Here is a 144,179-nt window from a genome sequence, read left to right as displayed (position 1 = left end):
TACAGACCGAGTTTACCCTCACAAGGCTGGCTCCAAGCAGGTCAGTAATGTGCAGGCCAGGTCTGGATTCAGAGTCCTGATACGGGATCACAACGATTTATCCAAACCCACAAGCAAGGCTACAGATGAATGGTTTAAGATCTCCCTCATTATGACTTCACAGGAGCACCAAGCTGGGTCATCCTCTATTTTCCCTGGCTTTGAAACCTTTAGCAATTTTATGGGATCTAAGAGGCATTACAGGAGGAATCAGGCTGCATAAATTACTTCCACATGCAGATAATTTGCATTTTAGTAAGCAGCACAGGTAAAGTGACACCTGTAACCTTGGAGAAATTTGAGTAATATCTCTAATTCCAAGCTGAATCGTTCTAAATCAAAAAGCTTAATTTTAACAAGAATTTGCTGTTCATCTTTGTTTGTAGTAAGAGAGTTTAAGTAGATAGCAAATAATTTAATTTATTTAAGGATTTAGTTGAATATGGGATTGAATAAATTGGTTAGAGTAAATTGGGATCCATATGTACAAGCATCAAGGAAGACCTTAACAAGCAGAATTCCCTAAACCCATACTTGTAAGTATAGATCAAGTGCAGTTAAGAGAATTTCTGCTCCAGAATTTAATTCTTTCTCTTATGCAACATCATCTGGATATTGCAGAAACACATTTCAGTTAAAAAAAAATAAAAAAACGTTGGAATTCAATTTTTATTTGGCAAAGAACAAATGTACTAAGACTCCTAAATAAAACTACAGCAGTTTCTTAACTGAGAGATTTCCAAAAAATAAGACTTTTTTTAGAAGTTAAAAGTAGGTTAGCCTATATGGATCCCAAAGATGTATATTTCAAATATATATTTAAAGAGAAAAATATTCTCAGCTCATTTGTTTCTTCTAAATAGAGAAAACTCCAGTTGCAGTTATTTATGGGAACAAACCAGGTTATTTCAGGGCTGCTTCTGGATACTGTAAGACTATATATGCAATTGCTTAAGTGTTCAGAATCTGCCAGTTCCACAACTCAAACACAATACCAGAAAAAGAGAAAACAGGGGTGACAAATGCTGTCTCCAAAAGCTTCTGCAATTTTCAGAGGGTTTCCAAGAGCCCGTGTAGTCCTACGAGCATTCAGAACATTCATAGTATTTATAATATCATCTCAGGTATTTAATCTCACAATTTTCTGTCTGTAGCTTGGCAGAAAGGGGCAAGAAAGCCCTCACTAAACTGCCTCTAGAGGATATGGGCTCAGAAAAGTCAATCAGAAGAGTTCGTACCTGGTTATGATAGTTGTTTTGAATCATCTCATGTAAAAAACTGTTTTAGCTTGACTGACCTGACTTGTCTTCAGGTGATGTCTCATATAAACAATTTCAACACAAACTGGAATCTGCAAAATTCTTGCTCTCTTCCATTGGTTCCTTCATCCAGTTCCCAGAATTCAAATCCTGTATTCTGGGGATATTTTATCACAGCAAGGACCAGCAAAACAGTGAAGCCAGGTCCAAAGCCCAGGAGTGCAAGATATAAAAGACAATGGCACCTGATTTACTAATACAGCCTTATAAATACTTTTCCCTGCAACCTGGGCAGACAAACCAAGAACTCAACCCACGATCTCCAGCAGAGCTGGAGGAATAATTGATTTTTCAGTTCAGTAGCCAAACTGGAAAAGAAAATAGTTTCAAATTACCTGAAATGGTTTTTTGCTGGTTTTCTCATTAAAGTGAAACACTAGGTGAGGATATGCTGCTTCTCCTTCACCTGACAGCCTGGCCATAAGGTTTTTTTCAGCCCACATGTAGGTGACCTGCATTGAACCCCCTGATCCTCTGAAAGAAGGGCTCGTATAGTCACCTTACAATGTATTTGGGAGGAGGTTGCTCTCATTCTCTCACTGCTTTTGTTTCCATGGGTTATTTCACCACCTCTTAGAAGAGAAAAACAGGCGCCCTCCCACCAACGCAAGAGGTGTGTCCCAAATACCAGATGATTGAATTACTCTTGGCACTCAAGTGCTTTGCATCAAAAAAACCCCAAAAAAGTCAAAACATTTCAAAATTTGACCAATTTCTGATTAGTTGCAGGAAATCACCAGCCCCATTTTTCAGGTTTTAGAAGGCCAGCCAACACACTAGAGCTTAAATTGTACCTCTACAGCTGGAGCTGCAACAAACCCAAGGCTTTGGTGGTTTGGCCCAGAAGGGAACTCTGTTTACACTGTCACCAGCCATCCCTGGCATGTGTGTGAGCATCAGCTTCCCAGGAACAACTGCAGATGCTGGCACCAATGCAGAGCGAGTACGTTTCGTAGGCAGGCAGACTGGCAAAGAGCAGCCCGAAGGTACCGTTAAAAGGGAATGGCTTTTTCTTGCTGAAGTCAGATAGACATTTGAAGTGACTGCTCTTAGTTGGATGTTAGTCACATTGTTTAACTGTAAATAGTAAAAGATTACTAAAAACTACAGAATAAAAGTTATTTCTCTTTTCAATTAGAAATGCAAGAGATGTAAATTCCACTTCATAATATATTTATTTAGAAAGATCATAGAATCATAGAATGGTTTGGGTTGGAAGGGACCTTAAAGCCCATCCAGTTCCAACCCCCTGCCACGGACAGGGACACCTTCCACCAGACCAGGTTGCTCCCAGCCCCATCCAACCTAGCCTTGAACACTGCCAGGGAGGGGGCAGCCACAGCTTCTCTGGGCAACCTGGGCCAGGGTCTCACCACCCTCACAGCAAAGAATTTCTTCCTCAGATCTCATCTCAATCTCCCCTCTTTCAGTTTAAAACCGTTCCCCCTCATCTTGTCACTCCATGCCCTTGTAAAAAGCCCCTCTCCAGCTTTCCTGTAGCCCCTTCAGGCACTGGAAGGTGCTAGAAGGTCTCCCCAGAGCCTTCTCTTCTCCAGGCTGAAGGGCCCCAACTCTCTCAGCCTGTCTTCATAGGAGATGATAGTTATCTAACAAATAGAAATGCTTTACAAAATGCTTGAATATGGTCATCCGAGTATTTTCTTAAAACTAATCAAGAAATCCCTCATTTCCTTTTACAAACAAGGTCATAAAATGCCTTAAAATCTCGCAGGAAATTCGTGAAAATTTATTCATTATGCTACGAAAGAGTAAATCTCTGTTATGCTTATGGATACTTCCCAAATACATGTACATTTTAATTAATCCCATTAATTTTACAGGACTGCTTGCTTGTCTAACCTCTAAAGAAAGCAGCTTTCTTGAATGGAAATTAAATTTTGAGCTTCAAAGTATGTTTTTTTTACAATAACCAACATTGAAAAACAAAACATTTGCTGCATGGAAAACTTCCACTGCAGTGACCTGGTAGCATCATACTTGCCTGCTATATATAATGCTATGCAGAACAAGAAATAATTATTCATTGTATTATAGGTCTACTGAGGCAACTACATTTGAGTTTGAGGTTAATATGACAATCATTTGAACAGTATTTTCTGCTTCTTATAACTTTGGAATAATAGTTCTTTCCAGTTGGTGTTTGTGTGTCTAGTCTGAGATCGTAGGCTCCAAACATTCAAAAAATATTCACTTCTGGCCCCACGTTATGCTCAGGAGGAAAAAAAAAGATCAATATGGATTCCTTAATTTTTCTTATAAATGGCTTTATTTACTTTAAAAGCTGAGTTTAAGCATAAGATTTATTAGTCCTTTAACGTTAATCACTTTTGCTATCTAAAACATCCACCATCCTCTAGGTTGCTGTTATCTTACACAGCTCCAAAACAAAAATATTGCCTCCAATGTGGCCAATCACTAAATCAGAGCCATCATCTGAAAATCTGTGTGCTTCCTCGAGCTCAGTGTCATTCCAAAGGACACTGACCAAAGGCACATCAACTATTAGAAAGTGATCCATGAGGTTATAGGAGATATATCCATGTGTTATTTTACTTTGCAGGTCAAGTTTTCTAAATCTCTTCTCAAACCTGGTTTGATTTCTTGCCACAACTACTCTAACTTGGACATCATATTTACCTGAATCTTTATCAGCACTCAAGGATTCAAGACCAATTAAAACATCCTAAGAAAAATTAGTATTTAGTTTCATGATTTCTCCTCATTTTTCATTTCTTGTCAGATTTACTAGGCTCAGCGCACTCATTAATGCTCGTTTCAACTTGATAAGCAAATAATCCAGAGTTTTTGTCAATTAAATAACTACTTGTAATTCATAAATATCTTTTCACACCTCCAGAAGTTACATTGAGTGGTATGGCATAACCGTTAAAAGAACATTTTCACAGGTAGAAAGGTGCAAGAGCCTTATACAATACTAGGCGTGTGTGTGACATGGACTCGATGATCCCTGAGGTCTCTTCCAACCTGGTTGATTCTGTGATTCTGTGCTGCAAGATATTTATGTGCTTGAAAAATACTCTTTCAGTTCATCAGACACCATGAAAACACTCAGGACTAAAACTGAAGGCACAGCTTTTCCTTGGATATCATTTTCACTATTTTCACAAAAATACATGCAAAAACCATCTCGCACCATACAGTTTAGTCAGCCAGACTTTAAAATCTTGGTATTTTGTGCATACTGACAGCATAAAAAAAACTTATTTCAGTGTAGGGATTTGAATTGTCAAAAGAATTTGTTGTGTCTTCGTAAAGATAGCATAAATCATGGCAAAAATCATTACATGTCCAACAGAACAAAGCCTTTCTCCAGGCCTTTTTTCCAGGCTGCCTCCAGAACCTGTCTATGACTATCTGAAGCAAATCACAACACACTATATACTATGAAACAGTTTCATTTAAAGCAACTGTAAGTTTATATTTGCTCGTAAAAAAGCTAACAAGAAAAAGATGCAAATGTTTTGCCTTGTTTTTTTGCTGCTAAATATGCTGGAAGCGTATGACGAACACCAACAATAAACTAACATCTCCGTGTGTAATGAAAGGGAAACTTGTTCAAGGCTGCAGGAAGGTGGCAGCATCATGTATCAGGAAAAACATCTAATAGCACAGGTAACAACAACTACATGGCCTGTCATCCATAATTAGGTGCTATGAATCATAGTGTGCGTTTTTCTTTCAAGCAAAGTGTATATACTGATTTTGTGTTGAACAAGAAAAAAAAATTATAGGGAATGGTTAAGTCTCCTGACTTGTGAAGTTTATACCCTATCAGGCAATAGTGTTGTTTCTAGGGAACAAGACTGAGCCAGGACTTCTCTACTGAACACAGGATTCATGCTCTGGTCAGAGAGTGACAACCCAAGCAGGGGCTGGGCTGGTGGAGGGGCAGAAGCCCCGAAGGCAGAGCCAGTGATGTGGTGGCCCCAGAGCATCCCGGCCGTGCTCAGCCCTGAGCCGGGAACGAGCTCGCAGGCAAGAACCGTGCTGGACTTGTTCCAGGAAAACAGCTTTCAGCGCAATTAGATTACTTTGTAAACTGTAAACCTTAGCAATCTCTCTGGGCTTTTCAGATATTGTAGGATTATTTAGTAATCCCTCGGCATTTTTCTACTTCTGTAACTTCAGCATCACAAGGACATGAGTAGGAAGGATGGGAAAACTCGGCAAGACTGGAGCCTGCACCCAGCCAGCCTGCAGAAAGCACCCTGTGCACATCCACCTCAACTCTGGGGGTATGAAGAATCACAGAATCAATGAGGTTGGAAGAGCCCTCTGGGATCATCGAGTCCAACCATTGCCCTGACACCACCATGGCAACTAGACCAGGGCACTAAGTGCCATGGCCAGGCTTTTCTTAAACACCTCCAGACATGGTGACTCCACCACCTCCCTGGGCAGCCCCTTCCAATGCCTAATGACCCTTGCTGAGAAGAAATGCTTCCTGATGTCCAACCTGAACCTCCCCTGGCCAAGCTTGAGGCTGTGTCCTCTTGTCCCTATTGCCTGGGAGAAGAGGCCGACTCCCACTCCGCTACAACCTCCCTTCAGGTAGTTGTAGACTGCAAAAGAGCAACAGAGCAGGCTCCAGCATTGACTCTTGAACTTGTAGTGGTGCAAAAGTATATTAGAAATGTACTGGAGAAACTTTGTGTTCATCTCCAGGTGAAAGTTAAAATTATTTGATAACAGGTATATCCTGCCATTATGGTGGCTACAAAGCAGCAAAGACAGAGACTAATTTTGGGACAGCTCAAGAAAGTAGAAGCTCATTTTAATGAAGAAGCCAGTCTCCTTCCCTTCGGTGCACTACTTGGCAGAGACCAACAATCCATGCATAACAGATGGTCAGCAATTTCCTAATAACCTGGCAGGCCCAACACGCTACCTACTGGGATGGGATCTGGGGGAGAAAGATAAAAATGGCACTGCAAAACGGATAGGAGAGCTCTGAACATTCACACGCATTTGCAGAGCAGCTAATTAGATCTTAACTTATCAAAATCCTTGAAAGTGAAGTCTTTTTGGACCCTGGGCATACAGGCAAATCTTCACAAGCAGATAATATGATTTAAGCATGTACCAGAAACTATTCAGGCCTCACAGTTTTGACAGCAGTGGGGCCACAAGAACCAAAGCAGCACAAATAATATGCATAGGGAATATTTAGGTGGTGGAGTCACCATCTCTGGAGGTGTTTAAGAAAAGACTGGACGTGGCACTTAGTGCCATGGTCTAGTTGGCAGGGTGGTGTCAGGGCAATGGTTGGACTCTGTGATCCCTGAGGTCTCTTCTAACCTGGTTGATTCTGTGATTCTGTGATTCCCATGCCCCCACACCCCTGGAGCCCATGCTCCAGGGCTTCATCTTCTCTGACCCCTACAATGAACCTTACCATGAAAGTTTCATCCTGTACAAACTCATATTAGTACCACTGCAACCGTTCAGCACTTGTAATGCACAATGTGGGGCAGGGTTCCACCCTGACACCAGAGCCAGGAGGAGAGGAGTTACGCCTTGGGTGTGGGAGCAAGTGAGGGAGATCCAGGAAACAAAGAGCGTTGGCAGACACGAGTTAAATGCCTGTTTGATACAGTTGGAGAGCCTGAAACCACTCTCTGCAAAGAGGTGCTTAAATCACAGCCCTGCGTGCCAGTGGCCGGGCTCTCCTTTACTGGGGGGGCTGCCTTTGCTGCTGCGTAGTGTTACAGGCTAATGGTGAGACCAGTTGCTGGGGAAGAGAGACCATAAAATAAAGCTGAGACAATGCTGAAGGAGAACTGTAATATTTATGAGACTGAAGAGACAGAAGAAGGCAGCCCGGCTCTGCAGATGGGGACACAGATGCTGGCTGGAGCACTCCCCTCGAGGTGGGGTGGGAGGCTGATACCCACCTCCCGAGGACAACACTGAACCATCCAGCAGCTGCACGTCCAGCAGCCGGACATTAAACCCTGAAGAAATTAAATTAAACCCTGAGAAATCACGTGGCCCCTCGGAGTCTCCTGCCTCCCTTTCCTCACCTTTCCTTCACCAGAAAATCATTGATTCTCTCAATCTGCATGAGAACAAAACAAGGCTAAACTGAAACTCAGGGAAGTTTTCTCCATCCCACTGAATTAATGAAATATTTGGAAGACAAAAATCTCACTCCTACTGAATTTCAGTACTTTGAGGGTTAGTCTCACCTGCTACAAGTCCAGACCTCAGAAATTGTGTGAAAATCCCAATTCCTACTTTCAGCCTCACTCCAAACCCTAAAAACAATTGCTACTCTCCATTTTCAGTTCTTTGCCCAAGGCTCCTAAAACATCATGTGGGGATTTGGGAGCCCTATTTGAAACAAATTGTTTTAATTAAAATAGTAATTTTCAGCCCCAAGAGATGTAAACTATTAAAGAGTTGCCAGGAGGGAGATCTACTGATGAAAAGCAACGAGCAATTATAGCCAATCTGCTGCAGGTTCTCCACGAAAAACACACTGGAAAACCAGAGCAGCCACTTGCCAACCGGCTATTTATCACTACAGACAGCATTTAACGGTGTGCAGGTTTTGCCTTCCATAAAGGCTCAGCAAGTGCACTTCATTTTCTCATGTGCCATCAAGTCATTTTGATATAAGAGGAGAGATCAGCAAAGGGAAATAGAAGAAACAAATCTCTCTGTTAAATAGCTCTTCAGCCCCCGACACAATGGGCGTGCAGAGAACACGGGAGGCAGGTGGAAATGTTGTTCCTCATGAAAGCGAACCCTCTGTCTCAGAAAATCCTGCTCTTTTTCTCCCAGACACCCAGTATTGCAGGAATATTCATCTGGGACGTACCAGATTTCAGGAATATTTAGAAACTCCAACCAAGTTCACCTTTCTGTTTTCTTGCACAAAGTGGACTTTATTCAGCCCAAAACTAAACGCTCAGGTGCTTCCTTGGAAAGGTAAATGTGAGCAAAAGGAAGAGGCATTTTGTGGTTAAATAATTTTTTTTCCCCCAAATTGCAACATAGAAGAAAACCACCAAGAACAACAGCAGCTTAGGGAAGTTATCTGAGAGCCACCTGCCTTCTTCCTAAGTTAACCTTCAGTTTCCATTTCTGGGCTGTACCCAGTTTCACCAGAAGGACAAGCCTCAGCAGACAAAAATCACTTGCCGTTCCAAAGGTCCACATTTCTGATCAACACCTTTTTCATGTTTCAGGACTGAATGCATGTATGCCATAAATGTAGCTGGAAGGAATTTTACTTGTGTTCCGACTTACAGAACGCTTCCTATTACAAAGAAATCATAGAATCATAGAATGTTAGGGGTTGGAAGGCATCTCTGGAGACCATCGAGTCCAACCCCCCTGACAGAGCAGGACCAACCTAGGGCGGGTCACACAGGAACGCATCCAGATGGGGTTTGAAAGTCTCCAGAGAAGCAGACTCCACAACCTCTCTGGGGAGCCTGTTTCAGTGCTCTGGAACCCTTATGGTAAAGAAGTTCTTCCTCGTGTTGAGGTTGAACTTCCCATGCTCTAGCTTGCATCCATTGCCCCTTGTCCTATCGCAGGGCACAAGTGACAAGAGGTTGCCCCTTTCCTCTTGACACCCAGCCCTCATCTATTTATACACATTAATCACATCCCCTCTCAGTCTTCTCTTCTCCAGACTAAAAAGCCCCAGGTCTCTCAACCTTTCCTCATAAGGCAGGTGTTCCAGTCCCTTCATCATCCTCGTAGCACTCCGTTGGACTCTCTCCAGTAGATCTCTGTCCCTCTTGAACTGGGGGGCCCAGAGCTGAACGCAATACTCCAGGTGAGGTCTCACCAGGGTAAAGTAGAGGGGGAGGAGGACCTCCTCGATCTGCTGGACACACTCTTCTTAATGGACCCCAGGACACCATTGGCCTTATGGGCCACAAGGGCACATTGCTGTCCCATGGATAACTTGTCCACCAGGACTCCAAGGTCCTTCTCCACGGAGCTTGCTGGCTTGGTTTTATAGGTTCTTGTATTCTGCTGTTCACAGACCCAATCACCTAAAAAGAACATGATCAGCTGGAAATCAATCAAACAAAGGACTGACATCTAAAAATAAAAACATTTCCATTTTTTCTAGTCCAATCTGGAAATATATCTGCCGAAGTTTATTTCAGCATTCATCAGCAGCATCGCTATGGTCCCCTTGGAGATGCAAGGGGACAAGCGTGGGGTGTTTGTACACATATACAGATATCTGCACAGGTACTTTCACATATAGATACATGTGTGTACACTGACCCAGTGTACGTCTCCAAAATTTCATGGACTTACCATATTCAACTAATTTGAAGAAAAGCATCCTACTGTAGGTGCCAGGAGATCAAGTTTTCACTTTTAGGTGGCATCTTCTCTACTGAAACAATCTAGGATGACCTATATTTGGAAACAAAAAAACAAAAATAAATTAATTTTCAATTCGTGGATTGCTAGTGTAGAAAACAGCTCAGTTTAATACTGCCAAAGAAAGCATGGGAGCAAGCTTCCTGGGGGAAAAAATAAAAAGAAATTTGTCAAAATGAAAACTCCATCTTTTGCTGTAAATAACACCCTGTTATTCCTTGGTTTTCTATTCAGGAACCACAGAGCATCTGCCTCCGCCACCCACAGACACAACAAACACATTACTCCAAGGAGTATCTATTCATGTCAGTGCAGTGACCTACTAGAGATAGCAACAAGATGAAAAGTATTCTTCTTTTTTTTTATAATTCCCTTCTCGCTTGATTCAAACCTCATTAAATCAAGAGGAATGTTAACTGTACATTTAGGCATGTGTTGCATGAGGCTCTTTTTTCAGAAATGCAGCATTGTTTATTGATATCGGTGCCATCTGACTCTTAGGTAATGAGCACCAGCAGATGACACCGTATTTCACCCGTGGCTATACTGTAATAATTAAATAACACTGAGTAGGAGTGCTAGGGATGGAATTACTGGAGAAATCAAGACTCTTAAAAGAATTCCACTGAAGGATGTTTAAACACACATTCCACAAGGGCAAATAGATAAATTAAGCTTTCCCTTAGCAATCTCTGTGACAACAGGAGAATACTAAATAGACAGCGTAAGGGACGTGTTGTAGCAAAATGGTTTGCGTTATTTTTAATTTAAATGTAGTTATATAGATGAAGAGCCTGGAGGCATCAACCATTGCCAATCAAAGCTTACATAATGAATAAGGCTTATAAGTGTACAGGAATCACCAATGCCCAGAATTGCTCAAGTCATCAGAGGATGAATTTTTTCAGTATAGACATGTACAAAGTCTTTTTTTTTTTTTTAAGCATTTTCAAAAAACTTGATTTCTCTTTGGCAAAAGAATCCTTTGAAGCAGTCCAAATAGCCTTTGAAGTTAAAATAGAGAAGTCATTTCATATTCATTCACCCATTTTACCTCCCCCTTCCTCAAAAAGAAGGCGTATCGCCTAGTGAAAAATTTATATAATGAAATAGGCGGACTCATCTCATGACATCAGAAGCATTCAAGCAAACAAAACACCATTAAAATGGAAGTGCATATGTCTTTGGGTGGAAAACAAAGACACTGTGAACCAAAATATTGGGGGAAAAGAAAAATCAAGCTTAATTATTTCAGGTTAAGAGCTACAATCTGTAAGTCAGAGTGCTGCAATGTATATAGTAAAGTGTATGAAGCATTAAGGGATTGGTAAAGATGTGCTTGTTTTCAGGAGCTGTCCTCACTTAGCAACCTAACTGAGACTTATTAAGGCTAGGTGCATGTTTCTTTGCAAGTCACAAAGGCTGTTAAAAACTCATGGAAGTGGTGGATGCCATACAGGGCATTAATAGCAGGATTTTACCGCTGTTCCCTTCCTCCTCCATTCCTATAAAAGTATTTCTCTCCTTTACAATATTTCCTAAGAGTCTCCTATGTCAGAGATTTTCCCATGTACATCTTTCCAGAGCCTCAGAAAAATGAGAAGGGCTGATCTTACTTGAAATCTAAAAGCTTTGAGATAGTTCTCTGTGAAATGATGAAAAGTCCCACAGGTTCAAGAAAACAATCAGTAAATACAGGCTTCTACTTCCATGAAATACAATTTGTTAAATAGAAACGTTCGCTAATGGAAAGTGTTTTACTGCTGCAAATACAAGGCTGCTTGAAAGACAATATGAAGTCACCAACCCAGCAGTAAAAGCAGCAGCACATACATATATGGAGGCAGGGCAAATAAAAGGCATGTTTTACCATTTTTTTATGCCTTCTTGAAGAGCTGAATCATTTTTGTTTATCCGTCGACAGCGCAGAAAGTCATATCTGTGTTCAAAGTCTACTTGACTCTGGCAAGTGTCTCCTCTTATTCCACAACCCGTCATTTTCTCCTACACAAAAATCCCATCAAAAGATCAGCTTCAACTTTTTACCTGAGCTGTCCAGTGGAATAAACAGTGTTGTGATTTTTTTTTTTAATAATTCCTCACCACTTTAATCTTTTTTTTAATGTATACTGGATGTTTAGGAAGAGGGAGAGAGTCTTCTTGGAAAAAAAAAAAGAAAAGGCAAATAAATCACCTAACAGGAATGCTTATAAATCTATATTTATATTGGAAATAAAAGTAAACTCATCAAAAATTATTTACTGCCTCTTATAATGAATGTGACTGTTAGGTCCTTAGATCTTATTAGCGTTGTGAAAGAACATATTTTATGTTCAAATATTTAAATACTCGTAGAAAGCAAATGCAAAAATATTGTACATATTAAGCATTCAATTACTTCAAGTTATGTAAAAATTAATTGAAAAATTATTTCCTCCCTGCAGAACAATATATTGGCAAAATCTGAAATTTCAACTTTACCGGTGAATCCGATGAATTTGATGGCTTTATCTGGAGTCTGAGTGAAGAAACACAGGCATTTCTCACCGAACCGGGCAGGACAGCAGCTGACCTTTGGAGTGCTGACCACAGGACAGCTTCGGGGGTTCATAATGAATCACTTCAACAGAGGAGCAGAATATAAAAGTACTGACTCCAGACACGGGTTTCTCGAAGACATTCCTTCCTCAAAGACAGTTCTTGGCCATTTTCATGCTAACCAACCCTCCAGCAATGACCATCACTGCCCCCAGAAGTTTTTCCTGCAAATTAATTTCCAACACCTTACAGCAGCCCGTGGGGCTCTGAAACAGCCACAGAATTTTGAGACAAACCCATAATTTCTGCGTTGCCCATGTAGCAGCCATCCAGAATGCAGAGTGCCGGGGTTAGCACAGATTTGTTCTGCGAAGAGGAGGAGGAAGATGCAGGAAAGCAAAAGACGGCCAACGCCTTCCTCAAAAGGAGCAGGAACGGCAGCTTGGACTTACTGATGGCTTGCAGTAGTGCTGTGGAGAGGAGAAGTAAAGATTTCTTACGCTAAGAAACTGTGAACACAGTTTGTTCTTTCTTAATGGATGCCAGGATGATGGTGGAAGATGAAGGTAAACTACAATGAATCACAGGATCCCAGAATCAGTCAGGTTGGAAGAGCCCTCTGGGATCATTGAGTCCGACCATTGCCCTGACACCACCATGGCAACTAGACCAGGGCACTAAGTGCCATGTCCAGGCTTTTCTTAAACCCCTCCAGAGATGGTGACTCCACCACCTCCCTGGGCAGCCCCTTCCAATGGCTAATGACCCTTGCTGAGAAGAAAAACGAAGAAAAACTTTTGAACTATTCTGAGTTTAGCTCAATCCAAAAATAATGTTAACAACAATAAAACTTCAGCTCTTCAAACCACGTTGATCTGTGGGGTTACACAGGAGGATGGGAGAGTATTCGTGTTGGTTTTACGTTATTTGAATTGATCACTATCTACTTACTTAGCTTAAATAGCAGCCTGTGATACTACTTTATTTTTCAGAGCTTCAATAAACAAAATGCTTCCATTTTGTAAATTATAGTCCTGCAATTGACAGCACTATTTTGGATGTGGTTATCTCTTGCTTAAATCAAATCAAATACATACCTTAATTGCAAACCAACATTTTTCATGCCACCCTCTGAATCTGAAAGGACAAAATTCCATGAGAAACATTATGTATGATCTAACTTTACTGCAAAGATGCTCATGCCCAAGCATGACACAAGTACAAGGGTATGACTGGTTTGCTTTGCAGCCCCCCCAAGGCGTTAGGCATGAACCTTCGCAGTTAGGCAAGAGGTGGGCAGATTTCTATACCACAGAATCACAGAATCAATGAGGTTGGAAGAGACCTCTGGGCTCATCGAGTCCAACCATTGCCCTGACACCACCATGGCAACTAGACCAGGGCACTAAGTGCCATGTCCAGTTTTTTCTTAAACCCTTCCAGAGATGGTGACTCCACCACCTCCCTGGGCAGCCCCTTCCAATGTCTAATAACCCTTTCTGAACTACCAAAAGCTCCTATCATTTCCCCATTCCCCAAGTATTTTGTTTTACATTGTGAAAACCAACAATTACATTTAATTACTTCTGTTCCTCATAACCCCTCTAACAGACATTTAGCCACGGGCTCAAGAGTAAAACATTTTTAATTGTGCAAGTTTAACCCAATGGTGAGCTAAAATGTTAGAAAACTCATGAAATAAGTAAAGAACTAGCAAGTGTGGAAAGATCAGAAAGATCCTTAGATTGAGTTTGGTGCTTAACTTTGCCACGGATGAACAAACATTGCCTTTTGCAAAGTTTTCTGGTTTACTATTTAACTGGGAAATTGTTTGCAGAAAATATTGACTTGAGGGATAGTTACAATATTCATCTTTCTGTAGATTCCCTACCGATATTCAGGTAAAATACTGAAAGAAGAACTTCCAGAGGTATAATTGTGTCCATATTAAACTGGTGACGCAGAGAGAAACTCTCTCTATATATTTTTCTCTCTTTGGCTCGTCCTCCTTTCCCCTTCACCGTAGGGTCCAGCCAAGTAGGGCGTGTTCTAGACTGCAAAGCAACACAGCAGTGCTGAGGGGTGCACAGTGACAGAAGGTCACTTATTTTTCCTAAGTAAAAAGGTTTTTCCATAAAAAAAAAAAAAAAAAAGATTAACTGCTTCATAACACATCTGCTAAGGGGAATTTCAAACTTTGTTCCCTGGGACCTCTGAGATTTCCTTATGCCTTTATCCCCTCAAGATGAATTTGTCTAAAACCTGTTCAGCTAGGAAGGACCTGCTTTCTGCAGGACTGCGTAATCAGATGGACTTTAGTCAGACACCCTCGCCTCCTCAGCCTGATCTTTATTCAAAATATCCTGTCGCCTCTCTCCTCTCCTTCCTGCCACAAAAAAACACAGAGCTCTTCCTCAGGAACTACCAGGAATTTTTTGCTACCATGCAACTTAGCCATAACTGCAACACAGAAGCTGATAAGATCAACCAGTGCAAGTACCAGCCTTGACTAAGCAGGGTTTCTTTTTGATCCAGCTCCTAAGGGGCAGAAGTGCAGCCTCCAGCGAATAAACAAGGATTTCCCATCATTTTATAGATGCATTTTTTAAATACCACCACAAAACAAGCTTTTACATAAGCCTTTATGCAGCTTTAAATTATCAGGAATGCTATTGCTCGATAACAAACGCAGCTGTGAAAAACTCCCCTTCATTTAAGTTTTGAAACATTTTAGAAGCCTGAAACCAACTCCCACGGAATTTCATGAGTGGGGTATGCAGCAGGCCGACAGCCACTGTGCTCTGGCAGCTCACAACCGTGTTACTCTACTTAAAATGCCACCTGAGTACGGACTTGTAGCTTGGAGTATCTGAAATGAACCTTAGATTTTATGCTCACCTTCCTATTAAACGACATGGGAAACTTAACTCAGATTAATGCATGTTTATACATTTTAATTGTATATTAAAGTGTGTTTTGCACATACAAAAGAAACATCAGTGGCATATTAACTTATATTAGCTTTAACAAAAAAAACAAACATTGACATATTTGCAATTATTCTGCAATTATATGGAAATTACATTACACGCTAATGGCTCTGACAGGTGCCTAATAGCTTCTCTAAACAGGGGGGTGAGAATTTACCCATGGGTATTCTCAATTATTTTGCTTGACCACCTTTTGCCTCTCCTTAAAGCAATGAAAATACAAAGCAGCAATAATAAGTTTCTGCTCTGCTGGGTGTTTTTGTTCCAACACAAACCCATGTGCTCCTGCCCCCATGCACATCTCGGCTCTGTGCAGCTCGCCAAGGGAAGCCCTTCTGCCTTTGGCAGCACCCCTGAGTCTCTAAAAGCTTTTCCAGGTTTGTTCTTCAAGTATCTGTGGTCAAAACTTCAGCAGTTTTTTAGCAAACTGGGCCTGAGGAGGGGACCTCGCCGTGCCTGGACACCACAGTCCTCACTGTGACTGTATGAGCACAGCTAATGCTCTTAATGAAACCTCCTACATGTTCTCCAGCTACAAATGATCTCAGCCATACAGATAAAGAACCATCTTTTGGTTTTTTTGTGTTATTTATCTCCATTAATTTGAAGACTCTCCTTACAAGGCAACCATGCCATGAGGGAATGGTCTTGTAAATCTGGGGGGTCCTGGCCACTAACTGATAGAAGTAATGAAGCTAGAATGAAGCTGCAAAAATGATGACTTCTATGGAAAATGTTACCAATACAGCTGACAGGTGTGCATGAAATATAATTTTACCCTACTGACAGGTTTACCATAGGCTGGTCTAGGATGGGACAGTCTCGTTTCATGTCCCGCCTGCCAGTGCCACGACCTCCCTTGGGCAGGCGTCAGGACACGCCATAGGGTTTGCTCTTCAGGCTAGAGCAAACACATTTGTCCTGTCTGAAGGCACAGCGCAATCAGCTGGGACAAGATGCACGTGGTCTCCACCCCATCGGAGGGGGAGTCTAAGAAAAAGCTGTTGCAAATCAGTGACAAACTGTACAGGAGAGCCACCAACCACTGTGGACCTAAAGCTCCTCACTGTTGTTGTTCAGTGAAAACCTTTACATATTTTCAAACTAATTTTTCATTGTTAGACTTAGGCTATAATGTTATTACAAGTGTAAGCTAAACAGTGTCAATCAATTAATTAACCAGGTTGGAAGAGCCCTCTGGGATCATCGAGTCCAACCATTGCCCTGACACCACCATGGCAACTAGACCAGGGCACTAAGTGCCATGGCCAGGCTTTTCTTAAACCCCTCCAGAGATGGTGACTTCACCACCTCCCTGGGCAGCCCCTTCCAATGGCTAATGACCCTTGCTGAGAAGAAATGCTTCCTAATGTCCAACCTGAACCTCCCCTGGCACAGCTTGAGGCTGTGTCCTCTTGTCCTATCGCTGGTTGCCTGGGAGAAGAGGCCGACTCCCACTGCGCTACAACCTCCCTTCAGGTAGTTGTAGACTGCACTAAGGTCACCTCTGAGCCTCCTCTTCTCCAGACTCACCAGTAGCTAAGTCCCCTGAACAATCCCTTGTGAATCAGACATCTGTGAAAAGCTAAACAAACCCAGAAGAAACAGCCTTTCCTATGAGTACCAGCCAGCAAGTGCCATTGCAGTTAATCCCACGTGCTCTGCCGTCCTTCCCAGAGACCCCCTCCCCGGAGTGCTCCACCACTACAGCCCTCTACACATTGAAATTTTATGTACATACTGTAAGATAACCCCCATATGTTTAATACGGTCTCATGGTGAAAATGCTTTCCAGACTTGTTTGCAAACACTATAACACTGAAAAACAAACGACAGCTCTTGCATTCAAATGAGAGCATTGCCTGTAAAATTGTGACCTTTGTTTTATATAGAGACACCCACAGCTGTTAACCAGGATTATCTATACATCCCAAGGTGTATTTCATCTGAAATGCAAAGCATTTCTTTATTGCACGTATGGTTGACTGGGAATAAAATGAGTTTGTTTCCCTGTGACTGAAAGCTATTTGCATGACTTTCAGCTATTTAGAGGTGATTTACAACTTCTGCATTCACATCATGGATAGATAAACAGGAAAACTGTACTGTGTATGACAATTACTCTCCTCAACATCTGTTTTATCCTAAAAAGAATTTTATGTAAAGAAATTCTACCTTAATTATTAGAGTTGACCTAATTTTGTTTTCCTTTAATGTTTGCTTTCAATGGCACAAGACTCACCTTTTGCATTAGACATAGACAGATTCTGTAGATATATCAACTGGTCATTTAGGAAGACATACACAGAACTTTTTATAGTGTAAGTTGCACATCACACTTCTTAAAGCGAAGATAGATGTTGACTGCTATTCTCTCACAGCAAATATGAATTTTATGGATAATTTGACCTGTTAAATTCAACTCCATGCATGTCTCCACTGCAATTAGGCAGGGCAATAGCAGCTCAGTGGCTCACTCCTGCAACTCAAGCTCCTTAAACAGAAGCACTATTCAGCATCAGCATGTATTACACAGATTCAATCAATCAATCAAGTTGGAAGAGCCCTCTGGGATCATCGAGTCCAACCATTGCCCTGACACCACCATGGCAACTAGACCAGGGCACTAAGTGCCATGGCCAGGCTTTTCTTAAACCCCTCCAGAGATGGGGACTCCACCACCTCCCTGGGCAGCCCCTTCCAATGGCTAATGACCCTTGCTGAGAAGAAATGCTTCCTCATGTCCAACCTGAACCTCCCCTGGCCAAGCTTGAGGCTGTGTCCTCTTGTCCTATCGCTAGTTGCCTGGGAGAAGAGGCCAAACTCCCACTTCACTACAACCTCCCTTCAGGTAGTTGTAGACTGCACTAAGGTCACCTCTGAGCCTCCTCTTCTCCAGGCTAAACACCCCCAGCTCCCTCAGCCGTTCCTCGTAGGTCAGACCCTCCAGACCCTTCACCAGCTTGGTCGCCCTCCTCTGGACTCGCTCCAAGAGTAAAAGAGAGTGATTCTTTCACTGCAAAATGGTCAACGTACAGCAAGAATTCTTGTAATAAAAATGCTCAACTTGTATTTAACAACTTCTTAATTTTAGGGGGGTGTTGGGTTAAAAGGATGTGGAAGGTAACAGAAAAAAGTCTTTGAATCTGTGGTCCTCCCTGACTGCCTTGAAGCACTTGTGTTTGAAAATAATCCAGGCTTGCTTCAGCACTCCTATAATTATATCTATCCATGATTAATTACCTTAAAAATGCACTTGAGTGGCACTTCCGATGACACAAAACCTTTTCCTTCACAGGAAATATCTACAGTGGGCAGAGACTGGGACAAGTATTCTGCTAATTCATGCAACTGAGGTGTCTGAAAACAAAAATAAACCATGTTCTTTATTTTAAACACACCCAAAATAAGTAACTTTAACCAGTTCTCATCCTTTACTGTTTGGAGAATTCTCTTGCTCTGCTATTCTGCCTGGCAGCACTCTTACCAGATCAGTCTCAATACTACATGAGTGTAACTGCAATACATTGCAGTTGCACTGAGTTTGGAACATTTTGTTTCCAATTTCCTCCTCACAGCCTTGTTTATGCTTTGGGTATTAGTATTCAGACGTTGAACGTTCTTGCCAAGCTTACTCCAGGGACTTCTAATGGCTCTGAAGCCTGGTCTTTGTTCCTAACACGTTAATAGACAAGCTCTGCGAAGCAGTCATTTGTAGCTAGGCTTTGCCTCAACGTTAACTAAAGGTGTAACTCAAAACTTTACTTCTAGCTCAGTTCTCCTACACAGAATTTAGAGCGTGCTGCAGCCGTCTTTATTCAGATATTTAGGTTGGACTCTGATGTCTTCCACTGCTAACGGTGTTTCCTACCACCTTCTGTTGAATGTTCAAGGAAGTTGGCAAAGCCAGGAAAGGCCCAAGTTTTTCAGATGAACCAAATCTCCCTCCTCCCTCCCTCCTTTCTCTCCTGTTTTACATTGTAGTAAAATTATTCCCCATGTCTTAAGTCAGCTTCAATGACTTCAGAAGACCTATTTTACTACTTCATCTATAATTTTGCACTTTTATCAGCAGTTTCACCACCCATTTTCAAGCTGGTTTTCTCATGTTCTCTTTGAAATGGTTTCTTTCAACAGGTGTAACATTTCTAACACCATCCACTGAGCAGACAATTTGGTGTGAACATCCCGTGATTCCCTAAGCTGTATTGGGAAGATCAAGAGTGCAAAAGTAACAAGAAGGAGGGAGGAGGGGGGAAAGAAACTTGTTAATATCATTGTCCCAGATTTTACCATTTTTCAACTCAAAGTCAGCAGCAGTTGGAAGTTCAACCTTTCATACACACCAAGCCATCCATTCAGTATTTTGAATATATATGTCCAAAAAAAAAGGAGAAGCATGGAAATGGAAATGAGATCTGCTTGAAATGTTCATTATTCCTGAAGAGCAGTTTTGAAATTTTTCCATGTGCCTCTCATATACAACACTACGTGACTAATTAAAGCAAACAGAGTGCATTAAAAGCAAAAAGCACCATATGCACACTTACATTTCAATACACATGAGAAATTACTTCTACGTGAGAAAAAGCCCTGAGAGCTCCTGTTTCGTTCAGGCTTTGAACGTGTGAACACTGATTAAAAGTCTTCAGGCATTTGCCAGCACTCACATTGCTTTTTTAGTCTCCCTTGTATGTGTTGTAATATACAACAATTAAGATTTGTAGCTTAACACAGAGAAGAACCTCATGAAAGGAGATGGTGAAATTACCATTCTTTAGTTCAATCATATTGCAGTGAGCTATCAGGAAAAGCAAATATTGAAGTGCTACAGGTTTTCTCAGGTGGCAGATTTGGCTTCATTACTGTACCGTAGTTCCTAATTCTCTGTTAAAACTAGAATAACTGCTGGAGGTGATGCTTTTGGACCCGGCTGAGGCTGAAGGTACAGCACTCACCAGCTGTTTGTGACCCATAGTTGTGTACTGTGTGTCCAGCTTTGTCATCAGGGCACCTTAAAACCTGTGAAGCATTTACCAGCCAACGACTGATGTCTGTCACTTTCTAGAAATCACACAGATTTATCAGGCAGGGATCTCCTTTTGATTGCACTATCTTCCTCCTCTCAGAAGATCAGCAAGCTTCTGTGAAGTCAGAAGCTTGGCATGGAACATGGAGATATTTAACTATCACTTGAACAGAAACTGCTGAGCAACTTTCTACGCCAGAAAAAAACAATATTGCACTCCCCAAAATGCAGTATTCTCATAACAGCACTTGTGCTTTCTAATACTTATATTGATCAGGACCCACATAATAAAATCCAGCGCTTATGACATGACATTTAGATATCACACAACGCAGACTGCGTTACTCCAACAGGATTCCTACGGTTCCAGCGCAGAGCCCTGCAGAACTCAAGTGGTTTGTTTACAAATATGGGCTGTACATCTATGAAATTATACCAAATGGACCATATTCCATCATAAGGACTGATGAAATATGGTTAGAAATATGTTGCCCATGGCAGAAGGGCAGGAGCATCGATACCTCCAGTAAGCACAGTCATTAGAAAGCATTGAAAAATAACTGCCTGCTCCTGTGCTTACAAAGAAACAAGGGCAAGAAAGATGACTTTGGAAGTAGGAAAATCAGATGTAACTCAAAGATCAATAGAAAAGCAAAGACTTTAAAATAGAAAGACTGTGACACTAATGAAGGATAATACCGTCTTCAGCTCTCAACAGTGAGAATGGAAACACTATGATGCTGGTAATCAGATTCACAAAATGAAAATCTAAACTTTCCATGTGAATGTAAAGGCAATTAGAATTACTCTAAAAAATAAATTCGCATCAGAGGCAAAATAAATCAAAAGCATTAATGAGAAAATTAGAGGATTTGAAGGAACTAGCTGTAAGGGATTCAAATTTCTCTTTTTTGTTAAGAGCAGTCTTGTAGGAATGTCAAAGAGTAAATAACAGTGAAGTATCATTACAGTAAAAAACTAATTTAATGCTACATTACAGTATATCTAGTTTGACTATTGTAAATCTCCATCTGTGCTTCCTAGTAGTTACTTAATGAAAAACAAGCAAGAAGATATGTATTGCTACCATGTGTGTTCCTACAGCACCTAGAAACCTGAGTGCCGCTGCAGTTACTTTTATTCAAACATGACAAAAAGAGTTTCTGCAATGAAGTAGGAAGGATTTTCATCAATCCCACTGCAGCCACTAAAAAATCAGTATTTTTTCTTCTTGTGATAAATAAATCTTAAAATACTAATGCTGTAGCAAAATTCTCTTCTTAAACACATACATAAGTGTAAGTCTACTCTCAGTTATTCAGACATAGTTGACATGTTCAGGGAAGAGACTCAGTGACTGAGACCAAGCAAATAAAAGCATGCATGTAAATAAAAGCTTAATTTCATGGAAAAGCTGTCTAAAAACAGTTTCTGATAAACCTAAGGTTTTTCTAGAACACTATGCTTTCTTTGAAGGCGGCCATTAGCTGATACCTCATAACTGTAAGAACAAGAAACACGTGCAATGTTATTTTGCCTGGGTACACCTTCTTATTTTTTCATTTTAAGGGTTACCCCTTTTTCCAAACCCATTTGTAGTTTTGCACTGTGCAATGGTTACAATTCCCCCAATTTAAGTATGAGCTATGTGAAAAAAGTACTGCCTTTTGTTGTTAAACCTCACCTTCTTCTATCCTACTACATTGTTAAATTACTCCATTTTATGCACAAAATATCTGCTGTGTTCCATGTCAAATCAAGCATTAGCATGGCAGATTATACCTCTGTACACAACAGCTGGAGCAAGAGAAGTGGTTATACTTTACTGAGCTAGCAAGCAATACATTACTTGAATTTTTTCCTCTACAGTTTGTTGTCTCTCAAATTAAGTTTTACATAAGATGTTCAATTTTTGCACAGCAGACAAAACGACTTATCTGAAACATGGCTTTAATTGAAGTACTCCAGCATCTCATCTCTGTGCAGGGTTCTTTTAAAAAAAAAAAATAGGAGGGACTGGACACTACATTTGAGACAATGGTGAACTGCTGAAGGAAAAAGAGAGTCAAAAAGAGTCACACAACCACCAACAAGGAATGAAGAAGTGTAGAGCCAAGCTACAGACACCCAAACTGAAATCTTTTTCCAATGGGATCATCCTTCATCTCCCAAATGAATAAAAAAAACCTGCTACAAGCGTTGCACTTGGCATAGAGTAGTTGCCTTCCTGCTCTGTGCAGGATAGAAAATGCCACACAGGAACAATTTGGATCATGAACGCAAAATGCCTAAGGAGAAGATAATGTAGAATTAGGCCAGTCCTAAGTGAGCTGCTGGAGCTCTACTTCAGGCTTTGAAAGCCCCAGATGTCATAGATATCCATTAACATCAACAGATTGCACATAGTTGTGTCCATAACTATAAAATAGCTGCATACACAATCACTTGGATGCACTGTTTGTGTAGACTAGTTAAAATACATCTCAAACTATTAAAAATGATTAGGCGAAGCTCTGCTGCAACCTGAGAGGAGATGTGAGTGCGACACCAATCTCCAAACCTAACTGCAAGTTGAATGACATAGCTGAGGTACAAGGAAGTGGTTGTCCTCAGTGAAAGTACAAACAAGACATGAGTTTTGGTGAAGAGAAAGTCCTTCAGCAAATGAATGACAGGTCCAGAAGAGAAAAACAGAATGACCAATTCTTCACCTTCCATTGCTGAAAACAGCGAAGGGACTGGACAGCTCTCGAGTATTAAAAACAACCATTTAAAAGATTTATCTGAGCAGTACTCCATAATTCAAAACTGGAGAGTGTTAAGGGAAAAGCTACAAAAACATATTAAGGGATTAGAAAGTAGGGCCACAGAGAAAGATCTGCAGAGGTCAAACTACTTAGTTTATCAAAGAGAAGGTGAAAGGGGAACTTTGATCACAGTTTAAGAACCTAAAAGGATAATGAAATCTGCTATAGCAAGCACTTCAATCTAGAGATGAATGTATATCAATTTCCAGGGGTCACAAGTGGAAAAGTGACAGAATCACACAGGAAAAAAAGAAACATCTGAAGTAATGGTGTGGATAATTAATGACTGAAGAAAATTGCCAAAGGTTCTCATGGACACTCTATTGACAGGGTCTTTAACAGAGGACTGAGTGTTTCTCTGCAAGAAATGTTCCAGTTCAACCCAAGTTATTGTAGCTGAATTAGCTCAGAGAAATCCCACAGCCTGTTGTGCACTGCTTAAACTAGAGGGACCCCAACTTTGATGAAACCCAACACAAAACAAAAATGACATTTGCACTAATTTTTTTTCATATACTATTAAGAAAATACACAGAAACACTCCAGGTACAGAGTATTTCCATTACAATCCTTGTTACAGCTGACAGTGCAAAGGGCCAGCAGCAAGTAGGCAAACATCCTGCCGCTGCTACAGGAGCCATATTACTCCTTTCTGAGCTGATTCAGAAAGAAGCATCTGGTGACAAATTTCTGTGCCTCAAAAATCCATCTCTGCTCTTTCCAGAGGGTCAGGGACCAGACCTGCTCCAACTTAAGTAGCAAAGATAATTACCATGTTCAGAAACACGCCGGTTGCCAAAGTATGCTCCTCTTCCACCACCTGCTTCCTTGGCTTCTCCTCCACCTCCCCAAAACACCTCGTCGCACAAACGACAGGCTGGCTGAGAGCTGATAGGGTTTGCTAAGTAACTCTCCCAGTGGCAGTTGCACAATTGGCCATCACTGGCTCCATCCAACTCAAATTGCATAGCACTTAATTGATTCATTAAGGCAAGCACGACTGTCATATGTGCTCATTACAAACAACAACAAATTATTCAAAATATGTTTTCCCTTCTGAGCAACTGTATCAAATATATTAATCAAAAGTTGGTTGGCTGTCTCAGTCACTCATTATCTGTGTGCTTTTTATATAACAAAAAAAAATGAAAAATCAACTTGCCATCAGTCAGCTATTTCATTTTTCCATGATGAATTCTAAAATTTGTAAATTAAACAAGCCGTGGTGCTCCTGATTTATATGAGGAAGGTTTTGACCAAAAATATATTTCATCCATGGGCAAATCTGTTTTATGTCCAATAACTTGTCAGTTCTCAAAAACTCTGCCAAAGCCTATTATTGATGGTAGAAGGCAAAAATGTTTTGGAGAAGCTAAAATTTTCACATTATACACAAGAACAATCACACCAGCCATAACAAAGTTATTATCTAAGAGTGAAAAATGCTTATATATGAACTTGATCTAAATTCAAAAAGCACCCTTTGCCCAAAGAAGAACTTCATACACCACATCTTATCAGATAGGTGCAAAATTAGCATGTAAGCGATTTATATCAATTTATTTCTTTATGCTATACCCTGAATTTGATACCCTCTAGCAGCACAGCAGACAATTAAGGTCTGCAGACTATGAAAAACAGCAATGAAGCGGTGCCACAGCAGTTTAAATCAGAGCAGCTGTGAATAATTCCCACTATGTCAGCTATGTGTTTCTGGCAGCTCATGTACCATCATCCAGGTCTCCAATTGCGTGTCAGCCTTCTCATTTAAAATCCACCCAGGAGGTTCAGCTAGGTACCCACAGAAATGTCTTAACTGACAGTGATCCCCTCTATTCCGAAGATTAGCAAATTAAAGATTGTGTGAGTGACTGTTCCCTCTAACGAGGAAACACTCATTCTTTACAGAATCAAGTCAATGCATTATTTATTTCTTGCCATGGTACTATTCCTGTTTTCTCAAAATGGGATTCAGGGCAGGGGATGCTCCTAAAAGCCCATCAGGATACCATAATTTGCTGCAGGTGTTCCTTGTTTTATACAGCTCATTTCACACCATCCTTTGATTAGGCATAACGAGTTACCTTCAGTGCAAAAGGTGATGTTCTTTGGGTCCTCAGGAAGTACCAGAATACAAATTTTCATCTTTGGCCTCAGGGATGACAGAACCAGCTGTGCTAGCAAGCAGACCATTGTATCAGGTAGACCAGTGTATGTGGTCCTCTGGGTTTCTGAGCCTCTCCCAGACATATCACAGAATCACAGAATCATTCAGGTTGGAAGAGCCCTCTGGGATCATCGAGTCCAACCATTGCCCTGACACCACCATGGCAACTAGACCAGGGCACTAAGAGCCATGTCCAGGCTTTTCTTAAACACCTCCAGAGATGGTGACTCCAGCACCTCCCTGGGCAGCCCCTTCCAATGCCTAATGACCCTTGCTGAGAAGAAATGCTTCCTAATGTCCTACCTGAACCTCTCCTGGCGAAGCTTGAGGCTGTGTCCTCTTGTCCTATCGCTGGTTGCCTGGGAGAAGAGGCCACAACAATGTCAAGGAGCAATACGGTGACTATCCAGCAGCGTCATGCAATTCACATGCCTGTCTGTCCTGCAAGGAAAATACCTGCAGACTAGAAGAAAAGGTCTGCACTTGATAGCAGGACAGGCGAGGGCTTGCATGCTCTGATCAGCTGTGGGGCTGGCAGAGGGGCACACTGCCCATCAACACCAAAGAAGCAAAATAGAGCCTGCCCATGCAGGCAGAGTTGCACTTTTGTGCATTAAATGATGTAATGTTTCCATTTTTCCCAATTTTTGAGGCAATCTACAGAGTGGCAAAGTTCAAGTGAGGGAGAGAAGAGTCAAGAGGGTGAGCGTGAGAGTATTGCAATAAAGAGGGATGAAATGAAGGATGAAAGAGATGGCCCGATGTGATAGATTGGCTGTCCTACCAGTGATGATAGTTTTTCTACAAATCATCAGAGCTCCTGCCGTCAAGACAGATTGTCCAATCCATCCTCATGGGAGCACCACTGAGACTCTGGCTGAAGGGGAGAGGTGGCTGGGAGCAGCCGTACGTGGGGCCAGGAGCCAGGAGAGGAAACAGCACTCTTGCCCTGCTGGCACCCATGATGTTTGCAAAACAGTGCTGGCAAGTTGTTATTTTCTACTACCATATTATCATCCTCTCACTTCTAATAAGATAATCATTTGAGGGAAATTAATTACAGCAAGAAGCAGGGCAAAGCTAACAGATAATCGCGTTAGTAACACGGCTAAATGCACAATGGTGTGGCTATTTGTGCAGCCTGTTCACAAAGTGTTGAAAACAGCCCGGCTTGTCACTCAGCTCGTCCTATCTACAGCAATATTTCGTTGCCTTTTAAGACAATCTCATGTTTTTCAGGGTTATCTGTGAAGCAACAGATCTGAACTCTATAAACTCTACGTCTGACACATTGTTTATAAAAGCTCTTGAAAGCTCCATCCCTTCATAGTGAGTGCTTCCGAGGAGAAAGGAATACCCAAAGAGCTGCAAGTCATGTAATTATTATAAATGAAAATATCAAACCATAAAGAATATTCTAACACTGATCACACTGTTCAAAGGAAGAGAATAACAAATCTTTGTTTAAACTTTCTTTTTTCCAATATAATCCAAAGAAATCCTACACTATCACCAGGGCCATGATATTACCAGACAAGGTTAAACAAAACTAAGTTAGGTAACTAGCAATAGGCCAAGAGGACACAGCCTCAAGCTTCACCAGGGGAGGTTCAGGTTGGACATTAGGAAGCATTTCTTCTCAGCAAGGGTCATTAGCCATTGGAAGGGGCTGCCCAGGGAGGTGGTGGAGTCACCATCTCTGGAGGGGTTTAAGAAAAGCCTGGACATGGCACTTAGTGCCCTGGTCTAGTTGCCATGGTGGTGTCAGGGCAATGGTTGGACTCGATGCTCCCAGAGGGCTCTTCCAACCTGATTGATTCTGTGTGAAATGTCTCCTTGCCTCCATGCCTTGAACTCCATGCTGGAGTCTTCATAGGAAACATCCCAGCTTTTCAACTTTAAAGTTTCTTCTGAATTACAGTTCTTAACATTTTTAGAGAACAAAATATTTTATGTATAAGCACACAGAAGTTATCATCACCTTGTCTGCTAGCAACAACCATATTATCATAAAACCGTTTGCACAGATCAAACCTGTTCCACTCCAGGACTCTCCTGAGGCCGTTGCCTCATGTCACCAGACATGGATTTCACTTCTCCTTTTGTTTCCTAGCTGCAATATGGTCTGTTTGGGCTACTTTTTCCCTCTTTTATATGTAGTCTGTTTAAGATTATTTATAGATAGACAGACACATGTACATATATACACACATATGTTATTCACATGATTTCCCTATGGCTACATGTGGCTGTATTTCCTCTTTGTTGATTTTTCTCTTTTCCACATTCTCTGCTTTCACTTCTCTTATCTTTGCTGTCTTGCACTGCACTTTCATCTCTTCCCTATTCTCTCCCAGTTTTCTCAAAAATATTCTCCTCTCACAGCTAAAGGCAAAAAAAAAAAGCAAGAAGGCAGGAGCAAAAAGAAACTGCTCCTTGCAAGAGCTGGAAGGGTGACTGCATAAGAGATGTTCCTATTGCAATAAAATACACTGTTTGCTACGGCTCTGTCCCTTTGCTACTTCACATCTTGGGGAATAGGAGAGCATTTTAAAAAAATAATAAAAATAATCCAAGTATTCTTGTTGTTTAGTAAAAATTTGCACAGAGGTTTTTCAGTGGTCACTAAGAAGTCAGTCCTGCTAAGAGCCATCTTCACAGGATCAGCACATGAGACTAATTTGCAGTAATAATGCCTTTAGGGTGCAATAAATAAACCAGATTCAAACTATTTAAAGTAAATGTTCAACCTCCAGAAAAGCACCGGAATTGGCTGAGAGAAATAACATCAGAGCCACGGTAGGAGGTAATCTGCTCTTTGAGTTAGCGCTGGGCAAAGGGCCATCACACATTTCTGTTTTCCTATGTATTATTCTCATTGGGGAGAATTTTGTGGCCATCAGTGTTTATTAAGCTATTTTATTAATAATAGCTCTTAGCAGGAGAGTTCTTGACTGACTTTTGAGCCAGTTCCAACTAAAAATTGTGTGTTGTTTCAGTTGGAGAAACCGTTCTTTTCTCTGTTACTCTCAAAATATTATGCTTTATTATCAAGGTAAACCTCACAACATGCTAGTGAGAAAAAAGGCTTTTTAAAGAAGACAAAAAGTCTAATAATTAATTTTTGAACATCACCAGCTCAGGCAGATTCCCAGCACTCTCTGCATCACTTGTACCTCCTTCTACCTTTCTCCTCCAACCTTTGAGTAGGTAAGCAGGGAAAATTTAGCTCTTAGAAGGTTTTTAGATGTCATTTGATAGAAGCAGCCTGGGAGATCTCTGACATGAGTTAGTTTTTTCAAGTTTCAAAGAGAAGCAGCACCGTATTACCAGTCCTGCCTAGTGAATCAATGACATGTTCAATCCTGAATCACACAGAATCACAGAATCAACCAGGTTGGAAGAGACCTCAGGGATCATCGAGTCCAATCGTTGCCCTGACACGACCATGGCAACTAGACCAGGGCACTAAGTGCCATGTCCAGGCTTTTCTTAAACCCCTCCAGAGATGGTGACTCCACCACCTTCCTGGGCAGCCCATTCCAATGTCTAATAACCCTTTCTGTAAAGAAATTCTTCTTGATGTCCAACCTGAACCTACCCTGGTGAAGCTTGAGGCTGTGCCTTCTTGTCCTATCGCTAGTTGCCCGGGAGAAGAGGCCAACTCCCACTGCGCTACAACCTCCCTTCAGGTAGTTGTAGACTGCACTAAGGTCACCTCTGAGCCTCCTCTTCTCCAGGCTAAACACCCCCAGCTCCCTCAGCCGTTCCTCGTAGGTCAGACCCTCCAGACCCTTCACCAGCTTGGTCGTCCTCCTCTGGACTTGCTCCAACACCTCAAAGGTGCTTGTCATGTAAGTCATAACTCATCAGATAAAATACTCCTTTAGGATCAAAATGAAATTTAGACCTGGAAGGCACATTTGAAACCTCTCTCTTCAGTGGGGCAATGATTACCTGTGCAGAACTGCTACCTGAAACAACAAATTAGTGTGCTATCTCACTCTACTGTGGGGCAATATTACAAATAATAGCAAGCTCCTGAATGCGTTATTTTTTCTGTGTGAACATTGGAATTTTCTCCTGTTACAGAATCACTACCACGAACGCAGCTTCACTCCACCAGACATATTCACTCAGCCATATGAAAATCTGATAAGCGTCATAGGACTTTCAGGAGTATCACGCTGCCACATACGTCATCACTTTTTTAATTCTGGGAAAATGAAATAAAGCAAAATACGTGTCATACAGACACCTCAGACCTCATATTGCAACATTTCACTCCTGTCTAGTTTTGCAGCTGCTGCATTTTCTGCTTTACTTGTGTCTGAGATCTACCCTTTACAGCAGGCACCGTACAAAGAAACCCTTACCAGGAATTATTGGGGGGTGTCCACGCATGTCTGTGTATGTGTGCATGAGTATATCTTAGAGCCCTGGGTTTCATCTAGAGCAGGTTTTTCTTTATATACATTTTTTGAAAAGTCTTCATGTCCTAGGACTTATCATCAGGCATAGTCCTGAAAACTCCGAGTCCTTCTTGAGCTTTTCTTCCCATGCATCTCACCAGAGATTCAGTTTTGAGCATGCTCAAGGTTTGGCACTTAAGCAACAGCTCCATGGAAAACCTCTTCCAGCAAGCTGACACTTCCATGGGACATGTCATCATCCTCTTTCTCCCCTTCCTCTCTGTTAGAGCTACCAGCTGATCTAAGTTCACCTTGCAGATACCTCCAGACCAGCCATGCCTTGCAGGCTTTGCACAAACCAACACACCCATCTAATTCTAACTTCTCAGAATTCCCAAGGATGACTCCTGATTCCAAAAGACTGAAAGGAAAATAGGACATCCAACAGAAAGGATGCTGCTCTGAGAATGGGAGACCTGTACAGAGGGTTTTTTTGCTCTGCAGAATATCACAGAATCACAGAATCAACCAGACTGGAAGAGCCCTCTGGGATCATCGAGTCCAACCATTGCCCTGACACCACCATGTCAACTAGACCATGGCACTAAGAGCCATATCCAGTCTTTATCCCTTCTGCAGGCCTTTAACAAACCACTTCAGCTGTTTGTTTCTCTTTCCACTGCCACCTTTGGAGTAAGGAGATGGTGTTTGTTGGCAAGCCCAGCTGCAGGACCCCATAGGCTGGGCAGGAAGACATCCATCCATGCTCATGGGTGAAAACATATTACAGACCTTAAAGAAAACCGGCAAATCTAATGACCAACTGCCACCAAGCAAACAGCATGCCAAAAGCATTCGGAAAACAGAATCTCACAGCATCACCAAAGATGAAGGGACCAGTACCATAGTGAGAACTGCTGTGTAAAGCAATGGCAAGGTCTCTTCTGAAGAGACTCAGTAATCCCCATCTGCTGAACTGCGACAGTGCCAGGCTCTGCTGCAGGAAGATGGACAGCAAGGAGACATCACCCACACCTTTCAGTGGTCTGCACGTCCTGCCTTTTGCCCTATCGATACCAAGACACATCCTTACTTCCCGACTTTGTGCTACTTAAGTTAACAATTATTACAAGAGTCATTTTCTAAGGTGTTGAGGTCAGCAAAGCACTAGGAAGAATCGTGGCTAATGAGCAAGACATCTCTACTGCAAAATGAAAATTGCTGTAAGGCAGTGGAGAGTATCATATTAAAATTGGCCATAAATTTCCAACTGCCAAATGGTATCTCTCATTTCATGATGGGTAGAGTTTTTTGTTTAGAATTTTTTAAAAGACTGAAGGCATACAGCTTTTGAACTTAGTCCAGTCACCCACAAACACATTCTGAACTCACTGTATTAGTAAAGAGAACAAAAGCAAAAAAGAAAAACTTATAGTTTCACTTTTTAACTTTCCTTGTACTTCTAGCTCTTAAACAATTTTGATAAGTAAATACCCACAGCAGTTTACAGTCAGTTTTAGAGCCAGCTCTTGAAGGCCAAGAATTGAAAGGATTTCCCTGGTATTTTCATCCCAGACTATCTAGAGTCAATGTCCTTGAGTCCCAAAATGTTGCCCCTCTCCCACCAATCTCCCCAAAACATAACCAGCCTCTTTCATGGAAAAAATCAGCCAAGCAAGGATCTCATGATGCAGTTTGTCACTTCCATCGACAATGCAAGTTCAGCTTGAGGCATCTAAAATGGTAAAAATAATAATAATGGTACAGGAAGCAACACAACTGACATTTAAAAGAATTTGCTGATGCTAAAGCCTGTGGGGAAAAAAACATGGAGCTTCAGAAGGGGTCAGAATGCTACTCACTGAAATAAAGACTTTGAGACTTAATGGTCTTAATCCTACAGAAAAAAAAAAATGAAAATACTTCCTAGGACTTTTGTTCCTACACAACAACAACGCAATAACAAAAAAATGTAATGCTGTTGAGGATGCAGTTTTAAAATGGTGAGAAGTCCTAAAAGCCATAATACATTCTAGCTAGAAAACAAATTTTCTCCACAGTGTTATAGGATTTATAACAAGCAGATTTTGTCAGTGGATTTAGCATGATGAATCAGGTAAATTGGAGGCTGAATCATCCCTATATCCCCAGGCATCTGCAGTGAAATAGAAAGGAAAGGAAAATAAAAAATTAGAGAAGCAGTAGAGGATGTTCAGGAAATCACAGGCACAGACAATATTGAGTGAAAAATCACACTGGGAATGTTTGCATTGTTTTTTTAATGACATATAGTAATTGGGAGCTACGAATAGATACAGCAGAGGGGCTTCTGAACCTTGCAGAGCAGAGGCAAACCCCAACGAGAATCAGACCACCACAAAGCAGACCCAAGAAAAAATGGAAGAACAGAAAGGACCTCTGTGTAAGTGCCTAGATGGAGGTAAGAAACTGAAATCTCCAGAAATGCTGAAAAAGGGACCTGAACTCACTCCACCAGCAGCTGAGGGGCTGCACCTCACTCCCCGCTGCCCCAGGCTTTGGGACAGGTGAAGGTGTCCTCATCCCCAGCACAGGACAGGTTCCCAACCTGATCAGGTCTGGAGAGAGCCCAGCGGCATCACCTTACCCTGGCGTCCTCCCTCTGCCTCCAGAACACAACTCTTCCACCTGATTTCAGGAGGCAGAAATGCCAAACCAGCCCCACCACGCTGGGTGCCAGCTGTGCTCCCAAGGAACGGGGAAAGCAGAGGCTGTGGGGACATGACAGCAAACACCACACTGGCCCTGCCTGGTTTCTCTAGGAAGCCTCCTGTATTGGCAACGCACACACCGAATGCCCTTACCACACTGAGTAAACCTGTAACTATGTGCTAAGGAGTTTACCAGTGGTTTTCATGAGCTTTCTTAGATGGCTTTTAAATTGCTTGCAACAACACGTAAAATTTAATCATAAAATGCCTTTTTCTCTTTTTATTTTCTTTTATTTTTTCTTTTTTGCAGAACCTGTATCAACCTAACAGGAAAAAAGACATTTTTTTTTCCTCTTTGTTTATTTGTTCCCTTTTTTTCCCCCCACAGACTAGTACCATCAGTATGCATTACCCTGCAGGCAGAGACAAAAGCCACTCCAGTACTGCAAACCAAGGCCACTCCTTGTTGAGCTGCACACGGATGCCTGGTGGCTTTGTGCTGCTGGGAAGGTGAAGGACAGAGAGCTGCAAGAGCCTTCCCATCGCAGATGCCGAGAAAGCTCTCAAAAGCTCTCAGATCTCACTTCTGCGTGTCAGCGCTTGCAAGAAAGGCACAACAGGACTTTTTCTTTCTGTCCATAGGAAAAAACAACTTGGTAGCTGAGGAATAGATAATATCTATTGTAGAGGCTGGTTGGCTTCCTCCAGCAAACTGCAAAAATCCCTTTTAAGTGATGTGCATGGCTTCCCCTGCATGTTTTACACGTGGCCAAAGGGAAGTGTTAGATGGCAGCAAGGCCCCAGGTAGGCCCCATTTTAGCTCTGACTCACTTTGGAATTGCCTTGATATTTACGTGACAGTCGTTTCAAACACTTGAAATTTGTCATCTGCATTTTAGATCTGTCCGTCCTCAATTCATCGACACTCTTGTGCCCAGAGCAGGGTGGAGGGACTGCCAACGACCCTCCACGGGGAGGACTGCGATGGTTACGCCTTGCAACTCCCACGCAGGCGGGTTTACCTGGGCCTGTCCCCAGCGAGAACACAGAGCACCAGCTTCAAAAGCACCGGGGCGTGATTTCACAGATCTGACAGTCAAAGCACAGCTACTGTGAAGCTTAAATAAACAAAACGTGGGTTTGTGCCATTTGCATAACAGAGAGAAAGTGGAAAGAAAACTTGCTCAGATCTTGTACGTTTGAACGCGGACTTCAGTGCAACTCTGCAAGCGTGATCTCAGGTTGAAGCTGCAGTGAAGAAAGCTGTCACGGTTTAAAGCTGGGCCGGCTACTAAACCTGTGGCAGACACTCTCTGTTAACCCTCCTCCCCACACCTGAAGGAAAGGGAAAGGGAAAAGAGAGAGAGACTTACGGGTTGGAAAGTTAAAACAGTTTTACTAAACTATAATAATGAAAAAGAGTATAATAATAACATTGGAATAATCAAATATATACAAATACATACAAACCCAAGATCGAGCTCCCCCGATGTCGGTCACGTCCCCACCGGCACTGCAGGGCAGGCTCCGGGAAGGCCCAGGCTGGGCCCAGCGACGGTCGAGAGCTGGATTCAGGGATGCCGGGATCGGGGGCAGCAGGAAAACGGACAGAGTCCTCCTTGGACACTGGCCAAAGGCTCAAGCAGCAGAAGCAGCCCAAGGAGGCAGAGGCCCCCAAAAAACAGCAGGCCGAGGCCCTCGTGATCCCCCCGCTTTATACCTAGAATGGCGTGTATGGGATGGAATACCTTCGTTGGTCAGTTCTGGGTCACCTGCCCTGTCCGCTCCTCCCTGCAGGTGCGACCCCCCTTCAGCTCTTCACTCCTAAGCAGTGAGGAATTTAGCAGTGACCTTGGTTTCTCTGAGAATAAGGACAGCAAGAGCCTTTCTGCATAACCAGTGCCTCAGTGATAACTACAAACTTCGAGCGTTATCAGTGCTAGAAGCAGACACTGTTTGCAAAACATGCAGTGAGTTTCAGAAAGTGCAGTTACTTAGAAGAGACTGAGCTGAAAGTAAAAATCACTGAAAGGAAAATTGGCCTGGTTTAGGCCAGACCAGGACATAAGCAAAACAAGCTGAAAGCCCAAGCAGAGCTGTCCTTCGGCTTAGCACTGAAACAGGGCGACTGGTGGGAGAGGGGATGTGTCCTCAGCCCAGGTAAAGCAGCAAAAAAACACATGAGCACTTCGGTTTAAAACTTCTCCTGAGAAGCCTTTCAACCTTCAACCAAACATCAGCTCATTAGCAATAGGTCAAAGCCACATGGTATTTAACTTTGGATTAAATATCACTCTCATTCTCAGCGGGAAGCCAGGCCATTAACATATGTCTTGTCGTGTGTTTTCCCTGCCTGTTACATCTGATTAATTATGCCTCTTTCTGGAACCTTTTCTTAGCTTTCATGTGAAATGAAAACCCGTGTCAATGGGGAGAGGACAAGCCTCGGGACAGAGGGAGCAGGAGGGGGAAAATAATTCATCCTTCTCCTGAAAGCTCTGCCCTCTGTTTAGACTGCAGAGAGACTGAGGGAAGGATTTTGTCTTGGCTGAATGTACCTCTCATTTTCCTAAAGACTTCACTGATTGCAAGACTTCGTTAACACTAATACACCCAAAACCCACAGGCCATTTCCATACAGACCGGTGCTGGTCTCAATTACAGACTAAAATAACCTACCGTGGGAATGATGTACGTATATCATGACAGTGCAAATATAACGCCTACAGATCCTTCCACTTCTAACTGGCAAAAACAGTTCCGTAATTCCTCAGTTTTCTATATTTGCCACTTCTTTTTACATTTTGCAATAAATATTGTTCACTTGGTGACAGAATATTCCAAAGCTTTTAAAGCAAAACAAACTGTTTTATCATTCTTCTACCACAGGAATATTAAAGCTCTTTCACATTATGTTGAAAGCATTTGGACTAATATTTCAATATTCAAAATATTGATATTTCTTCTAGAAAGTTATCAATGTTACAAATGCATCAGCTGATGTTCACACATGACACATTAATGGTCAACTTGATCTGAAGTTACAACCTCAGATTTGAAGGTGCAACAGCCTCTTAATGAACACTTGTTGAATGATACAAATTTACTATTTAATTATTTTCATTACACAGAATCACAGAATCAATTAAGTTGGAAGAGCCCTCTGGGATCATCGAGTCCAACCATTGCCCTGACACCACCATGGCAACTAGACCATGGCACTAAGTGCCATGTCCAGGCTTTTCTTAAACCCCTCCACAGATGGTGACTCCACCACCTCCCTGGGCAGCCCCTTCCAATGGCTAATGACCCTTGCTGAGAAGAAATGCTTCCTAATGGCCAACCTGAACCTCCCCTGGCCAAGCTTGAGGCTGTGTCCTCTTGTCCTACCGCCGGTTGCCTGGGAGAAGAGGCCGACTCCCACTCCACTACAACCTCCCTTCAGGTAGTTGTAGACTGCACTAAGGTCACCTCTGAGCCTCCTCTTCTCCAGGCTAAACACCCCCAGCTCCCTCAGCCATTCCTCGTAGGTCAGACCCTCCAGACACAGGTTGTAGAGGAACCCTCCAACCCCACTTTTAGCCAGAGGGGGCTGGGTTTTGGCTTTCTGCACAGGAAACATTTAATAGCTAGGGGAAAAAAAAAACATCCCTCAGCACTTGTTTCAATATTGCTTGCCATGTGCAGCCACCGAAATCACACACTGTTGTGGAGCGTGGAAGGATGGACCAGAGGGTTCCTACACCTAGATCGCTCCTAAAAGATACTCATCCAAGACATGCTGCAGGTGGGCATCCATGTGCAAATCTGGTTTTGAAGTGATAAAGAAGGCAGGAGAGCTGAACAAGTGCCCAACCTGCCTCAGAGCAGATGCTTCAGTATCATATGTACAAGAGGCACTAGTAGCAGCTGTACTATCTATGACAGCTTTAAGTACTACGAAGATAAATAATATCATCAAAAGATGATTTACTTAAAGAGAAAGATATTCCATAGGACAGGGAAATGTATTTTGGGTTGTGGCAGAAATATTTTGGGGGTCACTGATATGATTTTGTAGCAGTGAGAGCTAAGCTTTCAACAAATAAATAGTCCTTCCCATTCCCAAACCCATCAAATTCTGCACTCTTGAAAATATCTTTACTAAATACTGTTTGTTTTCCTGCACTTTACTCATTATACACACACCACAGGCAACACAGAGCCTTTTTTTCCACCTTTTTTCATGGCAGTAAAACTTTTAGGGATACCACTAAACCTGGCACCCTGGGAAACACAGTCTGCCCAGGACAGAGGGGTCCACTGCTCTCACGTACCTTCTCCTGCAGGGGATCCTCTTCTTACTGGTTTCAGTGGAATGGGGAATAACTGGCATCTCTGGCAGTCTGGCCCCTCTGTGGCTTCACCAATTCTCAGCTCCTAGGTCTCTGCTAGAAGGAGGATAAAGTACTTGCTGATGAGCTCTCACGATGCAACTCTGATGTTCTCAGATGCAGCAGATTACCCGGCAGCCAAGAGATCTGGGGCCATGAGGCACCTCTGGACCACGAGAGTTATGAAAACAGCAGTTCCTCCAGTTTAAACCTTGGGTTAAAGCGAGCTCTCCCCCTGTTCACTGTTTTCCAAACTGACTTCCAAGCAGCTTTTTTTGCTTCTACGTGCCAGTTCCTGCCCAAACAGCTTATCCTCTCCCAAGAAATCTTTTCGCTAAGCTCATACTTCATCTTTTCCAGAGAACAATTTTATTTTTCACCTGCATCTCCTGATTTACTCTGTATCCCCTTTAAGACCAGTTGTGCTTCATGAGACGATCTCCAAATTTAAATGATCACTTATCTCACCTGACGCAACCTATAGAGATAACTCGTTTTAAAAACCTGCTATTTTCATAGCACTCTCCAAAGCCGAGTGGCTTAAGACAGAAAGAAAATTGTTGCCATAACATTTTTAGTGTCATGGCTGAAGCTTCTGGATCTTTTTTTTTCTGTTCCAAAGAAAAGAAAAATGTAGATTTCTTATGTGATGCTTTTAGTGGGGAGATTAATGTAGACACTCACACAGTTTTGCTGTTTGTCTGAAAGTCAAGATTAATTACTCCTCTAAAGCAACCGCATGCAAGGAGTCCATCAGCATCGATGCTCCAACGGCTGCAGCACTTCGGTGGGAAGACATTGACAGATTTTTCTGGATATTCTCTGTTTAACAGCTTAAGTAGCAGCAAACTCTAAGAATTATGTAGATTTATGATGTATTTTGCTACAGAGCACACCATGCTGGGTAAGCCAGCCCTGAGAAACCAGTAGCCTTCCCCTACTGCCTGCACAGCGGGAAGAGCCACCGCTGTGAACGTTCTGTGTGACAGTTTATTAAAAATAAATCTCACACCTGGAGGAGGAATATAAACGCTATTATCTTGTCACGCAAACAATTTTCAAAACTTTCTGTCAACAGTGTCAATTCTAATGACATCTTAGAAGCTGAGGAACAGCAAAAAGTAAAATGTTGGGCTCATTCTCACTAAAAAAAAGAAAAAAACAGGGCAAATCTCTGGGGGCGTTAAAGGCAGAACCACATTCTGTGCCACATCTGCAGATCCATGGCTGATCTTTATCAGTATCAGTGACACGCAGCCATAGACAACCTTCCTCTGCAGGACACAGAGTGGGTGTCCAGGCAGAGGGTCTGGGCTAGGATCTGCTGCTCTGATGTCCCAGCACAGTGCTGGGACCGCCTGGGACCGTATATCAAAAATCGGCTTGCACTGGACTTTGTTGCTGGAAAGGTAATAACTTTTTCTATAAATTTTCCTGAAATTAGGACCACTCTGCCCTGGTAAACAGATCCCTTTATAAAAAAATCAGCAAAAAAAATAAGAACTTTATCTTTCCATGGATAGGGAGGCAATCTCATTATTGCAGGCTATTATAACTCCGAAGTTTCCATCAAAAACCACTCTAAGGGAGATAAATATCGCATTAAACTAGCCGTACAGTCCCAGAACTCCTGCATTTTAAAACCACCCTGGAGGTCAGAAACTTACACAATTATCTCTACAACTTACACTCTCTTATGAACCTCTATATCAAAAAGGAATCATCATTCTATTCAGGGCTGGTCTGGCTTCAAGACAGATGCAAAATTTTAGCAGGAAAGGTCCTGCAATAGAAATTTTGAGAGGCAGGGGTGGGTTTTTGTAGCAGACAGCAGTATCAGGGTTACATTTGATTTTTTAATGTGACTCCTGCTATAGTTTCGTATTCATCATAATACACATGTATCAGAAATACTATTTCTATTTGTGCTAGCTGGATTGGTTTAAACATCCCTTGGTTCCAACCTCATTTGTACTAAGCCACGTCAGACTGAAGCCATCCATTCCTGTGTGCACAACAAACCTTCAGAGATGAGAGGATGCTGAAAACTAAAGCACAGGGGGGTTTCTTCTCCAAGAAAGACTTTAGTACAAGAGGTAGTTGATTTAACTTTCAAAGATCATCCAAAATAACTAGTATTTAGAAGATTCAGGAGCTACCATCTTTTACTGTATATTATTTTAAGCAATGTAAATGTTAATATTTGTTAAAAAAAAAAAAAAGGCAGAAAAACATTTTTCCAGTTGGCTTATCCTTAACCCAAAAGTAATTTTTCTGATTATAAGAAGCTCCTTTCTGCTGATTTCACTTCCCTGGAGCAGAGCTACGAACATTTCTGCCAGACGTCCTATTTCTTTATGATTCAGCTCGTAGTGGCTCACAGCGCTGCCTTTGTTGACATAACATGAATACAACAATCCTCTTATTTTCTCCTCTAATAGCAGAAAAATTCCTCTTCTGATTGTGTAGCCTGCCATGCCAGTGATTCAAATCACAGCTTTGTGATTTGTAAGGAGCAATCGGAAGGACGATCATTCCTGTTGTTATCTCATCATTATTACACACTCCTTGGTGTAAAGGCTCCTGATGAAATACCAGGGCACCATCTTCCGCAAAACCCGTTGCATTTAGATCACCCTGAAGAATGGGAGAGCAACGAGGTTTCCTTAGAAGTGCAGGAGCATCCTTTTGTAGCCAAAGGTGTGCAGCTTATTCATTTATTTCTAATTTTCCAGCACAGTAAGGTTATCTGCATGGATCCTTTGAGGACGGGCTGAATTCCAGCCTGCACCATTACAATAAAGAGAAAAAAAGCAATGTAGAAGTGCATTGGCTAGCCAGGTAGGAGCAGCAGTCTAGGCATGAAAACAGCAAGCTCCACACTAATTCATGCTTTCAGAAGGAAAAAAATGCCCTGTGCTGCAGTCAGACTGCCTCTAATATCCAATTATTTCCATGTTTTGCTGAAGATTACAGGACAGAGTCTGGAGCTCTGATTTCTAATTTCTGGTGGGGTTTTGTTCTTTCTTTTTCCTTCACTGAAACTATGTCCCATCTTTCAAGCATGACATGACCAAGTTCAGAGTACCCCCAAGTGCCACAGTGGCCAGAGGAGGGAGTGAGCAAGCGGCCCTTCTGATGTGGGGTCCTTTTTTTTTTGACCCATAACTCAGATTTAAATATAAAAGACAGGACACAAGTGACAGAAGAATTATTCATTTAGCCACTGTGATCCTTATTTCTCTCAGCTGAATTTCTTTGAAAAAGAATTCCCTGAAAGGGTTTTCCTCACTTATTTTCTTCAAAAAGAGCCTCAGAATTTAATTTTTCTTTTCATTCCAAGCCATACAGACGTGGTCCTGAGAGATTCCTTAGAGGCACAGAGGAAGCTTTTACATCACCCTGCTCTGCAGGAGACGGGTGGAGAGTTTGTTTTCCAGTCCTGGCCCGGGGTCCAGGCTCACTGGTGACATCTCATACAGATGCAGAGCTCACACATTTCGGGGTGGACCATAGGTGCCCCTTGCACCAGTGAGGCACCAGCCCGTGGCTCTTGCCCCTTCCACCACTGCGGGCCACCATGAGAAAGCAAACCCTTCCCATCTCGTGCTTTTCACTTCTCCACCCCCAAATCTACATCTGCCTTCATCCTTGCAGACCTCCTGTTGGCTAAATGGACATTCTCACCTCATGTGGGTTTTTAAGAGCATGAACTCTAATGTAGCATAAGCTCACTGGAATATTAGTTTTCATATAATCATAGAATGGTTTGGGTTGGAAGGGACTTTAAAGACCATCCAGTTCCAACCCCCTGCCACAGGCAGGGACACCTTCCACTAGACCAGGTTGCTCCAAGCCCCATCCAACCTGGCCTTGAACACTACTAGGGAGGGGGCAGCCACAACTTCTCTGGGCAACCTGTTCCAGTGTGCACAGGCTCTGGCGTTCCTTTTCGTCTTTTTTTTTTTTTTTTTTTTCAATCTAAATCATTCCCCCTGTACCTCCACAGCTCATAAATAACAGGAATCGTATGCTGGTTTAGGGTTTTCCCTTCAATTTTAAAATTACTTCTAAATTGTGACCTTGAATACCACGATTTTGCCTAAAGCAAGGTTTTATTGCCATGTTATCAACTCCAGAAAATAAAATCCTCACATTATAAAAAGAAACAGACCTTTAATTAACTGTAATTATAGTTCTGGGTACCATTATCACACATTTTAGCTACAATAAAAAGCTTTTAAGAGAGTTGACAGCAAGTTCAGCCCATATTTCTCCCTCCTTCCCAGCACCCAGACTTAAGGATGGAGGCAAGCTCGCAGCTCCCTCTGCAAAAACCAAATTCAGAAATACCTCAGATGCTTGAGCAGTTGTACTGTGAGTCCTGTGTTAGACCCACACAAGCTTGAAGCCTGATGTGACGGGACAGGCAGCTCTGTGGGAGAACCTCTAAAAGACATGGAAGAGTTCGTTCAAAGGATCAAAAAAAAAAAAAAACCAAACCATGATAAGCATTTCCCTCAGTATCTTGAAGAGAAAACGGCTTTGGGAAGGGTGGCCCCCAGCAAGCTCCTCTCCAGTCCACATCTCAGTCCTGTTTTCTCTTCAAGATTTTCCATTAATTCCGTTTTTTACCTCCTGTCCCTTTGGAACAAAAGGCTGGGTAAGAAGTCCCATCTAACATCATTCCAGTTGCAATCTGAGGTGGAACAGGCAAACCTCTTGAGAAACACTTTTCCTGAAAAGCATTGGTGATCTTAAAGGTCCTTTCCAACCAAAATGATTCTATGAAGTCATTCTGACTTCCAGATTTTGGGTTTCCACATAACCTGGGCAGAGGGAACTGCTTGCCAACTCCTAGCCACCGTGGAGTTGTTTCTCTCCTCCCTCTACAAGTCTTACCGGAGCAAGTGAGAAATCATGGACCACACAGCCAAGTTACCTCCTGGGAATGCAATGGTCTGCGTGAACAACGAAGGGTCATCGCCTTTCACAGAGTCATGGGCTGGTTGAGGCTGGAAGGGATTTGTGGGTCATCTGATCCAACTCAATTCCTTCGTTGTACAAAAGAAATTTCCTCAAAATGCTTCCTGCAGAGAATAACAGATTTTTTTCTACTTTAACGTCAAAGAATATCATTATCTATTTTGATTATAGCCAACTGTGATCTCAGAAAGGGTCAGTAGCCATTGGAAGGGGCTGCCCAAGGAGGTGGTGGAGTCCCCATCTCTGGAGGGATTTAAGAAAAGCCTGGACATGGCACTTAGTGCCCTGGTCTAGTTGCCATGGTGGTGTCAGGGCAATGGTTGGAGTCGATGATCTCAGAGGGCTCTTCCAGCCTCATTGATTCTGTGATTCTGTAACTGGATCACAGGGGGCTGGGCACCCACCTACACCCACCTCCGTTGCTTTTCCAGGCACAGCACGCGGTGCAGTAGCAGTGTGAGTCACTGGCCTTCAATACAGGAAAACTGAAATTTGCCCCTGATGGCAAAGCCTTTTCTGAATATTCTATTCTATCATCAAGACGCTTAGTATGCAGATTACAATTTGTCAACATTTTTGCAGGCTGCAGTTGCATGGCATGAAGTGTATTTATATGCTGTTTGGAACCAAACCAGTGGGACTAAAATTGCAGATCAGTCTCAGCGCTTAATTGAACACAGTAAATTTAATGAATAAAAAGGACTCAGATGGCATCACAACGGCAACGTTTAGCACAAAAATTAGTATGCGACGGAAAGAGAAACTGCTGGGAAGGGCTCTGTTAGTGAAAAAATACTTGTTCACAAGTGGGCCATTAGAACAGAGGAAACATCAAGTGACATAAAATAACCATTTAGCTTTGTGTCTCATTATCTACAATTAGGATATACCAGGAATCTTTGTGAATACAAGGGAACTGGACCTCATCTGGAGGCCACATCATCTGCAGAGTTACCCTGGGCAGCTGATAAGGACCCCCAGGTTCGGGGTTCCTGCCTTGTGGGACCCCCCCGTCCTGCAGCATTCCTCCAAGGAATGCATTTTCTTGAGGCCGTTCTTCCATACATTGGTGCTGGTGCATAGCTTAAAACACAAATATTTAATGGCCAAAGCCATTAAATCTAATTTTGATTCAAACTTCTTCAGGTGAGCAGTCTTCACTAAGAAATAATGCAAAAAGACCAAGGGAGAAGAAAGAAAGTCACAAAGTCTGGTCTTCCTTGTCCCACCTTGCCCTGACTCCTCCATCCCAGGAGGAGGCCTGAGGGATTCTTCTGTCTCCCACAGATTTCTAGATACCTAAGATATGGTAAAATCTTTCTGTAAGTGAATTCCGGCTGAGACGGCTTCAACGTTTTACTAAAAGTTACTACAGAAGCCATGATGACTTTTAAAAGCATATTTTGTCCTTATATCCCTATATTCTGTGATTTTGCTGGTTTGGATAGAAGGAAACTCGCCCTTGCAGCTGATAATTAAAGCCACAAAGCAAGAAAACAGTACTTGTTCTTACCAATGTTAGGGATTCTTCTCCCAGGCAACTAGCGATAGGACAAGAGGACACAGCCTCAAGCTTGGCCAGGAGAGGTTCAGGTTGGACATTAGGAAGCATTTCTGCTCAGCAAGGGTCATTAGCCATTGGAAGGGGCTGCCCAGGGAGGTGGTGGAGTCCCCATCTCTGGAGGGGTTTAAGAAAATCCTGGACATGGCACTTAGTGCCATGGTCTAGTTGCCATGGTGGTGTCAGGGCAACGGTTGGACTCGATGATCCCAGAGGGCTCTTCCAACCTGAGTGATTCTGTGATTCCCTACTCTCTAGTAATTTGTTTTTAAATTAAAAGAAAATGTGGTTTAGACTATTGAAGTATTTCTCAATTTCATTTTGGTTTTCCCAAGACACTCTATGCCAAGTAATAATTATTATTTATGTGCTTTTCTAATCAACTGGTCAAATAATTTAGACAATAATGCCAGGTAGACAGTCCCTGGAGGGGTTTTAGCCTGCATTGCTCTGGTGCTCCCCAGATGTCACAGCCCTATTGTCTGCCACGTAACACCTTTCACCACGGGGCAGGACAGAGGTTACGTTAGCCTGGAGAAGAGAAGGCTCAGAGGTGACCTTATTGCAGTCTACAACTACCTGAAGGGAGGTTGTAGTGGAGTGGGAGTCGGCCTCTTCTCCCAGGCAACTAGCGACAGGACAAGAGGACACAGCCTCAAGCTTCACCAGGGGAGGTTCAGGTTGGACATTAGGAAGCATTTCTTCTCAGCAAGGGTCATTAGCCATTGGAAGGGGCTGCCCAGGGAGGTGGTGGGGTCACCATCTCTGGAGGGGTTGAAGAAAAGCCTGGACATGGCACTTAGTGCCCTGGTCTAGTTGCCATGGTGGTGTCAGGGCAATGGTTGGACTCGATGATCCCAGAGGTCTCTTCCAACCTGGTTGATCCTGTGATTCTGTTACCCTGCTCTGCAGCTCCTTCGGAGCTCATCTCTCACCTGTTGATACCATCAGAGTAAGAAACATCAGTAGCAAGTTGTTTTCTTCATCTACATCAAAACCTTCCAAAACAGAAAGAATGAAATTAGATTTTTAGTGATCAAAGATCAACAAGGAGAAAACCCCTGCTACTCTTGAAATTAATGTTTTCATTCTCTAGCAGCCACAGCATCTCAGTCGGGGGAAATAACAGAAGCATTAATATAAAATACACTACTTGACCAGAAGGAAAGCATTTCAATATTATGTAGAAAAGCATCTCAAAGGGCACACCATGATAAAATATATATATGGTTAAAAATGAACCGTACTTTAATATGTTAACCAGAAAGAGAAAAATCAATAGCAGCAATTTAAGTTTGCAACCAAGAGAAAAAGACATGGTTGAGTGAATGTTCAGAATGCTCCACTTGATGCTCAGAGTGCTTCATTAGGTATTTTTATATGCTGGATTTGAGTAGACACAACATACAGAATTTCAAATGGATGGTAAGAATGCAGAGCTGTGCTGACCCTTTGATCAACTTTGCTTAGCTCATAGCTACTCAACGTCATTTTTTAAAGTTAAACAGTATATCAGACCAGAAGCTCTTGGTATTTTTTTTTTTGTCATTGTTTTTTAATTTGATGCCACCTCATTTTACCACTTTTCAGAACTGGACATGTCAAGATATTGTGTTTCACATCTTCCTTTTTTTGTTTGTTTTTTTTAAAAAAAAACAGTCAAAGAGTTTATAAATATTTTTGTTTAAATTCAGAATGACAATAAAGGCCTGCACTCTTCTTTCTTGAGTACACTTAAGGTATTTCATCACAACAGAGTGAAATTATCAATTGCCTTCCATCTTTTTGAGCCCTGTCACTTAAGGCAAAGAGATGTTTTCTTCATGGGAACCACTGTCCCTTCTCCTGCTGTCCCCAACCTTCAGCTCACTGTGTCCCTTAGAGGTTACTGCCACAGTCACCTTCTTGCTGTGTTTCATTGCCTTCCCCCACGTTGGTTTTCACCTTGCTGTTTAGTATAGCTACCCAAGATAAACACTAGCAGAGCAGCAGGATCTAAATTTGCCTTCAACTTTTGAACGCAGACTCCAGTTAGCACGTTCCACCAGAAAATAGCTTTTTCTTGCTATCCAACGCATCATTGTTTTCAAACATTCTCAGAGAGTATCGCATGAAGTCAATTCTCCAAAGAGGCCAAGAGGAACATAAAGACGTTACATTTTTGGGCCAGACTGGGAAGAACTAATTCTTTTGTGACAGAAAGTTTCCAACCCTTGCAGAATATAAAGAAAGAGGAAGGTATTTCCATAATTAAATAGCACAAATGCCAGCTGATACAGAGACTATCCCTCAGCAGTCTGAAATAAATTCCTGCTAACCAAAGGAATCACCCCTGACTTCAGAGAAAGCCAAACACTTGCAGAAAAAGCACGAAAGGTGGAGCTGCTTTTCTTGTAAATGTTAATAAAACCGGGTCTCAAAGGGGAAGTTACTCACTGGGAACAATTATGCTGTGGTGTTTCATTCCACAAAAAGGCACAGCAGCACTTGCAAGCTGAAAAGGCCAGATAACAGCGTGGAACAACTAAGACTACATTATTTGCTGAATATCTAAGAGGTGCACAAGAGAGAGAAGTGACAAATTCTAATACTTGCATTTCAAGGCATGAGTAACAAGGCCATTGCTTCCTTACCCCCAGCATTTTCTATTATCTCATAGCTTTCCTTAGCTGAAGTAAATGCTCTTCTCCAAAAGCACTAGTAGAAGACTGAAAGCAAGTTCCTTAATACTTCTGTCATCTAATCCACTTTCCAAAGACTTGTTAAACACTAAGCATTCCCCAAGCATCTTTGCCTAAGAGCAAAGAGAGCCACTATTGATAGTATCTTTGATAACTTAAAACTATCTTGAAGCGCAGAAGTCAAAGTTGGAGCAGTACAAAGGAAACAGAAGTTAGCTGCGATGAAGAAAAGTTGCCGTGGGTCAAAGGTGGATGGGCAGGGCAAGCCTCCTGCTAATACTTTGGCTGGCTCTGAGTCAGTAACTTATTCTGTGGTTTTTGGATTCGTACCCATATCACCAGCAGCTTGCAATGCCTCAAAACCTGCCCCTCAGTCGTATTATTTTATTATTATTTTAAAGTGTTTGGTTCTGGGGTAGAGCAGAGGTCTACTCTTGCCACACCTCTGTTACTAAACACTAATGAAACAGCTTAAAAGATGCTAACTTTTTGCACTATGTCAAAACTTACTTTCCCTTTTACTACTGATACAGTCTATTAGGACATGGCTAGATCAACACATGATCCACCAATCTCTGTCTGAAGTAGGTCTTGTCATCCAGCGCTTTTCCAGCCTTACAATGCTCGTGATGCAATGCACTTCCACAAAACTCAACGGTAGAGGCCAACGTTAGACAAAGTAAAATGTCAGAAGGCCATCAGCGACCTGTGGGAAAAATCAACAGCATATTCCAAACCCTGGTTTTGCGGGGAACAAGACAAACAGACATCCCAGAAGCAGCTGAGGTGCCACAGAAAATAAAAGGCCAAGACACAAGAACCAGTGTCATATAAATACCTTTAGGAAATGGAGCTATGTTTTTGAAATGGTATGCAGAAAAATGTTTATAAGGACTAACTATAAAACATTTAGGGTGATGCAATGGAAGAAAGAGCATCCCATGAAAAGGGCTGGGCAGGGAGGAAACACGTTTAATTACTGCTGCAATAATGGAATGCACAACGATCCAAAGCAACTTCTAGGTCTACTCATTCAGTGGCTTGTTTTCATCTTTCTACTTGTCTTTTGTACTTTTTCCTTTCTTTCTATCATACCACCTGTGTTATCACAAGTCCCTGTGATGCACGTCTTGGCTTTAAAAAAATTTAAGTTAAAGAATAAAGTATTACAGTATTCAAATATCCCTTCAGTAGATCTTCTTGGCAATTATGAAACAATGATCATAAATTCAGTACTTGCCTAAGTAGCACCCATCTTAGCAAGAACTGCAGAATCAGCTACTAAGATTAGATTTTTAAAAATACCTTTGCTTGTCTTTTAAAGGAGAAAACTGTCAAGCAGAAAACTGTCCAGAAGGAACCTGTAATGGAAATTCCCCAGAGTCACCTTACCTTCTTTTAGGAAAGGACCAATTTCCAAACTTCTGTTGTTCAGTCAACAAGCAACAGATCTGGGATATAGATATGGGCAATTACTGCCCACAGCCTGACATGTTCCTCCTCTTCACAGTGTAAACGTCTCACAGAAGGGATCGTGTGTACTTCTCTTTTTGCACAAGCTCCTCATTAAAATCCTTAATTCTCTCTGTGACTTACACATGTTACTGACAGTTACTCTTGACAATTACACATGTCCTGTTGACCTCACGTGCACTGAGCAACAAGATATATTCTGCTCAGAAATAGCCTTTCAGTTCTTTAAGGTAAAATCAAGTCACTACAAAGAGACTCTGGGTAACCTGGTCATGAACTGCAGACACCCCGAAGTGCCTGATCAACCCTACCAAGGCCAACGTTAAGCATTGGCCAACATGGCAGCAGTTTTACGGATGAAGGTGTCCCCCAGCAGTACAGCACTAGCAACACAATTTCAGTCCCTCGCTCGCATCTACTGGGAGAGGAGTCCCTCAGTCACAGTCCTCTACTTTTTAGCAAATTCATTTAATTGCTGCTTTCTCTGCAGATACTTTTTCCCCCAGAGATTCAAGTGAAGCTGCTGGTCAGAAGCACTGTCAATTCAAATCAAATTCTTCTTGATTCCAACCTTCCTTCTTGAGCCCAGCTGAGTGATGTATCTTTCCCAACTGTCTTTACGGTAGGAACAATAAAGATGATCAGATGTCAGCAGACATGTACTCTGTAGTACTTCACCTGCATTTCTACAGTTCTACCCACTTTAATAGGAAAGAAAAGCATTCAAAGACGACTCAGTAGTCCCTGGTGGTAGTGCAGAACCTATGAAGTCTAAAGCAAATTAAAAGTGATTTTACATACTTAAGCAACGGTAAAAGCACCAAGATAGTATGGTCGTACCTCGGTCAGGTGCCAGCTAGCAGGTACCAGACTCCTCTCTCAGCTTTTCTACAGGCATTTTTTTTAAATAACCCTTTGAAATGTTTTAAAGAAATAGGTAAACCCTGTTTATAAAGTAACACAGACCCCAAACCTCATCTGCCTTTCAGAGCAGTACTGCTTACCAAAGCTTTTTGTTGCACACATCTTGACGCTAACCATAAACCTACGAATTGAGAATAATTAGCTTTTATTCTAAAAAGAAACAGGTGCTTTTTTTATTACTTCCTGGCCTCCCATCGGAATCTAATGTAGGAAAAGTTAGATTTATTACATGCTCAGGAATTATTCCACTGTATTAACTACCAATATGAAGCAATCTCATCGGAGGCTGTATTATTGTACAAGCACTTCAGCATCTGCATGGTGCAATGTATTCTAAGCCCTTAGAGAAGTAAATAATTGATAGGAAACGACTCATTTTTCATCTTCACAGCTTTTTTAAATCCTTTTTTAATGTACATCAGAGTATTCCTAGGACACCACAGTGCTAAAGGAGGCAAGTTTTGTTCAGGAAACTCGCTAATCAGCACTATGGCAAAAAAAAAAATGTGTCACACACTGGGTATTTTGAGGGGTGCTTAGCAACATGGCCAAAGCCAGAGTTATTACTATTATGGTATTTTCCAGAATTACTACGTACGTCAGCAAAGCAGGAAATTGAATATTAGGTACCTGTGCCAAATCAGGAAATTACTTGCAAAGCTCTTTGATGAGGGTAAGTCTACTGTCAACTAGGACACAGCAGGAGTACCAAGATATTCCTTTGGTTTGGGGCAATATCGAGGTTTTGGAAGACACTGAAAAACTCACAGATAATTGCAAAAAATCAGAAAACGGTGAGATTTTCTTCTGCTTTCCCATTGCCTGTCTCCTTTGATGTTCTAATCTCTAGTTAGTATGTAGTAAGTATTTGAAAGAAAAAAAGAAAAAAAAAAACACACACAAAAAGCACAAAATAACAAACAACAAACCACCAAAAAAAACCCAACAACAGAAAAAGTAAAGAAAAATAAGTCAGAAAGGTAGAAGAGATGAGAGGAGTGAAGGCCACGTGAGAGGAACAATGAACTGACTGATCAGATTTCCTTTGTGGTAGTTTTGGGAAGAAAAAAAAATAGTGTTGTATAAAGGATCAACCAGACTATCTGCACTTCTGATCAACCTACCCTTCAGAGAGACTACGGAAAAAATCAGGCCATTAGCAATTCACTCTGTGCTCTGTAGGAAACCTAATTACGTACGCTGCTCCAAAGCAAGCTCTCTCTCCACCCATCATAACCGACGAGCACTGAATCTCCTTGCACGCAGCATTTTTTCTAGAAATTGGTGCATGTGGCATGATTTACACTACACCCACAGTGAATTCCTGCGGCCCTTTGAAATGCACATAGATCAGCTCAGCTCTCTTTCCTGTTTTCTTGCTTCAACAGTAATAATTTTATTCCTATAAAGTTCATAAAATCTAATTGTGGGAGGGAAAAAGGGCACCTGCATCACCAAAACGTTGGCTTCTTGAATGATAATTAGCAACCATGCATTGAAGTGCCATCTTGTTTCCATCCTAACACACATCTTGCCAATTAACTTGATCCGATACAGATTTTTCATTGTGGTTTCTCAGGACCCTTCTCCCGTTTCTGTTTCTCTTCCATTTCAGTTCTAGTTCCAACCCCCTGCCACAGGCAGGGACACCTTCCACCAGACCAGGTTGCTCCAAGCCCCATCCAACCTGGCCTTGAACACTGCCAGGGAGGGGGCAGCCACAGCTTCTCTGGGCAACCTGGGCCAGGCTCTCACCACCCTCACAGCAAAGAATTTCTTCCTACTATCTCATCTCATCTCCCCTCTTTCAGTTTAAAACCGTTCCCCCTCATCCTGTCACTCCATGCCCTTGTAAAAAGCCCCTCTCCAGCCTTCCTGTAGCCCCTTCAGGCACTGGAAGGTGCTAGAAGGTCTCCCCAGAGCCTTCTCTTCTCCAGGCTGAACAGCCCCAGCTCTCTCAGCCTGTCTCCAGAGCAGAGGGGCTCCAGCCCTCTGAGCATCTCCGTGGCCTCCTCTGGACTTGCTCCAACAACTCCGTGTCCTTCTTCTGTTGGGCCCCAGAACTGGACGCAGCACTGCAGGGGGGTCTCACGAGAGCAGAGCAGAGGGGCAGAATCCCCTCCCTCGCCCTGCTGGCCACGCTGCTGGGGATGCAGCCCAGGACATGGGTGGCTTTCTGGGCTGCCAGCGCACATTGCCAGCTCTTGTTGAGCTTCTCATCAACCATCACCCCAAGTCCTTCTCCTCAGGGCTGCTCTCAATCCATTCTCCGCCCAGCCTGTATTTGTGCTTGGATCTACAACACAGTTATCTACAGTCCAGCAGGTATTCTCCTGCACATACATTTCCCTCTGCTCTATGCTGGATGTTTCTAAGCAGGATGGATGCAGAAGAGTCAAATCCCTTCCAACAAGTCCCCAGACCCTCCTGCCTGGTCCTCCAGACTAGTTACAGCTACGGTCTGCCCCCACAGCCCTCTCTGAGCTCCCCCGGTGAGAAGGATGAGGATGTATGTACAGGTGAGCACAAAGATGTTTCTTGTTACTCTGCCCTTCTCCACCTAGGTAAGCAAAATGTCTTATCCCTAAAGCCGCTGGAGAGCTTCAAAAGTCTCCAAGGGAGACACACAGAGCAGCAATAAACGAGCAGGGGTTGAATACCAAAAAGCTCTGAACTCACTGCTACATGATTTACCTGACACTCAGTTCCTTCACTTATCTGTTCCAAGTCTTATATCAAGACTTAAGTGCAAACGTGCACAGATCTCAGGAATTGCAGTAGCTCCCTGTCACTTCTCCTCAGCACAGAAGCGGTGTAATTCTTCACTAGAAATTAAAATCAATTAAAGGGCAGCAGAGCGTGAGGTATTTTTGTGTTTTCTTGAGGTTAGAGGGCTTAGTCTCCCTGAGCTGAAATGAATAAATACAACTGGAATTAAATCTCTCCAATTATCAAACAAATGAAATTTCTCTCTCTGCTGTCAGCTGCTCTGGCTTTCCATCCAGCTCTGCCAAATGCAGCAGCACACTCTGCAGGCCTGACGCGAGGTCCCCACTGCTCAGAACCATCCCGAAGCGATGGAGAGGGGAAGCTGGGCTCGTTAGGTCTAACTCACAATATTCCTAAGGACTTCTGTGCCCTGCCATGAGGTCTAATTGCATGCTTTCAACCCAAATGAGATATTATACATTTGTCAGCTTTATCTATGGTAGCTCTGATTCATAATCTATTTTGTTCCCACAATACATCTTCTAAATAAGGAACTGTTCATCAGTGTACCTCTAAAATCAGATCTACTTCTCTCTGTGTTGGAGAAAGAAGACAGATTACTCATAATGGTGTCTTGTATCCTATTACAAAAGCCCCGGGAGATGTGAAATGAAGAGCCATATGTAACCAACGAACGCGTGGAGTAGGTTCACTAAGTTGAAAAGAATTATAGAGAGACTTCATGATTTATAAAATAATACGAGTGTAAGGCAAAAGAAGAAAGTTAAGCCGTGAAATGAAGACACATCTAGTTAGGATAAATTTAATTTAATTTTCCTGCCTTCTAATGATTTGGAATACCTAAAGAGTCTTTGATATGGATGACATGTCCCTCCATCTAACAAAAAAGGATGGGAAGGAAAGGCAAAGCAAAAGTAGAGCTGAAATTCAATCCCACTGGGGTCAAGCACTCAGTGACAAGAGATCACCTGCCCTACAGGAAACACTCAGTGGTGCCAGTTAAGCACAGAGCAAGGCTGGCACTCACATCTCCCCACGCCTTTGTTCACCCACCTATACAGCATGAATACAACCAAAGGTGAACTCACGGCCCTTCAAAACCAGAGGTAAAACTACTTATTTTAGTAACTCTTCCAACCTAAGACTCCATCATCCTACATTTGTGCTACAATCAGAGATGATGAGATGAGGATACTTTGTAGATCTACTTTTTTTATTTATTAGAGCTCATCCTTTGTTCTACTTGCAGCTGAAAGCAAACTATTGCCTATATTCATTCCTGCAAGGTAAAAAATACTTTTGAATCTGATTTGTGCACGAAACTGCAAATAGCAGCAGGGGTCCATGTCGAGGCAAGAGTCTCTCAAAGTAAGGCTGCATTTCAAGAGAGCAACAATTAAGAGCAAAAATAAAAGGAAACTGAATCAAAGCTGCCCCTTAAGAATCTGCTCTGAACAGGCTATGTATATATATAGTATGGCATGGAAAAAACAGGTGGCTTTCAAGCCTGACTAAAAAGAGTTTGCTCAGATTTCTTTATAATGCCTTTAAAGATAGCAAGTGACAGCAGAAATGAGAAATCAGGCTGCCCATGCTCGAACCACAGAGCAGATGAGGCTGGAAGGGACCCGGGGAGATCACAGAGTCCAAATCACAGCATCACAGTAATATTTTCTCCTGCATCTCAGGTGCACATGTATTTTCTCTTAATATATTTTCTCTTATAATAACTCTTCAAGTTTTGAACTGTAACTGCAAACTGATTATTTCCCTCCCTCTGTCCCCAGCCCAGGCACAAGCTGACTCTTTTTTACATGTTCCCCGTAGGTGACCAGAGCTATGTTTGCCAGGGCAATTTAACTTCTTAAATTCTATTTATAGTTTAAAAACTAATACACTTCTTATAACTGTCTCCTTCCTTTCATTGACTGTGCTTTGTTGTTCATTTATTATTGCAGGTTAAGCCTTCTCATATACATCTGATATTCATCTATTTAATAAAGTTTTGTTTATGTCATTGTGTCTAATAACTCCCCCCACACCCTTATGTTTTAGAAAACTGCATTTTGGAGAGCTTCCTCAAACGTCTCCAATCACAAGTGGACAGCAGATGGGCAGTCTCCTGATATCAAAGCCCAGAATTTGGGACAACTCCCACAGCATCTCCAGCTCCATTTGCAGAATGGCATCACATGAGACGCCAGATCCTTCTTTGTGCCACCCAGGTGTGCTGGGGAGTCCCGGAGGTAAGTGGATTACAGCAGATGCCATAATCCTTATCCTGCATTAACACAGTGGTTTATCACTAGAAAGACCAGGCAGAACCCTGACTGTTCATGCGTTGCTTATCTCTAGAGCGCTGCCTTGAGATACGTCAATTTTTGTGCCAGTGAAACAAATCATTGAACCGCGGAAGAGAATTCTGCATCCGGGAACAACACAAATCCTCTTTGGTCCTCCACCTGCAGTCCCCACGCAATGACAGAATCACAGAATCAACCAGGTTGGAAGAGCCCTCTGGGCTCATCGAGTCCAACCATTGCCCTGACACCACCATGGCAACTAGACCAGGGCACTAAGTGCCATGTCCAGGCTTTTCTTAAACACCTCCAGAGATGGGGACTCCACCACCTCCCTGGGCAGCCCCTTCCAATGGCTAATGACCCTTGCTGAGAAGAAATGCTTCCTAATGGCCAACCTGAACCTCCCCTGGCCAAGCTTGAGGCTGTGTCCTCTTGTCCTATCGCTGGTTGCCTGGGAGAAGAGGCCGACTCCCACTCCACTACAACCTCCCTTCAGGTAGTTGTAGACTGCACTAAGGTCACCTCTGAGCCTCCTCTTCTCCAGGCTAAACACCCCCAGCTCCCTCAGCCGTTCCTCGGAGGTCAGACCCTCCAGACCCTTTACCAGCTTGGTCACCCTCCTCTGGACTCACTCCAACACCTCAACATCTTCTTCATTTATTTCAGTAGAACTTCTAGAACTTACTAAGGACACGCAAAAAAACTTGAACATTGTATGAAACTTAAGACAACCATAACCTCTTCTAGGATCCTTAGAGCACCTGAGATGCACCCAGCCCTACCGATGGAAAATGTGTTAACGCTGGCCCTTAGAAATGCTGATGGCCCCTCCCTGCTCACCTTGGACACGCCAAGTTCTCGCAGCCTTTAAAGGCTTCTATTGGATTTTGCTTTTCAGTAGGACTTTTACCTAGGCAAGTGTTAAGAACAGGGTATCCACTCAGTTCAGTTTCCTTCCACAGATCAAAAAAAACCCTTAATGCCCAATATTATTTTAGTACAATATCTTCTGTTCACTTCCATTATGAACATTAACTCACTGCAGTAACACAAATATGCCGAGCATCATTGCACCTTCCAGGCTGGGCTCGGTGAGTTGCCTGACAGCATTGTTTCTCCTTCAAACATCTTTATCTTTTGGTACACTGATAAAACTCCCCCTCATTTACTCGGTCATGTCACATACATTCTTTGTGCATTTCTGCATATTTGCCACTGCGTTAATCATCTCACTCTATTCTCCTTTAGGCTTGAATGAGATGTACGACATTAATCAGTTGATTGTTATTAACCCAGTTACATTATATCTTTGCATAATGCTGCTCCATCTCTAAATCCAAAGTCTAATCAGGTATTGTGACATACATTTAATTATACTACTTGTGTACTTAATATAATCCTCTTATTAAGTGATCAGGGGTTTGTGGTTTAAGCCTTATGAAATTGCAGCAAACCAAAGGATGGGAAGGCTGGTTGGTGGGTCAGGATCACGTACCTGACAAATAAGGCAGCTCTGTATTGCAAAAAAACCCCCAAACCCTCACGTAGTGTATTCGCAGAGGACAGATAAACACCACCACTGCCTCCGTCGCTTCTATATCCTGGCCAGAGCAGCCAAATGTCCACTTTGATTCTGCTGAAACAAACATTTGGGGTTACTCGCCTGACCAGCAGTCCAACCAACACTGCCCATGGTCATAGACAAAGGCAAAAACTACACACTCACCTCCTCAATCTACCCCTGAAACAAAAGGGGCCACGTGCCAGCAAGTCTGCACTGCTCATGGGAAAACACTTCAGGCCTTGGAGACAGAGGCAAATCCCCAGGAGGCAAAGCCACCAGCAAGAGCCCAGAGCAAAGCCGTGCAAACCAGCAGGCCATGAACTGGAAAGGGAGAGAATGCAACAAAAGATCATCCTCTGAAAGCAGAATAAACACGTATTCATTTATCAACAGATGCACTTACTGTTGTCCAGAGGGGACTTATCACCACTATGGGACCAGAGGACAGGAGGACTCTGAGGATGCTGAAGGAGCAGGAGGTACCATCAGGAGGCTGCTCTCAGCAGTCTTTTCAAGCTCATGAAGACCAGGGGATGTTCCCCATGGCTGGAGAAAGGCGGACATTGCTTCATCCCCAAACAGGGCAAACCCCACCCCAGCCTCTGGGAGGACCATGGATCTTCAAAGGTTTGTGTGCCTGGAAAAGGCATCTGTGAAAGGCAAGAAGGGAACTGGGATCACCTTACCCCGTACAAAGCGTGCACTCAGGCAAACTGAAGTGAAAGGGTCATTAGACATTGGAAGGGGCTGCCCAGAGAGGTGGTGGAGTCACCATCTCTGGAGGGGTTTAAGAAAAGCCTGGACATGGCACTTAGTGCCATGGTCTAGTTGCCATGGTGGTGTCAGGGCAATGGTTGGACTCGATGATCCCAGAGGGCTCTTCCAACCTCATTGTTTCTGTGATTCTGTAAATAACCGATGCTAAAACAAAACCCCACAGACTCGGAAGGTAAGCCATGGTGTCCACCAGCAGGCAATGCCCTCCAGAGAGTGGCATGCACTGGAAGTTAATAAACACAAGAAGAAAAATAATATAAACTGCAACTAAATCCTAAAGGAACAAAAAAAAAATGTTCAGCCACAGATCAAAGCATCTTCCCATCACGGAAGTCTGGCCATAAACTACCCACAAACCCAAATGGTCCCGTTTGACTCAGGTATGTGAAGACGCACGGCTGCCTAACTGCAGCCAAGATCAGGTGGTACCTGTGTTATTCCTTCCCTTTTATCTAAACTTTGATCTAATTATGTAAATTTTGAAGCACATGTGCAACTGCAGGCACATAAATGCCTCTGTTGATTTGGATGGTCATTCCTCAGCACAAAGTTACACTTCTGAGTATGAGTTTCTAGGGTCACAGTCTTAAATAATAAATTATTTGAACCAAATAAACCTCTTCCCAAGCATCTTTCCATGGTTTTCAGACACACTTGTGAAAAGCCCAAATTAAATTTGTAGTATGTTCACTTGTTTAGAAGAGCGTAGCTTAAAAGACGCACAGCTCTTTGCAGGATTTTGACATATAGCAGTCATAATATAGTGATATATTTTTGGATTTTATTCCTCATATGACAGGGTAAAGTGGAAATATATTTCAACTGTCAGCCCAATATTTTTTTTTTTTTTTACTGTAGATATCCCACAAAGATCGTTTATAGAAGCAGACTATTTTGTTAGCGTGCGCTTTAAATATTTTATTTTTCATTTTATTACCTGCAGGTCTAATCAGACTTTTCACAGCGTAGAGCCTGATAACAAATTATTTAGCTACCAGACATCTTTAGTCCCACAAAATGATTTTAAGAAAGTGCACAGTAAGTGACACATTAAAAATGTAGTTTAGAGAAAAATTATCTTTATATGGTTTTTCGTAACACACGCAGTTGCTGTGAACACACAAAAAATACTCTGTACTTGGAAAAAGGATGTGTAGTGTCTACATGAACTTTCTTGGGATCATTAATGCGTTTTAATAACCACTGTCACATTAACCATAGGCACACTATATAATATAGATACTGTTTTAACTCATAGTCTAGTCATTCATCCCAGCTTTACATTATTCATGAGCATCACGTCTCAGTCACCTGTTTGCCGCACTCCAATGCCTCAGAAGTGACTGGCTTCAATACAGAATCACAGATTCAACCAGGTTGGAAGAGCCCTCTGGGATCATCGAGTCCAACCATTGCCCTGACACCACCATGGCAACTAGACCAGGGCACTAAGTGCCATGGCCAGTCTTGTCTTAAACCCCTCCAGAGATGGTGACTCCACCACCTCCCTGGGCAGCCCCTTCCAATGGCTGATGACCCTTGCTGAGAAGAAATGCTTCCTAATGTCCAACCTGAACCTCCCCTGGCAAAGCCTGAACTACCTGAAGAGCTGAACACTGAGTGGTGGCTCACTGTGAAACTTCTGCTACACCATGAGGAAACTCTGGGCTGCTGCAAATAAGCAAGATATGGGTAGAGGTGGGTTTCCCACTCTTTAAACTCTGCTATTTTCTCCTGCAGGCTGCTATGAAAAGGAGAGCGGTCACAATTTTTTTGAATGGGCTTAAAAATAATAATAATAGTATCTGGCTAGTCTGTAGTGAGCCAGGTGTAAGAGTTCCTCAGCAATCTTAAAGAGAAGTAGAGGAGACAGAGATTTGATTCACAAAAGATCACGACTACTCACAGTTTACTGCTACATTTCACAGAATCACAGAATCAACCACGTTGGAAGAGACCTCTGGGATCATCGAGTCCAACCAGAGACACAAGCTTCTCCAGCTTCAGTGCTTATTTCTTCTAAGCAATCTGCTCTACTACACATCTAATTTTCTTTCTTGTTGAGGACAGCAAGGGTCGTGGCTCACTTAAACCCTTTTTTTGGTTTAGGAATACAGAAGAATGTCACTGTTCATTAGGACAGAAGGGAAGCCAGGCTGTGACAATGAAAAAAGTGACTATTGCCCATCCCTTGTAGGGTTAATGCAATTTTAACACAGGTTCTTCACTCAGTTTGAGAGTTTCATTTAGGTCTCATCACTTGTCAGGAGCTCCTTTAACACAGGTCAAATAAAAAAGACAGAGCTGTGACTAAATGCTCCAAGTGGACCTTTCCCCACCCTGACGCACACCAAGCCCAGACCACCTGCACAGGCTGCCCAAGTCATCACATCCAGGCAGAGGGGTGAAAAAAAAAAAATCTAAACAGTAGCATGAATCAGAAAGGCAAGAGAAGGAACAATGGCATCTTCCTTCAGGAAGAAATGTTCATGTAATCCTAAGGAAGAAGAGCACACCAGCACAGAAACCTGGCTGGGTCAGCAGGCTTGGATGGCCAACGGGGCAGTGATGCTGGAAGAGTACTCCACACCCCGGTGTAGTTGAGATGCAACATGGATCTCGACTGAGGAGGTCTAGGGCTTCCAAAAACATCAGCTTCAAGCATGTTGTAAGAACTAACAAGCGTAAAAGGAAGTCCAGAGAAGCAGGAGAACTATCACATGCTCTTTCTCAGGAGCACAGAGCAGAAACAAATCAGATCCAGTAAGTGCCAAGACGTGATGAGGACACACTGCCCAACACGGGCACAAAACTTGAGTGAGTCAACACGAGGATCTCAAGCAGAAGAAAAGAAAAATTGGAGCAGATAAGCATTAGTGAGACACCCATTAGGATTTGCTCTCAGGCTATTTTAAACTGTTTCACTGAAGGCTATGCACATAAAAAACTCTCCAATAGATGACTCGGATGTAAACAGCCCAGTAACATCTTATAATCTAGACTAAACTGATCAATTAAAACCCCATAGAAATTTAGAAGACTGTTTGAAACCATTGCTATTAATGTAAGCAGCATAAGAGACCTCTTGGACTGAGGAACCTCAAAAGATATGGAAGATGAGGTGACATTGGCCTGCTGAGGATTAAAAGATACTCTCTCATTTAACTCATTCCCATCGTGCATCTTCCAAAGAAAAGGAAGAACAAGGTAGAATATGGCACAGAAGGACAGCGGGAGATACTGTACCAATTTATCCACGTGGCCCTGTAAAATCTTGTAGTAAAGACAAGTGTCTTTATCTTTGTAGACCACAAGAGACGCAAAGAAACCCTCAGGTCTAAAATGATATTTTCTTCTCACCACTCAGATCAGTCCAGACTGACAACTGGATTTTGTCACGTCCCATTCTAGATGACTAAAGGGCCAGAAATCTTATTACAGAGATAATGACCAGGATTTTGCAAAGCTCTTGGGAAGAAAAAGCGCTGGTAGATGCTGTAACTTAAAATACTGTTCACAAGAGAGGAAAAATAACCCTTTGTGACATAAGGATATATCCTAATTACAGTTTACCCTTTTGAGGAAAGTAAGTAAATAAAAAGTTGGATGTAATAAAAAACTTTTGTTCTCGGAACATGTAATCAAGTTTAGGAAAGTGAGCAAGGACAAGTGCAGAAGCAACTTACATTTTCCTCTGAAACATCTGGCAACGGCTGCTGCTGTGGGAAGGATGAAGGGCCCACGAGCCTGCTCCAGGAGGGTGGGACATATAGTCTCCCTGTGGTATGGGAAGATTCGTAGCAACAGTTTGTGTCAAAAAAGCAGCAAAGTGGCTTCAGATCAGGAGGGGTCATTAGGACCATAAGGTTAGGTAGTAAAAGGCTTGGGTTTCTGGATGCAAAATATCTTTATCCACAGACTGAGGGTAATAGTGACACTAAATGCGACAACTGGGAAGTGGTTTATTTTTCCTAAGTAGTTTTCTTATTATTTTTATACTCAGGAAAATAAAGTTCAATCTAAAATAGTATTTTCATTAAATTCTCTGGTTCAATTCTTTCTAACTTTTAGGGCTAAATGCATCAAATAACCAGTAAGTAGAGTTTTTTTGTCCTAAGTTTAAAGCTATTAAATACAGTTTCATAAATGCCACATAAATCTCTAGATTTTGCTTTCAGATGAAGAGATAAAAGCTGTCACCACACAATTACATTCTGTCTGGGCGTGAAATTCAGTACAAGAGTGAAACCACGAAGGCTGTGGTGGAGAGAGACAGACGAAGGATGCTGTCCTCACGGGAGATGCAGGCAGCGCGTTGCCCACGAGCTGGACTTCACTGGGTGGGATGCTTTCTATGCTTTTAATATATTTAAATTTGGCTTTTTGTAAATTCTTCTTGCTGTGCTTGTGGGGAGCACAGAAATAAGACCTTGACTTTGCTTAATGAACAATAGCAGTGCCAGGTTTCAAAAATGCAACCAAACCATCCTTTGCCTTCCCCATCTGTTTTGACACGATGAACAGCACAAGAGGGTGAAGCCAAGCTCCAGCTCTTGAAAGAGGAGTAAACTGGTCGTGCTCTTCTCTCCTAATGGGCTACATGTAAAAAACCCCATTACCTGCCCTACATATAAAAAAAAAACATTGTCTAGTGTTCCTATAGAGGAAAAAACCAGAATTTGTTGGGCCCCACCAAGCAAAGGCAACACACAGTCTGATCTCCGACTTCTTGTAATGGGTTTTCTTCTAAAAACCAAGGAAAAAAAAAAATCTTTGTTTGTTCCCCTAGTATATTAAATGTATAAGCTTAAGGGGCTCTGGTGACCCCAGAAGATACTGAGAGACCTTTGGGGTCTGTTACCACGTGCTCCTGTAAATCACAGCAGGAAGGTGGTGGCCAGCTTCCAGGGCACAGAGAGGAGCAACATGTCCCCAGATTGTAAAGGAGACTATTTCCATAGCCTCAGGCTTCGCCAGGGGAGGGTCAGGTTGGACATTAGGAAGCATTTCTTCTGAGCAAGGGTCATTAGCCATTGGAAGGGGCTGCCCAGGGAGGTGGTGGAGTCACCATCTCTGGAGGGGTTTAAGAAAAGCCTGGACATGGCACTTAGTGCCCTGGTCTAGTTGCCATGGTGGTGTCAGGGCAATGGTTGGACTCCATGATCCCAGAGGGCTCTTCCAACCTCATTGATTCTGGGACTACTGAATATAAAATTTTAATACTAGTTTTGTGGATAAACTTGCTTACTCCTACCTCTTCATCCATCAAAGCACAGAGTAAACTACGAGAAGACGCACTGTTTTCCAGGCAGACGACAGCAGATCTGCCTGCAGATTCTGACAGGTTCTGTCAAAATATTGGGGCTTGGAATGAATGGCACTGAGCATTTTGCAAGCGTGAAGTTTATTACAGGCCCTGCAATTTTCTGGGATATTGTATTTTCCTCTGGGTAGAGAAAGTCCTAGTACATGAAGCAATTTGTCCCTAGGAACATTAGTTGTTTAACAGCAGATTTTAATGAGTTTTCAGCATCAAAAAAAAAGAGAAAAATTCTGCCCCTAGCAGAAATAACCTCCTATTTACAGGAAATACACCTTGCCAGAAGAGAGCTCTGAAGACTGAAATCATGCTTCCTTAAGCCAATAATTTCCTGAACTTTCTGAACCCAGCACACAAGGGGGTTTTGTTGTTGTCTGCTGTTCTGTTTTTGTGTTTGGCCAAAGCACCGACATCTAATACCCAAACACAGAGACTCTCCGTGCCAGCACACCAGCCCTTCTCCCTGCACAAGGCACAAACTGCCAGGCAGCGTCAGGCTCCAGCACTGTGATTAGATCACAATTCACACAGAATCCCAGAATCAATCAGGTTGGAAGAGCCCTCTGGGCTCATCGAGTCCAACCATTGCCCTGACACCACCATGGCAACTAGACCATGGCACTAAGGGCCATGTCCAGGCTTTTCTTAAACCCCTCCAGAGATGGTTTACTTTAAACAAAGATCCAATTAAAGATCCAATTACTTTGTTGCATTTGCAACAATTTATTTTTTAAAGTATTCCAAAAAATCTAAAATCTTCAATAATTCCTGTGCTTCACCTGAAAGTCCCAGATCTGGCCACGGTGCTGTACGGATCTGCACGTGCAGATGACACCATCATATTTCAGCCAAGTGGGGGGTTAGTGAACTCCAGATCTCTGTTACTTAGAGGAAAACCAAATGATACCTGTTCAAAAATTCAAATTAGATTTTCAAATAGTTTTTAGCTAAAGAATTCGAAAACATTTCCTGAAAGAGAAAAATTTTAGTGCTTGTTCTCGCAGCGACTGGAAATGAATTCTGGATGAAAGTTAAGTGAGGAAAAACAGACACCTTTTAAGACAAAACACTTTTTGAAAACTACCATTTCAGGGGATGGAATTGTGTTGCATTTGATCTGAAACTAATGAGGACTGCTCAGTTATTGGGCTGTCCTCAACAAAACCAACAGCTTGTTCCTGTCTTTGCACCGTCTTCACTGAACAGCTACACTATCACAGCAAGATGAGGACAAAAGAGGTGTTTAAAAGCTGGTGGATGCTTGTCATACTAGATACTTACCCTATCGGCCTCTTCTCCCAGGCAACTAGCAATAGGACAAGAGGACATAGCCTCAGGCTTGGCCAGGGGAGGGTCAGGTTGGACATTAGGAAGCATTTCTTCTCAGCAAGGGTCATTAGCCATTGGAAGGGGCTGCCCAGGGAGGTGGTGGAGTCACCATCTCTGGAGGGGTTTAAGAAAAGCCTGGACATGGCACTTAGTGCCCTGGTCTAGTTGCCATGGTGGTGTCAGGGCAATGGTTGGACTCGATGAGCCCAGAGGGCTCTTCCAACCTCATTGATTCTGTGATTCTGTAATGGCACATCAACCATTGCAAGCCATTCTCTCTCAGAAGGAGAAACAGCCACCTCTGCACACAACGCTACTGCTTCATTTTGGATTAGCACCTTTGAAACAGAGACCAAAAAATGCACTACGTGTTCACGCTCCCACCCTCAGGCAGACAGAGCACAGCATCAGCACACCATCACAAGTTATGTGTTAGTTTTAGATGATTCCTGCACAGTTCAAACCCAAGAATATTGCCAAAATCTCTACTCAGTTCTTTCAGCCGTCTTCCATGCTTCAGGAGTTCCAGGTGGGACTTCCCAAAGTGCTGCCACTCACGATCCTGAATTCCTTGCCAAGCAGTGAAAGGGCTTTTGTCACACTCTGAACTTGTTTCCTACGGAGGAGTAATTCAGCTGTTGAACTAAGAGACATTATAGCAATCCTTCCCTGTCCACAAGCCAGCTTCTCTCTGTTGTACTTTAAATTCTTGGAACAATTAAATCAAAATATGGCATTTTATAAAATAAAGGAACTATATCATCGAAGATGTTGGATATTTGAACCATCACATGCAAACAATGATCTACCACTCTGCAATCTCCAGTGATTTCAGCAGCACTTTGACACACTCCGTATGAGCAAGGTAAATGGGCACTTCCATCACCCCCCTGCACGTAGCCTCCACGCACACACTCCCATCCTTGCTCCTCTTTTCCTTCCCCTGCATCCATCATGTCACTAAAAGGCTTTCTGTGCTCCCATTTCCAAAGCACTTTCACAGGGAACAGCAGCCCTTGTTTCCCCATTTTACCCTAAGTCACTTCCCCCTTCCTGAGTTTTCTTATAAGGAGTCTCCACATCTATTGCTGCCTCAACACAGACAACTCACAAGTCCAGGAAAACCCACGTAATTTTAATCATGAGACATGAACCGATTAATGGACGTGATTCCTTCAGCTCCTCTGCATCCTTAATGAATCAGCAGGATTTTGTACGGTACCAGAACTAACCAAAACCCCTGGACAAACAACACAAGCTGCTACAGCATGTGAAATGCTGGAAATTAAAGACACAGTGATTTACAGGTAGAATGAGGCGTTAATTATCTCGACTTCAGTTTCTTGCTTTGCTGAGACATGAGCTGCGGGGTCCCATTGTTCTGTGCCTGCCACGACACATTCCCACCCATCACCACAGCCATCAACACCCCCTGACAGAAAGCTCATCGTTCCCCTAGGATTACTCTGTTTTCTCCACTTAAATTAAAGATGGGCAGAAGCCACGACATACTTTTAAAGATGGACATTCAGAATGAGGGAGATGATGACTTTCAGGATCACACCGACAAATTTCCCAGCAATGCTTTAAAAACTGTACCTTGCCAGCACTTCCAGAGTGCAGGATTCTCAAGTGATACCCCAAAATCAGCACCAATGGGATCTGCACCTCCTTTGCTTGTTGGGAGCCCTTCACAGGGCAAAAGAGAGGTCATCCAGAGGAGGACTGGGAGGTAGGACCTGTTCATGTACTCCAAAGGCACCTGATAAAAGTTCCTACCTAGCTAGAGGCTGTAGAGGAAACACGGTTACCAGCAGGTGAAGGATAAAGTCTTGTCATGGATTAAAACAAGTTACGAGACAGGAAAAAAGAATAGAAATAAATGGCCAATTCTCAGCATGGAGAAAGGTTAATAGCGCAGTGCCCCAGGGATCAGTCCTCGGGCTGGTGTTTTCGATGTATTCATTAACAGCCTCCAAGAGGTGGAGAACAGCAAGGCAGCAAGAGCGCCTGAGCAGCCTGGTTCAGGTCAGGGGCAAGGAGGGGAGGCTGGGTAGGAGCAACCCGGGCTCTGCTCCCCAAATGCAGCCGTGGGGAAACGGCACAGAGACTTCTGAGCAGCAGGTATGGCCAGACAGCTGTAAACACGCAAGAAAAGCGGCCAACAGCCCTGTAAGAAATCACCTCATGCTTTGTCTGATATAATGCCATATCACTGCTAAGGTCCAGGAATAATCAAAATGGACAGCGTAACAAAAAAACTCCAGAGACACAAAAAACATGATACAAAACCTCTCCCCAACCTATTAGCATTAAGATTTTTTTAATAAGATGACAACATAAAGCTAGCAGAAACAAAACTGTTTTGAAATCTCCCCAAATCCTTAGAACAGTCCATCATCCCTTCTACATCTCTTTGAGCTTCTGGCCTGCTTGGTGCCTCTGGGATCATCGAGTCCAACCATTGCCCTGACACCACCATGTCAACTAGACCAGGGCACTAAGTGCCATGCCCAGTCTGTCTTTCTTTTCGTTGGGAACTATTCAGCTGAGCACAAAACTAAAGCAGTATGCATAAATATTTGCAGAACTAGGTCTTTAACCCATCAAGGATCCCCTTTCTGCAAGGTTTAAAAATTGTTGGCAACCTTTTGGTTCAGAGGATCTACCCTTTGTGTGGCACCGTGCACGCCTCTGTGAGAGTTTGCTACAACAATTTCTCTTTCAGTTATCATTCTCACTACAAACATATGTAATTTGCCCAAAATTTGTTTTATGTTTGCATTTTCTCAACATCCTGTAATCATTCTGGATGTCAGCAATGTACTAGTTGTTTATATGCAGCCTAAAATTTGCAAAGAATAATTAAGATGACATGGTTCTTTTCACAACGATGTTGCAATTTCATCTTCTTGGAAACTGGCATTCTGTAATCTGCTTCCCTGGGTGCTCTCGGAGGCTGCGTATGTGCACGGAGTGCCAACGCCGCTCTGCTTCTGGGGAAAGGGCACCCCGACACAACCACCATCACGGCATTCAGAAAGATCAGCAGCCAGCACACTACAGCACTACCATCAAAGCCATGAGATAAAATAATAACCAGCTTATTAAGAAAGTGTCAGAATTCATCATATTTTGAATAATCTTCGTGAGAAAGACAGCTGCAAATGGTTGTGGAAAGACAGGTGGTTTAGCCTGGAGAAGAGGAGGCTCAGAGGTGACCTTAGTGCAGTCTACAGCTACCTGAAGGGAGGTTGTAGCGGAGTGGGAGTCGGCCTCTTCTCCCAGGCAACCGGCAGTAGGACAAGAGGACATAGCCTCAAGCTTCACCAGGGGAGGGTCAGGTTGGACATTAGGAAGCATTTCTTCTCAGCAAGGGTCATTAGCCGTTGGAAGGGCCTGCCCGGGGAGGTGGTGGAGTCACCATCTCTGGAAGGGTTTAAGAAAAGCATGGACATGGCACTTAGTGCCATGGTCTAGTTGCCATGGTGGTGTCAGGGCAATGGTTGGACTCGATGAGCCCAGGGGGCTCTTCCAACCTCATTGATTCTGTGATTCTGTGTCTGAAGGACAGAAACAATTCTATGCATATCTCGATGCAGGCACACGTTCTCAAAGCCACAAACACAACCCTTCCTTTACGTAAGCCTCAAAAACTACTTTAAAAACGATGCGTACATAACCTTTAATGCTCTAACCCTTGTCATTCTTATTTCTGACAGATTTTTCATGCAAAGGGAAACACCACATTATTTTTGCCCTCTGTAGGTGTAAGAAGGAATTTCCCAGCACGTTTTTCCCATTCGATGTCATCCTTATTGCAATACTTGGATTAAGGCGTTCTACAAGACCCTGCGGGGAGGGAATCACGCTGCTCTGAACCCTTCCAGCGCCGCTGCTCCTCCAGCGCACAGAAGGCTCCATCTAGTGTCACACACACGTAATCCCTGGAAAAGGAGGAGAGGGGAAATAGCCAGCGATAATAATTGCTGTAGGTTTTTAAGTTGTCCTGGTGAAATAACCGGACTTTCCGGGTGCAATCCACCCGGAGGCTCAGCCCAGACTGAAAGGCAAGAAGCCAAGCAAGAATACAGAGCAGACTTTACCACCCAGAGCTCTTCAGTCCCCTGCCCGCATCCCTCACACGAGTACAAACAATCGCATTTAATAATACAATAATGGGAAAGGAGCTAGACTTTACACCAGGTGGGAACGGCGCCAGGAGTTGGCTTGTCACCCACTTGTGGCAGCACGGCCATGCCGTGGCTGCTGGCTCTCAGCACGTCCCAGGAGTTCCCTCTTCGCCCAGGGTGTTCAGGATCCCAGCTCTCCATCCACAGGCGGCTAACAGAGGACGTTGTACCTTGAACCTGGAAGTCACATCGTGGATAAAATGCAACACAGCATCTCCAGCCCAAACCAAACCAGCTGAGGACCAGGTCTTCCAGCCCAACTCTCACGTAATGCCGTTAATTCTGTTGCCATCACTTAATTGCACTGAAAGTTGCACTGTGGTTTTGGATACAACAGGTTTCTGTACAAAACCAAGTTCTCGGAGCGCAGCGCTGGGCAGGGAGACTGGCATCCCCAAAACCCTGGGCTGGGGTTAAGCTGGCTCAGCTGATGGATTATCTCAGGTGCTGAGCAGGCAGAAATGCCAGACTGATTCTGCCGGGAGCCTGGACACCCCTGGGCTTCGTTAAGAGTTTCAGCCAGCCTGATGTCAGGATTTTTAACTTCACCCAAATCTTCCAAGTTGCAAGAAAACCTTGTCAGCCTGTGCTTCCTTCAGAGGCACAGGTGACACTGCCGGGCTTGCAGAGCCACTCCATCAGCTGTGACACCGCTTCCACAGGGGCTGGTGTCACCACTCACCCGGGCCACGCTCAGGCTCTAGGAAACCCCTCCTCGGGAGGCGCAGCAGGGGCCCTGTTTCACTCCCTACCCCGCTTTCCATCGCATCTGCTCCCTGGACCCTTGGCCATGCAGATGCCATCTGGCCCCCTTGCCCCCAGCTTTCCCCACCTGCGCCCCTCCGTACCCCACTGCCCATCGCTGCTTTGCCTGCCACCACCCCCCTGTCTCATTAACCATTTACATCTTTATTTCCAATATAACTGGGCATTGTGCAGCTCTCCCTGAGAACAGCCATTGGGGGGATGTACCAGTGACCGTGGGCAGCTTTTACCATTATTACCACCCCGCACATAAGCTTAAAAAAACCCTGAAGAATCCCAGTTTGCCTTTGTAAAACGCTACCTACGGGTTTAGCTTGAAACTTTAAAAAACCCCAATATAGCACTCCCCGAGGCAGCTCGATGTGAGCCTGATGGACGTGCTGGGCTGCCCACAGAGCTCGGGAGCCCGCAGAGCATCCTGCATCCCGCAGTGCATCCCACACCCCGCATCCCACAGCCCCAGCTCCTGAGCACCCAGCGCCCTCCAGCTGCGCCTCGGCAGCCCAGCACCCTGTGCTGTGCACCCCCCCCACACACCAGGACACAACACTGGGGTTTTTACCCCAAATCCCTGCTTTTCAATAGCCTGACCGGGCTGCTCAGCGCTGGCACTCGTGGCTAAAGCCTCGCCTTCACGAAGCTGTCTCAGCAGACACAGAGGGCAGCTTTCCTCCCCAGCACCTTGATGTCTAAATTACATTTAACTCTCTGCTGTTTTACTAGTTTTAACCATTCGTTTCCAGGTGATCCTGCTGCAGAACATGCTGACTGAAGGCGCACCCCCCATCAGGTCACAAAACCAGCCCCAGGACCAGCACAGGCCCCGTCCTCACGCCTCGCTGGCGTCGGCTTTAGCGTTCGGGTCGCTGTAAGCCAGACCTGGGCACTCCACCACAGCCCACCCCAGGGTCTGTGGAAGTCCACAACCAGCCCACTGCTGCCTCACCTTACACTCAGCGTTCATACAGGACATGGAGAAGCATCTTCCCTTGGAAACACAGTTCTCTCACGTAGGAGACCCCAAGCAGTTAGAACTGGTCAGCCTGCAGCCTTCCACCACGTGAACTCAGGCAGCACCTTCCTCTTCCACATTAGGAAGCATTTCTTCTCAGCAAGGGTCATTAGCCATTGGAAGGGGCTGCCCAGGGAGGTGGTGGAGTCACCATCTCTGGATGTGCTTAAGAAAAGACTGGACATGGCACTTACCCCATGGCCAAAGGACTTACAGGCGCTGAATCAACAGCGGGATGCAGGTTTTCCTGTGAGGAAGGAGGTAAGGACCGTACTGGCATCCCTGTCTCCTCTCCCCTTAATTCTGTCAGCCCACTTCCAAGTGCTCCCCTAGCTTGGGGAGGGACTCTGCTCCCCCTGACCACACACATCAGGAGGAGAGGAAGATGGTCACCAGGCTCTTTAACCCCTTGTTCGTTGACTCCGTTCACTAACACTGCATTACTGTGGCATTTAACGGCAGAGCCTAATTCAGGTTGGGACAGACCTCGGCGTGTCATCTAGCCCAGCCTGGTGCTGAAAGTGGATCAAATCAGATCAGGTTTCTCTGAGATTTATCTAGTTGAGTCCTGAACAGCTCTGAGGATGGAGAGCCCGCACCTCTTGAGGCAACCTCTTCCTGTTTGACAATCCTCATGTGAATTTTTTTTCCTTATACCCTAATATTAAGGTACAGGAAGAAAAAGAATCTAACTGAAATCTTAGGACAAGCAAGGAAAAGAAAGCAAAATAAATCGAAAAATACAAGTAAGCAGAGTGTAAGTGACATTATATTAACTGGACCCAAACACTGATGTCAAATACTTCTCCTGCAGCAGAAAGGAACATGCCATCTTCAGCAGCCCTGAAAGCTCAGTCCCTCGCTTCCCAACTCACCTGCAGACTGCAGCTCTGACACTCCATTGCCGCCTTCCCCCTCTGTGCAAAACACGCACCTTTCCTTGGGGGTCTCCCAGCACAGCACCTCCCCACGTTCAGCTTCAGAGGCCTGGGAACACCAAACTGCATTGCCCAAATCAGTCTGATTTACAGAGAACGTTCATGAACTCAGAGTGTACTTTTCTATTAGCAGGTAAGAGGGGAGTGACACTGGGAAGAGCACCAAGAAACATACACACCACGCTCTGCAGCAGCGCCTGGAACTAAGGGTTGGGCCAGCTCAGAAGCTGTTTCCGAGCAGGTTTCAGGCAGCTGCAGCCCTCTGGTCCCTCTCCTGGGGGACGGCAGCCCAGGCTGTGCAGTGTGCGCTCTCCCACCACGCAGAGGCAGCCTCCACCCACACATGCTTCCCTCTGCCGAGACACCTCGGCAGCTCCTCCTACACAAACCATAACCGCAATTACAGCAAAGCCCACACACAGATTCAGTGCAAATTCCTAAATTCCACAGCAGTAGGTGTCCCTACACCACGCACCCCTGCGAGCCCTCTGCAGAATGTGCCACTGGCAAAAGCGTTCTGCCAGCACCAGCGTGAAATCCAGCCGTGACCCCCCATTCACACCATCAAACTGCCAGAGGGTGGTTTGGGAGGTTCAGGTTGGACATTAGGAAGCATTTCTTCTCAGCAAGGGTCATTAGCCATTGGAAGGGGCTGCCCAGGGAGGTGGTGGAGTCACCATCTCTGGAGGGGTTTAAGAAAAGACTGGACATGGCACTTAGTGCCATGGTCTAGTTGCCATGGTGATGTCAGGGCAATGGTTGGACTCGATGAGCCCAGAGGGCTCTTCCAATCTGGTTGATTCTGGGATTCTGTGTGGTGTTCCCATTGCCACGTTAAACACCCCAATGTGGAGGGGGTGTCCCCACACCGTGCTCCCGGGCACTGCCACCCCCCAAGCACTCCGAGCCCAGCACGCAGCCAGAGGCAGAACGGGTCAAAGAGCTCCTCGGCCAAACCTCTTTTAAAAGTGCTCATCTCCAGAAAGTCTGGGTTTGCCCAAAGAAACACCACGGTGCCCTTTGAAATTAATTCTGCCAAAAGAACCAGTACTAAATGTACCAAATGTTGCTAATTACCAAACCTGGAGACCTGCAGTCCAGCACCATGAGAAGTTAAGGGAACAGTCACCAAACATTAACAGCAGCACAGGAGTTTCACTCCAAGAATAAATCCTCTACTGGTCTAAGAAGTGTAGCAGAGTATATGGAATATATATATATGAGTATATGGAATATATATATGAGTATACAGAACATAAAAATATAAATTGTCAGAGAAAACTGTTACTCACTGGTGGTCTGTTGCACTTAGCAGGACTCTATAACCCTCGAGTAGTTAAAATTCCACTACAGTGAATTTTGAAGGAAAACTGCTGCAGAAGAAATAGCATTTTGTACTTAGTCTTAATTAAAGCTTCTAACTCCTAATTTGACCACAGGGATGTTCATTTAAAAAAAAAAAAATACCAAAAAGTAAGTTACAATTACTACTGACAACTGCTTCAATGCATTTGCAATTCACTTTGAGAGATTAATTAAGGCTTGTTTACATGAGAGGGACAAAACTTTTTATAGTGATTAAAATTGGTTTTAAAGTTATAACACATACTATTTTATAGTAATTACTAGAATCATGCCTAAAAAATTGATACTTGGGTTGAATTAAATATCACTTTAAGAATTCTGTAACACATGTAAGCACCTTCTGCTCTGCAGTCAACCTTTACCAGTTTGGGACTCAACCTTTACCAGTTTGGGACTCAACCTTTACCAGTTTGGGACTCAACCTTTACCAGTTTGGGACTAAGCCCAGTAACAGTCCTGCTGCAGGTTCCAGTATACTCAGATTATATTGAGACCAAACTTTCTTCCAAAACCTCACTTCTCAGCTGCTGCCCAAAACTTGGCACCGCCTCACTCAGGCATCTCTTCTTCCAGGCACATTTTGAAGAGCACACGGTCAGCCCTGACCCCTCCTTAACAAGGAAGCAACTCCTCAGAGCAGTTTCTGGCCATGAACCTGGAGCAGACACTGGTGTTTCTCTGCAAGAACAACCAACACAAAAATCAGCAAGGAAAAGGCTTTCAGCAATACATTTTGGGCAGAGAGGTATCACTGGTGAGGTTCAGGCACTTTTCTGCTCCCCAGTGCTTCAGTTGCTGGGTTTCATGAACAGATCTGGCTCCTCTCCAGGTTCTAGACCTCTCTAATACGGTGTCCTTGTCCTCTTCACTGTGTCACCAATGCACTCAAACCAGTTTAAACCAGTATTTCACAGCTAGAAGTCAGCAGCAGCCGATATTGCTGTCACATAGCAGTCTGTATGTAATCACCCAGAAATATTTCAGTATTTCACAGACACAAACACACCTTCTCAAATGAAAGCCTCGTCAGTCTCAGCACAGATGCTAAGAACTCAAAAGACCTGAAAGCAAAAAATGTTTCTCTTGAAGAGGAATACACGTATTGAAAGAAGGATTAAAAACAAATTAAATCCTCTGAATATAGACAGGAAGGATTCTTATATTAACACAATGATTTAAATTGCCAAAGTCACACCCCAGAAAGTAAAACCTTTCCATCTAACTGAAGGAGCACTGATAATACACCAAAAGACTGGCCTAATCACTGTGTTTATTGGCTCATTTCGACTGTAATTTAAATATGTCCAAAAAGCTATGTTAAAAATAGGTTGAACATCCAAAATTAACAATTACTGCACCTACTTAGATAATGAAGATGCATAGTATACAGCTGAAACTCATTAATAACAACTTCCTCATGGTGCACTGGATTAAGGCTTCAATAGTATTTTTCTCGCTCACTAGACATGAACACAATCATTAACAGGGACAGAAAATTATTATGCTCCGTACCACAGAGGTGTACTCATTAATATTCTCCTAATGAGAGCTGTGCCCAAAAAAAAGATGCAATCTAGTCCTATATAGTACAGCAATGGATAGTGGTGTCCTTAATTCTTAAACATCGAGATGCAATGAACACACAGAGAGTGTAATAACAAACCCCAAGTTCTTTAGCATTATATTTTAATTGAATGTGAAGATCTTGACATTTTTGTATCTTCAGTGGAAACACATTTTCACACGTAGCACGGTCTTGTGAAATACACAGAGTACACAAACTGTCTTTATTTACTCCTGATCAGTTCCACAGGGCTAAGCTGTATATTGCTCCGATGTAAACTATAAATGAATAATTGTTCAAAGTATTTCAGTTCCCATTGATGTCCTTTCTCCATTAATTTTCTCCCTTCAGAATAGGCAACAATTCACCACTTTCCTTCAGTTCCTGTAAAGAAATAGAGAATACAGCAGTTATTCTCCATGTACATTTTGTGATCATGCTAACAGGGTTTGGACTGGGACAGGTCAGGGATAAGGAAATCAATGCCCTGGCCATGGAAGGAATGCACAAAACTTTACAACATCCAAAATACCTCCCACAAAACAAAAAAATGCCCATCCACTGAGAGATTCTGTTACTACCACACGTTAAAACAAACAAGACAGCATGAGATTTGTAAGGGTTCTAAACAAGAGGTGCTTGCCCATCTTATCTCCATGATTTAAATTCAAATTATAAGGCTGCTAACTTAATAAAGAGATAGGTAACACCAGGAAATGGTTTTAAAACAATGTGTTGGGGAGTATATATTCTTTTCCCACACCTCAAGAGAAAGAACTGTCTCAGTTTTATTCCACATTATGCTATATCATGGAATGCATTTTAAAATACTGACAACATTCATCTACCCCTACAAGTTATTCAGGGTGAACTGAATACAGTTCAACAATGCAAACAGATATATTGAAATACCAGGGAGAGAAGTATTTTGCAGCATCTCTGCAATGCCCAAGACTACACTTACTGATCACTGAAATAACCCATGCACTTGTTAAATAAATAAAATTAATCTATATAATTTGAGTAATACCAGTATTTTTAGAACTAAATGAGACTTATTGATTGCATCTTCCCAGGAGTTACAACGTCTGAGGAATTGGCTATAAAACATTCAGACAAGAATTGGCTCAAGAGTATTTGGGGTTTCGTGTGCCTGCTCTGTTACAAAAATCAAACAGCACAGTAACAGATGCAGATCTATTTTTGTTGCTGCAGGGTCTGTTCAAACAACGACAATAAACCTCACTTTCTTCCAGGAATGAGCCTGTTTGCTAGGAAAAAAATGTCTCGCTCACCTTATTTGAGAAAAGCAATGTCAGAAGTAAAACTGGGAAGAGAAACCTGTAAAAATGCACCCAGGGGGTAAAAATGGTCTTTACAGTAGCAGCAACTGATGCTGTCAAGGAAATCCATTTCACTGCTAAACCTTGGCATGTGAGAGTGCCAGAGATTGAGAGCTCCTGTCGACTGTATGTGGAGCTAAGAGAAGTCACAGTCAAAGCAACCAAGTCATTCGGTTCCAAGATCCAGGGCCCCCACACAGGAATTGCTGTATGTCACGGGCAGAAAACATTGCTACAGCTTTATGGTCAATTTACCTCTCAGAGAAGATTCTCCCATTCCTACCTTAACAATGTCCAGCCCTCCAACAAGTTCACCTTTCACATATAGCTGAGGATACGTTGGCCAGTTTGAGTAGGATTTTAATCCTTGCCGCACCTAGGAAAAATAATCTTAAATGTAAACGTAAACTTTAGCAAAAGTAACTATGAAATCCTCAATGATGGAAAAACTTAATTACCTCTTCATCTTCCAGTATGTCAAATGTCTCGTAATCAACCCTAGAAAAAAAAAAAACCACAAAATAATCTGCTGTGGAGTTTTGCAATGTAAGACCCTCAAAAATTCAGAATGGGTAGTTTTACAAGCCAGCTTCCAAATCCCTCAGAATTAACAGGTAATAAGAGGTAAAAAGTCAATGTCTTACTATTAACTTAAAAAGAAAAACAAAAAGACACACACACATACTCTGCAGGTTTTTATTAAGGAATCAACCAGCTGCAGCTACTTCACCATCTTCATATACTACTTGGGTAAAAACACAACAATAAAATGCCTGTAAATGGGATTTCTCATTGATTCATGTAGGAGTTCTGGCACGCAATCCCTAGTACCCCAAGAAGTGGCACTCTTCAATAACCACCACGCATGCAGATTTCTGCACGTGGACTAGGGCCAGTGACAAGGAACTATGACTTGAGTAACTGCCACCTCTTTCTGAGTTTTATATAGTTATCTATTCTCTCAAAAAGCCCATTCTAACATCTAGTAATCAAGGCAACTGCTTAACCTCTAACTAGCAGCACAAATGAAAGAGGAGTTTACTCAGAGGAAGAGGATACTGATCTCTCTCACGACAGAAAGAACTGCTTTGAAGAGGGAAACTAAGCTAGAGAACATGAGAGGCTCCAGATTAAGGTAACAGATCAAGAGGGATCTCTCTAAGAAGCAGCTGCTTATCAGAGTGGAAGGATTTATTTCATGTCAACAATCACACCAAAAAAAGAAAAAATTCACTCTTGCAATAAACTCAACCCGAGCAAGACAATCACTACGTAGTAGCGCTAAAGCAGCATAATATCTGACACACCACACTTGACTTGGTGTCAAATGGGTGTAGTAGTGATTTACACTGCAGGCTTTTACACAAAGATACTTTAAAATACTCTTAAACAAAGAAAACTACATTTGGGGAAGTCTTCCACTAATATTTTCCAAATTCTTTATTTATAAAATGTAGTTTTTAAACCAGAACTGAAATTAAAAAATACCACTTACGTACCCAGTACTATTTATGATTTCTATAATTTGCCTGCTGAATCCACATCTTGCCACCTAGAATGCAAAACACACATATGTTAAAACATACATCTGCTATATTTAATCCACAAAATTCCGTGTCCTCAAGCTACACTAAAGCTATTACCAACTTATTGCTAGGGATGACCTTACTGGATGAGCAATACCGCTAATCCTTTTTCATTCTTCTTTATATTCTTTGAGATTTAAACAGTACTGAATGTCTCTTTCTTTACATACTCTGCTGAAATAAATGCAAACACTGAGAATATTAAACACTTTCCTCAGCTGGGGTGCAAAATGATACAAGGTGATTCTGGTTTCCAGGTTTGGCAAGACTACCTTGAAAACTTGCATCTACTGCAAACCCTTCATATTGACAGTATGAGGACACAGAACACCCATCATTCTTTAGACATTGAATATTTAATCCAGACTATTCTTATTGGTGATTTCACTCCATCAGCAGCTCAAGCAAAATCAAACCATGTCAAGCAACTTGCCCAAACTCTTGCTTTCTTCAGGCAAGACACAGGTTTTAAAGGAGACCGAAGTGCATCTGTCCAGAAGACCTAAGCCCAACCAGCTCATCACCACTGCTTCAGTGAGCCAGCACAACCCACAGGGTTCCAGTGGCTACAAAATGGCTTCGTAAAACAACTTACTACACTCTTAAAAGTATCTGTTGTTAACACACAGAGAAGGCTCAGGGAACACATGAGAAAAAGAAATGGAAAGACAAGTCACGTGAAGGAGCTCAGTCCCCTACCTCTGTATCCCTTCAAAAAAATACCCTATCAAGGACTCACACCATGCAGTCACTAACTACAATTATTGTTTATGAAAGGCCTGAGCTAGCTGCCCTTCACGTAATTTTGACAGGAAGAACTGCAGTGCTTTGCTGTTGGAAAGGGAACAATTTATCCCCTGGTTACTATGAGTATGCAACACAAAGCAACAGCCTGACCTTTTGCTTTACAGTCACTCATTATTTTAATCCTAATTGCCGGCACTTGTCTGTCTTCAGTCACTATTTCAGTGAGCAAGATAATTAAGTGCAGCTTAAAGACAGCAGGCACGGACCTTTCCATGCATGTGAGAAAAAGAGTGGATCATTTATGGTATGTGGCATTATATTTTTGCCTTAAAAACATCCAGCAGCGTTTTTTAAAAGCAGTTGTGAAAGCATAACAAAGAGAAGTTAAAAAGCACAGGACACCCTATCCATCTAGGGAATTTTCAAGAAACATTCGTCCAAAGATAAAGTTTTGGGCACCAGTCAAAGCGTACGCCTCAAGTAGGACAGACATGGGGGCAAGCACTCAGAACATCAGAATAAAACCCACTATCTGCAAAGCCAATCAATAACTACGACCAAAAGGACATGCACAGCTCTTCCGTTCATTCCTGAACTGTACATCTACTGACAGACATCACTGCAGGGCATCAGATTCCCTGATTTTACTCCAACACAGCTATCAGCATTTTAGCAATATATTTCCATCAGGTAAAATCATAGAATCATAGAAAAATGGGGACTATATGGCTTACAGAAGCACCAAATAAAAAGACAAATACCTAATTCCCAGCACCATTAATTTACACTAAGCAAGGAAAAGAAGGTGACTGTCACTGTTTAAAAAAAATGGTTTAAATATAATCCATTCTGCAACGTTTAATCTTACCTGTTTGCTTCCCTTCATAAAAAGCATCACAGGAGCTTTGTTTATCAAGTTTTTAAGCCTACAGAAGACAGACAAACAGCTTGGTTATTATTCCAAGCTTTGTTTCAACAGGAAAACAAATGCAAAAGATGGAAAGATATCAACTTGCAGCATTACCAAATGCATTTAAAGCATTATTATAAGCAACTATTAATTTAAATTGCTTACAGTAACTCTAGTGAACAAATCTGAACCATCCTGTTGTTTTTAGAGCAACACTTTTCTAGATTTACTTCTAAGCATCCAACAGCAGTAAGTTTAAGGAGAAACATCGTTCTGCTTTTTCACATGCTGACTATAACACTTAGCATTCTTTATTCTCCATGAGAGAATGTCTTTTGCAGAGTAAAAGGTTAAAAAGCAACAGCAAAATTAACAGCTACAGCAAGGGTGAGCTGCAGTAATCTGAGCTGGTTCCCCAGCTGCCAGATCTGCTTTGTGAAACCAAAGCTGATTTCCAAAGTCCGCTTCAAGGGTATTTACAAGTGAAAAAGACGCAGTTAATTGATGGGAAAAGATCAAACACTGAGTAAAGGAACATAATTTAGCATTAAATAGATTCTACTACTGATATTCCTTCATTTTATCAAGTCTTAACATGTCTGAGTAACTACCTCATAGGGTTTTTCTTATGAACAACTGACAGAGTGAATGCAGTTTGAAAGACATCAGGTGCTCAGACATTAAGTGTGAGGTTAGCTACAAAGGAAAACTCATCTGTGTCATGGAAAAAGACCTTCTAGTTGTCACCAGAACACAAACCTCAGCTAAATGTCATGTGTTAACCCAAGAAACAACTACCTACTAAAAGGTGAAGACCAAACTAGGCATCAAGAAGCTACCTGTGACTTGCCTGGTGAATTTTTAGCCAGTTTGCCTTCATCAAAACTGGACACAACTGATAAAAGCTTCACACACCTGCTCAAAAGATGCTGCTGGTGCTCCTTGAGGGAGACATTTAGCTACACCAACAGTTTTAATCTATTAAAACACATTGGGTAAGCAGAGGAGAACTCACATTACCTTCTTTCCCCAAAAAGATAAAGCAAAGCATTGAATATCTACATGTTTTTTTGAAGTTGCAGCTTATGCAAGTTCACAAAAGGAAGGAAAGGACTAAAGAAAGCTTCCTAAAATAAGCTTTCAAAAGGCCATACTGAGATAATCTCATCTTTACCTATAATTTCATCTCAAACTGCAAAAGGTAGTGATTGTTTTTTGTGGCCTTGGGGAAACAATCGACAGTTACCCCACTAGAGTAACAAAAGGTAAACCTCAGCCATAGAACAAATTAAAAAAGAATTAATAATTACACAACTGTGAAATAAGTATACTTTATCACCATATCAAAATGGCTTGCATTAAATTATTTCTCCACTGTGCCGAGAAGGCAAAAGAAGCAGAACCAGTCACATCTAGAGCACTGTAAAACCTGCTCTTACCATCCTCAGACAGCAAGAGGGAATCTACGCTAACATATTTTGCCTCCAAGGAACAGGCCACCTTCCTGGTAAACCAGCCCTCTTTTGCATGTCTTAATGGCAATATTCACATAAAAACTAGAAAAAGAAAAAAAGAGTCACATCTACTAGTAACTTCTCAGAGTGACTTGTCAGATATGTGGAGCTTGGCTGCCTGAGGCACGTCAGAATTCCAAACAAGAGCGAATCTTCGAATGGGAAGGTTAAAGGAGGACAAAGTGGTTTCTAGGTATCACATCTGATTCAGGAAGCAACACACTCCCTACTGCTGCAGCGTGTATGCATGTTGCCAAGGTGAGAGAAAACAGGAACTGAAGGACGTGAATAATCAAGAAAAATGAGGAGATGGCTGAGATATTCTCTCCAGTGACACCACAAAGTCTATGCCAAATAAAAGCTCCTGATGTTTAAAAGAGTACTGTCTCAGTTATCTTTAAAGAATAAATTCTTCAAATAGAGACAAGAAGGAATCTATATATTCCTGCTATAATTAAAAATTAACAAACTACAAATATAATGAGTAAAGCCTATGGGAGCTGTATAGCTTAATACATGTATAACAGTGTAGCTTTATATTAAGTGGTGCTTAAACATATTAAACAACTGGAGGAGTTCTGTAATTAAATCTTGATGCACTTCTGATACAGAAAAGAACAGGAATTCTTTTCTTTATAAATGAACATACAGGAAATCTCAAAAATAGACACCCTTAAAATAATGACATAACACATCACACCTCTCCTCCAACTTCTGTGCCTTGGGACAGACTGTGTCCAGTTCTCCAGATGCCTCCAGTTCCTAGGGAGATCAAGAAGAAAAATGAGATGTAAAAAGCAAGAAAAGCACGTTTGTGACAACTAAGATTAACAAGATTAAGAATTTCTCAGTTTCTAACCTTGACAATATCAAGTCCACCTATAAGCTCTCCAGCCACATACAACTGCGGATACGTTGGCCAATTAGAATATGTTTTCAGCCCCTGACGAACTTCTTCATCAGAAAAAATATCAAAACTGCTAAATGAAATGCCATGTTTGTTCAGTATCTCCACCATTTGTCTGCTGAAACCTGCAAACACAAAAAGAGGAATTACATATAATTTTTTAAACAGTGTTCCCATGTCTGTACTAAAACTTATTCATTTAAAAAAAGGCAGTTATTCTAGATAGTAAGTTCAGAACACCTCCAGTGTGTTATTCTTTGCTCTATCAATATATATTTATCAATATACTTCATGGTAAAAGGTGGATTCCTTTTTATTTTTCTAAACTCTATGTTCACATGAATACTTACAATTATTTTACTACCCTTGTGACACTTTCAGACCATGGTTTGTTTTCCTTTATGACAGATCTTCATTATGTCCTACTCTGACAAAACTAGGATATTAAGCACTGAATATTATGATGTAAACATCCAGGGTTTAAGTCTCTCCCTTCTGTAGCTATGCATTTTTTTCCTAAGAAATCACATTATCTGTAAAAAGTTATATGTATAAAAATGTTAATATTCTAGAATTTACAGTCTATAATCACCTAAATCTTCTTACACGAGAGGGAAACCCCCACAAAATTTCACTTTCAAACAATACTCCTACTCTATTTTAAGTTCACCATTCTCATTGAAGTAAAATATTAAATTGATTTCTTTTTTAAATAAAAAAAATTGGTTTTTAAAACGATAAGTCTCTACAGCAACTCTTCAAAATCACTTTAATAAACAAAAACCACACGTATACACACCACACCCACACCTAGGCTGTGCCCTTTATGTCAACAAGTCCATCCTTTATGGGGTAACCTGAAAGGAAACCTTGGGTTGATGTTCAAAGTCATCTTCATCCACTTAACACCCCCACTGACACAGAAGCACAAGCCCCCTCCAGAGAAGACACCAGCTGGATGGTTCACAGCGTACTGCAGACATTTACTCCGTAAGAAAGCAGATGAGAAGAGGTCTGTGTACTGTACAGCACAAGGAAGCCAATGACTTGATCTTTAGGACTGATGATGAAATCACAGAATCAACCAGGTTGGAAGCAACCTCTGGGATCATCAAGTCCAACCATTGCCCTGACACCACCACGGCAACTAGACCAGGGCACTAAGTGCCATGGCCAGGCTTTTCTTAAACCCCTCCAGAGATGGGGACTCCACCACCTCCCTGGGCAGCCCCTTCCAATGGCTAATGACCCTTGCTGAGAAGAAATGCTTCCTCATGTCCAACCTGAACCTCCCCTGGTGAAGCTTGAGGCTGTGTCCTCTTGTCCTATCACTAGTTACCTGGGAGAAGAGGCCGACTCCCACTTCACTACAACCTCCCTTCACGTAGTTGTAGACTGCACTAAGGTCACCAATAAGGTAGAAGCCTCCTAGACAACACTATCATATGGTTTGCAAAAAGGATCCAGGAGAATTTGTCCATAAATCAATGTGACAATAATACATGTTTTACATCTTTGCCAACTCAATCTGGTTTGGATTCAAATGCCCTCGCAATCCTCCCAATTCCCTCAAAGAATTCCAACAAATGCTGTGCAGACAAATGAAAACCTCTACACAAATATTAAAGTTAAAAAAAAAAAAAAAGGAGAGTCAATGCTTAAAGGCTTTAATAAAGGAGTAAAAAAATAAAGCAGCTTTAAATGGGAAAAAGAATCAAAGTGCCACAGAAGAATAACCTTTGGTTTCAGCTTGCAAGACCACCTATTAGTTTTTGAAATATGGATTTTTACTACAGCTTTCTGCCGTTTTCATGATTTGCAATTTATTGAGATATGAAGTAGCACTACTTATACGTACGGCATCTACAGCTGAAGTGTTAAGTTCATGTACAGCCCGAAGTAAAACACAGATTCTGAAATTTTTCATACATCTGGGAGTTCATTAGTAAACAGCTAAAGGCTGATTGCTTATGGTTATTCCATCGCCGATATATTAACTCATTTCTACTGTAAGGAACTGGCAAAAAAAAGCAGCTTTATTTTAGCTGTAGGCAATTACATGCAAACTAGAAAGACTGATTGGTTGTGTTCCATTTTGAAGGGTTATAGTAGCAGTTTGGAAGTGTTACACTTAGGGACAAAGTGCCAGAACAGTTTTACCTTCATAACAAAAGATTTAGGTTGAATTTCTGAAGAAATGCCATAAATGCATTACAAGGAATAATTAAACTGCTACCAAAATGTTTTAAGCATTTAGCTAGATGATCACAAATGCCACTCCAGATTCTACACCAATAAAAACATCAAAATAGATACAATTCAAAAACATCTTCACCTTTAAACAAGCATGGCTCCTTTTATTTAATTCTATTTTATTGCTACTGCTATAACAGATACATATCATCTTTGGCAAAATGTTAAATTACCTTCACCTTGAAAAAGACTTTGTTTAATGGACCCAACTTACAAGCATCTCCCAACTACTGCCAGAAACTATCACAGCAGTCCAAAGCAGGCACGGTATTTAACTGCAAAATTAAGAGCTGTAAGTTCAGATGAAGTCAGCTGTTGCATTACATTTTAATACCTCCAATTTTAATACGTACATCTGTTTAGGTGAGTATCCTCTGTGCACTTTTCGTGGGGTACCAGGGATCAAATGCAAGAACTGAAAGCTTGAAGAAATATCTACTTTATCATATTAAGGCATGCAAATGAACCTGTGTTATACTCTTAAGCCTCTTTTTTTTTTTTAAAAAATGTAGTTTGTGCACAATACAATATGTATTGTGTCTTATAGATGTGTGAAAGTTACATATCATTATAGGAATTTTATATTTTATTTATATAATTTTGTAGAAATTTTGGCTTATTCTGAAGTAGGCTCATGAAGTACATCCACTGATACGTCCTGTAGTACCTGTATGTAATAGAGCAGTGCTCTGAGGAACTCCTACTATTCTATAACTCTATTGTTACATAACACAAATACAGAATTATCTATAGATAAATAGATGGAACTTCATCAGCTCTTCATAGGAGCAAGTGCCTGTGCACAACCCGCTAGAATCCCGAGCTACAGCACAATGAACGTGAAGGTTCTGAAATCCAGTGGTGTTTCTGAAACTGCTTCTACTGAAGTGATTCTGGAACTTATTAATGCATTGGAATGAAGCAGCAGCCTTGAAATTAGGAAGGGTGAAAGAAGCAGGGGAAAAAAAGGGTGTGAAGATAGTAGAGTACAAGCCCAATACAGTATGGGAAGCCTCAGTACATACAGGGTCTTGCACTGCCCCTCGTATTTCTAAAACCCTTTTACAGAACCTGAAAAAGCAGATTGTAAAATGGCACAAATATTTTAAAAGAAGCTGAAAGCACACTTAAGTAAGTGTAAGTGACCAGAGGGGGTCAAAAAGAATAGTTCCACGAGTCCTCATTTCCCTCCTCAAAGTGTTTTAAACATTTAGTTCACACACATCTCTGCCATGATAGAGAAACATTTATGAGGAAACTTTCAAGCCTGCACACAGACTGACAAAACAGGTATTTTCATTTGGTTTTAGACAAAAATAACTGAGGTTTTGCATGACAATTTAACTTTCTGAGCAGTTATCTCTTTATTGGTTCTGTAAAGATATGCCACAGGCCTTTCTTCAGGAGCTTGGCTGTAAGGAGTTAGCTATTGCTAACCCTTTTTCTTATTCTCCTGTTATGTTTCATAATTCCTTCATCTCTTTGGCCCAGCAATGTAGTTGATATGTTCTGCCACACAGGATATGCATTTGCTTAGCAAAGTAATCCAATCTTAGTCATCTCCTGCAGAGACAGTAGGAGTTGCAACATTTGATTTCTAGACCAATTTGCGGAGAGAAAGGAGGTGAAAGTCAATGAAACTTTTTTCCCCACTGCCTCTCCCTCCTCTCAGTTTTAGAATTTTGTATCTTATTGCCACCATCCCTTGAATAAGACATTTTCAGTCTCCCCATCTCAAGTGAAGCTCTGGAGATGAGGAATGGTTATTTTTCTACACTCCTTTTTGGTCCTTGTTTTTTCAAGATGGAATATGAGCCTTGGGAAACAAATGTATATGAAAAAACAGCATAGAAACTGGCAGCTAATGTTCACTTCTCTGAGATGTCAGTAGAAAAAGACTGGTGGGTTAGAAGCAGGTGGACAATTGAAGATAAACTTCAAGGCAGGCAGGCTAGGGTTACACTCAAAGGAGACAACCCAGAAAGTGTTGTGGTGTTAACTGCCAAAACGATGCCCCCAGAGCTGCACTGAAACAAGAGGGAGCCATAAACACACAGGAGTTGCCAAGAGTGCTGCCTGGTCAAGCTACCTCCATCCTACATCAGTGTTACTCTCCAGTTTACCTCCTGCAGCTCACCACAGAAGGCTCTACAAAATCAGTTCTGCAACGTGACTTCTTGAGACTGAGTGAGTAGAAGGATGGCAGCTTCACAGCACTGAAAAATTTGGAGTTTTAACATTTGTTCATGTGCTTTCCATACAGAACAACACTTCAAGCCCCTAACCTCTGCGATTCCATTTCCAAAATATAACTAACAGCAATTCCACAGCTGCATATGGGCAATATGAAAATACTTCCATCAATGTTTCTAGGTGTACAAGACGCTGTTGGGATGTATCTCCCCAAAACTGAGTATATCTGACAGAATCACAGAATCAACCAGGTTGGAAGAGACCTCAGGGATCATCGAGTCCAACCATTGCCCTGACACCACCATGGCAACTAGACCAGGGCACTAAGTGCCATGTCCAGGCTTTGCTTAAACCCCTCCAGAGATGGTGACTCCACCACCTCCCTGGGCAGCCCCTTCCAATGGCTAATGACCCTTGCTGAGAAGAAATGCTTCCTAATGTCCAACCTGAACCTCCCCTGGCCAAGCTTGAGGCTGTGTCCTCTTGTCCTATCGCTGGTTGTCTGGGAGAAGAGGCCGACTCCCACTTCACTACAACCTCCCTTCAGGTAGTTGTAGACTGCACTAAGGTCACCTCTGAGCCTCCTCTTCTCCAGCCTAAACGCCCCCAGCTCCCTCAGCCGTTCCTCGGAGGTCAGACCCTCCAGACCCTTCCCCAGCTTGGTCGCCCTCCAACTAGCCCACAGCAAGTGCTGTCACACTGAACACGAACGTCAAAAATCCTTACCGCAGCGAGGTTCTCTTGGAGACCCTTTCATGAACAGCATGCAAGGGGCAGCGTTGATGAGCTTCTTCAGACGCACATTCAGATCCTCTTTTGTGCTGTCGTTGGAGCCAGCAGAAACAGAGCTGCTGGCTGCGTGGCGCTGCACTTTTTTGGTCAGCTCGGGGGCATGTGCACCATCTAATCTGTCAACTTTCTGAGAATTCTAAGGAAACCAAAACACAGGCTTATGTTAAAGGATTAAATTCAGAATCTGTACTGTAATAAAAAAATAGTAAAACCACCCTACAAAGTATAGATTTTCCGACGCAGGGTGGATTACTGTATTGATCTTTGAGCCAGTCTGTAGTTCCAAGACTCACAGCATTCTGTTGGCCAGCAAATCTGCTATTAGAAGAAGTTATTAAAGAAAATATTTTGAATTTTTTTATCACAGGCAAACACGACCCAAACAGACTTGTTTCTAACAAAAGATTATTTACTTGGGGTTTTGTCATGTTGTAGAAACATAGCTAGACGAGGAAACACTACTAAAAATTTTTTGACCCAATACAAGGTACAACAACCAAAATAAAAACCATGTAAGAACCCCAAAGCAATTAAGGAAGGTCTGAAATATCACATATAAAGTGTAAGACCCACTTCCATCTACTTTTTTAGGATAGACTTAGATATATCTAAGTGTTTCTTCACTGAGAAAGTTCTTAAGGTTCTGCTCTTCTGGTAGTGGTACTAAAAAAGTATACATATATTAAGAGTCCACATGGAATCCAATCTCTCTTACCTTAAAGAATAAGAACGTTGGAACAGAACTAATTCCATATTTTTCAGATACTTCAGGCACAGCTTCAGCTTCCAGCTAAAACAACAAAACAAAAACGAGAAAAAGACTATTTTCATAATCTTCTTTAAAGTTTGACTGTGGATGTCAATCCTGTCTAGAATGTTCTTCTAGGCATTTTATACATTTAAAAAGGATTTGATGCAGAAGTTTGTGACACATTTGCATTTAAATGAGACTCACTGGGCTGGCGTGTCATCCGCTGAGCCTACACAGTGTCAAAAGAGGTTCAGAGGGTTTTATTTTGTTGCACATTTCAAAAGATGCCCCGAGGCTGCGAATAAAATTTTTGGTGCACTAGTGACCTAGTAAATTTTCAACCATATGCAGCTACTACTATATTGAAATCCATAAATCACTGACCCCAGTTATGTCATGATTACAGTGCTTATTTTCTGCCCACAGCAATTCTTGCTGTTTGCTCTATTGACTAATTTCAAGGGGCAGTACATCATGACTGACATTTGCAGCCTTCTGCAAATTATGAGGGGAAAAAAAAAAGAGGGTTTCTTCAATAAGCTATTGATGTCTACGAAATTTTATTTTTAACTCCTGCAAGGCTTATTGAGTGGCAAGCTTGTTGAGATTATTGGTTCTAATTTTATTCAGCATTCAAATATATACCTTGAAATTATATAATGTAATTTTCCAAGCAAATATATCTTTCAATTAACTCAAATTTGCAATTTTCTGTGCATAGGTTAAAAGCTTGAGTGATCTAGTACAAGGTTAAGACACTAGCTCTGTACCAACTGCAGAGTTAATGGTTAAAAAAGTGGTAATAGATCTAAATGTTTGAAACAGAAACCTGCAATCCAGCATAGAGAAGAAAAAGCCTTTCAAATTCTTATTCCATAAACCACACAGTGAATGAACAAGCATCAGGAGAGCTAATTAACAGTATGCTCCTGCCAGGCCTTTAGGTATCGTAGAAAATATTGTGATTGTTTTCACTATTAACCAAAATGTAGCAAAGTTCTGAATATTTTAGTATTACAGCATGTTTCGATTTGCTCCCACTATATAGACTCTTAATGAACTCACTAAACAGACACAATCCAGCAGAATAAGTCAAAACAGAGTCCAGGCTTCACCTCTATTTCTGCAAATCAATGCTCCAACAGGAGCAACTGAGAAACCAAAGCTATGACTTGAAAGCTGTAAATAGATTCCAATTATCTCTTCTCTTTCAGGTGGCAAACGATTAAATTACTTCTACCTATAATATTAATTTTCTTTTCTAGTAAAATTTCCTACTTGGACATTTATGTTCCACTCCGGTGAGGTTCACACAGACAGAACAGATTTAATTTCATAGTTCAGTAACTTGCTCTTAGTGGTACAACTTTCCAAACACTGTTTCTAACTATTGCTGGATACAGACACACTTTTATACGAACCAAGCCAAGGACCTCAGAGTTAGGCTATGAAACAACTAAAGTGAGAAACTGCACCTAGAAAGACTTCAAGATTTACTGACAGTTTTGAAGTTTGTTTCATTATTACTGAGTGCCATTATCTTAGTTCCACAACACTTGATCACTTCGGAACCCTGTTATTAAAAAATAAATTACAGCTGAATAGTAAGAGTTATTATTATTAATATATCATTTATTTATAAGGAAACTGAGTTTTCAAACTTTCTTGGGCCTCCTAAAAGCTGTAGCAACTCTATGTCAATTTAAGCATTTTGAATTTTCAAAATGTTGCAAATTAGTCTTTTGAAGCTCTAAGTAATAAATTACTACCATTAAAATAGTTCTGTCCTTCTGTTTTACAGAGAGAAACACCAACTGAGAGAGGAATCATTTAAAAAACCCACAAAACCTAACGGCTATAAGAAATCAATTTAAAATACTCACACACAGCTGGCTGCTCCATTACTCCCTGCCCTCATCATCACAGAAGTGTCTCATTAACATGAGAAAGTTGTTTTAAAACGAAGGCATGTTGATGAAGTGCATTCATTTTTCCCTCCACACGGGTTCTCTTACCAGGATGTGCAAATAAGCTCACAAAAATACAGCATCTCATTTGTGTTTATACCATCCAGCACCACACAACTGTCAGCTCAGAGCGACAACGTTCCACCGACTTACATTTATCTCCCTTTAAACTCCACGAAGATTACTGCTCATCTTTAGTATCAGACAGGAAAATCTCCAAGCTCTGAGATCTATTTAGCTAACCAATAACAGCATGGGAACAAACGAAATCTCCAGCACACTTGACAAGAACAGTGATGCCAAATTAATCTCAAATGCAGGGATAAAAATCATGCTTTAAAAATATGGCTGTCTGCAGAACTGAAGGACTGAGACACTGCAGGTAGAGATATTTAAAATCCTATCTGTTAGGTGGAGCAGCCAGTGAAAAAAAATCTTTCATTGTATCTTAGTAGACTGATCTTTTTTTTTTTTTTCTTTAAACAGCATGATAAAACGAAGGTGTTATTTAAGCTTGTGATATCAAGTTTGGAAAGATGAACCTAAAATTTTCATCCCACAGATTTTTGATGCATCTCTTGCACATGGTTCAACTCACATCCTTAAACGTGAAGCCATAGGGGAACTTCGAAGCCAACTTCACCCACATTTTGTAATATTTTACTCATATTTGTAGTAATTGCTCTCCTCTGTTTAAAACAAGCTCAGCTGCCCGTCTTACCTTCACAAATGTAACCTGGATGTGTTCCTTTGCTAGTGCCACCATCACCTCATTCATTTGAGCGCACTGAGGAGCCCATGGTGCCCAAAAGTGGACAACTACAAGGGACCTGTGAAGAAAAAAAGAGAGTAACAGCATTTATTTTTAAGAAAGAATCATGCAATATAAGTTTGATATGCCATGCCAAAAAAAAACACAAAGAAAAAACAAACATAAAAAAAACTCCACCACCCACACCACCATGGCAACTAGACCAGGGCACTAAGTGCCATGTCCAGGCTTTTCTTAAACCCCTCCAGAGATGTGGACTCCACCACCTCCCTGGGCAGCCCCTTCCAATGGCTAATGACCCTTGCTGAGAAGAAATGCTTCCTAATGGCCAACCTGAACCTCCCCTGGCCAAGCTTTCCATCTTCAGCAGCTCTGGGAGCTCCAGAGCTCAGCAGCTTCATGCCAGGGGCTGCACCATTGCTTTTCTCCTCCCAGTGCCACTATTGCCTCTTTACTACTTATCTAGGCAATAAGGTAGTCATTTTTTCAAGCCTACTGGGACTTCTCTAAAAACACAGTATTCTTATGCTGAAATGCTATTTTTCTGCTTTTTTTTAGCTTCAACTTCTTATTCCTCTTCCAGATTTAACAAGGTTTCCTTCACTGTTTGGTACTGATTATACACAGCATTTAAAGATGCAAAGTCACACGTGTGACCAGAAATCCCATCAAGCTGGGTGCCACCAGGTAGCCCTCATGAGCTTAAACAAACACACTTTGATGACAACAGTGACAAGATATTTACATCTAATTTTCTATTCTGTTTTCCAGGTTTGCTGAAGCCAAAACCAGTAGATAATAGTGGACAAAGAATAAAAGACATATAATGTGCTGCTTTTAATCTACTTAGAGATACAGCAACCAACACCACCACAGCGTAGAAGCTACTTAGTGTCTTTTATCACTAAATAATGGAACATCAGTATAAGGCAGCATGACATTCGTATTGGAACGAATGTGTTATCTGACCACAGCACCAAACTCAATTCAGACACAGAAATTTAAAATTCATAAACTTAATTAAAGTTTAATAAAGTTTAATAAAGTCACCAACAGCAACGATCCCAAAGGCAAACCATAGCTGTACGCTTCTTTGAAGTGATTTCACTGCTCACAATTAATTGACATTAGCTTTTAAACCCCAGTAAAGGCTCAATGATTTACTCTCTATTTATAAATGGGATTTAATATGGACTCCTTGAGAAACCCGAGACCACATCTCACTGCTCAGAGTAAAACCTTAACTACAACGCTGTACAACTACAGACACACGTTAATTACGACTTTGGAGCCAACTGGGACAAGTACCTGGAAGTCCTGATCCCATTCTGCAACCAACATTTTTTGCCACAAAATAATGAGATGAAAATAATTAGTTGGGAGACAGGGAAAGTCATTTATATGTATGAGAACACCCAGTCACAACAGACAGCAAATTTCAACATGAAAAAAGCAGCAGTTCAGTATTTCAGAAGACAGAGCAAGCTCTGATGCAGAGAATTATCAAGAGCTTTGCTCCAGGATGGGTTTTCCCGCACTTGTTCATCACACCCTTCACTTGAAACACCACTTTTGAGACCTCCTCTAATACCATTCTTAACATAATATTACTGACACCGTTAAGAGCTCAGAGAAGTTGTTCAAAACACATCAAGGATGAACAAAAATACTTTTTAAAAATCAAGTTTTATGACAAAACAGTCTAATCTACTTAGATCTACTACAGCTTTTACAATTACAGAGAAGGAAGTTGTCAAGCTGCCATTGCAACTGCACAACTTCTGTATGTTTAAAATAATAATTTTTACATCTGTTAGACTACAAGTAGGACAAGAGAATACTTCCACTGGCTAAAAACAAATAGTGGAAGAAAGAACAGAGAACATAAGAGTAATTAGTGGCTACACGTCATGGCAAAGCACTAATAAATAACTTGATGCACTTTCATTAACAGAGGAATGGACACTCTTCCCCTGCTACCAACAAGTATTTCACAAGTGCTCAATTTAATTTAGCGTGCATAGCGGGACACATCTGATCACAGCAATCAGCTCATGACAAGCAGAGGAGGAATAATCCCATGGTTATTTAATCCTCATTCCACCAGAGCCTATTCTTCCCTTACCAGCTGCAACGCACTTTATTTTTATCTTCAGAAGGAATATACTTTAAATTAATTTGCACCAAGGGGTTGGGGGAGGACGGTTTTTTGACCAATTCATTCACAGAACAAGTCTAATTTTGCAGTCAGACTGCCCTCTTGGTGTCTGAGCACTTGGAACTTGAAAATCTAAACAAAGCGTTTCTTAAATTCAACCAAGATATTTCTAAAAATTCTATTATTATTGATAAAATTATTATCTATAAAAGAAACAAAAGAAAGTGCTACCAAAAAGTGTAAAAAGGTACACAAAAACTGTAAACACAAAAAAAGCTACAAAAACTGTAAACACAAAAAAGCTACAAAAACTGTAAACACAAAAAAGCTACAAAAATGTAACAAAAAGCTTATGACAAGTCCTGAAGTTTCTCTTCCTGTACCATTTTGCATTTTGGAGGAAAAGCTGTGGGCCCAAAAAATAAAATTAACTTCAATATAACTTTTTTTAAAACTTTAGCAGCAGAAGAAAAATCAGCAGGACAAGTATTGTTGATGTCAGAAAAATTAATTATCTGAAGCAAGACCTCCTATGAAATTAAGTGTCAACATAAAATGCTGGTCCTTGCAGCCAATTAGTGGTAATTTATTAGTTTGGAAAAATCAGGATGTCCATTTGAGAAAAAAAAAAGTAGTAAAATAGCATTAGGCCTAGACTTAAAAATTCAGCACAATTTTTGTCCTAAGCTTTATCTTTCAAGAGAAAAACACTTCCTTGAAGAAACTTTCTCCTTCCTCACTTCATTAAATGAATGTTTAAAACTACTTTTTTTACACCATTAATTTTCAAATTCACTTGATCATCTAAATATAGAAGGTACCTTAAGTCAGACAATGTATATTTTTAGAGTTCCAGAAACAGGGAGATTGTTAGAAAAAAATAACTATAGTTTGGGGGATTTGTTATGCTCTGAGTTCAGGTTTGTTTGGTTTCTTAGCAGCAACAAAAAACAAAGCCAAATATTTTTAAATTAAGCAGAGGAAGAGAGTTAGGAGTACTATCAACTCATCTTAGAGCAAAAAAAATCAATGCATAAAATAATCAAGTCCACTAAAGAGAAAACTGACTCATGTTCTGTGGACAAAGGGAATGAGAGAATTACGGGGGGTTTCTTGAAAATAACTTCAGAACTTTGTATTAGCTCCTGAAGCCATTTTCATTTCAAAGTGTGTGTGTACCTGAGAGAAAGGGAGAGACTTTCCTCTGGGATGTCCCCACACAACAATTCAGTTGAAGAACAGTTCCAGAAAGGACAACTGGAAGTCATGCAGCAAGTTTCGAAGAATCTAGTTCCTTCTTCCCATAACCAACACTTATCAATGCTTCCTTATGTTGCCTTTAAGAAGGTGATGCTGGTAGTTTCACCCTCCTTTTGAAATCACTCAGTTAATCAGTTTTCTCTCCTTATTCATCTAGAGGACAGTTGCTAACGCAACAGTTAAATGAGGTGGAAACCTTTCTGACACAGCATCTTATTTTAACGTGCCTTACAAGCCCTAGTTAAATACACACTCAGCTAATGCATTAAAAGATATAACAACACAGTTACCACACCTTTCAAACAAGAAAAGCTCATAACCAAACCTGTCTTTCTGCAGTAAAGCACCCGAGTACCTGTTCACCTTCAGCTGCAGTAGTTACTGTGTCCTTTTCCTACCAAAGCAAAGTATGTGCACAGTTTTTGCCCAAAGATCAGTGCTCACAACTCCTAATATCAGACCAAGAGCCACTGCCAGGGGCGACAGAGAACCAGTGGTCCATGCTGAGAGGTATCAATGGAAAGAGAGACCTTATTAGAGGATAAAACCAGATTAGTGAGAAACCAGCCCTGTTGCATGAGAGATTAAGGGTTTAGTTTCGCATTGTTTCGCAATAAACAACCTAATGGTGCTGTTTTCAATGAAAACGTTGTACAGTAATTAACTTGCTTGTTTTGTTGACACTTTATGGCTCAGGAACAACAAAAATTCCCTGGTTTGCATCATTTCCCTGCCAGTCTGCCCATGTAGACCCCCGTCCCGCACAGCAGGGCTGGCAGCCGCAGCAGCCCTCCTGCCTGAGCTCTCCCAGGGACCCGTGAGCTGCACCCGAGGAAACAGAATCACAGAATGTCAGGGATTGGAAGGGACCTCGAAAGATCATCCAGTCCAATCCCCCTGCCGGAGCAGGATTACCTGGATCATATCACACAGGAACGCGTCCAGGCGGGTTTTGAATGTCTCCAGAGAAGGAGACTCCACACCCTCTCTGGGCAACCTGGGCCAGTGTTCAGTCACCCTCACCGTAAAGAAGTTTTTCCTCATATTTATGCGGAACCTCCTGTGTTCCAGGAGGAACGGGTGCTTATAAACCGTCTACCAAGAAGCAAACCCCAAGTCCTTCTCCAGTCCACGCCTTTGGGTTTTTTATTTCCCCACGAAGGTTTTACCCAGCTCTGAGGCAGCACCGGGCCTGCCTCCCTCGGCCTTTCCCTCGAAGCTCGGGCCAAACGCGCGAAGCGACCGCGGAGCCACGGTTTGGGGGAGAGCGGGGCAAACCCCAGAGCGCCCTTTTCCCTCGGGCCTGGCGCTCCGGGACCCGCTGCGTCCATCAGGCCGCCCCCGGCCGCGGGGAGCGGGGTCTCTCCGGCGGCAGGCCCCGAGCACTCAGCGCCCAGCAGGCCGCCCCCCGTCCCCCCCGCCGCTACCCCGCCTCACCCGTCCTTCTGCTGCAGCAGCTGCTGGAACTGCTCAGCCGAGCCCGCCGCCGCCACCTCCCCCGCCGCCATAGCCGGGCCGCCGCCGCCGGAAGGAGGAGACGCGCCGGGTCACGTGGGGCGAGCCCGCGCATGCGCCACAGCGGCCGCGCCTCCAGCGCATGCGCCGCCCGCCCGCGCAGGCGCCGCGGCGGCCCGGGCCCGGCCGGGAGGCGGCCGCCATGTCCGGGCCTGGTGAGGGCAGCCCTCACGGGGCCGGGCGGCCGCCCCGCAGCCCCCTGTCAGCGCAGGACGCGGCAGCGAGGGACTCGCTGTTCAGTTTTACTCCATCTGGCTGATATTCAGCCCCCTGAGAGTATTTTGCAGGCTGTGATGTGTGGGTGCCGCTTCCCGGCCCCTTCGCAGCCTTCGGTCCCGCTGAGAAATACGGTGAACATAAATGAAAAGTTAATACTCCTGTATTAATGAAGGCGAGTCGTTAATGAGGCTGGTGTTTGCTTATCCGCACCTGCTGCCCTCGTTAATGGCTCTGCATGGCCATAACCTATTCCTGGTAACAGCAGTTGAAAGCAAAACCTCTGATTTAAGTAAAATAAAAAATTTTTAAGTAAAATAAAAAAGCTTAGCCAGTGCTCTATCTAAATACGGAGCCAATATTCATAAAAGGTCCCTGTTCATGATGTGATTACCAAATTAAGACTGCTTTAATTCTGGATGAAAACATCCATGAAAGGTTTTAATGTCACCTAGAAAATCCATACCTGGAATAATTTTCTTAGTTTTCTAGAATCGACCAATGTAAAGAACACCTCAGGCTTGCCTTCACCATTTAAAAATCACTAATAATTAACACTTTTGTTGCCAAAATAATGCGGCTTCTGTTTCTAGTGAAGAAAAAGAGATTCCAATACAATGTAATTTAGATAACGAACACAGAAGTTTATAGTATATAAGACTTTATGCATTAGTAAACAGAGCTGGAAAAAAGACTGATGTGGATGTAAGAGGACTCAAAGGCTTCCACGCAGGTCTCTGATTCTCCGTGCTCTTCTTGCAACGTAATCTTTTAGTTCGAGCAGCATCAGGGCAGTAATTTTTTCAAGGACCTTGACACAGGAGCGCTCACACCATAAAGTAACAGCAGGTCATTTAAATTACACTCTTGAAAAAGAAACAACAGGTACGACAGGACAGGCTGGTTGTAGTTCTTACCATTCATATCAGGTTGCTGTTCAGGACTGACTTATTAGCATTTTCCTTCATATTTGCCAAGATGGTCTATGAAAAGAATCAGATATAATGTCAGCCTGGAATTAGATTTTCACTCCTCAAGCTCGCTGCCCATAAATATGCAGCTGTTACAATTCATGGCACGGGAACCAGGATTACCACCGGTGATGGGGAATCACGTTGTGAAGAAATGGAACAGGATAAGAAGAGTGAATATTTTATTTTGCTTTGTCTAATAATACTTAGGTCCTTTTGATGCGGAAAGAGAGAAAGAATCTAATCCAAAGTACCGTCTTATCTCTGTGCTGTTAAAAAGATGGCCATGAAGGATCCTGAAGAATGTTTACTGTTCTTACAGATTTAATGGAAAATTTTGACACATTAATCATCAACAATATTTCATCTGAAATCTCAAAAAGCACAACAGAAATTAATCGAAAATAAAATACTAATAACTCCACTGAGTTACTGCCTTTTCTCAAATACTATTTCTAAGAAAACAAAAGCATGTAAATACTTTTGAAGAAAAGAAAAAGTAAGATGTAAACCCACGTGCTTTTTATTAAACAAATTCTTGTGACATAAAGTACATCACTGACACCACAGGGAAGACCTGAAGTCAGTGTGTGAGACCATAGTAAAGGAACAGGCCAACTAAAAATAGATTCAACTTTAAGACTGTTCTCAGACCAACCTAAATCTTCATTGCTCAGCAATATAGTTGGTTTTTGATGACTTTTGAAAAGAGCAAGTAGAGGATGTATCTGAAAATTTTGGTAAACAGTCTTCACCACTCTTTATCTGTTGTTTATTAATTGACTACATTATCAGAAAGAAAAAAAAAACAAAACAAAAAAGTTCAGAAACAAACTTTTGGAATAAATTAGATGTATTTTAACAAAATTCTAAACAAAGTCTATGAATCATGAGGCGAGATCACTACAGTGTGTTCATCTTAACAATTATATGTTCATCATAATTGGTGTCATGATAAAAGCATCAATTAAAAAGCCTTCACAGGCACAATAAGTATGAGAACCTCAGCTCTGTTTACTGATTGCTGCATCTCTCAGATGAGTGGAGGGAAGGGAATCTAATTCTATATATTTTCTCTGACATTTTAACCTGACAGAAAAACAGTGGCATAATCAGAAATTTGTAAGAATAGACAGTCTTTGGGGAGAGCATATTTGGGATTTTACACTGTATTTCAGTGAGTTCCAGAGCTTTTAAAAATTACTGTTCCTTTCAGTCACAAAACAATTAAAAAAACAGTATTTTTTCCCCATAAAATTTGTTTCAAAGAAAATATTTTGCTTAAATTTCGAATTCTATTTTCTAATGGCCAATTCTTTCTCCTTCTAAGTTTCCTGGTACCACACAAAACGCGCGTTCTGTTTGATCCAAGCATTTCTGCTGTATTAAAGGCAGGCTTATATCGTTGACTGTAATTTTTGCAGTAAGAAAACCCTGTTGTAGTCTGATTAACTCTTGTTTTGTTGTTTATTGTCCATATTGTCCCACTGCCTGACCCTTTTTCAACAAGCAGAGCTATTTTTTCGCTGCGAAGGAATTCAGCTCAAGATGTCGTGGCTGAGATGCTGTTCAGGTCAATGCAACATGGGGTGGAGGGTTAAAGCCCTCACTGGTCTGCAGGCCAAAGCTTCAGGAATGTGTAGGACTTGACTTCAGCTGTAGGATGGATGTAACTCCTGGAAATAAACGTCCTCCTCTGCAGCCTACGTCAACGACAGCTCTGTCACATAATTTAAAACCTCATTCTTCAATAAGGTTCACGAGACCTTTTCAAGGTTCGTTTGGAAGGTAAAAACAAGGACTGCTGTTAAAAATGTATAGGCCTATTGAGACGCTGGAGAACTAAATCTCCCTAACATCAGGCTGTATTTCTGGGCATCCCAGATGGAGTATTTGGCAGCACGGTCCCAGGGAAACCCGGGGCTTCGATGGCTCCAGATTGAACGACAGGCAGCGGGCCAAATTAATCTGGCAAGCCTCCCGTTGAGCCCAGTTGATCTACTGCTCACCTCAAGTTGCGAAGAACTTGCTTGCAGAGGCGATATCCAAACGGGGAGGAAGGGAAACCTGAAGGCGCTCGCTCCCCAGTGCCACTCGTATTTTCCAGCCCTGCCAGAATAAGTCAGTTTATAAAAGAATTGTGTCTTGGCTTTATTTTGCTAATTACCATATCGTAGTGCCCTGCTGAAGTATGGAAATGCATATTCCTTCCAGACACGGGGTTTATTCTGTTATATTCAAGGTGGGAATTCCCTGTAAAATATTGATGTGTTGTAACATAACTCTTGTTCTATCCAGCCCCTGAACCCACGACTTTATGCGTGGCAGAAAAGTTTTGGGTGCTTAATACTATTTTCCTGAGCCGTGCTTAGACAAAGACCTAACAGTAGTGAGACTCTGTAATTCCAGTTAGAAAAAATTAAAGTAGCTGGAAGTTGCTAAGTATTTAGGATATATAAGTTATGTTTTGATAAAGAAATAGTATTTATTACAGTGTAAAATAAAAGCAAATACCTTTAGAATATGCCTAAGCAACACCTTTTCTTCTTTTATCTGGTTACATCCTTTCTCTATTCTGATAGTGCCATGTCCAGGCTTTTATTAAACCCCTCCAGAGATGGTGACTCCACCACCTCCCTGGGCAGCCCCTTCCAATGGCTAATGACCCTTGCTGAGAAGAAAAGGTTGAATGGTTGCATTCAAAGTCAAATTAAAATTTATATTAAAACAGATTATTTTTGTTGATAAAATTATCTTATTTTTGAGTATTTTTTTCCTAGGGGCCTTGATTGTAACTGCTGGATGATACAATTAACACATAAGGTTCTCTCCCTCTTTAAAAATAGCTGTAAATCAAGGCAGAATTGTTTGCCATGTAGCAAGAGATACCCAAGGGTGACAACCTGCTTTCACTGAAGCAAAGATGAGATTCAGTACCTGTGTGCAACCACGTTCCCACCATTCCTCTTGGCTTGTAGGAGCCTTTGTTGTCCCCTTTTATTCTAGGGGGTTCAGAGAGCCTTGAACATGAAGAGAAATAAAAAGGTTGGATGTGATAAGAATGTGTGATATGGTTATAAAGGGTGAAAATGATGGATTCAGAAGGTGAGCATAGAAAACTCGTAATAAATAGAGGGAAGAGGGCACTGGCAATGGTAAGAATACTTAATAGAGATCTGAAAAAACCCTTTCCTGATCAGCACACGTGCTGTCCAGCATTGTATTTTGACTTTGGGATGCATGACACGATGAAATGAAACCCACTTTGGTCCGGAAGAACGTGTAGGTTTGGGAAGTGAAGAGATTGTGTAGCATGAGCGCTGCAAAACAAAGAGCAAATGTTGTGAAAGAAGAGAGGAATTCACTTTAAGACATGTCAGGTCGTAGTATAATAGTGGGAAAAGGCTATGACAGGTCACTAGTTTTCTTGATTAAATGTCAGTAAGAGTTGTATACACAGAATAAAACAAAATGAGGGGGAATTTAACGGGGAATCAAATACAGCAAACAGGGAAATACTGACATTTTCATCTGAGAAAATGGTGAAATTAAGGTTGAAGACCTAAAGATACCAGTTAGCTTTGGACGAGGGATATAAACCAGAACGAACACGTCTGCAACAGAAGAGTTCCCACAGTCATGAGTCTAACAGCACTCAACAAAGTGTGCGGAGAAACAGGTTGGAAGGTGTGCCAGGTTTGTGACTCCTAAATCTATTGACTAAGGGCAAACAGGAGCACAAGAAAACAGGTTTTTTACTGTGAGAGTGGCCAAAGTCTGGAGTAGGCTGCCCAGAGGGGCTGTGGAGGCTCCATCCTTGGAGATACTCAAAACCCCCCAGGGGACAGTGCTGGGGCCCTGCTCTAGGCACCCTGCTTGAGCAGGGACTTGGACCCAATCATCTCAAGAGGTCCCTTCCAACCCAAATGACTCTGTGAAATTATTCTCCTTTTAAATTACCTGGTACTCCATGAAATGATGGTGTTAACAGCAGAGGAAGCACGGAAACATTTAGCAAATGAGCTTAATGGAGGAAAGGGGGAAAACTGAGCAAATGGAGGGAAGAATGAGAAGACTCATTGGTGGAATTGGAAGGTGGCTTTGAAATAACTAAATAAATCTGATTTGATGTGAATGGATTTAGGTTTGGTTCAAACTCTGAAACGACTTATGCTTCAGATGTTCTGCAAACTGGATTACCCAGATTTAGGGTTGGTTTTCTATCGGGCATGTCAAATGCTAAATTAAAAAAAAAAAAAGAATCTGTGGATTATTTTTTTGCGATACGCCCTCAGGCTCAAAGAATGTGACAGAGCATGTACTGCTCAGGTACTTCCCTGTGACTTAATGTGAAATAATTTAGGCAGCTCATTGCCTGCCACCCCAGCAGGAGGGGTGACTTGTGCCAGGCAGCAACAGAACAATATGCAGCAGCCAGGGCAGGAGGAGACCAGGTCACTGCAAGTCCCTGTAATGCTCCACCACTTACCTGAACTTCTGCATGTAGACTGAGGTGCCTGATTTTAGGTCCCTAAATCTAAAAGTCATAATCATTACTCTCAGTGCTGCTGAAACTTCTAACTACTCCCTAGTGCAGAGTTCTTTGGTGCACCACCACATGGCATCTAAATGTTTCTTTTAGAGAAGGACAACTGCAACAGAATCAGGAGCCAAGCCAAGGTGTTCTTGTCCTTACTCCTCAGTGTAGTGGGTCCTATTTGAGACGTGAACTTTTTATTCCTTGGCTTTTGTCACGCACACAACGCTGGGCACGTGTAGTTTTCCCTTTGTAATTTCCACGTGGCTTCTGATCTTTCCTGCGACTCTTAAAGGAGGTTTAGTTCTTTGGGCAAGATCTAATTACAAAATAAGCTCCAACAACAAAAAACTAAATCTAAATCTACATCTTTTTCTTCTCAGCAAGGGTCATTAGCCATTGGAAGGGGCTGCCCAGGGAGGTGGTGGAGTCACCATCTCTGGAGGGGTTTAAGAAAAGCCTGGACATGGCACTTAGTGCCCTGGTCTAGTTGCCATGGTGGTGTCAGGGCAATGGTTGGACTCGATGAGCCCAGAGGGCTCTTCCAACCTCATTGATTCTGTGTGTGTGTGATTCTCTTCCCTAGGAAGTATTTTTTTTCTCCTACCTACCGTGCCAGCTTTAAAACTCTCCGTTTATTTCCACCTCAGTCATACTTTGACGTGGGTTTGGCTCTCCGATGTGTCGGCACTCCTGCAGCCTGCGGGCACAGAAATTAACGCTGTGAATCACACAGTCACGCACACACGAACCCAAATAATTCTAAAAAAAATTCTACAGAAAAAAAAATTTCTACAGAAATTCTAAAGGAAAAATAAAGCCCGTCCTGCGCTCACCGCCGCTCCTGCCCGGGGCAGGGTTTGAGGCAGAGCACGGAGGTTACGGGAGAGCCGGAGATCGCTTGAAATCGTTGCGCTCCCGCGTCACCGGTTTAAGAAACACGCACAAAGCTGCGGAAGCGCCGGTGATGACGCAACACCCCCATGACGTCACGCCCCGCCCCTCCGCGGGAGCCACGCTGCTGCCCCGGCCCCGCCGCGCGCGGGCAGCGGCGGCCGCGGGGCCCGCCCGGAGCCCGCCATGGCGGCGGTGCCGCTGCCCGCGCGGGGGCGGCGCGGACACGAGCCGGAACCGGGGGAGCCGGAGCGCGTGAGTTGCGCCCGCCCGCGGGGGAGGCGGCGGGAACCACCGAGGGCGGGGGCGGGGGGAGAGCGCCCTTGGAGCTTCCCGGCAGCGGCGGGAGCGGCCTCCGCGGCCCGGCTGCGGGGGCTCCGTGCGCGGCCTTACCGGGCTGGGCAGGGCCGGCGGTCAGCCCCGCGCCTGGCGGCGGGGGGGGCTGTGGGGCGGCGCGGCGGCCCTTGGCCCCGGGGCCGTGGCGCGGGCGGTGCCCCCTGGCGGCGGCGCGGCGGCGGTGCGGTGAGGGCCGGCGGCAGCGCGGGGTGCGGAGGGAGGCGGCGGTGCCCCTTAGCCTCCCGCAGGCCGCCGTTAACGGGGCCGCGCGGGTGGCGCCGCCGCGGAGCGCGGCCGTGCGCGGGGCAGCGGTACCGGGGTCGGTCAGGGCTGTGTGAGCGCCGTCGGGTTCCGGCCAGCCGGGAGGCGGCGGGTCTGCACGCCCGCTCCCATCGTTCCAAGTGGAATTTCACTAAATACACTTTCTTTTTTTCTTCTTTCCTTTTTTCTCCCTTTTTTCTCCTTTTTTCCTTTTTTCCCCCTTTTTTCCTTTTTTCCCTTTTTTCTCCTTTTTTCTCTCCTTTTTTCCTCCTTTTTTCTCTCCTTTCTCCTTTTTTCCTCCTTTTTTTCTCTTTTTTCCTCTTTTTTCGGTTTTTTCCCTCCTTTTTTTCCTTTTTTTTCCTCTTTTTTTCCTCCTTTTTTTTCCTCCTTTTTTTTCCTCCTTTTTTCCCCTCCTTTTTCCCCTCCTTTTTTCCCCTCCTTTTTTCCTCCTTTTTTCCTCTTTTTTCCCTCCTTTTTCCCTCCTTTTTTCCCTCCTTTTTTCCTCCTTTTTTCCTCTTTTTTTCCTCCTTTTTCCCTCCTTTTTTTCCCCTCCTTTTTTTCCCCTCCTTTTTTTCCCCTCCTTTTTTTCCCCTCCTTTTTTTCCCCTCCTTTTTTTCCCCTCCTTTTTTTCCCTCCTTTTTTTTCCTCCTTTTTTTTTTCCTCCTTTTTTCCCAATGCCCTCGTTACCAGGTGCCATTATCAATGCTCTCTCTTTTCTGCTCTCCTGACTCCGAGATGCGCCTCACAACAACGATGTGCTGAGCATTTCTGTGTTGCGTTTCTGGCAGAGTTTTCCGTTTCAGCTAACCTTTGGGTCTGTGCGTTTCTCCAGTCAGATTCATTCCGACAAGGTGTCTCTCATCCACCACCTTGTAAGCGTCTTTCTTCCTGATCAGTGGCACGCTGTTCGCTTTGCAGAAGTCAACAGGAGTTCCAAGAAAAACTTACCCTGGTGTTCGCGCTCTCCCCAACTGTTACTTTATCGTCCCTGTTCATGCGTGACTTGGGGAAAAACTTGCATAGTTCGGGGCTAACCTCAGAGAGAGACCTGGGAGTGCTGATCGACAGCCGGCTAAACACGAGCCAGCAGTGTGCCCAGGTGGCCAAGAAGGCCAATGGCATCCTGGCCTCTATTAGGAATAGTGTAGCCAGCCGGTCTGGGGAAGTGATCGTCCTTCTGTACTCAGCACTGGTGAGGGGCACCTTGAATCCTGTGTCCAGTTCTGGGCCCCGCACTTCAAGAGAGATGTTGAGGTGTTGGAGCGAGTCCAGAGGAGGGCGACCAAGCTGGTGAAGGGTCTGGAGGGTCTGACCTACGAGGAACGGCTGAGGGAGCTGGGGGTGTTTAGCCTGGAGAAGAGGAGGCTCAGAGGTGACCTTAGTGCAGTCTACAACTACCTGAAGGGAGGTTGTAGCGCAGTGGGAGTCGGCCTCTTCTCCCAGGCAACCAGCGATAGGACAAGAGGACACAGCCTCAAGCTTGGCCAGGGGAGGTTCAGGTTGGACATTAGGAAGCATTTCTTCTCAGCAAGGGTCATTAGCCATTGGAAGGGGCTGCCCAGGGAGGTGGTGGAGTCACCATCTCTGGAGGGGTTTAAGAAAAGACTGGACATGGCACTTAGTGCCCTGGTCTAGTTGCCATGGTGGTGTCAGGGCAATGGTTGGACTCGATGATCCCAGAGGGCTCTTCCAACCTGAGTGATTCTGTGATTTATCAGAGACATAGCATTTGCAGAGAAGAGGAGGATGGTCTGTTCATTGAACGTTCTGTGACTGACAAGGTTACACAGGAAAGAAGTGTAACCTGTTTTTGAGGTTACACAGGCAAATAATAGCTTTCTTCTGGTTCATGAATTGCAGCTTGTCCCCTAACGAAAGCATTGAGCCAGCTGCCTGAAGACCAGATAAAATTCTTCTCAAACTTCTGTGACAGTGACTCAGAATTGCTGTCGCCACCTCTGTAGATGGCAGAATACACAAGTCAAGCTCTGCAAGGTGGTCTTAAAAAGATAACTTTTCTTAGTGCAGTTCAGGGCTGTAGACCAGCCTAGACAAGACATTAGAGGCTGGTTTTGTTCTACAACAGCAGTTGTCACGGTCCAGATTAGAACTGAGTCATCACGGCTTAACGGGTTTAAGGGAACAATACGCCCGGGCAACTAGTGATAGGACAAGAGGACACAGCCTCAAGCTTTGCCAGGGGAGGTTCAGGTTGGACATTAGGAAGCATTTCTTCTCAGCAAGGGTCATTAGCCATTGGAAGGGGCTGCCCAGGGAGGTGGTGGAGTCACCATCACTGGAGGGGTTTAAGAAAAGACTGGACGTGGCACTTAGTGCCATGGTCTAGTTGCCAGGGTGGTGTCAGGGCAATGGTTGGACTCGATGATCCCAGAGGGCTCTTCCAACCTCATTGATTCTGTGATTCTCTGATTGAGCTGCTGCAGTTGTGTGCGCTATCACAGAGGCGAGGTGGACCTCCTACGCTTAACCTTGCTGACTGGTGAGGTGGTGGGATTTTTTAGCCAAATAATGGACAACTATTTTGTGTCTCAGATCTTGGCTAGCAGCATGAGCCCTAGTGGCAACGCAGACAAGGTGCTTTCCTTTGTAACTCGTACAGCTGTGACGCTCTACGGAGTTTCGCACGTTTTAGGTCTAACATCAGAACATTTGTCACTCCTGTCCTTGGGATTCTGCCCTTTTTGGGTTTTAAGCCATTGCCAGAACCGGGGCTTGAAGTCATTACAGCCAGCAGGGCAGCTCTGAGCTCAGCTCTACTGGCTGAAGCAAGCAGGGCCAGGCTGATCCCTGGCTTTGGGGTGACAACTATTTTGGAGCGTTAATCATCCTCTTCTTTGCTGTGGCCGTCATGCAGTGTCCTGTGCTAGCGGCTGTTGTCACTGGGGAAGATTCCCTACAGGTTTTCCTGCTCTCCCTCAGCTCCTGCTGTATGTTATACATACGTACACACGATTTCCTTTTGCACGTTGATGTAGTTAGTTGCATGTATGTCAGAAACTTGCCTTCCTTAAAAACATTTTCCGTCGTATTTAGGTTAGTTATTTCGATGTGGCTGGTTTGTGCACCGGTTTAGTTTCGCTGTTTACAAAAAGCAGCATCTCTGAGGCCTTTATCCTTTCAGCATCAGCGAAAATGCGTGTGTTTTTCCAGGACTGGAAAAGAAAGTTCCAGCATATCTTCTCTGCAGAGACCTGTTTCCTACCTGTTGAAGGACAGTATGGGATTTGCTGTTGCTTGTCTTAAACCATATTTCCAAGCTGGATGTAGCGTGATCATTCCCTTACAAAAGTCCAGAGGAGGGTGACCAAGGTGAAGGGTCTGGAGGGTCTGACCTACAAGGAATGGCTGAGGGAGCTGGGGGTGTTTAGCCTGGAGAAGAGGAGGCTCCGAGGTGACCTTAGTGCAGTCTACAACTGCCTGAAGGGAGGTTGTAGTGGAGTGGGAGTCGGCCTCTTCTCCCGGGTAACTAGCGACAGGACAAGAGGACACAGCCTCAAGCTTCACCAGGGGAGGTTCAGGTTGGCCATTAGGAAGCATTTCTTCTCAGCAAGGGTCATTAGCCATTGGAAGGGGCTGCCCAGGGAGGTGGTGGAGTCACCATCTCTGGAGGGGTTTAAGAAAAGCCTGGACATGGCACTTAGTGCCCTGGTCTAGTTGCCATGGTGGTGTCAGGGCAATGGTTGGACTCGATGATCCCAGAGATCTCTTCCAACCTAGTTGATTCTGTGAAAGTAGTCATTTTGATGAAATCCTTGCTTACCTTGTGAATGGAGAGCTCGTTGATCCTTATTAATCACAGGCTCTTTGAATCCTGCACTACGCCTGCTCTGTGCGCAGGCAGGATTGATGTATTGATTGTTTCTTTCCTAAGAGAGAGAATTCCAGAGTGAAGTCTTCCCCGAAGCCTGCTAGAAACTTCCACAAACTGTCTTGGCGTTGGTATGATAAGTTTGTCAGCCATCTCCTCTGCATGCTGAATTCCCGTCACTGATGCTAAGCATCTTAAGCCCCCCAAAAAACAGGACCTTGAATTTATTTTTAATAAGCCAGATTTCTTCTGATGTATGGCAGTAAGTCATTTTTTCCCTTTTCCCTTCATCTTGCTGGTTACGCTGCTGTACCACTACGCTGCACCTTTTAATAAAGGACAAGTTCTGCAGCAACAAAGGGAAGATATTTTCCCAGTGGAAGGCGGTCTGTCTTTAGAAGACCTCAAGACTTTTTGTTATTATATTATTCACTTTCTTAGTACAATACATAGTTCACTGTTTTACTTCCCATCCAGATATCCTGTATTCCTTGATAGCGTTCTCGTTTCAACTGTTTGCCGCTGAGGTTCCTGCTGTATTGATCCGTTTTATTTTTGCTTAGCGTATTCACATTTTAAATTTAGTTTCCACACGTCTTCTGCCTGTGAAATCAGGTGCTTGTGAAAGAGATGGAATATTGTTATTCCTTAAACAAAGTTTGTTCAGAAAGGCATCAGAAAAAAATTAAACGCCATCCGAAATGAGACACTAATGGAGGGTGAAGCGTGCTCTTTCCCCAGGGGCATTTTATCCCCAGTTTATGAAACTGAAGCACGGAGACGTTTAGGGAGACCTGCGGATTTCCCTGCTCGTCCAGCGCGAGATGCGGCGTTAAATATAGAATTTTGGTGTTCTGGCCTGGTGTCTGGCAGGCCGTTACTAACTTACTGCTCTTCCCTGTCACTCATACAAAATAAAAGCCTGAAAACTTGTATTCAATGGCCTGTGCCTTGTGAAGACGTGTAAATATTGCTTTTGATTCTTTCAGAAGCGAGCGTGCAAGCCGTTAGAAGCCATTCCAAAGGAGGCTGATGCTCGCCTCATTGATTGTGCCATGGAGCTGGATTCTCAACAGAAGATCTCCACAGACTGTGGTCCTTGGGCTACAAAGACAAAGCAGAATTCAATGGTATGTTCACACCGTCAACAACATCTATTTTTTAGAAGAACACATTTAAAATATGTCTTATTTATGGCACTTAGTGCCATGGTCTCGTTGACATGGTGGTGTCAGGGCAGTGGTTGGACTCGATCCCAGAGGGCTCTTCCAACCTGGCTGATTCTGTGATTCTGTGATATATTTTATAATAAAATTGCAAATAATTGCCCCCTCCCTTTTTTTTTGATGGTTTGTATATGTTTTTGTTCATTAGATATTTGAAAACCATGGAAGCAGAGGTACTGCCCAGCCTTGCCCAAGATGTATTGCTGGAGAATCTGTAAGTATATTAACCTGCTTTCTGTGACATAAAAGATAGAGTTGTTCTTAAGTATTAGATCCATAAAACATCAAGTTAATAAAAACCGCAATTACATTTCTCAGGAATAAAGCATGTAAATAAAAGAAGGCAGATTGATTTAGCATTTCTGAGGCACGCCAGCAGAGCACAAACTAATATGTTTCCAGCAGCAGATGGAAAATATGGAGAATGCAAACACATTTTTCAAATTCACTCTAAAAAGCAGAGTTTAGGAAGGAACTGAAGCAAACGGTAACATACAACTTCCTCTACCCCATTTTTGTATCTTTCTTGATCATAATAAAATATTCAGGAATCCCATTATTTTTTTCTCTAATTGGATACTGCCTTTCCAAAGAGCCCAAAGATTTTAACAGTGTAGACGTACCAGAGCTGGTTTTAAACAAGCTAGCTGAAGAGCCAGCAGCAATCAGAGCTCTGCACAGACAACTTGGCTTCTCTGAAAAATGGTGCAAGGATTTGGACAGCTGAACAGCGCTGACTTCTGAGCTGATCCAAGACAGGCTCCTCTGGCCTCCAAAGCAAGCTGGTTAAAACTTGTATTTTTTTATTCGTGTAGGCTGTAGTCACAGCTATGATTTGGCACTGTGTAGTATGCCATAACACTGCAGCAGTAGCACTAGAATCTCCCACTAAGAGGTGACAGTGATCTTAACCACCCTTTTTTTCCCCTGGATACAAGGCCAAAACCCTCAAGAGATAATGACTGGTAACAGTGAAAGAGGGTGTAGTTTTCCTACAGTTCCATTTTTCATGCAAATTGTCTAACCAAAGTTTAGGAAGTTTCTTAAATGTATGTGAGCTACTCTTGACTTTTGTTTGCATCCTTTTGAGCCATCATACAGGATTCCTTAGAGAGCCAGAAATGAGGTGAGGCGTGAGGGAACACCGTGCATTTCTTCAGAAAGGCTGAATGTTTATCACAAAATCTTTGATTGGATGGAATTAATGGCCAAGTTTCCACTGAATGCTATCAGACTGAAGTTGCTGTCCTAAGTCAGGAGCTGTGGCTGAAAAGATGTTTACCATGTTAATGTATTTCTGCTCATCTTTTAAAAATAAAATAGAAAATAGATCCAGGGCTGACTTTAGGAATATAGAAACCACTGTGACCATCATATTTGGTGACCTTATTGCAGTCTACAACTACCTGAAGGGAGGTTGTAGCGCAGTGGGAGTCGGCCTCTTCTCCCAGGCAACCAGCGATAGGACAAGAGGACACAGCCTCAAGCTTCGCCAGGGGAGGTTCAGGTTGGACATTAGGAAGAATTTCTTCTCAGCAAGGGTCATTAGCCATTGGAAGGGGCTGCCCAGGGAGGTGGTGGAGTCACCATCTCTGGAGGGGTTTAAGAAAAGCCTGGACATGGCACTTAGTGCCCTGGTCTAGTTGCCATGGTGGTGTCAGGGCAATGGTTGGACTCGATGATCCCTGAGGGCTCTTCCAACCTGGTTGATTCTGTGATTCTGTATATATGTGGATTACCAAGTTTGTGCTTTCCAGATGTTTTACAGTCTTTGGGAGCACGGAGGACATCTCAGGGATTAAAACCCAAAAAAAAGAAGATAACATCTTGGGATTAAACCCCAAATTGGCACATTAGGAAGTCAGTTTTGTTGTATTCCAGAGTTACAGCGACAACAGCAGAGTTTGTAAAATTCTTCTATGCCAGTGACCACTTAATTTTGGAAAATTATGGCTGCTTTTATGTAACATGAGTACAAATATCGTAATGCCAAATAACACCATTCCTATTTTAAGTCAGATTAGCCTGACATGTTTTTTTCCTATGGCCTAGTAATGAACTTGAGATAAAAACCAGTTAACTCGAGGGGGTAACATTCACCACTTTCACATTGATGTATTGAAGTTTGCTTACAATGGATGACCTGTTCTACTCACTTTTAAATGTTTTTCAGCTACAGCTGTAAGAAACAGGGAGAACAACTTGCTACCTTTACTCAGTGAGAACTGGAATCTCAAAACTAAACAATTTTTCCACTTGACTGTCCTGTGCTTTCAATATAGAAACTCAAGGTAGTGTTATAAAAAATCTGGAGCCCTTGTAGAGCTACTGCTAGACTTCTTGCTAAATTAGCCTCATATTGTTGAGTTGAAATGGAAAACGCTTTGCTCAAAGCAGAGTGATTTTAAATATGACTCATTTTAAATAAGATGCTGATTTCCGTGATGTACCCTGTAGTGGGGGAAAAAGTTTACCCATGTGTGTTGCAAAATGTCAAATATAAATTAGAGTTTAAGGAGTAACATACAATGTTTGGTGATGGAATAATGAAGTTAGCGTATATATTCATATATATGCATCCACATCATATATGTGGATGATGAACTGATCATAGAGATTTGTTAATTGTGTTCTCTTCGGATAATCAGTTATTTGTGGCCAGTAACGTAACAGATAATACAGTTATATTTCAATAAATTTGGTAGAAATTATATTAGTAAACTGCTTTCATTCTTAAAATAATAAAAAGCTTATCTTTAGAGTATAATGTCTAGCGAGCCAGTAAGAGCTCAGATAAATTTCTTCACAGTTAAAATTTCACTTCAGGGAAATCAGTGTGTCACAGTGATTAACATACATTATGTAAATCCTCCAGAACAGCTGAAATGAACAGAAGGGAGGAGCCTGCAGATAGCAAGATAAAGAATGTTGGGATTTTTTTCCACAATAATAATGTTACAATCCTATCAGCAGCTTTATTCTGCTGATCATCGGGAAATTCACATACACTAAAACATCCAAACTGGAACGAGTCAAACACAAAGCACATTGCCCTGAGACAGTTTTTCATTGCTGTGGGTAATCTGATCAGGATTGTATTTCGCATCAAGAAATCCTAATATTTATGGAGCTAATCAGCCATGGGAGGAACTTCACTAACATCAGCTTTCCTGAATACATTTATTTCTGTGTCACTACTTCAACACGGATAAAGGCATTATCACTATTAGGTTTGTTCTCTTAACTTCTAGACCTCTTTTTCTACATTTAATGACTACCACATGTTTCAGAAGGAATAAGAAGTGTCTTAAACCACAATTTGAGAAAGGAGTACTGCTCTGGTTGCATTTGGTGTAAGCTTTCTTTGGACTAATGTGTTATTGACTATTTTAGACTTCAAGGAAGAGGAAGAAGTGGTGTTAACTAGGAGGAAGCTAGGTAGGATTTCAGGGCAGGGAGAACATCATCATTCTTGAGATTTTTCTGTGTTACGTGATAACTAAAGATAACACTTGTTGTTCTAAAAGTATTACTGTGAATACATGCTTTAAACAAATACAATGTGATATTAACAAATACAATGTGATATAAACAAATACAATGTGATATAAACAAACACAACGTGATATAAACAAATACAATGTGATATAAACAAATACAGACTTGAGTTTAAAATAAAAGTTGCCAACCAGAAAGTAAATTTCTGTTCTATCCTCAAAATCTTCAAACATTTAATGGTTACACAGAGTAAGGTATCTATGTTATAGATACAAGTATGATGGTGAAATTATCTATCTCCTGTATGGGTACATTTTAACTTCATGTGCAAAACAAGTATCATAACTCAGTCACGCTGCTTATACAGATTACACTGAACATCCCCTTTGCTGTCCAGATTTTAGTTGTCCACTATTCCTTCAGGAAAAAAAGGGAACATTCATGATGCAGTTAGTGGAACTGTGGGTTTCTTTTAAAATAAAGTTTGAAAACATATACTGAGGACAAAACTTGAGTTTTGGATGAGAGAATTTTTAGTGACATGAAATTTTGTCATTTCAGGGACACTTCAATCATATCCTGGGCTTCTAGAAATTGCAAGACAGCAGATCAGCAGCACTGCTTTTCTTTTTAGATTCTAAAGATGCCCCTGTGGACCCTGTACAGCTGGATGTGGGTACCTTCACTCACGGCGTGATTTGTGTGGGGTGTTCAGCACAGAGCAGTTTGCTGTATGTGTTACTCTTTCACTGCACAATTATGGACATCATTGTTTTTACACTTAAAAAAATGCTTCTGCTTTTAAGGTAGTTTAATATGTTAAGAAGAAAAAAAAAGAGTTGATTTAATGTTTTAGAGTATTTAGGTTGATCTGGCCTTTGGCCCAGCCTTCACCTGGGACTGAGCCAAAGGTTGTGTTGATACAAGAGATTTTCCTGTCTCTCTCGGGCACTTTCTCTGATACTTTTGGAAAATGGTCCTTACATTTACATGGGTGCAGGGCCTGCAGCTTTAACTCAGCCCTATATATGCAGCCAGAAATGGGAGGACAGAAATGTCTTCATTTTTAGGTGGCTGTTCAGCTTTGCAGCTGTGAAGGCCAGTAAAAATCCTATTGAAACTTATGGTTAAATCCAAAGTGTGCATCCAGGTATCTTACACTCTTCACTGCTGGTTTGTTTGTAAAGAGCAGAGTTTGTGAACGTGGTGAGTGAGTATCTGATAGAAACAGTAGTACTAGTTGGACAATGCTCTACAGAGCAAAGATGAATAGTAATTCAGCTCTGTGGAGCCCTCACAAAGTTGATAAGATACTGTCTCACACTCCCTGACTCCGTCTCTCCAGTTATTGTGATATTAGAACAAATCTGTTTAGCCTTGAACTTGTCATCCGACGTAATTTTATTGGCTTGTCACAAATAATTTCATCTACGTTTTGCCAGTATATGGGACTATGTAATTTTTAAACACGTTCAGAGTTTTTGACTCTGAGGTAGCTGAGTTGTGCTGTTTGGGTGTGACACTTGAGTGGCTGCTCTGGTTTAAGCAGAAGGGTCCTGAATGCTCAGAACTGAATGGCAGCGTGTTAACCCTCTGCACTGGAGGGGAATCGCTGTGACCTGCCAAAGTTCACCAAGAAAGCAATATCTCCGCTGTCTGGAGAGCTGCTGAGCTGTAGCTGTGCCCTGCTGCCACTCAGTTTTCGGGCAGAGTTCAACCCCAAACAGATACGGAGGGATGACAGCGTGTGGCCTCTCCTGTTCTGAGAGCAGCCAGTAGCCAGTTTAAATTAAAATGGTAGCTCCAAAGTTGCAAAAAATCTAGTGACAGGCTTTTAAAGGTTAGTTTCCCAGTGGGGTTTATCAGACTGCAAAAGCCTTAGACAAAGGTTTTTCAGAGCCCTAGAATGCTTCCCGTGTTGTGTGTGGAGTTGTATCTAGCACTGAGTTGACTGTTATTATGGAGATATTCTTCCTAAATATATGAATATCATATAAATACTGAATTCAATTAAGTAATAGATGAGGAAATAAGTCTATAAAACCTGCACTAAACTGGCATACAGACTGGTTAGCAAAGAATAAGTTTCCTCCAAGCCAGCATAAATTTTCGTTACATCAGAAGTATTTTCAAAGCTAAATTTTTCAGACACTTCAAAATTTTCTTCAATAACAAGAACAGCACAATCTGTTAAAAGATCAAATCTCCAAGACACACAGCAGTTTTAAAAATTGTGTTGTCCCTGTTACCTTGAAGATCTGAAACTCATCTTGAATCCTCCCACTCCCCGTACAGGTTGAAGCAAGCAGTAGTATCTATCCAAGCAGTAGTATCTATCCAACCTAGAAAGGAACATATCCTCACTTGAAATGACAGTATGATAAGCCAATCCCTGTATGCTGATATCAGTTTATCAGCTAGTGCAAAATAACAATAGAAAATGTTTTCTGAAGACTGAAATGACCAATATTTGTTACCAGGATAGCTAGATCATATTTTGTGGGCAATTCATTTTTGCAACCCTTTCCAACCCTTGTTTTTTAAAAATCCTGGTAATAATAATATCAGTTAAAAAAAAAATGGCTAAGCATCAGTTACTGTGCTGTAAAAGTTGAAATAGCTGCTCGAAGGTGAAAGGTATCTGAAAGTTTAGTTATTGCAGAATTACTCAAAACCTGTTGTGCTTCGTCAAGTAAAATGTACAAGTAATGAGTAGAACAGTGTATGGTCAAAATTTAGGGTAGCCAAAGAGATGAATGTTAAAAGTAGATTTAGACTCCATGAGGGAAGAGTTTTCTGCTAGAATATATCAGAGCAAAGTAGCATGCCATCATGTTCAGAACACAGGGGATATGTCCATGGATTGTCAAACCAAAAGGGTGCTTTTCATTTAAATATCTCAAATTTTATCGTGTTAAGAATTCACAGATACCTGTGTATATATTTCTTCTGTTTGCTTTAAACTTAATGGTATTTTAATCTGGTGTGGAATATGGTAAAACCGAGAACCAACTAGTTTTCCTTATGGTCCTCGTAGGCTTTGTGCCATGTTCTTTTTAATTCTTCTCCTTTTAGAATAACCATGACTTGTTTTTTTGTAAAATCTTACTGTACCTAAATCACAGGACTGGTCATAGTTCCTGGCTGCATTACAGAGGCTGATGAAGTCATTCCAGGGTTCGATTTTAATGTAATTTTCTCATATCAGTCTTCCTATTGTTACTGGACACTGTGCAGGGATTTTATTACACTGTCCACCCTGGCTCTCAGGACTGTCCTTGGAGATTACTGCAGCTCTACAGCTGAGCAAAACGGGAGAACTTTATCCTGTAAACTTGAGTAAAAAGGGCACAAGTAAGGTTCTTTTTGTTTAACTATAGCCTGTTGCATTCTTCAGGAACACAATATAGGATATAAGTCAGATCAATTCTGTAATAATATTTAAATTTAAAAACCCCTCTGTTCCCCTACCAATGTCATCTGTTTTGAAAATGAACTCCAAAAAGGGGTGTAGAAATAAGATAGTTAGCAGGTTAACTCCGCTCATTTTCAGCCTATCCCAATTACCACTGTCACATAGTTCTACTATGTGTAGTAGAATAGAAAAGGAATGAAAAACACTTGGCAGTTCTCATCTCTGCTGCATCATAACAATTTGTAATGAAAGAGTATTAAAAAAAAAGTTTGATACAGAAATGTGATGCCTTTCTGCCTTAGCAAAGATTTGTACCTTTCTATTCTTTCCGAGGTGATAAGAGTTTTAACTTTTGTATCCCAAACATTTCAGTTTCCAGGATAATCTTCCCTACTTACTCAACTGCAAAAGCACCAGCCAGGGTCGGTGGGGAACATCTAACTCGGTGTCCTGCGTGCTCTAGGGAGTAGTAAGTGGACACACGGGAAGAGTCCAAGAAACAGGACACATCAAATGGAAAGACTCTTTACAAACACAAACCCAGTATTTTATATTGGGTTTTGTTGTGAGCATCCTTTCTTGTCTCAGAGCTAAGCCTTGAACACCAAATATCACAAAAATTCTGAAAACGTCAATAGTTTCCAACAGTATTTTTTTATTTGCTATTGTTTGTTGATTAAAAAAATGTATTGGCTATTGGGAGATAACTTTAAAGTGAATCTTTTGGCTAGGAGGTGATTCCTTACTCCGTGCTTTCTAACGGGGCAAGGAATGCATTTATAAATCAGCCAGTATGAAAACAAACTGTAGTTTAATAGTTTAATATATTGAAGGTTTATAATAGTGGTATTTTTTAATATAATTGTAATTTGTTTCAGGATTTGTCAGTCAGAATCGTGTAGCTGTTGTGGTTGGTACAGGTGAATGCCGTGCAGGCTGGGACGGGTGGATATTTCTTTAAAGCAGATTTGTGTCAAATCTGCAGAAGAACCACAAAATTATTTTTGTAAGACTTTTCTTCACTTTGTATAACTATGAAATTTTGTTTTGTTGATAAAATTATATACTCTATATTTCCTAATACTGTGGCTTGTGCACAAAATAACCTCAGTGATACTTGACTCACATGTATATAGCAAAATAGGCGTGTGGTCTGTTTTTAATTCAGGTTAAAATGATATCAGCTAATATTTTTAACTTTGTATTTTGTAAATTGTTACTTACAAAAGCAGAAGCATTAAACACCACTTTGGCTACAGTCTGACACTGACTGGTTCTGTTATTCTGTTAATAGTTTAATTGCATTCTGCAGACACAGAGGTATAAAGGTAAATAGAAGCTGTTTGTAGTCTGTGTTACGTGCGGCGTAGCCCACACAGTGTTTCCCCCTCACGGCCTCAACGTGGCTGTTAAACCCCATACAGAATGGACGCTGCCCTTTGAAGCCCTTACCTTGACTTGCCATTTCTGAAAAGAATCTTCAAAAAATAACATGAAACTTGTCTGATAAATAAGTACGTGTTAACTTACTTGCTTGCGTTTATTCCAGCTCTGGAGAAAATGGTCTAGTTGCCATGGTGGTGTCAGGGCAATGGTTGGACTCGATGAGCCCAGAGGGCTCTTCCAACCTCATTGATTCTGTGTGAAAATGTGTTTTACCTGTCTGCCTTGGAAAAGTCTCACCTTGACCCTGCAGAATGGGCTAACGGTCCTGGAAAGGGAACAGTTGTCCTCAGGAACAGCAACACTGAAACCAAGGGAGGGTGAAGGCATAATTTTTTACTTGCATTTTTTTTTTTTTTTCCTTCTTTTGTCACCTATTCTTGCGTGTACTGAGGGTAAAGTAACCTTGTTTATAGACAAACAGGATGCGGCTGGTTGGCGTTGTACATACATTCTGTGTAGAGGTAAGCAGATGAAGCATGAGATGAGACAAGGATTAATCCTGGTGTGATGTCTGAAGTAGCAAGAAGCGAATGTAAAAGGGGTAGGATAAATGTAATTATTATTTTCATCAATATTATCTATGTTCTGTAAAATTTTTGTACTAGGTTTAGTTGCTTTGGACTATGGCACTAGCATTCACTTAGCTATTTATTTGATGATAATTACACCTTGACTTGATGTCTTGGCTGCTGGCAAAAAGAGGGAAACACAAAGTTTTGGGTTTAGTATGTGGGGGTTAGCGGCAGTCTGTATATGACTAGCCACAAAGACAAGAAATTTATACTATGTATATGTTGAAAATAATATCACAGAATCAACCAGGTTGGAAGAGCCCTCTGGGATCATCGAGTCCAACCATTGCCCTGACACCACCATGGCAACTAGACCAGGGCACTAAGTGCCATGTCCAGGCTTTTCTTAAACCCCTCCAGAGATGGTGACTCCACCACCTCCCTGGGCAGCCCCTTCCAATGGCTAATGACCTTGCTGAGAAGAAATGCTTCCTAATGTCCAACCTGAACCTCCCCTGGAGAAGCTTGAGGCTAGTTGATGCAAACCTCACCCTCTATCAGATAATACATCCTCACCAACTTTAAAAACCCACATTAGCCGTTCCACAGCAAGGCGTGGGTAAAGTCTCATCACCGTGACGCCCAGATTTGCACAGGTTGGGCCTTGTCCTTTGCTGTAACGCCCCAAACTGTGTTTCTGAAGGTGAGATTTCAAACAACAGCTTTCAGAACCCAAAACAACGCCTTGCTCAGCGTGTGGCTGCCCCACGGGATACCATCCCTGCCAATATTAACGTGCACATGTTCAATACGTGGTGGCTCATATTTAGCACTAAGTATCTGTTGCATCAGCTTCAGATGCCTTGGAAAGTCTCACCTTGGCCCCTATTTAATGCCACGTGCTTTGTAGAAGGAGGTGTGGTGATATTTGTGTACGGTTACAGCGGCGGTACTGAAACAATACAGAAAGCACGGCGTGATATTTGCTTGCAACACAGGGTGTCATTCATGAGTTATACATAAATGGCAGCTTTACATATTTAAAAGGAACATGGACTGCTTCATATCTGAAGTATGTTTCCCAGGAGGTAACACCACCATTTGATCTATTTTTGATTAAAATGTAAAAATTAAAAATTAAATCAAATGGTAGTGTAATTCCTTTGGGAAAACATACTTCAGTTATGAAGTATTCCCCATAGTAACCTTGAGAATCTTACAGCTGTATTGTCTCATCTGTAGGTGGTCTTTTTATGTCTCACATAATTAAAATGAATTGCTGTTAGAGAACCCATACTACTGCATACAGATTTATGAACCTTGAGGCACCTCCATTCACAGACAAACAGCGATATCAAAAGCTAACTGTGCCGAGGCAGGTACTGGTGATGGGGGTGTTTACTGGGGAGCGTTACGTACCTCTGCCTTCAAAGGGTAAACAAGGAGCGTAGGTAAAATGATTCTGCATTTCCAATAGAGGAAGGATAACATACAGCACAACCGCCTTCTGCTACGTGGTGGTGCAGAGCACCGGAGCTGAAATATTCAAAGAACATTTTATATACTAAGGAATGGCTAATATGTCACCAGAAAAAGCTTGTGAAATGGGATTTACTGGGAAAATGTGCTCTACAAAAAAATCTAATGCAACTTGTTTATGTCAAGCTGCTTTATCAGACTGACTCAGAGTACGGGAATGTATATTTGATAAGATTAGAGAGTAGTGGGGATCAGAAAAAAATAAGACTATAGAATTTGCATTCACGTTTTCACATATCTGAAGGACAAAAATGTCATTTATTTTTTGTTTGGTTTTGATTCTCTCAGGCCTGTTAATGCTCTCCATAACAATGACTTGTGACTGAGCATTCCGGTGAGGCTGTAATTAAAAACTTCCATAACATACATTTCAGTAAAAAAGATGGATGGAAGTGAAATGCTCAGATTTAATGTTTAAATAGAGAAAAAAAAAATAACAATGAAAATAGAAGGTCTAAGAGTTCCGTAGTGCCTCATAGAAACATCTTGTAACAAGCAGCAGGAGTGTTCAAATTTCAATGTAATACCTAAAAGAAAATGTCTCTGATCTTCGAATTTCTTTATCGAGGGGAGTTTTTAATGTATAATCAGACTAAAACCCTCCTGTAATTGCACAGTGAGAGGCCTGTGAAGTTTCAGGCAGGCTGCAGATGGAGCACAGCTACAGAAGCAAGAAGATTTTTCCTGATCTACGGAGCCAGCAAGGCGAAATCAGCCAGAGATTTCCCTGCGCGCGTTCAGGGGTATCTCTGCACCGGCTGTGTTGCCACCTAGTGATGGCCAGGAACGGTACCAAGCACGTGACGGCTAAATATTAAGAGCAATTACAATGAAATAGTTATCTCAGGACACTGAAACGGTAGCACACAGTTCACGTCGTACTTTCATTCCAGTTGTTGGGGGTCTGTGCCAGCGAGGCTGCCCAGCTCCCCCGGGAAGTGTTCCCCCCACACTGACACCCTGCTATTAGCATCTACCCCTTAATTTGATTACCATGAGCATCCACAGTGCAGCAATTAAAGCTTTGCGCTGTGTCTAACCCCTCTCCTCTTGTACTGCCCTTCGCCAGGGATCCCCTTGCCTCCACCTCCACTGCAGGGATGGGAGCTGAATTAAAAGAGCAGTGCTCAGAGCAGGACAGCAGCAAATAAAAACCTATGAAAACAAGGAAACACATGGAAAGCTTGAGAGAGAGCGAGCTCAAAGCAGAGAAATAAGAACTGCAGGACAGGCTTTCAGATTTCCATATCTACAAAGGACAAAATGCCAGCTGGGGGAGAGAGCAGAACCCTCTTACCTGAAAGGATTAAAAAAAAGATTACCCCAAATGTTAATAGTTCAGAGCTTGATTCTGCAAGTTGCTTCCCAAGCATGAGATTTGTATCCACCAAGTTGCTTGGTTAAACACACATTGTTATGAATTAGGCCTTAATTAATACAGAGAGGTCAATGCCACCTCCTCTTCCCAGCAGTGCCCCAAGCCAGGCTTGTCCGTGCCCCGGGAAAAACCAGACACAAGTTCAGCGGAACGTGGCTGTTCCACGACGTCGCACAACGCTGGCAGCAGCGGCCTCTCTGCAAGGCAGACAGCTACAATCCTCCGTGGGCCTCCCAGCTCATGCCTTCGCCCCCACCACCCTCATCTTCACACCTGCGAGGAGTCAGCAACCCACCCCAAACCCGCAGCACTCGCTGCACCCAGGGCTGCTGCCAGCACCCCGCTCCCTGCTGTTGTGTTCATGTCTTGAGCAAAGGTATTTTTTTATCCATGTAATAAGAAGCCTTTAAAGAAAAGAAAGTTATCTGGACTCCACAGCTCTGTCTGGGAAATAAACGCCCAGTAAGTGAAAGGTGTTGTGAGTCCATGATTCAGCAGCTTGCAAAGGAAGGGGGCTATGAAGCTTTTAAATGTCAACTTCTGAGCAAAAGCCAAGAAGGAAAATAATTCAGAAGAGTCATTTTAAAAAAGGTTTATAAGAAAAGAGATATTTTGAGTTATTTAGTAGAGATGCTCTTTCATTGAAGATTAGATAATTTAGAATGGTTAGTAAATGATATTCAGAATTTTCAGTCCACTTTTACATGCCAGAGTTACATCCACTTGACAATTTTGCTGACGATCGTGTTGAAACCATTCCAATTCTGTTAAAAGTTGAGTCACAAAATCCTGCTCTTTATAGACTGACACTTTCTCCCTCTTTATGAGCAGCAAATCACTTTTCCAGACCAGAGGCTGTGACAGTTACTTTAGAAAAGGGGCTAAAAGTTTTTCCTCTCCCATTTCTTGACAAAAACAGGTAAAAGCAGTGGGGTAAGTCAGTTTTAGTGCTGGCCATTGTGATGAGGAATTTGGGATTCTCATTATTCCCACGTTGAGCACAGCTGCCAGGGAGAAATATTTTAAGATATATTTTTTTGAGGGGGGAAATATTTTTTTCATGCGTTGTGGAATACACTGGAAAATTTCAGGGAAAATGCATTTAAAAGCCTTTTTTTTTTTTTTTTAGTAAAAGATTAGTATATTTATTAATTTGGAATGGCTTGTGGGCTAAAGCCCTGGCTGACTTGGGTGGACCCCACTGAGCCCATGCTGCCCACCAAGGACCACACGTGAAAATACCTCCTCAGCGTTGTAGGGGTGGGAAAAGTACTGCACCAGGGAGCGGGCAGTTGGCTTGAAATCAAACTCTTGATGTCTGAGAGACACTGATTTCGAAATGAGTGAAACAACGAGTTCATATCGAGAGCAATCATTCAGGATGTGACCACAAACACAGCACTAGAGTGGAAAGGAATCAATATTTTCTGAAGTTTTATGCTGAAAATAGTGAACCCTGGTTTTGCCATCACTAAGTCTTCCATAACCCAGGTGTACCACATGTCTGAACCTGAAGGGAAAGCCAAAGGGCAGAAGTTAAACTCCACAGGGTGTTTAAGAATAACTAGGTCCAAGCACAATGGTCTGTTTGGAATTCACCTCCTGACGTAATTCGGACTGGCTCAAACGCAGGGTTTAGTTTAACTTTCTCCTAGAATAGCACCAGCAGGTAAAGCAAGCTCTGTGGCTGCACAGGATTTGAAGAGCAGACGATTCAACAGCAGTATGAATAAATAATGAAAGAACCTGAGATTTTAAATTGTGCTTCCTTATTTGAAAGGACTTGTCTCCTGGTTCATGATTATAAATGTGTTACAAACTTTGGGTCATTTACAAAATAATAGAACACTTTAAGATTACCCTTAGCTTTATGTAAATGTAATTTTAATATTCTGTCTTCATTAATTATCTAATCTTGGGAGCAAACAAACTACTGACACAATTCCGTAGCTATTTTGCCAGCAGGATTTCCTTTGAAGTCGGTGGCGGTTGGAAGAGGAAGCGGGTGACAGGACTGAGCCTCACCATCACTTGTAGAAGAAGAGAAACTTAAGCAGTAGCTGAAAATCCAGACTTTGCACGAGTGCAGAGATATTTCTGCCCTGCAAGTTATTCCTTAGTGTAAGAAAATAGGTGGCACCTTATTCCCACTGCTGGGCGGTTGTGCTATTCTTGCAGGAGGGTTTTGCTCCCACCTCCACGCAGCTTTGCAGCTGCCCCTCTGCTCTCAGTGCCAAATTGGTACCCAGCATCTGCCTGTATCGGTGTCTATCTGCAGTTAATTTTGGCAGCTGGGTCTAGGTACAACTCTGCTCTGTATTGCTGGCAAACATAACCTACAGCCCGGACCAAAAATCTCACAGTGACAGCCCAGACCTGTTACCACAATGGGAGCCCACGCAGGCTCCCTCTCTCAGCCCTGCCTGGCTTCCCATTCCTATGGTAATAAGGCAAATTAGCCCTGGATGTTTTCCACCTTATTTTGAATTTTACCCAGCTGTATGCATATAAATGCTTATATTAAAAGGAATTCATTAATAACTCATACTTACTTTCTTTAGTGCAAAAAAGAGCAAAATCAGTGCATCAGCTAGAAGGAGTAGAGTTCAAAATTACCATCTACAGCCCGATCGGCAGCGGGTCTGCTGATACTCCCCTTAGAGCTCATCAGCTGAGACAACAGATTTCAAAGTACGAATTCTGGCATTGTACAACCCCAGGGCTATTCATTACATTATACAGCTTCCCGTCTGTTTTATGAAAGGTAGAGATGTATATTACAGTAGTTTGCAGGCTATAATTTTCATTAATAATCTGATCCATGTCTTTAGATTATTTTAGTAATTACTTCACATAAAAAGACTACTGAGTATGATTACAAATATGTCTTTGTTTTGATTGTCTGCTTTTGTGGTGAATACCAGATGTCTGAAGTTCTTGACTTTGTTTAACAATATAAATAATGTTCACTGAGGTTTCCAAATGCCTCGCTCTGACCCCAGGAGTATACAACTTAATAATACAACACACTAATAAACTAATCTGCAAACTGTTCAAAGTTCAGAAATTAAACCTTATTTGCATACAAAAAAATACATCAAAAGAACATTAAGGGACAAATTCTGCTCTTTTGAAGACCCGCGTGCACAAGTTGGCAATCGCTGCTGCTCTCTGTGGGGCAGAAGGGCAGGCAGGGCCGGCGGCTCTGCCCATGGCCCACCGCTGCCAGGGGCCGGGCAGGGTCTCCCGACACCTCGCCGCTGCCCGTACCCGAGACATGGGCCACTTTTTTTTCCCCTGCTCTGTTTTTACATCCCCAGTGCAAAGTACTGTTTGGGAAAACACGCAGTGTGGGGCCTTTAGCTCTTGTGAGGGCCTGGCTGGGGAAGATGGAGGGCAGAGGGCCCGGTGGGCCTACGCTCAGGCCCGTCTCGGGCCTACGCTCAGGCCCGTCTCCTCCTGAGGCGAGGCCGGTGGTGCAGAGCCCGTAACTTGTCGTTGCCACCACAGGAAGGAGCTCAAGCATCGCTTGTGGAGCGTCGCTCTCCTTTTCCCAGCTACCTGAGCTCTCCCATGCCCGTACAGCTCTATTTTCTCTGTTTTAATTCTTCTCCACCTGCCCACGGGTACCTCGCTGCATCCCGCTTCCAGGAGGCCGCAATTTGAACAAAACGGTTCAAAGATGACATTATATCCTGTTTTATCTAGAAAGTGCAAAGCGTGACCTTTGCTGGGCGCTGTCAGCTGCAACAGAAGCAGTAAAGCACTTGGGTGGATCAATTAACAATCTCTGGGTGCTACAGAGGGGTCCCCCGTGCTTTCCCTCCCCAATGCTCACATTTTGCCCTCTTTCGGGGCCCCAAACCCTGCAGAGAGGGGCAGGATGGTTTGTAAGGGGGTTCCCAGCAAGGGTGGGCACCAGTCGAGGGGCTCCGCTCCTCCCGGGCTGGGGAACAGACACCAGGGCAACATCTCCACTCCTCTGGACCCCCTAAATTCAGTGCACGTTCATCCTTGCCAGGAATTAAGTCCATAGAATTCCAACATTTTTTCCAACGATCTGTATATAAATATTCAGAACACATGAGGGAATAAAACCTGCACCATTCTCCTCCTGGTGGGTCTGGGGGCAAATGTGGAGCTGAGCACTCGCAAAAGGCTTCCCCAAACTCACTGGGATTAGTACAGCCTTACACCCTATATTTTAGCATCTTTTCTCCAGTATATCTCTAACAAAAAATACTGTCTACAGGAAAAAATGCTGCTCTGTCCCTTTACTGTGTTCCAGTCACCTCTCCTGCTGCAGCTTGATATGAAGTGTAAAACACGTGCAACAACAACAACAAAAAAATTAATAAAAAAAAGCAGAGAAATGGGTTTTATGTAAAATTAAAATGTGAATAAAAATATGTTCATAAAAAAACATAAGCAGATACTGTGTAGTCTTTGGCAAAAAGTATCTGCTTTGTTATAAAGAGATTTATAACAAGATTTATAACAAGAGATTTGTTAACCTGATTTGTTATAAAGAGAATTTCAGTTCCCATACATCGCCAAAGGGGACAGACCTTTCTTTAGGAAACTGAAAAAGTAGAAATACATAGCAAATTTTAAAAAAATCAAATACTTAAACCAAGGTTTCTCACTTTTTGATTTAAATCATGATTAAAAGTAGTTACTTGACTCCCTGATTTAAGTCAATCCACACCATCCCTCTCAGATGATCTCAAGCAGTTAAATAAGAAAAGAGACTATCACCACGAACCCATCTGGGTCATGGATGAGAAGCTTCCCCACGGGGCTGCCGTTCCCCATTTCTCACATGGCGATCCCTGGATTTTCGAGGAGGGGCACAAGCCCAGAGGAAGCCACAAAAATGCAGAAGTTTGTACCTGCAGGTCCCTTACAGGAGAAAGGAGTGGCGAGGGCTCACACGGCTGGGACACATGAAAGACTACACACTTACACTCCCTAAACATCTTTGAAAGCATCCTGAAGTGGCACAGACAGAAATTAGGTGTTTCATAATTTTTTTTTCTTCTGATACTGCCCCTGCTTTGGCAAAATTTGCACACGAATAAGGGAGAGGGATGGGGCTGATGCTCAAGAGGATGGTGAAAACCAGCCGGTCAGAAATCACCCACCGGAGCCCCTCTCCCCACTCACAGCCACTGCAGCCCCATCAGCCACGGTCCCCAGCCCAGCACGCACATAGGATGGCCAATAGGTTTCCTTAAGGAGATGATAAACAGGAATGGGGAAAAAAACCTGCATCTGGGGGAGAAGGAAGGGCAGAAAAGCCAAGCGAGGACAGTCGGGACGAGCCACCGTCACTGGGCTGTTTGCCCTGTGTGGGCATATTCCCTTTAGGCTGCCGTTCCCAAGTTGTCTAATTGTCCTTGATGGATCCCCTCTCCCCGAGGGATGCCATCCAGACCCAGCAGCTCCAGATGTCTGAATATTATGCAGGAAGCCGGTAAATAAATTCCTCCTATTTTTCCTGCTAGCAATTAGAAACGTAGGAAGAACATATATAACAGGCAAGGAATCCGCTAAAGGTATTGCATATGCATTTATAGCTGCTTAATGTCTCTGAAATAGGTGATAGACGTTGAGTATTGTAAGTCTTAGATCACCCCTTGTTGCTACAAAATCAGGCTTTGTGAAAAAGTAAAAATAAGGAGAGAAAAAAAAAAAGGCGAGAGCTAAAATAGGAGTTAAAGCAGGGACAAACTTGTGATTACAACTGCTTCCAGAGTAACCATCAGACACTGAGGGAACAGAGCAGCTCTGCCACCACCCCAAAAACAGCTGCTTCAAGTAGTTTCAACTTTTTAACCCAACTTCAGCTTCAGAGTAGGTCCCTGTGTCATTCCCACACCTTCCCTCCCCATTAATTTCTTTGCATGCCCGAGCAATCCTGCCCTAGAAGGAGGGACGGCTTAGGTGGCTTCAGGAGTCTTTTCCAGCATTAATTGTTATGATTTTAGAGCCCCACAGGGTGAAGACTTTGAAAAGGAGAATTTGTTCTGAAGGTTGGGAGGAAAATGACAAGAGATGGTGCTGGGAAACCTGCATGCCAGGACAGAGAACTGAATCGTCCCAGCTCGGGGACCAAAGGTACGGTGCTCGTGGAAAGCATGAGCCACGCATCCACATGCTTCAGGTTTACAAGTTGCAGAAGTTTGGGAGCAATCGAATAAATAATCAAAATGTCACCGGTGATCTGCAGAAGAACCTCCTCCAGCTTGGTGTTTGCTGTGGAAAAGAACTTCACTGGCCCCAGCCCAGCTGCCCTGGAGTTACCAGCACCATGGGGCTTTCTGGAGGAATTATGTTCATGTGTTTCAGACCAAGAACTGAGCTGAGCTTTTTGATGCTCAAAAAAAAAATTTGTAGCATTTTTATAAATGAATAGCTATCCCAGAGGTGATTTGCAATCTTTTTAGGCTGGTTTTTGGTCTCAGACGCAAGAGATGCATTGCCCTGAAGTAGTGGGAAAGCCTAGAATGAGACAGAGGCAGCTCCTCTGTTCCACCTTTGGGGTGTTTGGCACATGGCACCTCAAGGCCACCTGGTATCAGTGAGCACCTCTGAGCATCCCCTCTCCCAGCCACTGGGTTCCTTGGCTCTTTCCCAGTCCTGTCACAGTGCATCAGTCAGCACCAGGCACCCTCCCTTTGCTCGAGTCCCACCAATCTGCTGTCTGTGTCCATTGTTGTCCCCACCCATGCAGGCACCACACACACACCCGCTTGCACAAGCGTCCCAGCACCCTGACTCTGCCCAGCCCTCGCTCCCCAAGAAACCCTATTCCCCAGGAGCTGCAGAGGGGCTGCAGGACCCTTGCCACTCACTACTACCAAGCTACACAGAGGTGGCGGCCACCACCCTCATCCCTCCAGCCCAGCCCCGGGTCTGGCAATGTTGACCCCAAAGCAAATCTGACCTTCATGCTAAATTATGTTGTCCCCCATCGTCATACACCCACCCAAAACAGGGGTGTGGTAACTGTGAGGAAGTTCTCCCTTTTGGCAATGCCCTCAGCAGGGATCCCAGTGTCTCCCTGCCCAAGCAATGACCTGCCACTACTCCTGCAGACCACATACAAAAAACAAAGCAAGGAGGAACTGACACTACAGTTCAATCATAGAATGGTTTGGGTTGGAAGGGACCTTAAAGATCATCTAGTTCCAACCCCCTCCCACAGGCAGGGACACCTTCCACCAGACCAGGTTGCTCCAAGCCCCATCCAACCTGGCCTTGAACACTGCCAGGGAGGGGGCAGCCACAGCTTCTCTGGGCAACCTGGGCCAGGGTCTCACCACCCTCACAGCAAAGAATTTCTTCCTAATATCTAATCTAAATCTCCCCTCTTTCAGTTTCAAACCGTTCCCCCTCATCCTCTCACTCCATGCTCTTGTAAAAAGCCCCTCTCCAGTTTTTCTGTAGCCCCTTCAGGTAGTGGAAGGTGCTAGAAGGTGTCCCTGGAGCCTTCTCTTCTCCAGGCTGAACAGCCCCAACTCTCTCAGCCTGGCTCCATAGCAGAGGTGCTCCAGCCCTCTGAGCATCTCCGTGGCCTCCTCCAGACTCACTCCAACAGCTCAATACTTCAGCTCTTTCCATTACATCTTTGGTGACCTCTTTGTGACAGTTCAGCAATCTTCTACACGTACCCCAGGCAGCGTTACAGAAAGTTGAGGCTCTTGACTGCAGTCCCCCAACTGCAGTGCAAAGGTGAGCACTGCATTTTGCAAGGAGTCTTTTCATCCTTTTTTTTTTTTTCCCCCTGAACAAACACGTTGCTGAGGACCTGGATTGACTGTCCGCGTTTCCTTGCACCAGTGCTGCAAGTGGGAAAGCATTTGGTGCCACCTCTGCTTAGGGACAGGGCGTGGGAAACCTCACACGAGATCCTTGCGTCTTTTTCAAACCTTCTCAAATGGTTTAAAAATAGAAGCAGTGATATGATGATTGCGTAGTTAGTGAGCGCAGCAGCTTAACTATTTTTTTCAGACCAAGAACTAAGAGGAACAGGAGCACGAAGCTACTGTGCAAAGTGATGTCTACATCAAGCAGCGTTCACAGGTGAGGCACGCAGCCATCCACCTACCCGCCCAGTGACCCATAACGCCAGCTCTGCAAAGGATATTTAAAGATCCCTTTCAAATTCGTTATTCTTAAGCAGAAATAAACTGTGGACATGCAAAATAAGTGTGTCCACTTGCTATTTTCATCATCTCTTCCACCGTGCTCCGTGTGGCTCAGGTGTGTGCCGAGTATATACCTGTTGGAGGACTAAAGATCATTCCTGCTTCTTACTGCGACGAAAGAATTAAATACAAAATCTTCTGTAGGAAGCAATTGTGAAGTGTGGAAGTTTCTAGTCAGGCAAATAAATTGGATTTAAGTATATTACAGTCATAATCTTTTTCTGCCTCTCTCCAGACAGCCTTTGTACATGGAGAAATGAGAATGTATTCTCAGACAAATCTTGACCTGAGGGAGAAGGCTGCGGGAATCTGGATTTTCAATAACATAAGACAATAAAGCTCAGACTTCTAACCTGCCGCAATATGGTAAAAGTATAAAGAGCTTAGCAACTAATAAAAGAAAAGGGTCTTCCAACTCATATTTGAAGATCTAGACCCCCAAAAGGACACTTCATAAAGATCATAATGGGTTAGTCAGTATCTAACAGATACCATGTACCTTGTTGACCAATTGTCTGACAGTTGTCTTCTGCAGGCCTGGATATTAATAAGCCCTGGGTTGATTTCCTTGGGGTATTTTGTCTTCGTAATTGTACATCTACTTGTTGTGACACTGCAGCTTGCTATATATTTATTTAATGCGATTCCTATAGCAAAAAAAAAAATGTATGTATGCTATTGTTTTCCTTAGATGATATGCATACACTGCAAATTTCATCTCCCTCTAAGGTATAGTGAATCAAAGCCCTTACAGTGTAGGGGAGAGCACACGGTCTGGGGGCAAAGAGGAAATCCAGATGTGTTTTCCCCTTAGGTGTGAATATGTCTTACTCCTTGCATTACACAGGGAATATAAAGGGATTCAATTATCGCCGCATTTTTATTCCTAATAATAACAAAAACTTGTTCTAGAAGGTATTCCAGTTAAATAATGTTTTGACAGATAATGCTAGTGTAAAGTAGCCGTCACTCACGCAGCGAGATCAAGGGGAAAGAGATGCATAAGAAAGATCACAGAGTGGCTTATGGAGCGAAAATGAAGCCTGTTAAAAACTCCTCTTGCCAACAAAACAAAGACTGTCTGCGGCTTGATCCTGCTCTCACCATTTTCTGTACAGCTACAGAACACAAATATTAGAGGTTGCATGTTATATATAAATCAGTTTTCCATAGATTCTCAAATAAAGGCATATTTAAAAGAATTCTGTGTTTTTTCAGCTCCCTCAGCCACACCAGTCTTGCCCCAACAGCCATAAATCACCAAGATAGAGCAAGGGAGGGCAGCTCTTTACTGCTTTCTGCACTCCTTGGCCAGGTGATCCTTCTCCTGATGGATGTCCCAGGTCATGGCCAGGACACCATCGGCTGTGAGAGGCTGGTCATTCCCATGCAAGTCTGAAAAGACCAGATTTGCCCATATGTCATTGCCTTTTTTGTCCACTGAAACAAAACTCAACCCCCATTTGTTATTTAGCCCATCTCTTCTGTCACCTGGAGCAACCTGAGCCCTTATTTTCAGCTAAATGCCAACTTCTTCATTGCACCCACCTTATGCATCTTTGGCTACATTCACCTACAAGATGTTTATCCTGTGAATATTTTCCTTTTGCTCCAAATTCTGCATGAAATTCCACACAAATGCATCATCACAACCCTCTTTCTGCCACTAACACACAGTACCCAAGCCCTGACTGTGCTAATCCCAACTCCCAGCCCCACCACGAACCCCTCGTGCAGCCTCGGAGCAGCCCTGGGGTCAGTCCCTGCTGCTGTTGCTCCTCTCTTGAGGCTTTTTCCATGTTCTGCCTCCAGTTGGGGTTCAACAGGGGGCAACACAGTGGAGGGAGGGTGTGCTGGGAAAGGCATAGGAGAGTGCTAGAATTCTTAAAATTAAGAATATAATGATTTGTAGCAGCATCAAAAGTCACAGTAAAGCATGATGTAAATAGCTGCGTGCTGCAAAGGGGTCTGCAGGTCACAGCCCTGCTCAGAGGTCGCTCCATGCCCGATCCTGGCACATCACCAGTGTAAGATAAACTGTGGGAAATTAAAGGAGTAACAGAGATATGTTTAGAGGCGTTTGCTTAGGGGGTAGATTAAATTACAGATAATTACAATATTTTAAGAATAAGTCTCCAAAGTTTCTATACAAGTCCTGAAAGAGCTCATTGAGAACTTCTTCAGCTTTTAAAACATGGATTGATTCCCTTTTTGGCAGAGCTGAACTTCTGCTGGAAACTGGGCACAAAGCTTAAATACGGGATTAATAATAAAATGCACACACGCACGTTCAGAAGAGTCACTGCTCTTCTGCCTGGGAGCTCATGGGTCAGATGTGGCAAATGCCCCTCTGCCCCAGGGAGCCCATGGGTGCTGTGCCTGGGTGCCAGAGGAGGGACAAGGCTGTCGGGGCTCAGCCCAAGTCACAAGGAACTGCATGACACCCAGGAGAAGTCTCAACCTGCTCTAGAGGAATGTTATCTTCAGCCAAAGTGTTTTAGCCTAAAATGTTGAGTTTCTACATAAAATTTCAGTTGGGGAGGAAAAAAACTGAAAATAGTCAAAGTTTCCAGAAGGAAGAAATGAAGCAGTGGCTTCATGAAACTGTCACTGAAAAGTTTGTTTTCATTCCCCCTCTTTACCTGAGGTTTTTTAAATAAATAAATTCCCATAAATACATTTCTCTCAACAAGCAATAAATGGGGTTTAGACATGTCCGCCCCAAACTCATTAAAATAGTCTAAAATCCATTTAGCTGTAATGCTGTGGCCATCTTTGATTCATATGAAAGCTGTCACGTACTCAAGATAACTTCAGACCAGAAGATGACAGCCATGGTGGTGACATTGACCATAGAAATAAAGTACACAGACACCCCACTGAGAGGATTTATTTCAGTATCTACGTCGTGATTTGATGTACCTTGATGTCTTACCAACACTCCCTGCTGCAAGCTCTGCAGGTCTGTCCCCAAAACAGGGATCTCATGCTCCTTCCTGCCAGGGAGGAGGTGCTGGAGGGGACATGGGCCAGTCCAAGAGCTGCCACTGCACCACAGGGAGCAGGACTGTGCACACATGGGCTTTTGAACAAAGCTATGGTGAAGAATTAATTTTAATGCCACAAATGTTCAGAATTTTGTTCAGTTCCAGCACAAAAATTCCACCTGTGGAGCCCAGAATGTGATCAAACCTCATGTGATTGAGCTAGAGAATTTGGGGAAAATGAGAAATCTTGATCACCTCAAAAGCACAGAATCAATCAGGTTGGAAGAGCCCTCTGGGCTCATCGAGTCCAACCATTGCCCTGACACCACCATGGCAACTAGACCATGGCACTAAGTGCCACGTCCAGGCTTTCCTTAAACCCCTCCAGAGAATGTGTTTAACTCATCATCAACTTCACCCAAAATGTAACAGAATTCTGTGTGCTGTGATACTGGGAGTACACCAGGCTGAAGCACAGACAAGGCTGTGCCAGTGCCCCGATGAATACTCTATTTTAAGCAGCACGTTTCAGCAGGAGTGCTGGCTCCTGCCTGCTGCTGCTCGTGTCTTACACAGTTCCATTGATCTACAACTTTGACAGGTATATTTTCAAGCTGATATTTAACTTTGATGATCAAAACCAGCATTTGATGACTCTCTCTGATTACATGAAAGCAGACCGAGACACCACGATGGCAAGCGGGCAGTCTTGTCTCCTTTTCCTTCTGTATTTAATCACTAAAGGCGCAGCTAGTAACCAAATGCAAAGATTTGTGGTCCAGCAGCTAATAACACCCAGGCACTTGCTAGAGGAGACACTAAACCAGCCTAATGTGATCTTGCCATGTGGTAATTTTCCAGGTAAATGGACAGTTGCTTCAGCAGTTGCACTGTCAAAGGCCAATGATCCATATAATACGGGCAATTACAGAAGTATTTCCATTGCAGACTCTGTGACAACTTTTTAGTGCGAGACAACAAATAAACCGTAGCAAAGGTGCCCAGATGAGGCTACAAGACTTGAAACCCTGCACCCCAACTCCTGACTGGTATCTGCTGGAGGAACCAACTTTCCCTCCCCCAGCTCATCTGATCAAGTGTCCATGCCCATCGTCCTGCCTGTTTCCTCTTATTTTGACATTTCACAGAATCAACCAGGTTGGAAGAGCCCTCTGGGATCATCGAGTCCAACCGTTGCCCTGACATCACCCTGTCAACTAGACCATGGCACTAAGTGACATGACATTTCTTCATCCTCTTTTAATACTGAGCCTAAATTACAACTCATCACTTTCATGCAGTCCACTATTCTCCTGCCTTCCAGTTCAAAGTTAGGCACTGGGCTATTTTATAAAGATTCTCTAGGGCTGAAGAAGAGGAAAAAAAAAAATCAAATAAGGGAAAAGTCCTCAGCAATTTGAAAACTTGGACTCATGGGGGATGCACAAACATAACTATTTCTAACTGCATCTCAAAGAAAAGGCAGAAAAATGTTCTCAGGGAGCGTGTAGTGCTGGTACACACAAACGCTACACGTGCCACAGCTGAAAGCACAGCTTACATGCTAACAGTTTATTTGTTGGAAAGAAGATTCTGAGCAATACACGGATTGAAATAAATAATTGCTTTGTGTAATGAAGTGTGCATGAGGAAATAACCACTTGTACCACGGGCATGGGTTGTTTTAGTGGTCCTCGCAGCCTCGAGAAGCACAGACGCCTGCTGCACACTGCCACGAGAAATCAATACCAACGCCTCTGAAAATATTTAAGAGCGCGCCAGTCGCTCCCCAGCAACACCAACATTTCCAGCTCTGAGCTTGTAAAAGCAAAGAGGTTCTTGCAGCTTCAGCACCTGCTTATAAAACGCCTACATGCAACAGCAAAATGTAAAATATACAGGTGCCCTCAGTCATCCGAGCGCTGCAGAAGTTTAACGATAAACACATAAGACCCTGAAAGACTTTTGTGATTTCTGATGGGAATACATTAAACCTGTACTAGTGCTTCCCTTGTGAGTTGTACTTCTGTTTCAGTTTCAGTTTACTGCTGCTTTTACCCATCATGTAAGAGACAGACTGCCATTTCATTCCACCAAAAGGAACGGGAAACATCAGTAAAGAGCAACCTTAATGGTGGAGGAATTCCCTGGGGACAGACTTGGGAGTTGTTCAAGAACCTGTTTCAAAATTTAAGCAGATTTTGCTAAAAAGGAAAGAGAAGACAGACTTGAAATGCCAGAATTTAACCTTCTTGTAGGAAGTGACAAAAGGCATTCAGTGCTACCCCAGGCAGAAGCCATCCCTCCCTTCCCTGCCAGCAGGAGCACGAGCCCCTTTTGCAGAAGCTGGGACCCGGAGACAAGAACCATTACTTATGCAAATAACTGATTTTATGAGATTAATTGGTAGATGGATGCTTTTGGACATCCTGTGAGGACAGTGGTTCCTTTATGAACTACATATCAACAACCCACAGCCACCTCGGAGCCAGATGTGTCAGACCTCAGCAGACATTGCAGAGTTGTTTCTCAAGGAGATGAGCAGGGATGGGATAGCCCGAGGGCTGAGCCCCTCATTGGTCCTGCCCCAGGTCCCTCCTGCCCACCAGCACCACATTTAACCATGCAGGGAAGAGCTCTCCATCCTACACCACCCCAATTAACAAATGAATGAGTTACTTCCCAGAAGGCAGGTGGGTAATTCCTGTGTTGGGCTCCTCAGGCACTTCTAATGTACAGTTAAAGATGTGATGTCTCATCCAGCCAAATGAGGAAACTGGTTATTTGGCAAGGTTGGCATTAGGAGAGTGCTTTGAATAGAATTAATGCCAAGGTTTGACATTTCTTAAAAAAAAAAAATCACTGCTCTACTGTTGCTGTGCAGAGCAGCTCCCGTGAGAAAGTCCCACGTGTTTGCTCCAAACTTCTCTGGAAGACACATCCCAGCCGATGACATGGGAAGGTGAATTTATCCTCTTTAACCTGTGCTGAGGTTACTAACAGGAACTAAATACACTGCTTTTCCCTGTCCTGGGCAGCAGCTTGTTCAACACAATAATACTCCTGCTACATACACAAAACAAACTCCTGAACCATCCCCCAACACTGTTTTCCCTTGTAAAAATTATGTAATCACATGCTATTTCAGAAAATTGCATAAAAGTTAACTATTATGATTAATTGTCCCCACGCCTTCTTGTAAAATTTTCAAAGTTCCAGCTGGTCACGCAGGGTTTAGTTCACAAAAGTGCTGCACGTTATTAGATTTTCTGATAAAGTGGGCTCTTTTGTGAGTCAGAAAACTGCTTCTCCTCCAGACAACTGGCATCCTCTTTGTTATTCACCCCAGAGATACGCCAGCCAAAATGGAGTGCACTCGGGTGAAAAAAAGATACTCCCAATCAGACATGCAGATCAAGCATCGCTTATGCAGTGTAAACAAAACATTACCAAAGTTCTCCCCACGACACAAGTGCACGTTGACAGTTTGGTTGGGGTTTGCTGCCCTTCCTCTCACCCAGGGCATGAAAGCCCAACGCTGCCCACCTGGTACACTCCCAGGGAAGGTGCCACAGAATCAATGAGGTTGGAAGAGCCCTCTGGGATCATCGAGTCCAACCATTGCCCTGACACCACCATGGCAACTAGACCAGGGCACTAAGTGCCATGTCCAGGCTTTTCTTAAACCCCTCCAGAGATGGGGACTCCACCACCTCCCTGGGCAGCCCCTTCCAATGGCTAATGACCCTTGCTGAGAAGAAATGCTTCCTAATGTCCAACCTGACCCTCCCCTGGCAAAGCTTGAGGCTGTGTCCTCTTGTCCTATCACTAGTTGCCTGGGAGAAGAGGCCGACTCCCACTTCACTACAACCTCCTTCAGGTAGTTGTAGACTGCAATAAGGTCACCTCTGAGCCTCCTCTTCTCCAGGCTGAACAACCCCAGCTCCCTCAGCCGTTCCTCGGAGGTCACACTCTCCAGACCCTTCCCCAGCTTGGTCGCCCTCCTCTGGACTCGCTCCAACACCTCAACATCTCTCTTGAAGTGCGGGGCCCAGAACTGGACACAAGATTCAAGGTGTGACCTCACCAGTGCCGAGTACAGAGGGACAATCACTTCCCCAGACCGGCTGGCTACACTATTCCTACTAGAGGCCAGGTGCCGGCTCTGAATCCTGAAGGAATGACTGCACGTGCAGATGGGGATGATCCAACAGAGTCCTTTCACATCAGAAACACACTTGGGAAGGTCCCACACCAGCAGCTGGACAGAGCTAAGCTCAGCCAGTGAGAAGGGCAATTCCTATATAACTAGTCAGAAGAGCCACAGATGGAGGGGCTGGCAGATGCCAATGGAGTCCCAGGCAGACCTGCCAAGCTGTGAAGCTAAAAGCAGTTATTTCACAATATCAAAGTGACTGGCTGATAAAATGGTAGTAAATGTTGAGTTATGCATAAGGGAGGAAAGACAGTCCTAACTTTGTATTATAACCATGGTTTCTGACCTACTACCATTTACCAAAAAGTCATTGTAATTCTACAAAGAATTCAGCTCAGTAGCAAACAGTGTTAAAGACCACACAGAAAGACTGAAATGAAAAGAGAAAATATCACAATTGTGTAGAGCCAGGGTGCGCCTGCCCATTGAGCACCACCTGCAACTCCAGTTCCCTCCAGTCAATTAAAAAAAAAATCCAGAAAAACATACAAAAATGGTAAAAACAAGAGTTTTCATGGTTAGAGGAATTCACTAAGTTCAGAGGATGTTTCTTCAGGATGGAGAATATGACAAGTTCAGGGGACAGCAATCCATTTGGGGCTAGCACCCTCAGGAACCTCTCAACTTAGCACTGCAAACATCTCAGGTCTCGTACAAGCATGGGGTTACTTAACCACAGCAACAGGAAGAGTTTAAGGGCAAGAACTGGATTTTGGGGTTGTTTAGCCTGGAGAAGAGGAGGCTCAGAGGTGACCTTAGTGCAGTCTACAACTACCTGAAGGGAGGTTGTAGCACAGTGGGAGTCGGCCTCTTCTCCCAGGCAACCAGTGACAGGAGAAGAGGACACAGCCTCAAGCTTGGCCAGGGGAGATTCAGGTTGGACATTAAGAAGCATTTCTTCTCAGCAAGGGTCATTAGCCATTGGCAGGGGCTGCCCAGGGAGGTGGTGGAGTCACCATCTCTGGAGGGGTTTAAGAAAAGCCTGGCCATGGCACTTAGTGCCCTGGTCTGTTTGCCATGGTGGTGTCAGGGCAATGGTTGGACTCGATGATCCCTGAGGGCTCTTCCAACCTGAGTGATTCTGTGAACTATAGGGGAGCCACTTTTTCCACCCACCAAGAGATCACTGTCAAAGGCACAAGCATTTACTGGTGTCTAAACTTACAGAACCACAGTTGTTCCTGGGAATGCTTATAAATAATCCAAGTCTCCTCATCTCCTGCTGCCCGTTTTCCCCCCGCTTTGTGTTATGCAAAGCAGAAAAATATTACCATCCTTACAGCATCCTTCTTGAAAGGCACGCGCTTCAAATACCATAAAGAAGTATTGTCATAATGAGGTTAATGACAATAGGGTTTCCAATATCAAAGAGCCAACACGCAGCTGCTTTATGGTACGGAGTGATGTAGCACAGAGCTCCGTAATGAGAGTGGAGAGTTTTTGGGTTACGCATTTTAATGAGTTTGTAATAAGCAAACTACTACGGAAGCGGTAATTTGCATTTCACAGCACTGTTTAGATAGAATACTTTGTTAACGCTCACTACGTTGAAGGAGGAGAATTAGCCCAACTTCATAAGGATTTAGAGTCTGAACATGCACAGGCCGTTGTGCAGATTATATGCTTTTAGAGCCAAAAGAAAAGCGTTTGGTAATACACACAGGGAGAGAAAACAGGAGAGGAATGCAATACCTGTGTCTTTTTTGACCTATAGAATAAGTCGAAATAACCGCTGTGTTTCATGCTGCACACGCCTCGTTTGACATCTCAATTTGCACCTTGCAGTGGTGAAGCACATCAATGCTGCTTTTGAGAGAGAGATCTTCGACGCCGGCGCAGACTAATTCTGCAATAGCTGCGGATCAGCGTGTGTAAAGGCTGGTTCTGTGCCCAAAACCTGGCAGCCACCACCACGCTGCTCAGCTCCGCTGCCTCACACACTCGACTCGTTCCCCAGCTCCTGCAGCACGAACCCAGCCTAGAAGTTAAAAGCTGTCTGAGGTACGTGGCACCGAGCACCACGCTGCGCTCGTTACAGCTCATTCGATAGACGTACCTTAAGAACAACGCATTCATCTATTAATGTTCCTTATGGGAGACATAATCAGCTTCATTAGGAGTCATTATTATGGTAAAACCCTGGAAAAACACATCATGTACAAGGAGGCAGCGTGATCAATTAAAAACCTAGAATATGTGACTAATATTGACAGATGTTTACAGGAATCGCTGCGGGAGGGCAGGCGCTGCAGCGGGGTGGCATCTCCCATGGGTACAGCCCGCCCTGCACCCGCAGCCTTCCCGGGGGCCAGCCGGACCCACTGCCGAGCCAGGCACAGCCAGGAGGGCACTTGTGTTCCCTAGAAACAAGCAACACAAAATACAGGTGCAACCACAGGATCACAGAATGGTTAAGGGTTGGAAGGGCCCTCTGGAGATCATCCAGTCCAACCCCCTGCCCAAGCAGGGTCACCCAGAGCACGTTGCACAGGGTCATGTCCAGGTGGGTTTTGAATATCTCCAGAGAAGGAGACTCCCCACCCTCCCTGGGCAGCCTGTGCCAGGGCTCTGGCACCCTCAAAGTAAAGAAGTTCCTCCTCATTTTCAGATGGAACTTCCCATGTTTCAGCTTGTGCCCATTGCCCCTTGTCCTGTCGCTGGGCGCCACTGAGAAGAGTCTGGTCCCCTCCTCTTGACACCCACCCCTAAGGTATTTGTAAGCATTGGTGAGATCCCCTCTCAGTCTTCTCCTCTCCAAGCTGAACAGACCCAACTCTTAGCCTCTCCTCATAAGAAAGGTGCTCCAGTCCTACCAGACTACCCCAAGCCAGGGAGCACCTCCACAGATGCCCCAGCACAACAGGAGATGCTGCACTGTGCCCTGGGGCAGCTCCCCTCTGCACAGAGCTTTCACAGCAAACTGGGCAGAAAATTTTGTCTGAAGCCAAAAAATTTTAACATCTGAAGTTGGAAGCTATTGAAGTTTCTGAACTGATAATCATTATTTTGTTGTGGGGTTTTTTGGCTTGCTCAGAAAGCACCCACCACTAGTGACTGACAGTGCCCTTCGCCATCCTGCCAGCCCCAATTTCTCATGAAAGAGCAGCACAGAACAGGCAGATTGAGGTGGGTGCATCCTTCCCAGGTCACAACACTTCTGCCAGTAAAGACAACACCAGCTCTGCTCTCTGCCAGCAGAGACACCCAAGAGAGCAAGAGCAGCAATGGGAAAAGTCCTTTGCAAGGCTACAAAACCCCAGGGTGGGGTGCAGCTCAAGCTGAGGCAAAGAGCCCCTTGCAGGACACCTTTGGGGTGAAGCCTTTATGATTTAGGGCAGTTTGCAGGCAGTGCTCCACGTCGGACGTGAGGCCAAGCTCTGGCAGCACCATCGCCTTTCCCCACGCCGAGCATCCTCGCCCATAAGGCCCAGGAAATTACAGCTTGTGGTTGGCGAGATGATATTTTTAAGCCTTAACAAACAAGGGCTTGATCTTAAACAGTTTGGATCTGCTCTGCCATACACACAGCTCAACAGCTGACTCGGGTTTGGGTACGTAGCTGGCGCAGTGAAACAAGGATGGGCCTCAGGCAGGGATTCAGATCACGGGAGCCACTAAAAGCTTTTTTCATTGCACGTATCAGTGTCCAAGCTGAGAGCTGTTGTGCAGCAGGACTAATACATCAGTTGCTGTGAAGTCAATAGCATTGATTTTGGTGGGACCAGGGTTTCACTCAGCTGCAAGTAGTTGTTCCAGTAAGAGCCTGGTAACAGGGAACCCTCTAGGAACCAACAGCTCCCAGGGAAGGCTTTCCCAGGAGGAACCCAGCAGTGCCAAGACTACAAGGACCAGGGAGAAGGTACCAAAGTGGTGCTCATCCTTACACATACTCTGCCTTTGACCTCCCAGGAATTTCCCCCACAAGCTAACCCACACTTCAAGAAAGATGTTGAGGTGTTGGAGCGAGTCCAGAGGAGGGCGACCAAGTTGGTGAAGGGTCTGGAGGGTCTGAGCTATGAGGAATGGCTGAGGGAGCTGGGGGTGTTTAGCCTGGAGAAGAGGAGGCTCAGAGGTGACCTTAGTGCAGTCTACAACTACCTGAAGGGAGGTTGTAGTGGAGTGGGAGTTGGCCTCTTCTCCCAGGCAACCAGCGATAGGACAAGAGGACACAGCCTCAAGCTTGGCCAGGGGAGGTTCAGGTTGGACATTAGGAAGCATTTCTTCCCAGAAACGGTCATTAGCCATTGGAAGGGGCTGCCCAGGGAGGTGGTGGAGTCACCATCTGTGGAGGGGTTTAAGAAAAGCCTGGACATGGCACTTAGTGCCCTGGTCTAGTTGACAGGGTGGTGTCAGGGCAATGGTTGGACTCGATGAGCCCAGAGGGCTCTTCTAACCTCATTGATTCTGTGATCTAGGAAAAAATGCACAGGACCCACAGAAACCTCCTCAGTGCCCAGAAGTTTAACACACACACAGCTGGCAGCAAGGGCTATTAAAAAGCATTTGCTTATAGCAGCTATTACTTGATAATTTATGACTTCAGCAGAAAGGAGGCAAACAAAGTACACAGGAATATGGAGCCTCCAGAAGGAAGAGGGTGAAAAGGAAGCAGAGTCCAACCAGGGGCAGCAGCAGGATCAGACCCTCCCCTGCTGCTGCGGAGACTCAGCTCTGCTTCCTACCTGCAAACCTTAAGTGGAGCACAATGACCCCGCACCCACACCAGCACACAACGCAAGCCCACCACACCGTGCACGGGTCCTGCTCAGCCCCCAGCAGCTCCCAGCCTCCTACTCCGCAGCCGCGGTGCAGCAGAAGGCTCCCATTGTCATTAAGCCCTCACAGAGCTACATGATCAAATAAAGAGACACGGTAATTTACAGCAGTGAGCTATAATCTCTTTTAAATAAAGAATTATTGCTTCCTCCTTCAGCAAGGACTTCAGTGCGCTGGGCTGGCTCTTCCTTGGAGCACCACGATATCACCTGGGACTAAAACATGTAAAAGCAGAGGGGACATCCAAGCAAACGCTCGAGGAGGGCACGGTGCACCCCATCACTGGAAAAATAGTAAAAAAAAAGACAGAAGAGGAGGAATAGCAGCCACACTACACACTGAGAAGCTCCTGATGGCAAGGTGGAAGCATAACCTTCACGGCTTTGTCTCCAGCTGCCCTCGGCAGCTCCGAGGGAGCGCTCCCCAGGCCCACTTAAAAATAACCCAAGAGAGCAATTGCTCCCTGCACCGTGGGGGCAAGGAACGGGAGAGCTGTGCAGGGGCAAGGCTGGGAGAGCCCTGGCACCTGTGTGCTGTGCAGCCAACATCCCGGCTGTGCATCGTTTGGAAAGGACAGAAACAAGGCAAGGCTTGCTGGTGCGACTCTTGATGTGGGAGTGAGCCCTGCCTGCATGCACACAGGCTGTAACCTCCACCCCAGCAGCATTCCCAGCCCTGGAGCTCCATTAAAGAAGTTTAAAACACTGTCTCTGTTTACAGAATCAGTCAGGTTGGAAGAGCCCTCTGGGCTCATCGAGTCCAACCATTGCCCTGACACCACCATGGCAACTAGACCAGGGCACTAAGCGCCATGTCCAGGCTTTTCTTCAACACCTCCAGAGATGGTGACTCCCCCACCTCCCTGGGCAGCCCCTTCCAATGGCTAATGACCCTTGCTGAGAAGAAATGCTTCCTAATGTCCAACCTGAACCTCCCCTGGCCAAGCTTGAGGCTGTGTCCTCTTGTCCTAGCGCTGGTTGCCTGGGAGAAGAGGCCGACTCCCACTGCGCTACAACCTCCCTTCAGGTAGTTGTAGACTGCACTAAGGTCACCTCTGAGCCTCCTCTTCTCCAGGCTAAACACCCCCAGCTCCCTCAGATGTTCCTCATAGGTCAGACCCTTCAGACCCTTCACCAGCTTGGTCGCCCTCCTCTGGACTCGCTCCAACACCTCAACATCTCTCTTGAAGTGCGGGGCCCAGAACTTGTTTAGCCCACACCCAGGGCTAAACAATAACAGTTGTTCTCTCACCCAGTGCCCCTTCCCTGACCCATAAAAGGAATTGGGAAAAGGAGGGAGACTCGTGGGGTAAAATTTAAATAGATTTAATAAAGAAACCAATGATAATACAAAATATACAAAATTATATTTAGCTAAAAAGTTGCAGCAAGGTGCTCCGGGAGTAGCAATAGTTAGGAATGAGAAAGAGGGAGAGGAGAACAGAGCAAAAAGCCCCCCATCCCCAAAAGTTTTCCCATTTCTAGTGCCCCTGAGGTCAATGTCCCAGCACACACCAGTGGGCCAGCCTGGGGCAGCTGCCCTGGGTTTAACTGCTGATGGCCTCGATCACCAGCCACAGCTGGGCACACACTGAAACAACACGGGACAGAAAAGGGATTTTATACATTTTATCCCAACAAAACCAGGACAAACCCGTGCGCAGCCGGGCCGGCCAGCAGGTGGCGGCCCCGCAGCGCCCGCGGACCCCCCCGCGGGGGGATGCAGGGGATGGGGTGGGGGGGATGCACAAACCGGTGCTTTTATACTTTAACCCCCCCGACGGGACCTGTCGGGATGCTCTGCAGGGTCACAGCGATCGCACCCAACAGCCCCGGCAGGAGCATCCACCCGAGCCAAAGTTGGTTCTCAAGCCCAAATCACGTCGACCGCCTAATAAAGGGCAATTAATTGCCTTTTATTAGGTAATTTCTCCACAGCAACATCCAGCTCATGTTAGGCAGCAGCCAAGTCAATTTAGGACTATTGCCATCAACATGTTCATTAGATAAAGACATCCCGAAGCACAAGCAGGTACCAGTGCCCTCATCCAGCCCCCGCAGAAAATAACCCCCCTATTCCTTCTTTTCATTAGTTTTTCATTAAGATAAATCCTGCATCTTGCCCAAATCAGTCTCACACCACCTCCGTAGTCACCCACCATGCAGTATGCACCCCGTCGTAACACTCACAATACAAAACACCATTTTTAAACATATCAGGAATTTTAAAATCTCACTTTACACCAGCAATAATCAGAGCTATTCCCTCTCAGCGGGGCAAACCCCGTGCTGAGCAGCCCCAGGCAACGCTCCTGCCTGTCAGGGAGCAGGCAGGGAGGGACCCAGCCCACACCAGCAGTGGCCTGAGGACACACACAGACACTTCTCTCCAGGATCTCTCAAGCATTTCAAGACAAACTTCCTTCCACAGGCAGCTCTGCTCAGTGTACTTTTGCATTTACGCAATTTTAAGAGCTTCATGGAAATCTTATTTTGAATTTAATTGCGTTTATAATGCTACTTTTAAGTCCATGCAGTTGATTTTTGAATCGACTCACTTCACCTGCGTGTACAGATTTATTTTACTGTATTTTTCAGAGCCAGAGCAGCTCCTTTCCTCCCTTTCCCATCCCAGGCAAAGGATCTGCAGGAGGGGTTTGCTCCCCAGAGCTCAGCCAGGGCTGGCGGTGGAGGCTGTGACACCAGCAGTGCCCCAGGCTGCTGTCGGTCAGAGTGGTTTGGGCTATCTGCACTCCTGAGCACTGCCAGAAAAGACCCATAATGGGTGGTTTGGTTTTCTTACAATGCACAGAAAAGATATTTCTTGACTTTGGCCTCTTCACCACGAGAATTATAGCCCTAAGATTACACCCCTGAGGCGTTCCAGCTGTAACGAGCAGATACCAATCTGCATTTGGGGACACAGCCTAGAACAAAACCATTAAGAGCGCTATCATTAGATGGTCAGCTCCGAAGTGTGTGAGATGCTACGGCTCCAGGCACAGGCTCCTACAAACAAGCCTTGGTAAGAAACTTTTTTCCTCCCTCTTTTTTGCACTGAAGAGGAAAAAAGTAGGAGAAAATTGCTTTCTGATTCCCCTGCTCCACTTGCCTTTTTTGTGTGCATCAGCCCATCTTCAACCTCTGCATTTGGGCAATCATTAAATTTCTGCATCAGGTACGAACATCAGCACGGGGGGGTTTTACCCCCCTCCCTGCAGTGCCCCTTTGGCTGGGGACAGCAGGTCTGCTCTGCTTCATGGGGCACCAGCCAGAACCAGCCACTCAGAAATCCTCACCTGGGTTTCGAGCAGCCCCCTCCCAGCTTTGTATCATCCTCAAAGTAGTAACTTGGAGCAAATTAATTAAAACATGGTATGTTATTATTGCATATAAGCTGTTTTCATCAAACTAGGCAACATAAGCCTACACATGGTCCCACTGTCCAACGTTAGTGCTGGACAAGAGACTTTTCATGCTCTGATACTCGCTCCCAGGCACTCAGACCAAGCTGCCCCATCAGCTGCTGCAGGAGCTCTGCCCAGTGCCCACCACTCCCAAAGGAGGGTGTCCCCCACCTCTGAGCACCCAAAGGCTCAGGCTGGCCCCTGGAAGGGAGCAGCTGAGCTCCCACCAGCTTCAGGGAGGGGATTTTGCTGCAAGACTGGTACTTTAAAGCCACTCTGTCAAATTATACACACCCACACACACAAAATCCAAACATCAGAGTGCCTGCACACGCAATATCCCAAAACTTAGAGATTGTTGTGCTTTTAAAACACCCAAGGTTGACACTCCAACACTTCCACAGTTTACTTACCACAAGGAATGCAGCAGCTCCCTGTTCATCCCACCAGGACAAGCAAACTCCTCGTACCCCCACGACCGGGTCACTCCCACACACACAAAAGCTCCTCTACCTGCACACGTCCTCTTGTGCACGAGGGAGAAACCACCATCAAGAGCAACCCCTTCCTGAAGCAACCCCAAAGGGGCCCAGGGCTGGGGGAGCCACCAAATAAATCCCTGCTGGGATTATGGCACCCACCTGAGCAAAGCCTTCTCCTCCTGATGAAGCGATGGGCAGCAGCTGGCACAGCATGGGCAGCCCCGGCCTCGCCGGGCAGCACAGGGAACCAAACCCCATCTAAGCCTCCACACCTGAGCCATGCAGGAGTTTGGGGGGAGCTCTGTGAGTGCTGCACAGCGGTGACAGCACCATGCCCAGGGCTCGCAGGGCACACATGGTCCCTCCCAAACACCCCCAGCACCACACTCACTCGCCGACAGGGACAGGTCCGCTTTTACCTGGGAAATCCCAGAGAGGAGTAGGGAAGTGTGATGCTGGATGGAACCACTGGAGCCACCACGTCGGGTCACCCACAGTCCCAGGCAACCACATAATTGATGTCTAACAAGGCTAACAGTGAAGAATCACAGAATCACAGACTCACAGAATCAACCAGGTTGGAAGAGCCCTCTGGGATCATCGAGTCCAACCATTGCCCTGACACCACCATGGCAACTAGACCAGGGCACTAAGTGCCATGTCCAGGCTTTTCTTAAACCCCTCCAGAGATGGTGACTCCACCACCTCCCTGGGCAGCCCCTTCCAATGGCTAATGACCCTTGCTGAGAAGAAATGCTTCCTAATGTCCAACCTGAACCTCCCCTGGCCCAGCTTGAGGCTGTGTCCTCTTGTCCTATCGCTGGTTGCCTGGGAGAAGAGGCCGACTCACATTCCACTACAACCTCCCTTCAGGTAGTTGTAGACTGCACTAAGGTCACCTCTGAGCCTCCTCTTCTCCAGGCTAAACACCCCCAGCTCCCTCAGCCGTTCCTCATAGGTCAGACCCTCCAGACCCTTCACCAGCTTGGTCGCTCTCCATACATATGTATAGAAAATAAGGAGAAAACTGCATCAGGAGGAGTAATTAATCACCAGAAAAAGCTTACCAATTGTTGTGTGCATTGTCTATCACCCACCTTTTTTCTTTTTTAATCCATATACGTGTCCACACTCAAAGAGGACTTCAGCGAAGCCCTGGGGGCTGTTTTATTCCAGGGATCAGCTCTGATGGGCTCAACGATTCATAGAGGATCGCTGAAGCAGCCCCGAGCCCTCTGGAAACCGCAGCTCCCAGGATTTAAGCATTAAAAGGGAGTGTGCTGTTATGTGTAACAAGTGATTATATGGCACTTAAACAGGAAATCAGATGCTTCTTATACTGCAGTGTGTTAGGAAAAGCAACACGGTAATGGGCGAGGTGAGAGGTGGTTAATACCGTAATGTTTCCCTGTACGCCAGTGGGGGAACCATTCTGGAATATTGCATACACTTCGGAGCATATACATACACGGAAATGTCTCTGAAATATATAACGCTCGCTGGAATGTTGCATGAGGGAGTAAAAGATCACTGTCTGCTACTGTCTGAAAGATGATAAATACCGAGCAAGGAGGCGGCTTTTCTTCAGATGATCAAACTTGACGTCATTGCTAAGAGCGGGATCAGCGTGAGGTTTGGTCCTTCACTCAGATTTACAGATGCTGCAGCCACCTGATTACACCAGCCTCTCAGTTTTCAGTCGAAATAAATATATAATAATAAATATATAATCCCTAGGCATCCCTGAATATTCAGGTTAGCTTGAAAGTACAGGCTTTAGAGGAGAAATACCACAGAACATCTTGCAAACCCTATTTTTTGCCCCTTTATTTTGAGTATCTGAGCTTGTCAAATCAAGTTTTCAGATGATAAAAAGCAATTAACCTCAGGGAAACTCATTGCCTGGATGACCTGAGCCAGGGCTGGACAAACCACAGGGCTTCTGTCTGCCCAGGCAACCTGGCACAGGCCAAAGCTCTCAAAGTAATAAAATAAGATTTTTTTTTTCCCTCCCATTTCTATTATTCTTTCACTAATTTGAATTTATCAAGTTAAATAAAATTAAAACCAGCACATAGCCACGTGTGGGCTGTGGGTACCTTTCTGAGGAAGGGATGCTGATGCCAGCACTGATACTGATGCTGATGCTGATGCTGATGCTGCCTCGTGCCCCGTCCCCACGCTGGACCCCCGGGCTGAGCTGGGGCTCCAGGAGAAGCAGCAGGTCCCAGGCTGGGAGAGAAATGCACAGTCCCCCCTCCAAAGATATGTTTAATTGAAGCAGCGTGAGGGCAGTTGTAAAACCTGACAGGTTTACATCCCCGTTATAAAGACAGACCAGAAGAGTTCGTCATCCACGCTAATCAATTTTTCCCTTCTTTATGCATTAAGAGTACTAGATAAATTGCGTGGCGGTGCTTTAAATTGCTGAACAGCTTCAGGTGAACTTTACAGGTGTCAGCTGGCATCTATAAACTGTCCAAGAGTCCTATAAAAGGCTGTGAAACAAGAGCAAAATCAGGAGATAAATCTATCACTTAAAAAACAAAACGAAGCCAGGGGAGTATATTTTCAGTGTTACTTTTTAACACGGCGCTGGAATGGAGAACTGCAGGTAGCAAAGACCTTCTGACACTGCTAATATTCAAGGTGCACTAATGACTTACTTTAATTATCCCCCAAACTCTTGCTTTCTCGTGATGTCGTGATGGGCAGCTTCAGTTCGGTGCTGATACACAAGAACAGGGCATGAGGGGTTGTTGTGAAAAACATGTGTCTTACTTGATGTCTAAATTTCACAGCTATTACACTAAAACAAAAGTAATAAATAATAAATAAGCTCTTACCTGTATCTTCTACAATTTCTATTATAGAAAATAGTTATAATTTCTATTATAGAAAACAGTTAAACATCTGTGCCTTATGAAAACTGAGCATCTGATTGTGAAGGAAATTCAATCAATCAGCAAAAGACAACTTTTGCTGGTAATGCAACAGAGACAAGCAGATTGTGGACATAATTCCACCAAAACAAAGCAGACAAATAAAACCGTGCTAAAATCTATTATTGAGTGGGTTCAAAACATCAAAACATATCACAGAATCACAGGATGATTTGGGTTGG

At 43.3% G+C, this 144,179-nt stretch overlaps 2 protein-coding genes and 1 long non-coding RNA gene across 6 annotated transcripts; 1 reads left to right on the top strand and 2 right to left on the bottom strand.

The window, feature by feature from the left end:
• Nucleotides 1–72,354: 72,354 nt before the first annotated feature.
• On the bottom strand, nt 72,355–92,947 carry GLRX3 (glutaredoxin 3). Its single transcript, XM_068398853.1, has 11 exons — nt 92,840–92,947; nt 87,934–88,042; nt 85,210–85,284; nt 84,429–84,630; nt 79,209–79,381; nt 79,050–79,111; nt 76,794–76,851; nt 75,092–75,144; nt 74,051–74,090; nt 73,876–73,968; nt 72,355–72,633 (listed from the first exon to the last, which is right to left on the bottom strand). Exons 1-11 carry the CDS (start codon nt 92,908–92,910, stop codon nt 72,583–72,585), a joined length of 987 nt encoding a protein of 328 aa, XP_068254954.1. The 5' UTR covers nt 92,911–92,947; the 3' UTR covers nt 72,355–72,582.
• A 930-nt stretch (nt 92,948–93,877) lies between these two features.
• LOC137662628 (uncharacterized) lies at nt 93,878–100,003 on the bottom strand. Of its 4 annotated transcripts, none has more exons than XR_011048036.1 (4): nt 99,929–100,003; nt 99,253–99,341; nt 94,051–96,213; nt 93,878–93,959 (listed from the first exon to the last, which is right to left on the bottom strand). It is a non-coding gene; the product is annotated as an uncharacterized lncRNA (long non-coding RNA). The 4 variants fall into 4 exon arrangements; XR_011048035.1 differs by adding an exon at nt 97,042–97,124 and having other exon boundaries at nt 93,892–96,213; XR_011048033.1 differs by having other exon boundaries at nt 93,892–96,213.
• Nucleotides 99,705–113,364, top strand: C4H10orf143 (chromosome 4 C10orf143 homolog). The gene is made up of 4 exons (XM_068399229.1): nt 99,705–99,790; nt 104,951–105,091; nt 105,336–105,401; nt 109,247–113,364. Exons 1-4 carry the CDS (start codon nt 99,722–99,724, stop codon nt 109,274–109,276), a joined length of 306 nt encoding a protein of 101 aa, XP_068255330.1. The 5' UTR covers nt 99,705–99,721; the 3' UTR covers nt 109,277–113,364.
• The last annotated feature ends 30,815 nt before the right edge of the window (nt 113,365–144,179 follow it).

The sequence above is a fragment of the Nyctibius grandis genome, chromosome 4 (assembly GCF_013368605.1).
Source record: "Nyctibius grandis isolate bNycGra1 chromosome 4, bNycGra1.pri, whole genome shotgun sequence".
Lineage (NCBI taxonomy): Eukaryota > Metazoa > Chordata > Aves > Nyctibiiformes > Nyctibiidae > Nyctibius > Nyctibius grandis.
The sequence above is the reverse complement of the archived record's forward strand: the minus strand, read 5'-3'. Positions and strand labels throughout refer to the sequence as shown.

Bases quoted from the DNA above. Each gene is read 5' to 3' on its own strand.
- GLRX3 (XM_068398853.1), bottom strand. From the start codon at position 92,910: ATGGCGGCGGGGGAGGTGGCGGCGGCGGGCTCGGCTGAGCAGTTCCAG. The intron at 79,112-79,208 runs GTTAGAAACTGA...TGATCTCCCTAG, and splicing joins GTGGACTTGATATTGTCAAG to GAACTGGAGGCATCTGGAGA. The intron at 75,145-76,793 runs GTAAGATTAAAC...TTTGCATTCTAG, and splicing joins TTATGAAGGGAAGCAAACAG to GTGGCAAGATGTGGATTCAG.
- C4H10orf143 (XM_068399229.1), top strand. From the start codon at position 99,722: ATGGCGGCGGTGCCGCTGCCCGCGCGGGGGCGGCGCGGACACGAGCCG. The intron at 99,791-104,950 runs GTGAGTTGCGCC...TGATTCTTTCAG, and splicing joins AACCGGGGGAGCCGGAGCGC to AAGCGAGCGTGCAAGCCGTT. The intron at 105,092-105,335 runs GTATGTTCACAC...TTTGTTCATTAG, and splicing joins AGACAAAGCAGAATTCAATG to ATATTTGAAAACCATGGAAG.